General features: G+C 36.5%; 7 protein-coding genes and 4 long non-coding RNA genes across 12 annotated transcripts; 3 read left to right on the top strand and 8 right to left on the bottom strand.

The window, feature by feature from the left end:
• Positions 1-40,765: 40,765 nt before the first annotated feature.
• Positions 40,766-42,709, bottom strand: LOC113308231. The gene is made up of 3 exons (XR_003339607.1): positions 41,706-42,709; positions 41,123-41,318; positions 40,766-41,031 (listed from the first exon to the last, which is right to left on the bottom strand). It is a non-coding gene; the product is annotated as an uncharacterized LOC113308231 (long non-coding RNA).
• A 14,955-nt stretch (positions 42,710-57,664) lies between these two features.
• LOC113309019 (17.8 kDa class I heat shock protein-like) lies at positions 57,665-58,569 on the top strand. Its single transcript, XM_026557454.1, has one exon. It carries the CDS (start codon positions 57,883-57,885, stop codon positions 58,357-58,359), a length of 477 nt encoding a protein of 158 aa, XP_026413239.1. The 5' UTR covers positions 57,665-57,882; the 3' UTR covers positions 58,360-58,569.
• Positions 58,570-58,957: 388 nt separating this feature from the next.
• Positions 58,958-60,266, bottom strand: LOC113309018 (caffeoylshikimate esterase-like). The gene has a single exon (XM_026557453.1). It carries the CDS (start codon positions 60,204-60,206, stop codon positions 59,226-59,228), a length of 981 nt encoding a protein of 326 aa, XP_026413238.1. The 5' UTR covers positions 60,207-60,266; the 3' UTR covers positions 58,958-59,225.
• A 1,841-nt stretch (positions 60,267-62,107) lies between these two features.
• Positions 62,108-64,725, bottom strand: LOC113309020. The gene is made up of 2 exons (XR_003340275.1): positions 64,372-64,725; positions 62,108-62,252 (listed from the first exon to the last, which is right to left on the bottom strand). It is a non-coding gene; the product is annotated as an uncharacterized LOC113309020 (long non-coding RNA).
• A 607-nt stretch (positions 64,726-65,332) lies between these two features.
• Positions 65,333-66,629, bottom strand: LOC113311571 (BTB/POZ domain-containing protein At1g01640-like). Its single transcript, XM_026560398.1, has 5 exons — positions 66,562-66,629; positions 66,278-66,434; positions 66,008-66,148; positions 65,515-65,916; positions 65,333-65,413 (listed from the first exon to the last, which is right to left on the bottom strand). The coding sequence occupies exons 1-5, from the start codon at positions 66,627-66,629 to the stop codon at positions 65,333-65,335; spliced, it is 849 nt and encodes a 282-aa protein (XP_026416183.1).
• Positions 66,630-67,959: 1,330 nt separating this feature from the next.
• On the bottom strand, positions 67,960-70,353 carry LOC113313414. Of its 2 annotated transcripts, XR_003341825.1 has the most exons (4): positions 70,188-70,347; positions 69,378-69,484; positions 68,617-68,829; positions 67,960-68,364 (listed from the first exon to the last, which is right to left on the bottom strand). It is a non-coding gene; the product is annotated as an uncharacterized LOC113313414 (long non-coding RNA). The 2 variants fall into 2 exon arrangements; XR_003341826.1 differs by lacking the exon at positions 69,378-69,484 and having other exon boundaries at positions 70,188-70,353.
• Positions 70,354-78,902: 8,549 nt separating this feature from the next.
• LOC113311570 (uncharacterized protein At4g02000-like) lies at positions 78,903-79,910 on the top strand. Its single transcript, XM_026560397.1, has one exon. The coding sequence runs from the start codon at positions 78,903-78,905 to the stop codon at positions 79,908-79,910; it is 1,008 nt and encodes a 335-aa protein (XP_026416182.1).
• Positions 79,911-88,554: 8,644 nt separating this feature from the next.
• LOC113311569 lies at positions 88,555-89,343 on the bottom strand. The gene has a single exon (XM_026560396.1). The coding sequence runs from the start codon at positions 89,341-89,343 to the stop codon at positions 88,555-88,557; it is 789 nt and encodes a 262-aa protein (XP_026416181.1).
• A 5,166-nt stretch (positions 89,344-94,509) lies between these two features.
• Positions 94,510-95,281, bottom strand: LOC113311568 (BTB/POZ domain-containing protein At1g01640-like). The gene is made up of 3 exons (XM_026560395.1): positions 95,081-95,281; positions 94,785-94,925; positions 94,510-94,686 (listed from the first exon to the last, which is right to left on the bottom strand). Exons 1-3 carry the CDS (start codon positions 95,279-95,281, stop codon positions 94,510-94,512), a joined length of 519 nt encoding a protein of 172 aa, XP_026416180.1.
• Positions 95,282-96,837: 1,556 nt separating this feature from the next.
• Positions 96,838-97,732, top strand: LOC113309979. The gene is made up of 4 exons (XR_003340844.1): positions 96,838-96,898; positions 96,999-97,027; positions 97,166-97,197; positions 97,702-97,732. It is a non-coding gene; the product is annotated as an uncharacterized LOC113309979 (long non-coding RNA).
• Positions 97,733-107,079: 9,347 nt separating this feature from the next.
• On the bottom strand, positions 107,080-107,754 carry LOC113311567 (BTB/POZ domain-containing protein At3g56230-like). Its single transcript, XM_026560393.1, has 2 exons — positions 107,635-107,754; positions 107,080-107,541 (listed from the first exon to the last, which is right to left on the bottom strand). The coding sequence occupies exons 1-2, from the start codon at positions 107,752-107,754 to the stop codon at positions 107,080-107,082; spliced, it is 582 nt and encodes a 193-aa protein (XP_026416178.1).
• Between the last annotated feature and the right edge of the window lie 28,834 nt (positions 107,755-136,588).

Here is a 136,588-nt window from a genome sequence, read left to right as displayed (position 1 = left end):
AGAAAAGATCACTTCCCCCTTCCCTTCATAGACCAAATGCTAGAACGTGTGTCTGGACACAGTCACTACTGTTTTCTAGATGGCTTTTCCGGTTATAACCAAATTCACATTGCACCGGAAGATCAGGAAAAAACTACATTCACGTGTCCATTTGGGACATTTGCTTTTAGACGTATGCCCTTCGGGCTGTGTAATGCACCTGCTACTTTCCAGCGTTGCATGATGAGCATTTTTTCAGACATGATAGATAGTTTTCTCGAGATCTTTATGGATGATTTCTCTGTGTTTGGCTCTTCTTTTGACGAATGTTTGGACCATCTAGTCCTTGTGCTATCAAGATGTAAGCAAAAGAATCTGATTTTAAACTGGGAAAAATGCCACTTCATGGTGAAATCCGGCATAGTTCTAGGACACATCGTATCGGAAAAAGGAATTGAAGTAGATAAAGCTAAAGTCGATCTCATTCAACATTTACCCCAACCCCACTCTGTGAAGGGGATTCGATCATTTTTAGGTCACGCCGGATTCTACCGGAGATTCATCAAAAACTTTAGCCAAATCTCTCGCCCTTTGTGTAACCTACTTGCCAAAGATGTTGTCTTTAACTTTGATGCTGTGTGTGTGAAGGCGTGGGAAGAACTCAAGACTCTCCTCACCTCAGCTCCTATTGTCCAACCACCCGACTGGGAACTACCGTTCGAACTCATGTGTGATGCCTCTGATTACGCCGTTGGCGCTGTTTTAGGACAGCGTGTTGATAGACTACCATATGTGATATACTATGCTAGTAAAACTCTTAATGATGCTCAACTCAACTATTCGACTACCGAGAAGGAGTTACTTGCCGTGGTATTTGCATTAGACAAGTTTAGATCTTACTTGATAGGATCTAAGATCATCATATACACTGACCATGCGGCTTGAAGTATCTTCTTTCTAAGAAGGATGCTAAAGCTCGCCTTATTCGATGGATACTCTTATTACAGGAATTCGACATCGAAATCCGTGATAAGAAAGGTTGTGAGAATGTGGTTGCTGATCACTTGTCCCGATTAACTAGTGAGTCTATTGATGAATCTGAGCTGATTAGAGAATCATTCCCTGATGAACAACTGATGTCTGTGACAAACCTTCCTTGGTTTGCCGACATTGTTAACTACCTTGCTACAGGTAGAATGCCCTCACATTGGTCGAGACAAGACCGCTCCAAGTTCTTGGCTGAAGTTAAACATTTCCTTTGGGACGACCCATATTTGTTTAAGTACTGCCGAGACCAAATCATTAGGAGATGTGTACCCGACATGGAACAGAAAGATGTGATATCTTTCTGTCATGACCAAGCATGTGGAGGCCATTTCAGTGCCAAGAAAACCGCTGCAAAGATCTTGCAGTGTGGATTCTATTGGCCATCATTGTTCAAGGATTGCCATATTGTGTTGCTTGTGAACGCTGTCAAAAGCTAGGAAGCATTTCGAGGGAGAAACATGATGCCATTGAACCCCATTTTGATTGTGGAGATTTTGATGTTTGGGGGATAGACTTCATGGGTCCATTTCCCATGTATGACAGCAAGTTGTACATCCTAGTCGCAGTTGATTACGTTTCTAAGTGGGTAGAATCCATAGCAACCAGAACAAATGACCACAAGGTGGTACTTTCATTTCTAAAGGAGAACATATTTTCACGTTTTGGTACCCCTAGAGCTATCATCAGTGACGGCGGTTCACATTTTCGTAACAAGTACTTTGAGTCTTTAGTACGCAAGTATGGCATAACTCACAAGGTTGCTACTCCGTACCACCCTCAGACTAGTGGACAAGTGGAAGTGTCTAATAGGGAAATCAAGCACATTCTGGAGAAGACGGTCAACCCGTCCAGGAAAGATTGGTCATTGAGATTGAATGATGCTTTGTGGGCCTATAGAACAGCTTATAAGACACCAATTGGCATGTCCCCCTATCGTCTAGTGTATGGAAAGCCGTGCCATCTACCTGTGGAATTAGAACATCGTGCCTACTGGGCAATCAAAGAGCTGAAATTCTCTCTGGACGAAGCTAGAATTCAACGGAAACTTCAACTCAACGAGTTGGATGAATTGAGAAATGAGGCTTATGACAGTGCCAAGCTGTACAAGCAAAAGATGAAGATATTTCATGACAAGCGTATTCTACGCAAATCCTTCACTCCTGGTCAGAAAGTTTTGCTGTATGACTCCCGATTACATCTTTTTCCAGGAAAACTGCGTTCCAGATGGAAGGGACCGTACCTAGTACGCACAGTTTTTCCTCATAGAGCTGTAGAGTTGGAGGATGTCTCCAACAAGAACGTTTTCAAAGTCAACGGGCAGAGATTAAAGCCATTCCTTGAGCCATTTCCACCCGACATTGAAACAACCAACCTGGAGGACCCAGTCTATGTGGACTAAACTGGTCCACTCTTTCCCTAAATAACCAAACAATTTTCCAAATGTTTCCCTAAAAACCAAAATTTTTCGTTTTCCCATCATAACCAAAATTGTCTTTTCCCAACAAAACCAAATTTTTCCAAAAAGTCCAATCCCTTAAAAACCAAATTTTCTTGTAGATAATGTGTTAGTAAAATTTCCTTTGTGTATATTTTGTGCTCATCCATTGTGACTGCTAATATGATGGATTTTTGCCTTGAAATAACGGAGTTTTAATCGAGCTACCACCGTACAATCGGGTATTCTCTCTCCTTTTACTCTACTCAGCATGTTCCTCTTCATATATTGTTTTATATTCTTTCCATACTTTGAAACATTGAGGACAATGTTTAGTTTAGGTTTGGGGGTATAGAGTAGATACCATGATAATTTGCCATAATTGAAAACGAACTCTTCTTTTTTTGAAAAAATTGAAAAAATGCCAAAAAATTAACGAACTCCTTCTTTTTTTGAAAAAATTGAAAAAAATTCCAAAAAATTATTAAAAGTCAAAATTCAAAAAAATTAAAAAATTGAAAAAAAAATCATAAAAATGGAGATCATTTACCTTGAAATGCTGACTCTTGTGCAAATATGTATTTTTATTAGGAGTCTTAGTCTAGATATTTAGGCACCCTGATTCTAGCACAATTCACATCGTGATAAGAAATTTGCACGCGCACGATCTACCAATACATGTTTGGCCTCGATCTTCAAGGTGTTGGATAGGAAGTTACGATTGTCAATCACTTTAGAATACTGAACGAAACTGGACTAGCTTGTTCTTTGGTTGGTTGGGATAGAAGGTGGAGGTTACATTAAGAAAGACAACCATCGAATTTAACTGGGTGCATCAAAAAGGGCTACCTCTTGCAAAGTGTCATGTAATTTTTGTTTCCTTTTGTACATATAGCAAAAATGTATCAGTTGAAAAAAAAAAAAAAAAAAAAAAAAATCGGTATTTATTCAGAAAAAAGAAAAAAAAAAATCAGAAAAATACCAAAAAAAAAATCAAGTATTTATCAATTCCATCATCTTGTTCCAAAATAAAAAGAGAATAGTCAATGTAAATAAGAGTCATGTAAATAGTCATCTTTTGTTGTTTCGTTGTAATAAGCAAGGAGGGTGTATGCCATTGATGTACAACGCGAGAAATTGTGAAATACCTCCAACTCATTCACAATTCTCGTAAAGTCCGGACAGCTAGCTAGATTTCGACCTCAGTTCTTAGCCTGAGAAACTATCTCTTGGTGATTAGTAGTCATGACTTCAGATCTTTCTTTACACATGTGTAGATACACTTTACACTCTTATCACATGTCTTTATTGTTATCAGTGCTAGGATTGTGCCTTCGATAGCTAGATTGACATCTCCATTTTGCTGTGAGCTTAAACTGTTTTGCACATGTCACATTTGATGGAATATGAGCTTATATTTTGACCTAGAACTTGTAGGTACGTTCTAAGCAAACCTTCACGAGACTTCAACTCGTCCACTAGGGACATTAGTGGTTTAAAAGGCTTAGTGCATACGCTAAATGCATTCGAGAGACCAGCGATAGTTAGGATTTCCTTAGTTTTGTTTTACTTGAGGACAAGTAAAATTCAGGTTTGGGGGTATTTGATGAGTGCCAAATATTGTATATATTTATCCCTTTTTGTTGGCATTTCAACTCATCTTTTGTGCATTAATTCTACATTTTATCCCATATTCTGTATTTCATTGTTTTCAAGAATAAATATTTTTATTAATTAATTTTGCATTTTTAGGTAATAAATAAAGTTCGGATGAGTCGCGGAGCGAAAAGAGCAGAAAAGTAGTGAAAAGCCGGGAGAAATTACGCAAGGAAACCGCGAAGAATGGTGCGCACAACCTCATTTTCTACACAAAAAGCGCCTCCGTTCTCAGCCATCAGATCAGTTCTCAGAAGCATCCGACGGTCGCTCCTTCATAGAGCATCAAAATCTGAAGTCTCTGCCAAGCACCACAGCGCTGAAATTCCAAGCCTTCAGATTAGATGGTAGTTGAATCCAACGGTCGCTCCCTTGCTGTTCATCAACGTTTGATATCTCCGCCTTACACTACAACACCTAACCCCATCTAGAGCCGTTAACTTCGTTGTATCAAAAAATCTGACGGTCGCTCCTCGCTTGCCTCCGCATCACCATCCGATCTACCTACCATCTTCGCATCTCGCAGCTCAGAGTCACAGAACATCAAGACTCGATGGATTCGCCTCACACCCTAGCGACCGAGCACTACACCCCAAACAGACCCTTCTCCCATTCTATCGCACCCATCTCCTCCATCACCCCCCCCCTCTGCAGAACCACCATACCCTGCTGCACCACCATCATCACCACCACTCCCTGACGCCACCAAACAGCCACCAAACCAACCCTAAACCTAAACCCATCACTACTATCATCACCCCCCTCTTTCTAGCCCCCTATTTGATTGATTTTTCTTCTCACCCTTTCTCTGAAACCCTAGAAGAAAAATCAATCGATTAGGCGAGTCTAGAGTAGCAATTGGCGCGTGGGAATGGAACAGGAGAGTCAGAGGAAGGATGGGTCGACGTCAATTTGAAGATTAGGTGAGTTAATTTCACTGTTGGAATTTGGGGATTTTCTATAAACCCTAATTGTATAATTTAGGGATTTGGGTATAAAATAGACTGTGGTGTTGTTGTAACAGTTATCTCTGGGCTAGCCAGTGAACACATGTTTTAGTTTTCATTTTACTTCATATATCAGTTACATTTTCAGTTCATGTGGAATATTTGTGATGCATAAAAATTGATTGTGAAGTATACTGTTATAATGTGGAGCATGTGTATATGTGTTAATATCATGATTATAACCATGTCCATGTTCTAATTTTTGCTAGGGCTTAGAGGAAGCTCTTGATCATATGCTAGGATAGTAAATGTATATGTATTGTCTTGGAATGATTTAACTGCCTTAGGATTAATGAAATGCCACTTGAGTTACTTCACTTGTGATCAGCTGTGCTGTTATAAGACAGCTGATGCTAGGAGTGCAGCTAGGTCAGTTGTAAGAATTTAATCCATTAGAGAGATTGCCTTAAGCTCAGTTAGCTAGTTGAGCTAAATACTTGTGATCAGTTGTGTTGTTGAAAGACAGCTGATGCTAGGGGTCATTTAGCTAGGTTAGTTACTCTTTTCTTCATTGTAATCTTTCATGAAAGAACATGACATACATTGCATCACAATTTCCTTAGCCTAGGGTCAAGTAGTGGAATCAAAAGCCTTAGTACCCTCCCTTGAACTCAGATAACCTTAGAAACTCCCCAAAGAGAACTTCAGCAAATCCTCCAAGTCCCTGTGGACAAACCCTTTCTTACTCCACCTATCTACAACAACTCTGTATACTTGCAGGCTAGTTTGTAGGTTCTTTTCCCCTTACACCACTCGGATGGGGGGACAGAAAAACCAATATATTACATAAGTAAAACATACAACTCAGCAGAGAAAAATTACTCAAAGATTGAAAAGCTAATTCTCTCATTGGTGTATGCATCATTCAAGCTTCGCATTTACTTTCAAGCTCATAAGATCAAGGTATTAACGAAGATACCAATTGAACCAACAATGAAAAATTCAAAAAGATCAGGGAGAGTTGAAAGGTGGAATGCACAGTCAGGAAATTATGAAATTGGTTATGAGATTTTATCTTCACCAAAGTCTCAAGTTATCGCAGAGTTTCTCGCAGAGTTTCCATTAGAAGAAGATGAATATGTAGAAGAAATGATGGATGTGGATAAGGACCACGGGAATTTAAAGACTTATTAACTGATCGGAATTCAAATAGATGGGAAATATTAGTAGATGGGTCATCCAATGGAGAAGGGAATGGTAATGGTGTTGTATTCATTTCACCAACAGGAGCGTGAATGTCTTACTCATTCAGATTGGAATTTGCATCCACAAATAATGAGACTGAATATGAGGCAGTTGTACATGCGCTAAGGCTAGCAATTGAAATGAAAATAGAAGATGCACGAATAACTAGTGATTCACAGCTGGTAATTCGCCAAGTAGAAGGTACATATAGTACAAATGAACCATCTTTGCAAAAATACAAACAGATGGTTATGGATTTAGCAACGCGAATTCCAAAAGTAAGTTGGAGACACATAAACAGAAAGTGTGAGAGAAGACAAAGATTGCAGAACTGAAATCCATTTATACCTAGAGAAGGAGAAGTTCCAAAAAAAAGGAGTGTGGTACACAAATTAAAAAGTCGTGCGACGAATTATGAATTGAGGGATGACATTCTTTATAGAAGATCATTCCTTGGACCTTCTCTCAGATGTCTTACGCGAAAAGAAGGGATATAAATTTTAAAGGCATTACATTAGGAAGATGCTTGTAATCATAGTGGATGAAGGTCACTCGCATACAGAGAAAAGGTACAAGGCTATTATTGGCCATACATGCATGAGGATGCAAAACAAGTCTCAAGAAGATGCGAAGAATGTCAACGTCATGGCAAAAAGATACATGCACCAGGAGCGATGCTAAATTCATCAACAAATGCGTGGCCCTTTGGAAAATGGGAATTGACATTGTTGGACCATTTATACTAGGAACAGGACAAAAGAGATATTTAATTGTCGCAACAGACTATTTTACAAAATGGGCAGAAGTGAAAGCAGTTCAGCATATTCGTAATAAGGATATATTCACATTCATCTTTGAAAATATTATATGCAGATTTGGTATTCCTGCACAATTGGTATATGATAATGGAAAGCAGTTCGAGGGTGAGAATATAGAAATGTTACTTAATGCATTCAAAATTCAAAGCGTCAAATCTACTCCTTTATATCCACAAAGTAATGGACAAGTAGAAGCAACAAATAAAACGATCGCAGACAACCTGAAGAAGAAGTTAGAAGGGCACAACAAAGGATGGTGCGAACAAGTGCATAATGTAGTATGGGATTACAGTACAACAAGGAGAGAAGCAACATGAATGTCACCTTTCTGTTTAACATATGGGGTAGAGGCAGTATTACCAACAGAAGTTATCATTCCAACAACAAAGAAAGAAGCTTGGGAGAAGAATATAAGTGCATATTTAATTCTAACAAAACTTGATGACTTAGAGGAAGCAAGAGAAGTCGCTTTGCAACATATGGAAAATTATCAACAAAGACTAGCTCGAGAATACAATAAACGTGTTAAGATAAGAGAATTCCAGCCAGGAGAATTGGTGTTGCGAGAAATCCCAATTTACCAGAGAGGGGGAGATGGAAAATTGGAAAAGAAATGGGATGGACCCTATATAATAAAAAGGATAGTTGGGGATGGAGCTTATGAGTTAATGGATCCAGAAGGGCGAGATATGGGTCGCAGATTAGATCGTCCTTGGAATAGACAATATTTGAAGAAATATTATCCATAGGAGTTTGCGAATTTAATCACACAAGTTAACACATGTGCGAACTTAAGCATATGAATCCTCATCCTTGAAAAAGGATATAGTATTTGATTCAGTAAACAAATTTGAAAAGTTCGCCCATATTTAAGAAATTCTTTTTTAAGAAAAAGGCAAATATAAGACCTTAATAAAAGGCACTAGAAGTGATTTTAATCAGATTGGCTAGGAATTCGAATATGGCGTGCAACTTAGTTCGCATACATGCAAGAGGCAAAAAAGTAAGACCTATCGCACGTCATAGTCGGAGAACCTAGAAAGCATGACTCAAGGGAAAGCTATACCGACCCTGGAACTTGAGTCATGGAGATTTGGGGTGAGAACAAACCTAAAAGCCCATCCGGGAGAGGTACCTTAAATTTTCAATCTAAGATAATAATCTTAGATTGAGAGACTAAGGTGAGAAAGTCTCTCCTAAGGAGTGAAGAAACTCGATCAGGGCGCCGAGGTACACGGTTGAGTCAAGAGTGCCCGGGGCATCTGGAGCGTACCTTGCCACTCTTGACAAGTACTGACTATGATGCACTCGGTCCGAAGATACCCCACTTAGGGTGCGGTCTCGCAACCATAAACCTCATCGGTAGTGGGACGTGAGACTGCGAAATCAACTGGTTGTTGAATTAACTAGATGGGAAGAGCCATAACCTTAACCCGGTAGAGGTAAGCTTCCTTGAAGGGGCAATCAGGGGGAAGATAAGGACGACACCCTCCATTAGGGAGCTGAATTGTGTCAAAAGACGTAAATGTCGTAAGACTTTTTACTCAAGGGAGTATTAAGACTTATCATATTTATGCGATAAAACCTGAAGAGGAAATAATACAAGAAAAAGATAAGATGAGATCAATGGATCGATACACTATAGTGTAAAGACCTCATGCGATCACATCGCACATGTAGGATCATAATCTCGCAATGATAATGTTTCAGCGAAATTATTAATGACACAACACTTAAGCGTCGCAGAACAATTCCAGAAATGATAAAATAAATAACGACAGCTAAGATCACGAGAAATATATGATAGTCCTGCGAAAATTAAAGAGTCTGCGAAATTAATATTTGTAAGGTTGCGAGAATGTCGCAGACCATATCCGAAAATAAGGGACAGATTAGCTGTCATCCACTATGTATTTCCTTATAAATAGTCATTCGAGTTGTAAAGGAGAGAGAGATCTTTTTTGAGTAAGAAACAAATAAATAGGAGAGAGAAAGTTTAGAGCAGAAATCATTCTTGAATTCTTTATATTTTTTTGTAAGAACATCCAAAGATTAATCAATAAAATTAAGAATACAAACCTAAAACGAGTTGATTAATAATGAAATCACATGAAAAGTGTAGTGTAGGATTTCCTGCAACTACATAATGGCGCTAGAAATAGGGAATTGAAGATCGAAAGTTGAAGATTGTTGATTGAGAATATTCAAGTCAAGAAAGCGATTAAACAAATCAGTGAATCAGTTAGAAGAAAGATGAATAGAATTAGTGAAAATGGCAAAAGATTGGAGTGTAATATGATAACAAAAACGATGATTAATGAATTCCATGAAAACATCAAAGGAAGAATACATAAACGAAATTTTGAAGGAAGGAAAGTTATGGCGGTAGAAAAAACATCACCCTTGAAAGATTGGGAAAAGCAAAAAATTGCATTCATGGCAGAAGAAATACCAAAAGAAAATTTGAACCACACATCTCCGTTGGTCATCACAGTGCCTATTACATGAAAAGACAAAGAGACAACAATAAAATCCACAGGAGAATGGATGTTGAACAAAACTTTAATCGATACATGAAGTTCAGTTGATATAATATTTTATCACGCATTTCGGGGAATGGGATTTAAAGATGAAGAAATGTCCAGATCAACATATTTTGTTCACGGCTTTGGAAAATCCACAACAAAACCTAAAGGAGAGATAGTGGTACGAATTCCACTTGGAGAAATCGAAACACATGTAACATTGTGTGTGGTGGATATGGAATCGCCATATAATATGTTATTAGGAAGATCATGGATACATGCGATAAAAGCTGTGGTATCAACGTTGCATCAATGTATTAAATTCCCCACTCCAAATGGAATAGGTGAAATCAGAGGAGATGTTGACAATGCGAAATTATGTCATCAAATTGAAGTAAAACATTATGAAGGACAAGAAAAAAAGAAACAATTTTGCAGAAAATTGGCAAAGGAAGCAAAGAAGGAAGAAGAATTTAGAGTATATATGATAAGAGCAAAAGAAGGCAAAGGAATACCCAGCGAAATTTCGGAAGAAACAGAAGGACCCATAAAAACAATAAAAGAACCAACACCAATGGGAGAACCTAAACCCAGTTACACTGCCGCAGAACCAACAAAAGAAATAAACGTTGGAACTATAGAGGAGCCTCTAATGTTGAGAATTGGAACCAAAATGGATATAGAAGAAGAAGAAAGAACTGTTAACTTGTTGCGAGAATACAAAGATATTTTCGCAGGAAGCATGGATGAGATACCAGGAATTGATCCATCAATTGCATGCCACAAATTGGAAATTAACAAAAATGTGAGACCATTTAAACAGAGAATAAGAAAAATTGCAACAACTTACCATTCCCAAATAGAAGAAGAACTACAGAAAATGCTTGAGGCAGGAATTATAAGAGAAGCTAAATACTCAGAGTGGATAGCGAATATGGTTGTTGTCCCAAATAAAAACAAAGGAATCAGGATTTGCATAGATTTCACTGATTTAAATAAAGCTTGCCCCAAAGATAGTTTTCCGTTACCAGATATTCCTCAAATGGTGGAATCCGCAGCGGGAAATGATAGGGTATCATCTTTAGATGGGTACAAAGGGTATAACCAAATCCCTCTCGCTGAATAAGATCAAGAACATACTGCTTTCTTTGCCCCTAGAGGTTTATATTGTTACACGAAAATGCCGTTTGGTTTGCGAAACGCGGGAGCGACATATCAAAGAATGGTAGAGAAGGTGTTCGCAAAATGGATACACAAAACATTAGAAGTATACGTGGACGACATGTTAGTAAATAGTAAAGAAGCTAAAGACCATGTACAAGACCTGAGGGAGAATTTTGAAAAAATGCGGCAATATAACATTAAATTGAATCCTGAGAAGTGTATTATTGGAGTTGCTTCGGGAAAATTTTTAGGCTACATTGTATCAAAGGAAGGAATACAGGTTGATCCGGAAAAAGTGCAAGCAATTCGTGACATGCCAACACCAGCAACAATAAAAGATGTACAGAAGTTGAATGGGCTTCTAGCTTCACCGGGGAGATTTATTTCGCGATCATCAGACAAATGCAAATATTTTTTCGATATACTCAAGAAGGGTGCGAAATTTAAATGGACAGATGAATGTGAAAAAGCTTTTCAAGGAATCAAAGAACATCTTATGAATACAACTATTTTACAAAAGGCGGAATCAGGAGAAGAATTATTGATCTATCTTGCGACGACGTCACATGCATTAAGTGTTGTGTTATTGCGAGTAGACGCAGGAGTGGAGAAACCCATTTATTACATTAGCAAAACTTTTAATAGTGCCGAGAAGAATTACTCAAAGATTGAAAAATTAATTTTAGCATTAGTTTATGCATCATTTAAACTCCGCATATACTTTCAAGCACACAAGATAAAGGTATTAACAAAGGTACCAATTGAATCAGTGATGAAGAATTCTAAAAGATCAGGAAGAGTGGAGAGATGGAACGCACAAGTAGGCCACTTTGATATTAAATATGAAATTTTGTCTTCACCAAAATCACAAGTTGTTGCAGATTTTTTTGCAGAATTTCCTTTAGAAGAAGATGAAGCAGTTGAAGAAATGATGGAGGTAGAAGAAGAACATGGAGATCCAAAAGATTTGTTAACAGAACCAAATGGATGGGAGATATTGGTAGATGGATTATCAAATGGAGAAGGAAATGTAGTAGGAATTGTTTTAATTTCGGCAGAAGGAATAAAGATGGCTTTTTCATTCAGATTGGAATTTGCATCCACTAATAATGAAACAGAATATGAAGCTGTGGTACATGCTTTAAGATTCGCAATAGAAATGAAACTAGAAAATGCCAGGATCACTAGTGATTCGCAGCTAGTTATTCGCCAAATAAAGGGAGAGTATACTACAAATGAACCATCCTTGAAGAAGTACAAGAAGCTGGTTGAAGAATTGTCAGCGAAAATCCCAAAAATAAGATGGAGGCACATTTCAAGAAAGGATAACAGACTCGCAGACACTTTTGCTTTCATCTCAAGCATGATGACAGATCCAACTGTGAGATGCATAAAAATACAAACACTTTTGTCACCATCAATCAATAAAGAAGAAGAAGACGTGGGCGTGATTATAATAGACAATGAAAAAGAAGAACAAATGAACATTATCGCAGACTGGAGAATGGAACTTCATGCATATTTGGCGAAAGGAGAAACACCAAGAAATAGATTGGAAACACACAAGTTAAAAAGTCGTGCAACGAATTATGAATTAAGAGATGGGTTGTTATACCGAAAGTCCTTTAATAGACCATCACTCAGATGTTTGACAAGAGAGGAAGGAGAAAATGTGCTAAAAATGTTACATAGTGGGGATGCTGGCAATCATAGTGGAGGAAGATCTTTGGCACATAGAGCAAAAACGCAAGGTTATTACTGGCTATACATGCATGAAGATGCAAAAAAAAATATCAAGACGTTGCGAAGATTGTCAACGGCATGGAAAGAAAATACATGCACCTGGAGCACCATTGTCATCTTCAACTAGTGTATGGCCTTTTGGAAAGTGGGGCTTAGATATTGTGGGGCCATTTTTACCAGTATCTGGACAAAAAAGATACTTAATAGTCGCAACAGATTATTTCACAAAATGGACAGAAGTGAAGGCAGTACAACATATTCGCGACAAAGATATCTTTACATTCATATTCGAAAATATCATTTGCAGATTCGGAATTCCTGCACAGTTGGTATCTGATAATGGGAAACAATTTGAAGGACAGAATATAGAAATGCTACTTAATGCATTCAAGATAAAATGTGGAAAATCTACTCCTTTGTATCCACAAGCTAATGGGCAAGTAGAAGCAACAAACAAAACAATTGCAGATATATTAAAGAAGAAATTGGAAGGACATCACAGAGTGGTGAGAACAAGTACATAATGCAGTATGGGCTTATAATACAACTAGAAGAGAAGCTACTGGAATGTCACCTTTTTGTTTAACATATGGAGTTGAAGCGGTGTTACCAACAGAAGTTGTTATTCCTACAACAAAAAGAGAAGCTTGGGAGAAAAATCTTAGTGCGGGCTTGATTTTAAATAAACTTGATGAGTTAGCAGAAACAAGAGAAAAAGCTTTACAACATATGGAGAATTATCAGCAAAGACTAGCCCGAGAATATAATAAACGTGTCAAAATACGCGAATTTCAACCAGGAGATTTAGTTCTGCGAGAAACACCTATATATCAGCGAGAAAATGGTGAAAAATTAGCGAAAAATGGGATGGACCTTACATCATTAAGGACATAGTTGGAACAGGAGCTTATAGATTAATGGATCCAGAATGAAGAGATGTTGGTCATAGATTAGCAGACCATGGAACAGGTTGTACTTAAAAAAATATTATCCGTAAGAAGCTTTGAGAAGTTATGGATTTTGAAAGAATAATTGCAAGATTACTCATATCAAAACAAGATCATGATGTGCGAAATTTTCGCAGAGATAATTACAGAACAATGACATAAAAGAAAGGGGCGAACCTTTTGGCGTACACCTTAGTTCGCGAATAAAATTTCGCAAGAGGCAAATGTAAGACCTAAAGTACGTCATATTAGGGGGTACCTGTTGCATGGCTCAGGGAAAGGCTACCCCGCCACCGGAACCTGAGTCATGGAGATTTGGGGTCAATAAAGCCCATCCGGGAGAGGCACCTTGGATTCTCAGCTTAAGCATATGACTTGGGTTGGGTGACTAAGATAATAAGGACTCTCCCAAGGAGTGCAGATCTGATCAAGGCGCCGAGGTACACGGTTGAGTCAAGAGTGCCAGGACGTTTGAAGCGTACCTTGCCATTCTTGACAAGTCTTGGCTTATACTGCACTCGGCCTGAAGAAAACCCCACTTAGGGTGCAGTCTCGTAACCATAAGCCCTATAGGTAAAAGGGATAAGAGGCTGCGAAAACAACTGGTTGTTGTTAAGACTGGATGGGAGGAGCCTCCTTGAAGGGGCAACCAGGGGGGAGATAAGGGCTGCACCCTCCCTTAGGGAGCTGATAAGTGTCTTAAGACGCAAATGTCATGAGGCTTTTTATTCGCAAGGATATTAAGACTTGTCATATTTGTGAAACAATCCTGAAGAGGCAATAATACTAAAGAAAAGGATAAGACGAGATCAATGGGTTTTCGCATGAAAGTGCGAAGACGTCCTGCGATTTCGTCGCAAGACGGCAATGTCATGGGGCTTTATTTTCGCAGGAATATTTAGTCCTGTCATATTGTCTCAGCATTCCTTAAGAGGTAATAATACAAAAGAAAAGTTAAGGCAAGATCAATGGGTTTTTGTATGAAAGTGCAAGGACGTCCTGCGATTTTGTCGCAATGACAAGAGGTGGCATAATAAGACCTTGAATTAGGAAGGAAAAATAAGACCATATGATAAAACAAATTAATTATAAGTATTCGTAACAGATTATTTTTTTGAAAGAAAGATAATGAGAGGAAAGTATGGGAATTAATACACAAGAAGCATTATTTTTCTTATCAACATAATATTAAAAGGAAAAGTTGACTCCAAAGTTGGTAGAAAAATGTAACTCCCAAAAGTGATAAAAATAAGACAGTTCAAGAAAACAAAGCTAGATAAGAAGCTCAAGCTTCAGTATTAATTTCAGTAGCAGGAGATGACAGAAATTCTTCGCCAATATTCTCGCAAGCCTCTCCTTCATTTCGGTTTTGATCTTCGCCATGACTAGCATCTTGATTATCGCCAGCAATCACTTCTTCAGGAGAAATTTCTTTCTCATTCTGATTAACACCAGCAAATACTTCTTTAGAAAGAACCTCTTCTTCATCTTCCAAGAAATTATCCTCTGCACCGCTTTCGTAATCATAATCACTATCAGCAGGACGAGGAACTTCATCGTCATCCACTTGTAAAGGATCAATTGATGTAGGAGGAAGAGAATTGGATAATAAAATGTCATTTACAAGGACTTCATCCCGGAGATGAACTTGGCGAAGACGTGCTCTCTGATGATTCCTATCTTGAATATCCTTAAAATAAGCAAGATAATCAAGTCTTCTTTCCGCTCGGTCGCGAGAACCAGTAAGAGTAGAGACAAGCAATGCATTTTCTTTGCGAATTTTGGCATATTTAACCTCCAAAACAGAAATGGAAGAATGAGGATTCTTCTCAGACTCTGCGAAAGATAGAATACAAAATTTCATTAATATAAAGAGTTCAGAGAAATATAACAAAGAAAAGATAATTAAGGCAGTCAAACTATTATGACTACCTTCCTTTTGCGAAATAAGGTGTTGAATCAAAGAAAAACAACTATTCTCCCAACGATCCATTGCGTCATCAAATTTATCTCCAACTAAACCTTTAAGTCGAGACTGAAGATTTTTCTCTTTAGAAATAAGAAAGGTATTTTTCTTCGCAAGAGAAGAATAAGATTCTTCTAATTTGGAATATTGTTCTTTAAGATGATTTGCCTTTACACTTAAAGCTATTCTACCTTGAATGAGTGTATCTCTTTCAGCAAGGGATGACTCTGTTACTTCTTTAAGTTCATTTCTAAAAGAGCGAAGAGATTGCTCTTGGTCATCATATACTTTTTGAAGAACACTAAGTTGTTGCGAGGATATCGCCATCTTATTTAAATAAGTTCTCTTCTCTTGAGATAAGGTTTTATTTTCATATGATAAAGTTTCCATCTCTAAATTAGCTTTAGTTAAAGAATAAGAGAGACGAGATACTTCATTACTTAATAAATCTTGTCTTTGAATTAATTGGGTATTTTCACTGGTAAGATTATTTATATGATCAAGAGAATATGAATAGAGGTTATCTAAATGGTTATATTGATCCATCAAAATTTCTTTATCAACACGGCTTCTTCAACAGCAGATTCAAATTGGTATCTCTCCATTATTCGTTTTTGGTTTAAAGCTTAACATACGAAAGAGGGATTTCAAGGATAATTAAATATAGGAAGGATAAAACCATTAAAAATTCAAATTCAAGACATAGATAAGGAAATTATACCTCTTAATTCATCATTCTTCTTGTGAAGATTGTCACGATCCATTAAAACATTTTGAAGCTTCTTATTTTCGAGACGAAGAGCATTACATTCTTTTTCCAAAGCTGTCTGGAAGCAGCTCTATCAGAACCCAAATGCTTGCTCAGAATTTGACAAACATTAGACTTGATAGGATCAGTAGAAGACTTCTTGACATCAACCAGAACCTCAGATAAGACTTTGAAGGCAGTATCTATCCCTTCCACAGTTTCTTTCGAAAGAGGAAGGGACTGAGGTAGAGAACTGGTAGAAATAGAAGGTTGAGAAATATTCTCAAGGGGAAGAGAAGAAGTTTCATTCACAGCAGGATCAACAGGGGAAGTTTCAGTTATTAAAAGGTCAGCTGAAAAAATAAAGTCTGAGGCAGATTTTTCACGAATTGGAGATAAAGGTTTATCCTGGGAAGATGTCGCGGGAGATTTATAAGAGATGAGTAAGTGAAAGGGAACAGACGTTGGAACAGTTTTAAGGTGGCGAGATTTCTTGAGAGGTTTATTGACATCTTTATCACCCTGTGAATTAGAATCCAGATAAGAAACAGAGGCAACAATATTGTTATTAGAAAAGGATAATGTTTCTTACTACCTTCTCATTCGCAGATTTTCTTTTATGTGCAACAACTTTATGTTGCGATTTGGGAATGTTAGGGTTCTGAACTGTAAATCTAGTGTTGGAGCCGCTTTTGCTGAAATAACAAGAGTATGGGAATTACATAAACAACATCAAATAAGGCAATAAACAATATCAATTTCAGAAAAGCTCATAAAGAAGAAAAAAGAAAACTAACCTTGATGAATCCATGGAAGATGATAACAGGGAGATTGTTTCGAAGAAAATTATGAATTATGAAGATTTACAGAAGAAATAATATGAGGATGAAGAATGACTTAAAAAGGTTGAAGAAGAAAGAAGAAAAGTTGCAATAATGGAATTTGCAGAAAAACGATGAAATTGCAGAGAAAATAAAAGTAAAGAAGAAGAGAGTGAAAAGGAATATATATAGAGGGAATTTTTCCTCGAGAAAATAAACACGGTTAATACGGAAAGATATAAGCGGTTAAAAAATAACGGTTACCAAAGACGTGTCGAGAAATAAATGGAAGAAAGAATACGTGTAATAAATGCAGAATATAAAGAGGAGAACAACTGCGATATTTCTCACATCATTCTCTACTTCGCAGAAAAGATATGAGAAGAGGCAGGACGTAGGATCAGAATCTCGCAATGATAATGTTTCAGCGAAATTATTAATGACATAACACTTAAGCGTCGCAGAACAATTCCAGAAATGATAAAATAAATAACGACAGCTAAGATCACGAGAAAGATATGATAGTCCTGCGAAAATTAGAGAGTTGATAAATCAGATCTCAATTGAGCAATAGTAGATTGAGGTGACTTTTCAGAATCTGCGAAGAATAATAAAGAATCAAAATTGGAAATAAAGATCGCGCCAATGAAATTCAAAGAAATAATTAAACAATACCAAGGCAGTCAACTCTAGCTGACTACCTTCGCAGAACTTAGAAAGGAGAAGGGTGTTATTCTTCATACTTTCCATAACTTTATCAAAATCATCACCAACTGAACTATTAAGACGGGAGCGAAACTTCTTTTCATCAGCAGAGAGAGATTTATTCTTCTTCTTAAGAACATCATGAGATTGCTTTAATTGATTATATTGTTCTTGAAGCTGATTCTTCTTCACAGTCAAATTTATTTTACTTTGAATGATATTTTCGTTCTGGGTCTTTAATTCCTTAAGCTATGTTTCATGTTGTACTTCAAGTGAACGAATAGCTTGCGCCTGATCTTCGTTTATTTTCTGAAGAATTGAATATTGGTGCGAAAACATTGCTTCCTTGCTTAAGAAAGAATGCTTCCCCTTAGAAAGGGTATGCTTCTCTTCTGAAAATGTTTCATACATTAGATCGGCATTACGTGACAATTTAGAAAAATGCGATATTTTACTATTTAATACTTCAATTTCTTGAATGAGATGGTTATTTTCATGGGTCAGATTATTAATATGATCAAGTGAATATGAATGTTGATTATTTAGTTGGTTTAACTGAGTCTGCAGCTTCTCGTTATTCGCTTGAGTATCCTCAGCAAGATATTGAAAAGTATATCTCTCCAAAACTCACATCTGGTTTAAATCTTAATAAATGCATGAAGAAATTTAAGGAATGTTGGTAAGCGAAGAAATATATCATAGGATACAGTAAGTAAAGGAGAAAAATTCACCTCTAAGTTCTTGATTTCGGTTGCGAAGGTTTTCAGCCTCAAGATTTGCAACTTGAAGTTCTCCCCTCAATTTTTGGGCCTCTTGAAGTTCCATTTTCAACCTATTGACTTCATTCTCCAAAGAGACATGTTGTTGCGAAAGTTTCAACTGAGAGAAGCTAGATTTAAAACTTCCTTCGGCAAGAATCACTCGTCGATGAGAATCCTAAGGAATAAAGAAGACAAGGATAAGGGGTTAAGATATTAAATTTAAGTGAAAACATGAAAAAAGGCGCTTACCAAGACATCTAGAGCAGTATGGAAGCTCGGATCAATGTGAGAATGGGTCTCATCTCTTATAGTGCTATCAGAGGGAAATTCGCACAAAAGTTTACTTAGTATAGGATTGAACAGAGTTGATGATGTCGGATAGAGTTGGGGAAGCAAAATTCACGCTATCCAAAGCCTTTTTTCTAAGAGAAAGGGAATTTAATAACAAAGAAGAAGACGAAAAAGAAGAGATGGATATAGGAGGGGAAGGAATAGTAAAATTTGTAGGGGAGAATACATTAACAGAATTTGGTTGAGGATTAATATGGATGAATGAAGAAGAAGTCTGATTCGCATCCGATGAATTCGTAGAGGCAGTAATAAGAGTGTAGGATCAGAATCTCGCAACAGTTATATCTCAGCGAAATTAACAATGGTATTGCACAAAAGCGTCGCAAAACAATTTCAGAAACGACATCAGCAAGGATCATGAGATTGGTGTGATAGTCTTGGGAAAATTAGAAAGCTTGCGAAGTCAACATTTGTAAGGTTGCGAGAATGTCGCAAACCATATCCGAAAATAAAGGATAGATTAGCTGTCATCCACTACGTATTTCCTTTATAAATAGTCATTCGAGTTGTAAAGGGGATGGAGATCTTTTTTGAGTGGGAGATAAGTAAATAGGAGAGAGAAAGTTGAGAGCAGAGATCATTCTTGATTTCTTTATTTTCCTTGTAAGAATACTCATAAATTAATCAATAAAATTAAGAGTATAAACCTAAAAATAGGCTGATCAACGATAAAATCATACGAAGGGTGTATTGTAGGATTTCCTGCAACTACATAATGGCGCTAGAAACAGGGACATTGAAGATCAAAAGTTGAAGATTGATGATTGAGAAAATTCAAATCAAGAAAGTGATTAAACAAGTCAGTGAATCAGTTAGAGGAAAGATGAATAGAATTAATGAAAATGGCAAAAAATTGGAGTGTAATATGATAACAAAAAGCTTGGTTAATGAATTCCATGAAAACATCAAAGGAAGAATACATAAACGAAATTTTGAAGGAAAGAAAATTATGGCGGTAGAAAAAACTTCGCCTTTGAAAGATTGGGAAAAACAAATAATTGTGTTCATGGCAGAAGAAATACCAAAAGAAAATTTGAATCATACATCTCCATTGGTTGTCACAATGCCTATTACACGAAAAGAGAAGGATACAACAATAAAATCCACAGGATAATGGATGTTGAACAGAACTTTAATTGATGCAGGAAGTTCAGTTGATATAATATTTTATCATGCATTTCGAGGAATGGGATTTAAAGATGAAGAAATGTCCAATTCAACATATTTTGTTCACGGCTTTGGAAAATCCACAACAAAACCTAAAGGATAAATAGTGGTATGAATTCCACTTGGAGGAATCGAAACACATGTGACATTGTGCGTGGTGGATATTGAATCGCCATATAATATGTTATTAGGAAGATCATGGATACATGCGATAAAAGTTGTGGTATCAACGTTGCATCAATGTATTAGATTCCCCACTCCAAGTGGAATAGGTGAAATCAGAGGAGATGTTGATAATGCGAAATTATGTCATCAAATTGAAGTAAGGCGTTATGAAGAACAAGCAAAAAGGAAACAATTTCGCAGAAAATTAGTAAAGGAAGCAAAGAAGGAAGAAGAATTTAGAGAATATATGATAAGGGCGAAAGAAGGCAAAGGAATGCCCATCGAAATTTCGGAAGAAGGAGAAGGATCCATAAAAGCAATTAAAGAACCCACACCAATGGGAGAACCTAAACCCAGTTACACTGCCGCAGAACTAACAAAAGAAATAAATGTTGGGACTGAAGAGGAGCCTCTAGTGTTAAGAATTGGAACCAAAATGGATATAGAAGAAGAAGAAAGAACTGTCAATTTACTGCGAGAATATAAAGATATTTTCACAGGAAACATGGATGAGATACCAGGAATAGATCCAACAATTACTTGCCACAGACTGGAGATTAACAAAAATGTGAGACCATTTAAACAGAGAATAAGAAAAATCGCAACGACTTACCATTCCCAAATAGAAGAAGAATTACAGAAAATGCTGGAGGCAGGAATTATAAGAGAAGCTAAACACCCAGAATGGATAGCGAATATGGTCATTGTCCCAAAGAAAAACAAGGGAATCAGGATTTGCATAGATTTCACTGATTTGAACAAAGCTTTCCCTAAAGATAGTTTTCCGTTACCCGATATTCCTCAAATGGTGGAATCTGCAGCAGGAAATGATAGGGTATCATCTTTAGATGGGTACAAAGGGTATAACCAAATTCCTCTCGCTGAAGAAGATCAAGAACATACTGCTTTCTTTGCTCCTAGAGGTTTATATTGTTATACGAAAATGCCGTTTGGTTTGCGAAATGCGGGAGCAACATATCAAAGAATGATAGAGAAGGTGTTAGCAAAATGGATACACAAAACATTAGAAGTATACGTGGATGACATGTTGGTAAAGAGTAAGGAAGCTAAGGACCATGTACAAGACTTGAGGGAGATTTTTGAAAAAATGCGGCAGTATATCATTAAATTGAATCCCGAGAAGTGTACTATTGGAGTTGCATCGGGAAAAATTTTAGGCTACATTTTATCAAAGGAAGGAATACAGGTTGATCCGGAAAAAGTGCAAGCACTTCGTGACATGCCAACACCAGCAACAATAAAAGATGTACAGAAGTTGAATGGGCTTCTAGCTTCGCTGGGGAGATTCATTTCGCGATCATCAGACAAATGCAAATATGTTTTCGATATACTCAAGAAGGGTGCGAAATTTAAATGGAGTGATGAATGTGAAAAGGCTTTTCAAGGAATCAAATAACATCTTATGAATACAACTATCTTACAAAAGGCAGAACCAGGAGAAGAATTATTGATTTACCTTGCGACAACGTCACATGCATTAAGTGTTGTATTATTGCGAGTAGACGCAGGAGTGGAGAAACCCATTTATTACATTAGCAAAACTTTTAATACTGCAGAGAAGAATTACTCAAAAATTGAAAAGTTGATCTTAGCATTAGTTTATGCATCATTTAAGCTCTGCATATATTTTCAAGCACACAAGATAAGGGTATTAACAAAAGTACCAATTGAATCAGTGATGAAGAATTCGAAAAGATCAGGAAGGGTAGAGAGATGGAATGCAAAAGTAGGCCATTTTGATATTAAATATGAAGTTTCATCTTCACCAAAATCACAAGTTGTTGCGGATTTCTTGGCAGAATTTCCTTTAGAAGAAGATGAAGCAGTAGAAGAAATAATGGATGTAGAAGACGAACATAGAGATCCAAAAGATTTATTAACAGAACCAAATAAATGGGAAATACTGGTAGATGGATTATCAAATGGAGTTGGAATTGTTTTAATTTCGCCAGAAGGAATAAAGATGGCTTTTCCATTCAGGTTGGAATTTGAATCCACTAATAATGAAACAGAATATGAAGCTGTGATACATGCATTAAAATTCGCAATAAAAATGAAACTAGAAAACGCCAGGATCACTAGTGATTCGGAGCTAGTTATTCGCCAAATAAAAGGAGAGTATACTACAAATGAACCATCCCTGAAGAAATACAAGAAGCTGGTTGAGGAATTGTCAGCGAAAATCCCAAAAATAAAATGGAGGCACATTTCAAGAAAGGATAATAGACTCGCAGACGCTTTTGCTTTCATCTCAAGTATGATGACAGATCCAACTGCGAGATGCATAAAAATACAAACACTTCTGTCACCATCAGTCAATAAAGAAGAGGAAGATGTGGATGTGATGGTCATAGATAATGAAAAAGAAGAACAAATAAATAATATCGCAGACTGGAGAATGGAGCTTCACGCATATTTGGCGAACGGAGAAACACCAAGAAATATATTGGAAACACACAAGTTAAAAAGCCGAGCAACAAATTATGAATTAAGAGATGGGTTGTTATACCGAAAATCTTTTAGTGGACCATCACTCAGATGTTTGACACGAGAGGAAGGAGAAAAGGTGCTGAAAATGTTACATAGTGGAGACGCTGGAAATCATAGTGGAGGAAAATATTTGGCACATAGAGCAAAAATTCAAGGTTATTACTGGCCATACATGCATGAAGATGCAAAACAAATATCAAGACGTTGCGAAGATTGTCAGCGGTATGGAAAGAAGATACATGCACCAGGAGCACCATTGTCATCTTCAACCAGTGTGTTGCCCTTTGGAAAATGGGGCTTAGATTTTGTGGGGCCATTTTTACCAGGAACTGGACAAAGAAGATACTTAATAGTTGCAACAGATTATTTCACAAAATGGACAGAAGTGAAGGCAGTACAACATATTCGCGACAAAGATATCTTTACATTCATATTCGAAAATATCATTTGCAGATTTAGAATTCCTGCACAGTTGGTATCTGATAATGGAAAACAGTTTGAGGGGCAGAACATAGAAATGTTACTCAATGCATTCAAGAAAATGTGGAAAGTCCACTCCTTTATATCCACAAGCTAATGGGCAAGTAGAAGCAACAAATAAAAAAGTTGCAGATATATTAAAGAAGAAATTAGAAGGACATCACAAATCATGGTGTGAACAAGTACATAATGCAGTATGGGCTTATAATACAACTAGAAGAGAAGCTACTGGAATGTCACCTTTTTGTTTAACATATGGAGTTGAAGCGGTGTTACCAACAGAAGTTGTTATTCCGACAACAAAAAGAGAAGCTTGGGAGAAAAATCTTAGTGCGGGTTTAATTCTAAACAAACTTGATGAATTAGAAGAAAAAAGAGAAAAAGCTTTACAACATACGGAGAATTATCAGCGAAGATTGGCTCGAGAATATAATAAACGTGTCAAGATACATGAATTTCAACCAGGAGATTTAGTTCTGCGAGAAACACCAATATATCAGCGAGAAAATCGTGGAAAATTAGCGAAAAAATGGGATGGACCTTACATCATAAAGGAGATAGTTGGAACAAGAGCTTATAGATTAATGGACCCAGAAGAAAAAGATGTTGGTCATAGATTAGATAGACCATGGAACAGATTGTACTTGAAAAGATATTATCCGTAAGAAGCTTTGAGAAGTTATTAATTCTGAAAGAATAATTGCAGGATTATTCATGACAAAACAAGATCATGATGTGCGAAATTTTCGCAGAGAACAATGACATAAAAGAAAGGGGCGAACCTTTATGGCGTACACCCTAGTTCGCGAATAAAATTTTGCAAGAGGCAAATGTAAGACCTAAAGTACGTCATATTAGGTGGTACCTGTTACATGGCTCACGGAAAGGCAATACCGCCACTGGAACCTGAGTCATGGAAATTTGGGGTCAATAAAACCCATCCGGGAGAGGCACCTTGGATTCTCAACTTAAGCATATGACTTAGGTTGGGCGAATAAGGTAATAACGACTCTCACAAGGAGTGCAGATATGATCAAGGCGCCGAGGTACACGGTTGAGTCAAGAGTGTCGAGGGCGTTTGAAGCGTCCTTGCCATTCTTGACAAGTCTTGGATTATACTGCACTCGGCCTGAAGAAAACCCCACTTAGGGTGCAGTCTCGTAACCATAAGCCCTATAGGTAAAAGGGATAAGAGGCTGCGAAAACAACTGGTTGTTGTTAAGACTGGATGGGAGGAGCTAACCTTATATGGTAGAAGTACGCCTCCTTGAAGGGGCAACCAGGGGGAAGATAAGGGCGGCACCCTCCATTAGGGAGCTGATAAGTGTCTTAAGAAGCAAATGTCATGAGGCTTATTATTCGCAAGGATAATTAAGGCTTGTCATATCTGTGCAACATTCCTGAAGAGGCAATAATACAAAAGAAAAATTTAAGATGAGATCAATGGGTTTTCGCATGAAAGTGCGAAGACGTCGTGCGATTTCATCGCAAGACGGCAATGTCATGGGGATTTATTTTCGCAAGAATATTTAGGCATGTCATATTTTCGCAACATTCCTGAAGAGGCCATAATACAAAAGAAAAAGTTAAGACAAGATCAATGGGTTTTTGTATGAAATTGCAAGGACGTCCTGCGATTTCGTCACAATGACAAGAGATGGCATAATAATACCTTTAATTAGGAAGGCAAAATAAGACCATATAATAAAAAAAAAACTAATTATAAGCATTTATAACAGATTATTTTTCGCAAGAAAGATAATGAGAGGCAAGGATGGGAATCGATATAGAAGAAGCATTATCTTTCTTATCAACAAAATATTAAAGGAAATAGTTGACTCCAAAGTCGATTGAAAAATGCAGCTCTCAAAAGTAATAAAAATAAGACATCTCAAGAAAATAAAGCTAGAAAAGAAGCTCAAGCTTCAATATCAATATCAGTAGCAGGAGATGACAAAAGTTCTTCGCCAACATTCTCGCAAGCTTCCCCTTCATTTCGACTTTGATCTTTGTCATGACTAGCATTTTGATTATCACCAGCAATTACTTGATTAGCATCTTGAGTATCGCTAGAAACTACTTCTTCGAGAGAAATTTCTTTCTCATTCTGATTAACACCAGCAGATAATTCTTTAGAAGGAACTTCTTCTTCATCTTCCGGGAAATTATCCTCTGCACCGCTTTCATAATCGTAATCACTATCAGCAGGACGAGGAACTTCATCATCATCTACTTCTAAAGGATCAATTGATATAGGAGGAAGAGAGTTGGACAATAAAATGTCGTTTACAAGGACTTCAGCCCGGAGATGAACTTGGCGAAGAAGTGCTCTTTGATGATTCCTATCTTGAATATCCTTAAAATCAGCAAGATAATCAAGTCTTCTTTCTGCCCGGTCGCGAGAACCAGTAAGAGTAGAGACAAGTAATGCATTCTCTTTACGAATTTTAGCATATTTAGCCTCCAAATCAGAAATAGAAGAATGAAGATTCTTCTCAGACTCTGCGAAAAATAGAATACAAAATTTTATTAAGATAAGAAATTCAGAGAGATATGACAAAGGAAAGATAATTAAGGTAGTATTATGACTACCTTCCTTTTGCGAAATAAGATGTTGAACCAAGGATAGACAAATATTCTCCCAATGATCCATTGCGTCATCAAATTTATCTCCAACTAAACCTTTAAGTCGAGACTGAAGATTTTTCTCTTTAGAAACAAGGAAGGAATTTTTCTTTGCAAGAGAAGAGTAAGATTCTTCTTTAAGTTCATTTCTTAAAGAGCGAAGAGATTTTTCTTGGTCAGCACATACTTTTTGGAGAATATTAAGTTGTTGCGAAGATATCGCCATCTTGTTTAAATAATCTCTCTTCTCTTGAGACAAGGTTTTATTCTCATCTGATAAAGTTTCCATCCCTAAATTACCTTTGGTTAAAGAATAAGAAAGACGAGATACTTCATTACTTAATAGATCTTGTTTTTCAACTAATTGGGTATTTTCATTGGTAAGGTTATTTATTTGATCAAGAGAATATGAATAACATGCGAGATTCAAATTGATTATATTGATCCATTAATACTTCTTTATCAACACGGGCTTCTTCAACAGCAGATTCAAATTGATATCTCTCCATTACTCGTTTCTGATTTAATGCTTAACATGCGAAAGAGGGATTTAAAGGATAATTAAGCGGGGGAAGGATAAAACCATCGAAAAAGCAAATTAAATACATAGATGAGGAAATCATACCTCTTAACTCATCATTCTTCTTGCGAAGATTATCACGATCCAGCAAAACGTTCTGAAGTTTCTGATTTTCAAGACGAAGAGCATTACATTCTTTTTCTAAAGTTTTCTGCGAAACAGCTTTGTCAGAACCCAAATGCTTGCTCAGAATTTCGCAAACATTAGACTTGATGGGATCAGTGGAAGACTTCTTGCCATCATCTAGAATCTAAGATAAAACCTTGAAAGCAATATTTATCCCTTCCACGCTCTCTTTCGACAAAGGAGGAGACTTAGGAAGAGAACTGGTAGAGACAGAAGGTTGAGAAACATTCTCAATGGGAAGAGAAGAGGCTTCATTCGCAGAAAGAACCACAAGGGGAGTTTCAGTCATAGGAAGATCAACTGGAGAAATGAAATCAGAGGCAACATTCTCGCGAGTTGGAGATAAAGGTTTATCTTGCGAATATATCGCAGGAGATTTGGAAGAAATGAAGTCAGAGGCAGCGTCTTCATGAACTGGAGATAAAGGTTTATCTTGCGAAGATGTCGCAGGAGATTTGGAAGAAATGAGTAGATGGAAGGGAACAGTAGTTGGAATATCCTTGAGGTGGCGAGATTTCTTGTGAGGTCTATGAAGATCTTTATCACCCTGTAAATTACAATCTAGATAAGAAACAGAGGAAACAATATTGTTATTAGAAAAAGATAGTGTTTCTTACTACCTTCTCATTCGCAGACTTCCTTTTATGAACGCCAACTTTATGTTGTGATTTGGGATTGTTAGGATTCTAAACTGAAAATTTGGTGTTGGAGCCGCTTTTGCTGAAATAACAAGAGTATGGAAATCACATAAACAACATCACATAAGGCAATAAACAAGATCAATTTCAAATATATCAATTTCAGCAAAATTTATAAAGAAGAAAAAAGAAGACTAACCTTGATGAATCCATGAAAGATGATAACAGGGAAATTATCTTGAAGAAGATCACGAACTATGAAGATCTAATTTGAAGATGAAGAAGAATTTAAAAAGATTGAAGAAGAAAGAAGAAAAGTTGAAACGATGGAGTTTGCAGAAGAACGATGAAGTTGCAGAGAGAATAAAAAGAAAGAAGAAGAGGATGAAAAGAAATATATATAAAGGAAATTTTTCCTCGAGAAAATAAACGTGGTTAATACAGAAAGATTAAGCGGTTAAAAAGTAACAGTTACAAAAGACGTGTCGAGAAATAAATGGAAGAAAGAATACGTGTGATAAATGCAGAATATGAGAAAATAAGCGGTTGCGGCATTTCTCACATCATTCTCTACCTTGCAGAGAAGATATGAGAAGAGGCAAGATGTAGGATCAGAATTTCGCAACAGTTATGTCTCAGCGAAATTAACAATGGTATTGCACAAAAGCGTCGCAGAACAATTTCAGAAACGACATCAGCAAGGATCATGAGAAAGGTGTGATAGTCTTGAGAAAATTAGAAAGCTTGCGAAGTCAACATTTGTAAGGTTGCGAGAATGTCGCAAACCATATCCGAAAATAAAGGATAGATTAGCTGTCATCCACTATGTATTTCCCTTATAAATAGTCATTCGAGTTGTAAAGGAGAGAGAGATCTTTTTTGAGTGAGAGATAAGTAAATAGGAGAGAGAAAGTTGAGAGCAGAGATCATTCTTGATTTCTTTATTTTCCTTGTAAGAATATTCAGAAATTAATCAATAAAATTAAGAGTATAAACCTAAAAATAGGATGATCAACGATAAAATCATACGAGGGGTGTATTGTAGGATTTCCTGCAACTACAAAGAGTATATTTTTTCCCTTGATCAGCAGCAGTTTCTTTTTCACCAGAAAAATTTCTTCAAAGGCGACAGACATATTTGCATCAGAAGCTTGAATTGGGGTGATAGAGGCATTAGTATCAGAAGTTCGAATTGTTGGTAATGGGGTGACGTCTGCAACATCAAAGTCAAGAATAGAAGGATTTGACTTCACTACTGTGGGCTTGCGAACTTTCTTAACCTTTGGTTTCTTGACCCCACATATCTCACAATCAGAAACCTGCGAAAAAAGTAGATAAGAAATAGAGGCAACAATATTGTTTAGTTAAAATTAGATATTTCTTACTTCTTTGTTGTGCGAAGTTTTCCTCTTATGAGATTATTTATATGCATCATCTGAGGAAGAATTAGGGTTTGGAACAGTTATCCTCAAGGCGCTTAAAGAAGAATTTTTCCTGGAATAGTATGGGAATTCGGTTAATTAAAAAGATAACAGTTACCATCAAGAATCATGATTATCATAAGAATAAAAGAATAAATCTTGAAAGAGGAAAACAAACTTTGCATTTTTATCCATGGCAATAGTAGCAGAAGAACAACAGCGGTAGAAGCAGAAGAACAGTAGCAACAGGAATGAAGCAGACATCGGAAGAAAGAGAAATTTTAGTAATGAAGAAAAGAAAATTCTATTCTTATTAAAAATAAGTCAATAAATAGGTAGAAGATACGACCAGTTATAAACGGTTTGAGCCGGTAAAAAGGAGAAGAATCGACGCGTATGAATAAATGAACTGGAATTCCAGAAGAATGTCGGCAAGGTAGAATACGAAAACATTACACATGCGATATTTTAGGATGGAAATTTCTCATATCGCTCACTCCATAACGTAAGCGAAATGAGAAGAGGCAAAATGTAGGAGTGGAATATCGCACATATAAATAAGTATGCGAAGTAAGGATTATCTGATGTAAGCAAGGACTATCGCACTTGGCAAAGCTGAAGTGACGTATTGGATGATGTCAGCAAGATCACGAGTAAAGTTTGATGTTCTATGCGAGGTAAAGTCTGTGCGAGAATGAGTGATTGTAAATGAGCGAATGTATCGCACAGTGATTCCGAAAATAGTGGATCTCTTAGCTGTCATCCACTATGAGGAATCGCTATATAAAGGAAGGAAGTCATCACATAGAAGGGGATCTTTTTAGTGTGTGTTAGACAAGAAACTAGGATTGAGAAAGTTTGTTTGGAGAGGAAGTAAAGTCATTGAAAGTCGTTGTTATCCATTGTATCCAATTATAATCCTTGAAAGTTAATAAAGAATTCATTATGATTACTTGAGAAATAATCTAGATACATTGGAATGTAGTTGTAAGTTTTCCTGCAACTACATTTTTGGCGCTAGAAACAGCTTTGGGTGATAAATCCTGTTAACTAGTTACAAAATCTTCAAAAGATAGATCTGAAACTTTTGGCAATATAGAAGAATAATAAAGAATCTATAGAGAAAGCAAGAATCGTAACAATACAAGGAAGAGGTAGAGATATATAATATCATTCTATAACTAAAGCATCAATCTCTGATGCGGATTTTCAAAATAGAATAACAGGTAGAATTCATAAGCGAAATCATGAAGGAAAGAAGGTGGAAACGATGGAAAGAGAATCTTCATTAAAAGAATGAGAAAAAGTGAAGATTACATTTGCAGCAGAAGAAATTCCGGAAGAAAATTTAAAGAGAACAGATCCGTTGGTAATTACAGTCACAGCTGAACGAGGAGAAAACATTGTAATGAAGAAGAACTCAGAAATATGGGAGGTATATAGAACACTAATAGATACAGGAAGCGGGGTGGATATTTTATTTTATCGCACATTCAAAGCAATGGGATATGAGGATGCAGAGATGACACATCCAACTTACAGTGTTCATGGATTCAATAAAGAAATCACAAAACCAAAATGAGAAATTGAGATGTGAATATTACTGGGAGAAGTAGTAACAAAGATAACACTGTGTGTGATTGATATAAAATCACCATACAACATATTGTTGGGAAGACCGTGGGTGCATGCGATAAAGGATGTAGCATCGACATTACATCAGTGCATCAGGTTTCCAATCCCAAGTGGTATGGGTGAAATCAAAGGAGATGTAACAAGTGCGAAGATTTGCAATCAGATAGATGTAAGAAATCATGAAGGGAAAGCAAAGAAGCGAAAGGATCGCTGGAGAAAAGCAAAAGAATTAAAAAAGGAGGATGAATTTCGGATATACATGATAAGATCGAAAGAGGGAAAAGGAATACCAAGTGAAGCACCAGCGAAGGAAGGTGAACATATTAAGAAGATTAAAGAACCAACACCAATGGGAGAACCGAAGGAAAATTTTACCGCATTGGAACCAACGAAAGAAATAAATTTTGGATCAGAAGAAGAACCGAAAATGTTAAAAATAGGAACTAAAATGGATAAAGAAGAAGAACAAAAAACGATAAATATCTTACGAGAATATGTTGATATCTTCGCATGGAGTATGGAAGAAATGCCAGGAATAGATCCGTCTGTTGCATGTCATAAATTGAACATTAAAAAGAATGTAAAATCATTTAAGCAAAGAATAAGGAATATTGCGATTGATTATCATCCACAAATAGAAGCGGAGTTACAAAAGATACTGGATGCAGGTATTATAAGAGAAGCGAAATATCCAGAATGGATAGCAAATATGGTGGTAGTACCAAAAAAGAATAAGGGGATACGGATCTGCATAGATTTCACTGATTTAAATAAAGTGTGTCCGAAAGATAGTTTTCCTTTACCAGATATCCCTCAAATGGTAGAATCAGCATCAGGAAATGATAGGGTATCAATGTTGGATGGATATAAAGGTAATAATCAAATTCCTTTGGATGAAGAAGATCAAGAACATGCTGCTTTCTTCGCACCAAGAGGTTTATATTATTATATGAAAATGCCATTTGGATTGAAGAATGCGGGTGCGACATATCAAAGAATGGTGGAAAAGGTATTTGAAAAATGGATACATAAAACATTAGAGGTCTATGTCGATGACATGTTAATCAAGAGTAAAGAGGCGAAGTATCATGTTGACGATTTGCGAGAAATCTTTGAGCAAATACGAAAATTCAATATCAAGGTGAATCCAGAAAAATGTGTGTTTGGTGTATCATAAGGGAAATTCTTGGGTTACATAGTGTCCAAGAAGGGAATAGAGGTTGATCCGGAAAAAGTACAAGCAATTAGAGATATGCCATCTCATGCAATAGTGAAAGATGTTCAAAAGCTAAATGGATTGATAGCTTCGTTGGGAAGATTTATCTCACGATCTTCGGACAAGTGTAAACACTTTTTTAACATATTAAAGAAGGGGACCAAATTTGAATGGACGGCAGAATGTGATAAAGCATTGCAGAGCATAAAAACTTATTTGGTTAATTTATCCATTATGCAAAAGGCCAAGCCGGGAGAAGAATTGCTACTCTATTTAGCATCAACATCGCATACATTAAGTGCAATATTGTTACGCTCGGATGGGGGGTAGAAAAACCAATATATTACATAAGTAAAACATACAACTCAGCAGAGAAAAATTGCTCAAAGATTGAAAAGCTAATTCTCGCATTGGTGTATGCATCATTCAAGCTTCGCATTTACTTTAAAGCTCATAAGATCAAGGTATTAACGAAGATACCAATTGAACCAACAATGAAGAATTCAAAAAGATCAGGGAGAGTTGAAAGGTGGAATGCACAGTCAGGAAATTATGAAATTGGTTATGAGATTTTATCTTCACCAAAGTCTCAAGTTATCGCAGAGTTTCTCGCAGAGTTTCCAGTAGAAGAAGATGAATATATAGAAGAAATGATGGATGTGGATAAAGACCACGGGAATCTTAAAGACTTATTAACTAATCGGAATTCAAATATATGGGAAATATTAGTAGATGTGTCATCCAATGGAGAAGGGAATGGTATTGGTATTGTATCCATTTCACCAATAGGAAATGGCTTACTCATTCAGATTGGATTCTGCATCCAAAAATAATGAGACTGAATATGAGGCAGTTATACATGCGCTAAGGCTAGCAATTGAAATGAAAATAGAAGATGCACAAATAACTAGTGATTCACAGCTGGTAATTCGCCAAGTAGAAGGTACATATAGTACAAATAAACCATCTTTGCAAAAATACAAACATATGGTAAGTTGGAGACACATAGGCAGAAAGTGTGAGCGAAGACAAAGATTGGAGAACTGAAATCCATTTATACCCAGAGAAGGGAGAATTACCAAGAAAAAGGAGTACGTCACACAAATTAAAAAGTCGTGCGAAGAATTATGAATTGAGGGATGGCATTCTTTATAGAAGATCATTCCTTGGACCTTCGCTCAGATGTCTTACGCGAAAAGAAGGGATATAAATTTTAAAGGCATTACATTACGGAGATGCTTGTAATCATAGTGGAGGAAGGTCACTCGCATACATAGCAAAGGTACAAGGCTATCATTGGCCATACATGCATGAGGATGCGAAACAAGTCTCAAGAAGATGCGAAGAATGTCAACGTCATGGCAAAAAGATACATGCACCAGGAGCGATGCTAAATTCATCAAAAAATGCGTGGACCTTTGGAAAATGGGAATTGACATTGTTGGACCATTTATACCAGGAACAGGACAAAAGATATATTTAATTGTCGCAACAGACTATTTTACAAAATGGGCAGAAGTGAAAGCAGTTCAGCATATTCGTGATAAGGATATATTTACATTCATCTTTGAAAATATTATATGCATATTTGGTATTCCTGCACAGTTGGTATCTGATAATGGAAAGCAGTTCGAGGGTGAGAATATAGAAATGTTACTTAATGCATTCAAAATTCAAAGCGGCAAATCTACTCCTTTATATCCACAGAGTAATGGAAAAGTAGAAGCAACAAATAAAACGATCGCAGACAACCTGAAGAAGAAGTTAGAAGGGCACAACAAAGGATGGTGCGTACAAGTGTATAATGTAGTATGGGCTTACAAGACAACAAGGAGAGAAGCAACAGGAATGTTACCTTTCTGTTTAACATATGGGCTAGAGACAGTATTACCAACAGAAGTTATCATTCCAACAACAAAGAAAGAAGCTTGGGAGAAGAATCTAAGTGCAGATTTAATTCTAACAAAACTTGATGACTTAGAGGAAGCAAGAGAAGTCGCTTTGCAACATATGGAAAATTATCAACAAAGACTAGCTCGAGAATACAATAAACTTGTTAAGATAAGAGTATTCCAGCCAGGAGAATTGGTGTTGTGAGAAATCCCAATTTACCAGAGAGGGGGAGATGGAAAATTGGAAAAGAAATGGGATGGACCCTATATAATAAAAAGGATAGTTGGGGATGGATCTTATGAGTTAATGGATCCAGAAGGGCGAGATATGGGCCACAGATTAGATCGTCCTTGGAATAGACAGTATTTGAAGAAATATTATCCATAGGAGTTTGCGAATTTAATCACACAAGTTAACACATGTGCGAAGTTAAGCATATGAATCCTCATCCTTGAAAAAGGATATAGTATTTGATTTAATAAACAAATTTGAAAAGTTCGCCCATATTTAAGAAATTCTTTTTTAAGAAAAAGGCAAATATAAGACCTTAATAAAAGGCACCAGAAGTGATTTTAATCAGATTGGCTAGGAATTCGAATATGGCGTGCAACCTAGTTCGCATACATGCAAGAGGCAAAAAAGTAAGACTATCGCATGTCATACTCGGAGAAGCTAGAAAGCATGACTCAAGGGAAAGCTATATCGACCCTGGAACTTTAGTCATGGAGATTTGGGGTGAGAACAAACGAAAATGCCCATCCGGGAGAGGTACCTTAAATTTTCAGTCTAAGATAATAATCTTAGATTGAGAGACTAAGGTGACAAAGTCTCTCATAAGGAGTGCAGAAACTCGATCAGGGCGCCGAGGTACACGGTTGAGTCAAGAGTGCCCGGGGCATCTGGAGCATACCTTGCCACTCTTGACAAGTCCTGACTATGATGCACTCGGTCCGAAGATACCCTACTTAGGGTGCGGTCTCGCAACCATAAACCTCATCGGTAGTGCAATCAGGGAGAAGATAAGGACGACACCCTCCATTAGGGAGCTGAATTGTGTCAAAAGACGTAAATGTCATAAGACTTTTTACTCAAGGGAGTATTAAGACTTATCATATTTATGCGATAAAACTTGAAAAGGAAATAATACAAGAAAAAGATAAGATGAGATCAATGGGTCGATACACTACAGTGTAAAGACCTCCTGCGATCTTATCGCACAGAAGGCAAGATAAGACCTTTACATAGGAAGACAAAATTAGACCTCATAAGAAATAATACGTATAAAAACTAATGATTGTTTGGTAGGAAATTCAAAATTTATCATATCACACACTTGTTTTATACAAAAAATCTAATAAGAGGCAAGTATGGGAACTGAAATAATACAATATTATCTTCCTCGTAACAAACAAGTTCAAAATGTATCAAAACAGAGAAGGGAAATACTGGGTGAAAAGAAAATTAAACATGTTCAGCAATTACATCTTATTCGACTAAAGACTTTTCAGCATCAACATTGGATCCACGATTCTCTATTTCGGCATTAGTCTTATCAACAGACTTGTCCTTCTCAATTTGATCCTCTTCATCCTCTTCATACTTTTCATCATCACTCACAAATTCATAATCACTATCCGGTTCAGGGTACTCTTCATCTTCGCCTACATTAAGAGGAGGAATCTTTACCGCAGGAAGAGAGTTGCTTAGAAGAATTCCATTAACTACATATTAAGCACTAGCATGAGCCTTGCGAATACCTCCTCTTTCAAAGTTTCTAGCATTTATCTCTAAAAAAGATTGTTGATGTGCGAGTCTTCTTCACGCTCTATCTCGAGAAGCAGCAAGAGAAAGTTCAAGGTTCGCATAAGATACTTCCAGGTTCAAACGCTCTTTGCGAACTTTGGATAAATCAGATCTCAATTGAGCAGTAGTAGATTGATGTGACCTTTCAGAATATGCGAAGAATAATAAAGAATCAAAATTGGAAATAAAGCTCGCGTCAATGAAATTGAAAGAAATAATTAAACAATAACATGGCAGTCAACTCTAGCTGACTACCTTCGCAGAACTTAGAAAAGAGAATGGTGTTATTCTTCATACTTTCCATAACTTTATCAAAATCATCACCAACTGAACAATTAAGACGGGAGCGAAACTTCTTTTCATCAGCGGAGAGAGATTTATTCTTCTTAAGAACATCATGAGATTGCTTTAATTGATTATATTATTCTTGAAGCTGATTCTTCTTCACAGTCAAATTTATTTTACTTTGAATGATTTTTTTGTTCTGGGTCTTTAATTCCTTAAGCGATGTTTCATGCTGTACTTCAAGTGAACGAAGAGCTTGCGCTTGATGTTCGTTTATTTTCTAAAGAATTGAATATTGGTGCGAAAACATTGCTTCTTTGCTTAAGAAAGAATGCTTCCCCTTAGAAAGGGTATGGTTCTCTTCTGACAATGTTTCATACATTAGATCGGCATTACATGACAATTTAGAAAAATGGGATATTTGACTATTTAATACTTCAATTTCTTGAATGAGATGGTTATTTTCATGGGTCAGATTATTAATATGATCAAGTGAATATGAATGTTGATTATTTAGCTGGTTTAACTGAGTCTGCAACTTCTCGTTATTCGCTTGAGTATCCTCAGCAAGATATTGAAAAGTATATCTCTCCAAAACTCGCCTCTGGTTTAAATCTTAATAAATGCATGAAGAAATTTAAGGAATGTTGGTAAGCGAAGAAATATATCATAGGATATAGTAAGCAAAGGAGAAAAAGTCACCTCTAAGTTCTTGATTTCGGTTGCGAAGGTTTTCTGCCTCAAGATTTGCAACTTGAAGTTCTCCCCTCAATTTCTGGACCTCTTGAAGTTCCATTTTCAACCTATTGACTTCATTCTCCAAAGAGGCATTTTGTTGCGAAAGTTCCAACTGAGAGCAGCTAGATTTAAAACGTCATTCGGCAAGAATCACTCGTCGATGAGAATCCTAAAGAATAAAGAAGACAAGGATAAGGGGTTAAGATATTAAAGTTAAGTGAAAACATGAAAAAAGGCGCTTACCAAGACATCTAGAGCAGTATGGAAGGTCGGATTAATGTGAGAATGGATCTCATCTCTTATAGTGCTATCAGAGGGAAATTCGCACAAAAGTTTACTTAAAGCAGAACAAATGCGAAATTTGCAAGGGTCATTAGTAGAGGATTGAGCAGAGTTGATGGTGTAAGATAGAGTTTGGGAAGCAAAATTCACGCTATCCAAAGCCTTTTTGCTAAGAGAAAGGGAAATTAATAACAAAGAAGAAGACGAAAAAGAAGAGATGGATATAGGAGGGGAAGGAATAGTAAATATTGTAGGGGAGGATACATTAACAGAATTTGGTTGAGGACTAATGTGGATGAATGAAGAAGAAGTCTGATTCGCATCCGATGAATTCGCAGAGGCAGTAATAAGAGTATCTTTTGTCCCTTGATCAGCAGCAGTTTCTTTTTCACCATGAAAAATTTCTTCAAAGGCGACAAACATATTTGCATCAGAAGCTTGAATTGGGGTGATAGAGGCATTAGTATCAGAAGTTCGAATTGTTGCTAATGGGGTGACGTCCGCAACATCAAAGTCAAGAATAGAAAGATTTGACTTCACTACTGTGGGCTTGCGAACTTTCTTAACCTTTGGTTTCTTGACCCCACCTATCTCACAATCATAAACCTGCGAAAACAAAGTAGATAAGAAATAGAGGCAACATATTGTTTAGTTAAAATTAGATATTTCTTACTTCTTTGTTGTGCGAAGTTTTCCTCTTATGAGATTCTTTATTTGCATCATCTGAGGAAGAATTAGGGTTTAGAACAGTTATCCTCAAGGCGCTCAAAGAAGAATTTTTCCTAGAATAATATGGTAATTGGGTTAATTAAAAAGATAACAGTTACCATCAAGAATCATGATTATCAGAAGAATAAAAGGATAAATCTTGAAAGAGGAAAACAAACTTTGCATTTTTATCCATGGCAATAGTAGCAGAAGAACAACAGCGGTAGAAGCAGAAGAACGGTAGCAGCAGGAATGAAGCACGCAGCGGAAGAAAGAGAAATTTTAGTGAAGAAGAAAAGAAAATTATATTCTTCTTAAAAATAAGTCAATAAATAGGTAGAAGAGACGACCGGTTATAAACGGTTTGAGCCGGTAAAAAGGAGAAGAATCGACGCGTATGAATAAATGAACTGGAACTCCGGAGGAATGTCGGCAAGGTAGAATACGTAAAGATATACACATGCGATATTTTAGGATGGAAATTTCTCATATCGCTCACTCCATAATGTAAGCGAAATGAAAAGAGGAAAAATGTAGGAGTGGAATATCGCACATATCAATAAGTATGCGAAGTAAGGATTATCTGATGTAAGCGAGGACTATCGCACATGGCAAAGCTGAAGTGACGTATTTGATGATATCAGCAAGATCACGAGTAAAGTGTGATGTTCTATGCGAGGTATAGTCTGTGCGAGAATGAGTGATTGTAAATGAGTGATTATAAATGAGCGAATGTATCACATAGTGATTCCTAAAATAGTGGATGTCTTAGCTGTCATCCACTATGAGGAATCACTATATAAAGGAAGGAAGTCATCACATAGAAGGAGATCTTTTTAGTGTGTGTTAGACAAGAAACTAGGAGAGAGAAAGTTTGTTTGGAAAGAAAGTAAAGTCATTGTAAAATCATTATTATCCATTGTATCCAATTATAATCCTTAAAAGTTAATAAAAAATTCATTATGATTACTTGAGAAATAATTTAGATACATTGAAATGTAGTTGTAAGTTTTCCTGCAGCTACAAAACTTTAAATAAAACAAATAACATTACTAGATGATTCTAATTTTACTCTAAAGAACTAATATTCTCTGGATGAAACATAAGAAAATAACTGTACGTCCTTACTAGATAACCAGAGTTACCGGATGAAAAACAAGGTCTAAGCAGCAAATAAGCATCCATAGAAAACAAACATTTTCAAATTAGGGAAGGGCATTGCACTACAGAGTGTTATCAACTTAAGCATAAGAACCATGTTCCTACAGAGTCCCAGTCATAAAAGCACATCATATTTCAAAGTCGTTTGTATTTGACATTTAAAAGTCGTTTTTCATTCAAAACTTCAAATTTCATCATTGGAGATGGAGCAAGAATTAAATTTTTGGTGCCGACTGCGAAACAAGGTCGACTAGAAGAGATGGTGGCGGTCGACTTGCACTTAATAAAATCTGCTAATTTGTTGGAGCAACAGGAGAGTAATCAGATTTCTTCAATTTGGTTGGAATGACTCCTGACTTTGATCGATGGGCAAGAGGCTGCAGTGAGAGTGCTCTTTTGTTGAGAATAAATCTTTTAAAGTTAGGAAATGCTAGAAGGTTATTGTTGAAGAAGAAAATCAAGGTTCGTATCCTTCTAAGTCCATCTGGGTGAAAGGTGGTCCACTAAATTTTTCATATGGAATGCAGCTTAAAATGCTAATTCTACCCTGGATAATCTGGTAAGAAGAGGTTGTCAAATTCCCAATGTGAAAGGCTGTGTAACAGGGACAAAGAGTCGGTCGATCATGTTTTGATTCATTGAACAAGTAGTATCATCATTATGTGCCAATCACTAACTAAAATGCTTCAACATCCATTCATACATAGGACTGGGATTAGCTTCATATTGGTAGCTAAAGGCGAATCAACCAAAATATTTAGGAATTCATATATATGAACAATGCAAAAAACTTGTAAGAAAATAAAATTTCAAGAATTTCCTCAAACTGTTAATCTCATACCGTCAATTTCAAATGAAAACTGTAAATTATATGGAGGAAGCTAATCTTGATCATCAGGAGTTTATCAAAGAATATGTATAATAACAATCAAAAAAAAGAAAAGGAAAGAACAGAATCCTATGATTAATTATCTATTCTCCAATACGCCTTCTCAAACAGATGCAGTAGGAGAAACAACCAACAAGCCACATACATACCTGATTAGTACTAAGAATTTCTGTTGACAGTAATCGTTCAAATTAAATTAATTATCTGATCCTTCAAACCGGCACTCGTTCTAATTGAACATCTCTTTCCCTAACCAAAATATCAAATGTATAATAGGGACGACCACTGCATGAGTTACTATAACAGCCTCTATGTCTTGGTCGTTGTTGTATGAGTTGCAGACGAGGTAAACCACGGTGAGACGCACAAGCGAGAAATGAATCCAAATAATCGTCAACAAATAACAACCAATTCTCACAAATACTTCACCCGCCATTTTGTTTCCAAAAATCATCAGGTAGCAAAAAGGTAAAATTATACCTGTAAATGCGATTTCAAGCAAACCATAGACGGCACAAGAAATCCATATCTTACCGAAATTCAATCTCATACTCTTTGCAAAATCTTTTATACCAGTATCCTTCTCTAATTCAGTAACTGCTATTGCGACAATCAAAACAGCTTTCATGTAGATTAATCCGGTAAAGTAAGGATCCGAAAATCTCAAATCATCCAGGCCTCCAAAAGAAGGTAATAGCAAACCAAGAGCCACAGGGCTGTATATAGCTCCAAAACAATGTGAAAATAAGACTCTCCCAACAGTTACTAAGAAGGGAAAATTACGCGCAGGCCCCAAAAAAATAATATTTTTATTGTCATGTCCACAATTAATTTTAGATATAGTGACACCCAAAATTATCTGAAATTATAAAGAATCAATACATAACTTGTTATGCATACTATTTTTTCAGTCATAACTCGTTATGCAGACTAATTTTTCAGGGATATAATTAGCAACGCAACTTGGATATAATATATTTAAAAATCCGTGCCTTGGAATTTTACAAATTTTATATCGTTGGAAATCTCTTTAAGAGAGCTACACAACGAGTACAAACAACAATATCAAATTTTTATTTTTCACGAAAAAATCGGAAGTATCATCATTTTAGGCAAAATTTTCGAAAACTTGATACATAACCATTATGCAGCCACCAAAAAAGACGTATAACACATTCTGCAGCCGCATAACGAATTATGCAACCATTTTCTCGACTCATAACAAATTATGCATCTATAACAAGTTATGTAGCCATTGTATTAGTGCTTACATAAAAAAAAATAGATGCATAATATGCAGCCGTATTTTTGGATGCATAACAGGTTATGCATCTATTTTCGCAACTGCATAACATGTTATGCAGATATTATTGCAGGTGCATGACAAGTTATGCAGTTTTTATTTTGCTAGTTTTAATAGTGACAAAAAAGTTGTTGTATAACGTGTTATGCAACCGTTTTCTGGACTGCATAACAAGTTATGCAACAAATTTTGTAGATGCATAATAGGTTACACATCCATTTTTATAAATGCATAACATATTATATAGCTACTTTTATATATGCAAAACATATTATGTGCTTTTCTTTCCCTGTATTACATAATAATAATAATCCGTACTCCTCTTTCCATGTATTACACAACAATCATACATTCATTCCCGACAGCAAATCATTTCCTGTAACTTCTTCTTGCAATAACTATCTTGAACTCATCACATAACTCCAATTTCTCTAGGAAATTAAGGCAACCTTAAAACAGAGTCCAACTTGCATTGGCCAAACACATCCACAAAATGCTCATGGAGGTGTATTAACAAATGGCTCTGTGCATGACACTGACGTACAATCTACAAATCGAGAACAACAGACTCATTAGGAGCAGAGTGAGGTCAAAGCTAAGCTTCACTTTCTTAGATCGAGCAAAGTAAAGTAGTTTACCTTCATTAGGAGGTGGAGGTGGTAATTCTAGCTAGGACAAGTGTTGGAAAGTGAGGTTTTAATTTCGGTCCAAAAGCTCATAAAAAAGACAGTTTAAAGGGAAAGATCATCACAACTTGCAACGAATGATCAAAGGCGCAAAATATTTACATTTCCAGTTTGTTACATTGCATCTCCCTCCACCGGAAATCTTCACCTGCAAATCAAATCAAAGCAAAAAAATATAATTTACATACAACTACAGATGAAATGGGAAAAGGTGTGCAAATTCCTTTTTCTTTTTCCTTTTGAAAAAATTGATTGCACATTCAAAATTTCTATCACCAAATAAACTTATAAGTAATGTTAAAGGTTTGGCTTTCTCAATAGCTAAAACTCCCAAATGAGGAGCAATAGTTTTAGCTCTAATAGCTCCGTGTGTTTCCATCTACTCGACCTCCGATAATCACTAACAATTTTTTTTCTTCACATGTCTACAAAAATACCACCATCACCACGACCAATCAATAAAAATATTCAAACAACATCGCAAAAAAAAATGATTAAGAACACTTAAAATGAGTGAGCCAACAAACGAGCTTACCTGCTACTTTGGTGGGGGAAATGGTTGAAGTAGTCATGACTCTTCTTCGGAAATTAATACTTCCTTTGTTGCATAAATTTTGAAACGGGAAACAACCCAGACTATTATTATAATTATTATAATAGCTTCTTAATGTTAACATCATATCGACATTTTTACAAACATTTATTGGTCACAACTTAAATATACATACAATTCTCAGCTGCTTCCGGTTCAGGATTAACTAGGGAGTCGGAATTGGTGGTGTACCTTATCGACGTCTTGGTTAGAGGCGAAGCTTCAGGGCTTTAAGATTTAACAAAGTTTCGCAGTATATATGTTTCAGAAAATAGTGGATCCAATTTTAGATTACAAAGCTTAATAGAAGGGGAAATCAGTCTACCCTCTTCTTCAAAGACACGGAAAGAGAAGACAAAGGGAGAAGGAAAGCATAGGAAAAAACAAACGAAGGAAGAAGAAGCTAACAACTAATTTTGAGAAATATGAGCGTGAGAGACATTTTTTCTCAAAAAATGGGTGCGCGCACTAAGTTTTCTTTTCGTGGGTTTCTCTGTGGAAAAAACAGAAAACTGGGCTTGTCAGTAGTTTTCACTACTAAGAACACCAATGACTTTCATATAAGTGATATCTTTGGAGTTATAGAAACGAGCAATGGTATAGATGACATTATAAGTTGACAAGATAATGAGAACCAACACCAAGATTAAATAGATGGATCGGGTTAGACCATAATCAATCTGTGGAGAAATCTTGGTATCGATGATTGTGAAGATTTGTATATAAAACATAGCAAAAGGTATTGTTAAGCTGATTTCTGAAAAGAATTTTTTGTTTGTAAGTTTGTGAGCTTCCTTAAGGATAGCAAAGAACCCCATTGATTTCTTTGATGGTTCTCTGTTCATGATTCTTCTTCAATCCTAGAGAGAAAAGAAAGACAGATAATTTTTGAAGATTAATTGTCGAAGAGAAAAAAAAAAAGAAGTAGTGTTGAAGGATTTATTAGAAGTGGATGCGCAGAAAACAATGGGTGGAGTGGGATGTATATATGCGTAGCATTCCCAAATGCGGAAGGTGAGACGAAATTTCTTCTATCTGAAAAGCAAAAGGTTTCGGATTTCTTGGTGGGAGAAGAGAGTTTGGTGTAGAAGTTATGGGACTGGTAGCTGAAAGTGCGTGTCCTAGTCCTATGGGACCTTGTTCATATATAGGTGCTTATAGCACAGCAAACTTCAATAATTTCTTCTCCAATTTTTCCTTTCTTGTTCTTGATTCTGTATTTTCTTGGCACTTTCTCAATGGACTATAGTTAGTTAATTAGGTACACTTATGAGCTGAAGCTGTACACCATTTCAGGTAATTCGAGGTCACATGAATTGAATTATTAACGTATTATCCACGAAATCTTGTTATCAAGGCATTTATTCCCTGGTTAAGAAATTGTGGTGGTGAATTTTGGTGTTCATAGCTAATGAACATGATTGCTAAAGGCTGATGCCAAATCTTTCAGGAATACCATTACATATAAGACAAAAGAATGAAAAACGATTCCGGCCGTTGGATCATTCAAATGGTATTCCTGAAAGATTTGACATCAGCCTTTAACAATCGTGTTAATGAAGTATAATCTTTCACCAGAAATGAGTAAGACATTTTGATAAAAACCCAGACGTTACGGAGAGGATATATGTTTCTTGTGTAAAACGATAAACGCATGCATATTTATCTTAATACTCAAATTCAATTTAACTTTATTATTTTGAATGACCCCGAATTTTTTTTATATTTGGAATTCTAATTTACGGATGATTTAGGTGGGATTGGAACAACCATGTAATAATATTTGGGCTCCATATTTTTGAAACTACAATAACTCTGCCATTTTGTGAATTCAAACAGAAATTGTTCTTTTAACCATTCAATTCATACTAAACAATTAGTTATAAATTAGAGAAATTCTTTAAGCCGGTGGAACATTTTTTTTTTTTTTAAATATTATTTGTACAATTAAGCTGATGAAGAACTTGTTTGTTTGCAGCTGACTCGGACCGAGTCAGCAGTCAGACCGTTTGTTTTCCATTTTGAGTCAGATCTGACTCGACCTCTGACTCAGACATAACCCCTGATTCGGACTCATTTGAGTCAGGTAACAAAATACCCCTGACTCATGGGACCAAACCACTGACTCACTTATTTCCGAGTCAGATGAGTCAGATCTGACTCAAAACAAACATATCGACTCAGATCCAGATGAGTCAGGTGATTTCACTCAGATCCAGATGAAAATGAATATTTACTGTGTGTCGGATCGTGTTCATTTCAGAGTAATGCATTGTTGCCCAGCTATCCTTAAAAAATGATGACTTCCTCTCTCATTTAAGCTATGGTTCACGTTGTATGGACCTACAAACTTCAATGACATAGCTATTTCCTAGTTGTATGAACCCCTGAAACAATTTGGAGACTACCAGTAATGGTTTAAATTAATCCAGGATGGCATGATTCGCTAGTGGTAGGAAAAAAAAAGTTACCTTTAAAGGCGTGGGATTCATTGATATGGTTATATTAAGATAATCTTCATATTTTTAGCGTCAGTTTTTCTACTGAGCCCAACCAGCAATGAATTTGAAACTAATTTTTTGGTAACATGTTCTTCTTATAAGTATCTACATTCCAACAAAAAATGAGAGCATTCCGAGATGTATAAAGCCACCATCTACGTTTTTGAATATCAACCGTTGAAGATTATCGGTTGAAATTAAAAATTTGTGGATAGTGAAGTTTCGTAATTCGGAATACTCTAATTTTTAATAGGGAATGTAGAGTTTTACATGAGGAACATGTCACCAAAAAGTTAGTTTCAAATTCACTTCCAGTTGGGCTTAATAGAAAAAATAGCGCTAAAATGTGAAGATTATATCAATGTAACTATGTCAACGGATCCTACCCCAAATTTAAAATTGCAAAATGTCTCTAGCTTCCTTGTTAGCAAAAGTTTAGTTTTACGAATAAATTTGAATGAGAATCATAAAGACCTTATGGTAGCATGTAACTTTGGCGAGCATCCTCACGGAATACAGTCCCGATATTGTTACTCGGATGTCTTATATATACCAACACTTATAAGTTGTTACACAAAATTGGTTAAAAAGATCAAAATCAACAATTCCTGAGTGAAAAAGAAATGTAAAATTTGATACTGTTTAAATGGACGAGATTGTAAACATAACCAGGATGTAAATAGTTTCATCCTACCCATTTTCAAATAGTGGGAATTGAATAAATGCCCCTTGTTTAGATGAGCTTCATAAATACCCTTACCATACAATAAATTTATCCTTCCTAATCTATACGCCCATTTAGATCCCCTCGAGTTGTTTGTTCTTTCCATATATACCCTCCCTCCTTTAATGTTCGGTTCTTCTTCTTATTTTTAATAACCATCGCCATCACCCAGAAGAAAACCAATCGAACACACCGCGCCACCATCTCCATCTCTATTGCCGCCACCATAACCAGCACCACCACCTCCGCACCATCTCCATAACCAATATCTCCTCGACCAACAATAATATTGAATACATCACAACCACAACAAACCACCACCGTTAACGACCACCACCACTGTTACAACGGTCACCACTTCCTTTTTCAAATTAAATGAGAAATTAGGATCAAACAGAATTCGAGGTTACGATTCATAGATTTGAAATAAAAAATCAAATCAAAAACTACTAAAGCTTTCCAGATCTAGAGTTTTAGGTTTCAATTTCTGAAATTTTTCAAATTGAAGACTTGCATGCTTGAATCATTGAAGTTGAAGACCTAAAAACTCAGTTATCTAACTTATCATTCTTGTTGCGAAGGTTTTCTAAGTTGATTTTGATGTTTATTTTGAATTGAATCATCTTTAGATTATTGATTCGTCTTTTCTGCTTTCTATTAAGTTTTTTAATTTGATTTTAGGGTATAGTTTTGATTCATTGCAGTAGCTAGGGGTCACCCGATCATGCAAATTACACCTGGTTTAAGGAAAATCAAAAGATGTGTCTGATGTTTTCAACTGTACATATCCAATGGTTTTATTATTGTTGACGAGAATTTTGAACCAATGTTTTGTTTTAAGCAGTGGTGGTGGTGGTGGATTTTGTAGTGGAGGTTGTGGTAGTTACTTCAGTAGCGGCGGGTGTTGCAATACTGGTGTTTGTGGTTGTTATGGTTGTGGTGATGGTTGTTGTTGTGGTGGGGGTGGATAATGTTGTAGTAGATGTGATGATAGTGGTTGCAGTATTGGTGGTGATGGTCGTTTTTGTGTAATAGTGATGGTGGATTTTGGTCTAATAGCGGTTTAGTGAAGATAATTTAAAAATGGTAAGTCAACTTTTATATTTTACTGATCTATGAATATTTCTTAGATCATAAAGAAGTTGATGTTTGAATTGTTTATGTTTCTTAGCTCATAAATAAGTTGATGTTTGAATTGTTTTTGGGTCTTAATTCAGTGTACTACATGCCTTAAGAGGACATCTAACAACAACTGACTCCTACTTTCTTCTTAAACAGAGTTATATCTGGAGGGGAAAAAGTCAAAGAGTGAGATTCCAAGGGAACTATAAAGTACATGCACGGTCTAAAAGAGCTGTAAGTGATGAGATCCAGTAAACTATTGTTGTTGATTTCATTTACGGGATCAACTACTGACTCATGTTGATGACAGCATTTCCTTTGACTAATATAGTCATGTTTGTTAAAAAATGTTAGCTTAATTTTTTGTTGGTTTGTGTTTGTGTATTGTTGTTCGATTGATGGTAGTGGTGGTGATTTTATAGCTATGAAGTTCTTCAAATTCAGAATTTGTGGTGCAATGGTAGCATAACTGACTCCTCGTCAGATGATGCGTGTTCGACTCACGCCAAATTCACTTATTCATATATGTCATTTTTTGTTTTTTGTGTCAAACTTTGGTTGTTGATTCCATTTACTGGGATCAACTTTCATTATTGACATAACTGGATTAGGATATTTTTCAGTTATTTGTGTTAATTTTGGTTGTTGATTCCATTCATTAGGATTAATTTCCATTGTCGGCACAAAAAACAAACGTCTAACTGCTTTTTTCTCAACGCACAGCACAGCAACGCACAGCAGAGAAGTGCTTTTGCAAAAGCCGCAGCAATACCAAACTAAGCCTAAATCTGGTATGAATCCAGTTTTATCTCGCTCCTTTTTAAGTTTAAGTTATTTTTAAGTTTAAGCCAGGATGAATCCAGTTTCATTCTTGTTATTATTTTGGTGTCCATTTCACCCATATTAATTTTTATTCGTTCATTAGAACCATGTTTTAAAAATATTTGGACAAATGACCCATTTGTCATATAAATTATATACGTACTTACTCAATATGGTTTACCATCCATACAAAATTATAAACGCAAGAAATGAATTCGAATTCGGTTTAACGAAGGTATATTAGTTGATAATTGAGATGATGATGGAAACTCGAGACCAATTTTGAACGATAGAACGTCTAGAGATATCGTCATCTTGTTATCTGACAATGGGTTTTCCCCGATAATTTTTTTTTGAGTTATAATGAAATACTAGGGTATCACCCAGGCCTTCGGCCTGGGCTCAACCTCTTGTGCGCCTTCGGCGCGGAGGACTCTTGGATTTGGCCGCTTTTCTCCGTTTCCGAATCCCTTAGGATGATCGTTTAACATTCTAAATAATGTCGATCTTTGGCACAAGGTTCTTGGCGATGTATACTAATTTAGAGTTTTGGAGATCTTTAATAACAATTTAGGATTTAAGGTTAGATTTGTTCCGTACTTGAATGCTTAGCTAATCCTTGAGTTATTCTATTTTTGGCCAATATGGTTGGTCTGAGGAAGTTGCTGAGCTTGGGTATATGGCATCCCAGGTAAAGGTCTTTTCCAATGTGAAGGAAGAGGAAACGCCCATTCCCAGAAATTGGTCTGCAAAGCTTTCACTTCTACTGATCAACACAACTCATAACCAACCACCACCAGCATGCAACCTTCACTACATTCTCTACCCTTTCAGAGATTACAATATAAGTAGGTAGATTGGCATTTATTATAAGCTGACTTGGATAAACGATGGAGACGAAAAAAAAATTAGATGCCCAGTTTGATAGTAAAAGGTCACTCTTTAAGAACATTGAAATATTGATCTCATAGTAAAACCAAGTACTCACCTATGTTCCCAACTTCAACAACAGCACATCTTGATGTCCACCAAAGCTTTAGGAATGCAATCAAATGAATGTAAGCACACACGAAACGTTTTAATATATATTACAAACAGGGCGTAACACACAAAAACTAACTATGAGTCTATGATTGTGGCTTTTGTAGATATTAAATCTACATTTAACTTCGTTGCACTTGCCCGCGGACACCATATATGATGTTTTTATCGTCCATCTTTACTCTTCAGCCAATTCCAGTTGCACCTGCACAAAGAAGATCAAATTAATTAATAGTCCTGAGAAGGAAAGAATAACAACAAAACAAAAATCAAACAGAGATTACAGTATCACTCAAAAAAATAAATATATAAATTCAACCTGGCTTTCATGCAAAAGGATAGAAATAATTAGGGGAGTACATGTTTATAAGTTAATAGTCACTGCTCCAAAGAACAGTAGAAAAATAATGCAAATTCAATGTTTATGACCACAAAAGAAACTCAACAGAAATGGATATTAAAAAACTTAAAGATGTAGCTTCTGCAATTGTCGCAGGTTTCAGTGATGAGTTTGGTAGTAGTGTAAGAAAAAACGTGGGTAAAGCCTAAGTATGAAATTCTAACGCGCCACCCTGGAATCCTGGATCACTTTAATTCACCATTATCTTTGCATATCTTGTAACTTTCAACAACAATAATTACTCTTTGCATACCTGTTAACCGTCAACAACAAAAATGAAGACATGAGAAAATGAACATGACACATAATATTCCCAGTATTGGTTGTTAAAGCAACAGTAAAAACAAAAATCCATGCCCATTCAATAAAGATTCAAACAAAGTATAGAAAGGAAATATCCATTTCTTTTACAATTGTTACTCTCGTATAGAAACGAAATAAATGTCTGTCAAAGACTTAATGGGAACCTAAAATACAATACTCCCTCTGTTTCTAAAAAATAGGCAAGTTTGTTTGTAAAATTTACACACAAACTTGCCTATTTTTTAGAAACAGAGGAGTAATGAATACGTATGTTTTACACCTTTTGAATCCGAGTAACCGTTAATTCTGTTCACCAAAAGTATTTTGCCTTTTTTTGTTGCCGCTGAAACATACACCCCAACTCTGCCGGTCTGCCCTTCTACCAATGATTCAAAAAATGGAAAATTACCAACACTTATCAACACTTTTTTTCTTAACAACTGTATTAAAGAGTTAAGAGTATGATGTACAGGTGTTCCTAATAAAGTGACAATTCGTGATTTTTCGTCGTGTGCTTAAAATCAAATCCAGGTTATAGATTATAAGTTTAAAGTGAAAAATCCAAAAATGAGAAGACATATACGCACAGAAAGTCAAAAAGAAACCCAAACGACTATGTCCACAATGGTTCCTTCCATTTCCTAACTATATTGACGCTCGCATCTCCATCTCCATGCGAGCAACCCATATTTAGGGATGGCCATTTGCCCCACCCAAAACTATCCTTGTGGGTACCCGCCTCGTTCGGGTAGGATTTTACCCGCAAAAATGGAGATGGGATCGGGTATGGGTAATACCCGAAAACTAAGCTACGGGGATGAGGTGGGGATGGGATTCAAAGTCCCCGCCCATACCCACCCGTATCTTTCACAAGTTAGGGGTTTAGACTTTTATGCAACAATGTGTATAATTTTTATACTTCCACCACTTAGTCGAGTTTTCTTTCATTTATCATATTCTCGGTCATTCTTGTACATTAATCACTTTCCTTTTCTTTTTTTGTGATCAAACATATTCTCTAAAAGTTAAAATAGAGAAAATGAAACAGATAATGAAATGGTTAACGTGGACGAAGATAGAACGAGACAGGAAAAAACAGAAAAACTAATAAGTCATTAACAGATTCTTTTGTTCACTTTAAGATAAATTACTGAATTTAAGATTCCAGAATGCGTCGTTCTTCCGTTATTATTTTTGTTTGAATCCTGTTTAAGTTTTGATTATAATCAAATTTATGTATTAACTCAGTGTTACGGGTAATCCATGGGAAACCCGCCCCATATAGATATTCCCCATACCTGCCCCGCCCCAATTCATATGGATAAGGGGCGGGGATGGGTATTTTTTTTACGAACGGGACAGTGATTGGGATTGACACTACCCGCCCCATGACCATCCATATTCCGCCGATCACTGCATTTTGCCCGGGCCTGGATTCCCGTATCTACGGGCATGGAACCCAGTGCTAATTCTTTTAACAACTTAATCAACTAATAAGAATGACTGGCATGCCCTTTTTTCTCGGTTTTTGGTCTTTAACTATCGGACGGTCAATTCCGTGCCCAAAAAACACCAACAAAATATATCACCAAAACATTAGTAGACCCCCGAGCTCCCAAATCAACTGTTACATGAAGAGACATTCTGGAAATATCCATCCTCACCCAACACGAGTACACCACTTATCAATCCCAAGCCAGGATTTGTGTTAAATTAACTCTGAGAGTTGATTGGCATGCATGCATAATCTGCACCTAGAGAGTGATATAAATCAAAGATTATAAAGAAGCTGTAAATGATTGCACCAGGAGAACTTTCAGACGCTGTTTAATGCTATTTTATCTGTAGTTTCACATTCGCCACACTGGACATCGGAAACTTAAGGGAAAATGACGATTAACGGCTTCAAGGGAAATTAAATGAGAAAAAAAAATAACCAAAGAATTTGCAAAATATAGTATTAATAACTTATTCAACCTATCACAGACAGTAGCAACATAAGAGAACAAAGTGATTGATGGTTAAAAGAAAAGCCACTGTATCCACTGCATTGGTAGATGTAGTTATACATATAACTTACAGCAACTAAATCCATGTCCGCATATTCAAACACAAAAAGCAAAATGGTTAAGAGAGGAGAAAAAAAGAACAAAATACAGAAAATCCCTAAGATTCGAAATCCAGAAGCAATTATGGGAAACCAACAGATTGGACCCAAAAAAAAAAGAAACATTGAATTTTACTAATATGAAAAATTCATCGTAACAACAACTACGAAAAGCGATATATTGAATTGTACTAATACCTAAAAGTTTAGACTATGAAACCTTGATCTTCGTACTGGTTGTATTCAATGCAGTTCTAAACCCGCATTTTGCATCTTCAAACTTTAACGTACAAATTCCATTGTGACGTCTGCAGAAAGCAAAAGAAATTAGAACTAACAAACTGTTGCAAAACGTAAATGAATAAAGCTAATCCTAGCGGCGGTGCATGAGTCTCTTCACATGTTACAAATGAAGTAACATTGTACCAAAATGCAAATGAATGCAAAACAGAAGGTAAGCAATGAACACAAAAAATGCAGATATTATTTGGGGAAGAGAAGATAGAGAAGCAGAGATTAGAAACAGTTTATACAAAATCGTGGAAAAAAAATGGTGAATATATATACTGGGTTGGTTATAGATGAGTAAGTTAAAGAACCGTTTAGGGGTCCATATGCATTGAAATCATAGTTTTTGGATTATGATGTTGTCAAGTTACTAAGTTATCCCAACAACTGTTGTAGTTTGGTTTTAGTAAGGGTAATTAGTGTCATTGACGATGCATTTGCGAAAAACTGCTGTTTCACCTTTTAAACCGCAAGTGGTCTGCTTTATTAAGGTTCTGGATTGAAGAGACAATGGATGGTGGATCAGTGAATATCTCCAGAAACGAATGGTGTAAACCGACTCCTGATGGATTAAAGCATCATGACCACTAATTGTCTTTTCCAAACTCATCCCCATCGCTCTTTGTCCTCCCCAAAAAGGCAACTGCGTCATAGTTAATTGATTATAAACCTTTGTTTGTGCTCGTGTACTTTTGGCTGGAAGCTACTTACTACTTGTTTGTGCTCGTGCACTGTAAGAACTCTCCCCTGTAAAGAAACTCCAAGAAGGTCTCAAGCTCTTCATGATTAAATTCCGGGAGAGAAGAGTCGTCTGGTGCAGATTTGCATAAATCCAATGCTAACATGGTCTTCAATATTTCACATCTTGTCGCCTACAATGTTTACACACAGAAATAGAAGTACATCATGCGTCCATCGTTTCAATTTAAAAATGATGAAAACGTTTCAAGTTCCTCACCAACAAATATTTATGGGTCCGTATAGGAGGACCCCTGCCCGGTTTTACCTGAATGTCTGAGTAAATTCCCTCCCTAAATGCGTCAACTAAGTCGCCATCCTTCTCTCTCGTCCGTCACTTTTTCCCCTGAGAAAACACCAAGATCGTAACATGTTAAAAATGTCTGTTGTCAATATCATGCATGCATCTGGACTCTGACCCTGGCTAATAACAAGTGCGAGAGAGAATATGGATTACCCAATCAATGTAGCCTAGAAGAACTGATGCTTACCCAATCAATGTCTGCTGGATAGGATATGGATTTTTCCTTTTTGTCTTTGGTTATCAAGTTCTTTATGTGATTGACTTCCCCATAGCAAGCGTGACATACTGAAACTCCATTTCGCAATTCCATACCAGATTTAGTCTTACAGACGTGAACTTCATTTTTGCAACAAATAGAACAAAACATTCTTGGTCCTCGGAGATGCGGAGAGAAGAAGACAAGGAATAACTTAAAAGTGTGGTTGATCAACCAAACTTGTTCTACCGTCTACACGCACTGTTTTTATTTTTTCGTTTTTATTTTGAAGAAAACATATAACATGATTAGGTGGACTACGTTGCCTTGGTGATGTGGCTGCTCACTCATCCAACTCGTATCCTTAATTGTTGAAAGATTGACACTCATACTAGTAGCATGTAACAAGTGTCGCTCCAGGTGTTCGACTATCATGCAGATTGCAGATCACTGTACATGTTGGTATCATGTATATCCCCATTTCCATATGGGTACATGGATATTTTTTCTTTCTCTTTGTACGCTCTAGCGTTTTCTTCCTAATTAAATCCAACAATTTTATGATGACACATAGACAATGTTAGTTTTACCCTGAAAGGGGATCCAATGATAATTTAGAAGCTCCTCCGATAATTGAGATAAGTATTAGATAAAATGGGTTTCTAATTTCTTTCCTTCTTTTGATAGCAATGTTAATATATTAATTAAGCAATATAATAATATAGAAGGTCTACAGTTTTATTTTTATCAAAAACATTAGAAATAATGTTTTCTTTTTGCACTTGTTGTTGCAAGTGCTTTGACATGTGTTATAGTCTTCTAATTCTTGTTACTCTAGTTACTGACTCTGCGGCTGCATTGTGAGCTCTGTTTATGAATCTTATCTTAGCTTGTGGTAATTTTCCTAAATAAGATAAAATTTCTTCTATAGTATTCTTTGTTGTCCAAGAGATATCTGATCCTTTTCTGTTGATGGAATCCGCTAGCACTTTACAATTTGTGACAATAAAAACACTAGATAGAAGGTTGTCTTTTAGCCAAGTTAGAGCTTTTAGAAGAGTTTTTGCTTCTGCGTGGAAAGCCGAAGAAGCCCAATCTGAACCTACGGAAAGATGCATAAAAACTTTTTGGTCGATCGAATACAGGATGAAAGCATATCCCATGGATAGGTTTATTATCCAATCCGCATTTAAGTTGTTCCAATAATGATTAGGCGAACTCTTTTGTTGAATCTCCATGTTTTTTTCTGGGTATTTTCCGGAGAGGATTTGATGAACTTCTTGATTTGTTGAATCAGAGAAGTTGGATCTGGAGATGTTTTCTAAACACCACTTCACATCTATATTTCCAAATAAACCATAGGATTGTTGCAATCTGCACCCAATATTGCGAAAATCTTGGATCCGTTAGCCAACTTTCTACCCACTTGTTGATGGAGTCTGCATTAGTTTGCGAATTAACGGCGTCCTTGGAGCAACCAAACCAAATTGATCTAGCAAAGTGGCACTTTCTGAATAGATGATCTTCTGTTTCTGTCGTTTGGTTGTTACATAAGGGGCACTCATCTGAGATTTCATAGTTATGAGCTGGTAATCTGCTATTGGTTGGAAGTGCTTTTTGAATTAGTTTCCAAATAAATAGTCTAATTCACGGGATTGCTTGAAGCTTTCATAATTTATTCCACGAGAACTCATTATCTGAATTTTGACTGATGAGGTAGTTATAGATGTTTTTTGCCGTGAACTTCCCAGAACTGTGATGTTTCCATCTGATTTTGTCTCTTTTCTCCTTATTCGGAGTTATAGCTAATGGCCTTGTTTGGTAAAATTTATGATTATCTATTTATGATTATAGACAATCATAAATTGATAAATGATTTTGATATCATTTTAAAAGTAAATTTTTCCAAACACTTTTTTTCAGATAATTGATTATCTTAGAATGATGATCTTAAAAAGGAGAGGAAAGAACAATGATCTAGGATATTTTTTTAGTCCTATGTTGTTTTTTTTGTCTCTCTCTTGATAGTTTAGAGAAAATACGAAGAAAAAATTCAATTTGAGTTCCTTAGAAAAAATAATTGATTATAATAAATTTTCAAAACAACTTTTTCCTGTTTATGGAAATAATGGGTTTTTTCCAATTATGATTAAAATAAGCAATTATTATAATGGTTACCAAACGCATATAGAATCCATTATAATCTGCATAATGGATTATAAGATGATAATCTATTAAAATAATGGTTATCAAACAACCCCAATATTTTTTCCTTTATTTCTGGTAAAAAAGAGTTCACCTAGTTTCCCATTGTCCCAAGATCCTTCAGTTTATAATAGCTCTTAAAATTTTTGCGGTAATGGGTTAACTCTGTCGCTTGGTTTGTTTATTCTGTCTGTATTAAGTATCCAGTTGTTTTCCCAAATCTTCGTATTAGCTCCATTTTCACTTGCCAGACAAAGTTTACCCTTATAATATTGAGACCTTTTTGAATGTTTGTCCAAATCCAAGAGAGCTCATAGTTTCTCGTAGGTTCGAAAGGGTTTGAACCATGGTAATATTTTGCTTCAAGAAGTTTCACCCACAGTTGATCTTTTATGTTATTACTCTGCTTGCTAACTTTTTTAGAAGAGTTATATTGAAATTATGGGGATTTTTTATTCCCAGTCCCCCTTGAGATTTTGGTTTACATATGTCTGACCACGCCTTTATATAACCACATTTTCCTTTTGACTTATCTTTTTCCCACCAAAAATCTCTTTGAATTTTGTCTAATTTATCTAATGTCTCTTTTGGTAAAGCTATCATTTGTGTCTGATATGTCGGGTAAGCTTGCAAAATTGATTGAATTAGAACAGTCATGCCCGCCTGAGACAATAGCTTTGCTTTTCCAACCTTGTAAAGTATTATAATATTTTTGAAGAAGCGGTTCGAAATTCTCTTTTCTATTTTTATCATAAAAGAGAGGTGTTCTGAGGTATCTGTCCTTTTTGGTCATCAGCGGACCTTTAAGGATTTTTGCAATGATTTTACCATCTTTGGGATGTATTTTTGGGCTGAAGTAAATACCTGATTTATGTAGGTTTACCATTTTCCCTTGTAAAGTTTCTACTTTCTTTCTACTAGGAGATTTTTGAGATTCTTTTGAACAGAGGAAATGAAAGGAGGAAGAAAAGAACACAAGAAGTAACATCTTGTAATGTTCGGACCCTGCAACCTCGTCACACAAAACAATTGGGTGCAAATGCAAGGAATGCAAGTGGAGTTGTCATAGGTGGAGGAAGTGAAGGTGGAGGAATGAAAGGTGCAGGAAATGAAGGTAGAGTTGCCACTGATAGAGGAAATGAAGATGAAGCTGCCACTGATAGAGGAAATGAAGGTGGAGTTACCACTTGTGGAGGAAGTGAAGGTGGAGGAAGTGAAAATGTGGTTGTTGAACAACCAAATTTAGATATTGTATAAGAAAACTTGGCCGAAACAAGTTATGTTGGTGCTGCTATTGATAAGGGTAAATACGGGATGGAGGGTGGGAAGAAGGAGAAAAAGAAGTATCCATCCAAAGACTCGGCAAGACAAATTATTGATGCTATGCAGTTTCTACCTCCTAGGAAAAATAGGAGACCTTGGGGTGAGCCAAAAGATAGATCCGTCTTGTTTGGTTACCAGTCATCATGGGTTGCTAGGGTATTTTCCGCAAAGGTAATAAATCAAATTTAATGTATGTTATTTTAAATTTACTATGGATTGTTAATTGTAATAACCAAAATTTTATATTCTTTGTAGTTTCCCGATAAAGCAGTCTCTAAACTAAAGAACCAACAAGGGAAGTTTTGGCCATTGATAGAGAGCATCCAGATGTGGTAGCCTTGGTATCTTTTGTTTGAAAAACATAAGTTGTGCAAATTTCTAAATCTTCTTCCATGGAAAACCTAGGACTATAAACACTGATAACCATTTTCTGAGATTTAAAGATTGGATGATAAAGATTTGAAACGAAATTACGAAGAATTTGTAGGTGTAAAAGGTGGAGAATGTGTGATATTGGAGCAATTCAATTTATAGGGAGGGAATTGATAGTCGTTGGATGGTTGTTGTCGGCTTAGTGTGCACCGAACGGCTCTGTATGGGACGACTGCCGTTTCATCTAGAAGCAAACCTCGGCTCAATGTGAGCCGATCGTCACAGGTTAATTCGTTCGGCCCATATGGTTCGCCAATCCCACTGTGGATGCAAAATGGATAAATTTACTTATTTACCCATCTTATTGGAGTTGCTCTAACCAACCGGACTAAAGTTACCACAGACCTAGGGTAGGGTGGGGTGGCATCCACCTGGATGGACATATTTTTTCATTAGAGGGGCGTCACCTAATAAGACAAAAACAGGTCACCCATAAGTAATTTCAAAAATCCCTTATCTCAAATAATTTTGTAATTACCAAACAAACCCTTATTTAGTTAATTTTAATTTAATTTAATTAGATAATAATTAAATTAATGAATTTTGTTATATCCTTGATGAATTCTGGGACAAAGTTTTTGTGGGAAGAAAAACTAGAGAGAAGAAAAAAATTTAGATTTTTCCACTTACTGCTCATGTTACGGTTGGGTTGAAGCTTCGTTCCCAACCGTAATCTGTACTTACAGTTAGGTTTGGATAAATCTGGACGTAACTCGATACAGTTGGAAAAATTAGTCAATAAACAGGCCGTAAAATCAACTTCTACGGTTGGAATGAATCCAAACCTGGACGTAAAATTACATGCAAATCAAAATTTACGGTTGGAATTAGTCCAAACATGGCCGTAAGTTCTTCATAAACTAAAGTTACGGCTAGAAAAGCAATACCGAACCTTGACGTAACACTAGCAGAAACGTACTGGAACCCTAATTTACTTCAATTTCATTCAATCTAACCTATTTTAAGCACAAAAACGAGTAAACAAAGATGGGTTTGTTCTATTATTACCTAACATACACCATGGGTTGTTATTGAGGAGTTTGAAATTATGATTCTTCAGTTGCTTGAATCGGTTGTTGTTGAATTAGAATTGAAAAGATTAGGTTTTTAAGTTTTTATTTTAGTTAAAGGGTAATCTAGATATTTTGTATTTGTGTTAGGATATCCCATAATCACTTTTTTTGGACATTAAGAATATCCAAGTGAAACCCCTCTATTGGAGTGTGACGCCCCAATAATAGCCTTCTTTTTCATTTGGCAATTATTTGAACCGTATGGGTCCATTTGGTCAAAAGGTCAACCGAAGTTCCTAGACAATTCTAGTACAAAATGTTTGGCATCCGAAAGTGAAAAATAGACATCTCTAGAAGAAACATTGTTCTCCAATTTCTACAACCGTCGAGAATTGTCTTTTAATCTTTCTTAATCTTCGTATAAATACGAGATGAATTCGATCGACATACCCAATCAAATCAGATCTCATTCGCAGTGTAAACAATTCTATAACCTCATTCGCAAATTCTCAAAAACAGTTTCCAAATTAAACCTCAAAACTTACGAAATCTCAGAAAACAGTTTTTCAAATTAAACCTCAGAACCCCAAAAATCTCAACAATGTCGATGATTCCAAGTTTCTTAGGCAACCAAAGGACAAATGTTTTCGACCCATTCTCACTAGATATTTGGGACCCATTTTTAGGAAATTCTGGATTTTCCTTTCCGGCTGGTTCTGAAATTTCAAAAGAAACTTCACAATTGGCAAACACTAGAATCGACTGGAAAGAAACCCCAGAAGCTCATATATTTAGAGCAGATCTTCCTGGAATTAAGAAGGAAGAAGTGATAGTCGAAGTTGAAGAAGGAAGAGTTCTTCAGATAAGTGGTGAAAGAAATAGAGAAAAAGAAGAGAAGAATGATAAATGGCATAGAGTTGAACGCAGCAGCGGTAAGTTTTTAAGGAGATTCAGATTGCCTGAGAATGCAAAAGTTGATGAAGTTAAGGCGTCCATGGAGAATGGAGTGCTTACTGTGAGTGTTCCCAAAGTCGAAGAGAAGAAGCCTGAAGTCAAGTCCATTCAGATTTCTGGTTAATTGAATTACATTTTCCAGTAGAATGTGTCTCTGCTGTGCTCAATTCTTGTGTTGGGTTTTAGTGTGGAATGTGAACAATGAAAAGTAGGTTGATGTAGTCCTGTTTGTGGTGATCTCTGATTAGTGTTTGTGTGTCCATCTGTGAGGTCTGCAATGGTCTGAACTTTTCTTTTTAATAAAAACTATAAGCTTGTTTTCTGTTTCTGTTAATTGAATTCATAAATACATTCTTCTTTATTTTGCTAAGAATTTGTGCCCATTCTCTCTGCCAATTTGGCATAAATCATCTAGAGAGCTTTAACATGGAACTTGGTCATATGCTTACCGCTGCAGGACTTTCACTTGAGCTTACGAATTGAGAAATATCTTATATGGGGGTATATGCAGCAACAAATTCATGCCTTGGCCCTTGAGATTAAGGGAGAAGCCAAGTTTGACATTCAATAGGGCTACAACCATATATCAGGTGATTAGGGGAGTCTTCATCTTTCTTACAAACCAAGTCTGTTGAGGCCAACTAGAAACCCATTTTGATCAGAGGATTAAAATGGGTGCAAAGGGAGAGAGCTGAGCACTTGAGCTTAAACAATTCACACAGTCTCAAAAAAACAAATGTAAACAGCTTCCATTTGCAGTGTCAATGGGATTCTTAACAGAATGCTATGACTATTATATCCAAAGGGATCATTATAACATTCTAACTAGATTCAAATATAAGGAATCAGATCATAGTCAGAGAAAAAGAGATAATAGGCATTAAGCATCTATATTTCTTCTTCCTAAACACTAAAACTGTTACACATTTTATCTTCACTACCATTATACCAAAGGTTCATCTTACAGTGCAATTATTCGGAAGATAGTCTCTAATCACCACCAGCGGCAGCAACTCGCTCAGCTCGTTCACGGAGCCACTCGATAACACCGTTGAAAACCAAATCCACATCCTCCTGTGATTCCCCTACTAACTGGTGCCACAAATCAGGAAAAATCCTAATAGTCTTATCCTTACTAGCAGCTTTTTTATACAATTCCTCTGCACAAGCAGGATCACACACAACATCATCCCCACCATGAATAATCAGCAGTGGTACTTCAATTTCACCAAACCTTTGCTGCACCTCTCTACAAACCCTTAGCAACTCCAGTGCTGTGGCTGCTCTTGGCCTCGCCTGACTACGCCGAGGACTCGCAACCGCCAGTTTCCTCTTCCACTCCTCCTTGAACGAGACTTGCGGTATCGATCCACGAGTCGGAACTACCTGCCAAGTAGGAACAGCCCAAGCTACAACAGACAAGAAATGCTCCAACGGCCATGGTGGTTTAAATTTGGGGCTAATTCCACACATGGCACCATTGAGAACAATCCCATCCCATGGTTTACCACGGCGAAGATGAATCAACAGCGCGATGGCTCCGCCGAGCGATTCAGCGAAAATAAACGAAGGAAGTGACGGAGAATGTTGTGCCCTAAAGGAATCAAAGTAATTGATACAATCATCAACAACTGGGTTAATATCAGGTATGTGGCATTGAAGACCATCAGAGAATCCATGACCTTGGTGATCAATAGCACAAGTGATAAACCCAGATTTTGCAAAGTGAATAGCTGTGAGCTGGACAAACCAACTGGATTCACCTGTAAATCCATGAACCATGGCAACAATTCCGATGATCTTGGTTGGTGGAAGTGGTGTCCATGATTGAGTGAAGAGTTTTAAGCCTCTCGAGTTTGTGATGAAGGATGATGAATGAGCTACTGAATGTTTTGCATAAAATTCTGTGGGAGATAGAGATCCGAATGGACTTTGCTCATTTGCTTCTCCAATTGGATGATGCTGCACCATTTTTTGATTTTTCTTTCTTTCTTTCTAGGTTGGTGTGAGAGAGAGAGAGAGAGAGAGAGATTTGGTTGATACTATATGGATGTGGTGGTGGTCCCGGTGTTTGTCAATATTAATGCGGCTTGTACAGAAGTAGGTCAACAAAATTTCATGAGGGTATACTTTTATCTGCCTAGTTACATGTGTTTGCCAGGTTACAGGGATGTAATCAAAGAAGGTGGTTGGAGAGTTGGCTGGTTGGTTGGATATTCATTTGGCATGGATATGTCCATGAGGTACGCAACATCCCTAGGTAGTTGTGGGCACGTCCAGCAACAATGACAGTGGCACGAAAAGCATGTCAGTTCATGTCTCTGAAATTAACATATTCAATTTCATCACATTCAAGCTTTTTCCGTTTGCGACTCCCAGTTTCGTTGCTCTGATGAGGTTAGTGTCATGTCCATGACAACCAGCTAGAGAGTTGTCATTTGTTGTGTAAATTGGTGTTTCCTGTGATAAATTTTGAACCAGAGACCAGACCACAATAGAACCCTTCATCTGCAGAAAAGATTAGTTGAAACTTGAAACTAGTTACTGTAGTAATTAAAACTGTACATAACCATTCTATTCTTTCAAATCTACATTCTTTTTTTTCTTTTCTTTTTTAAAAAGAAAAACCCAAAAGGGCATTATAAAAGCTACATTCTTATAATTATTCCTAGTCACACAGTATTGAAATAAATCCTGTATTTATAATTATTAGCTACAACAGCAAGTCCTGCTTGCTGTTCCTTTATGGATTACTCCATTCATCAGTAATCCTTTGCTTTTCCCTGAAAGAAATAGAGAAAAATCTTGATAAGAGAAGAACCGTAAAAATGAGACATGTTATTGATACAGTAAAAAACAGTAACAGTATAATCAAGTATCCCATTTATGAACCCTAATAATGGAGATTCAAACTGAATTAATCAAGACATCGGACAACAGATATTTAAGCTTCAAGAAAGATGGAGTAAAGAAACAAAGCAAGCTGCAGCTACAACAGTAAAGGTGGTGGTAAGATCGTGATAGGGTATAACTACGGTGGCAGTGGTGCCACTTATTAAGGGGTAATATGTCATTTAATCTTTGGTTTCCTGCAAGGAGACAGTTTTATGAAAGCAAGATCTAGAAGTCTTTAAGTGTTCACTAAAGTCTATTTTGCATTCTCCCATAACTCCTTGTAACAAATTCTATCATACAACTGCCCCTCTTCTCATGAATCAATTCTTACAAATTGTTTTATCCAGTGTATCCATCTTAGTCTCATCACACTTCTGCTGGCACATTTCATAATGTACCAGAGTAAGCATGGTTTCAGGTTCATCATATTTTCTTACACAAAATCCTGTTGTCTTGAGATTCTTCATAATTAGAGCCCAGAAATCAAAATGCTCACTACCAAAGATGGGAACTACATATTCAGTATAATTAAGGTTGGTGGCCATATCAATGATGAACAAAAAGGATTACTGGACGACAATGCAACTTCTTGAAAAGAGTTTGCTCCAAATGAGATTTGTAAGGAAAAGTGATATTCATCAATTTTTATATTGATTACAAGACATATAACAGCCGCAGGCTACTGGGAACTTACTACACATCACAAAAGTTATATACCAGCTTTCTTATGCAAGGGAGTGTAGTATGACATCACTTATCAAAAAACACTAACCAACTATCAAGAAGATTGTAGAGCTATAGTTCTAAAGCTTTAGATAAAACCAATAAAATTTGACTGTTACGACTGGATGATTTTAATTTTGCTCTAAAGAACTAATATTCTCTGGATGAAACTTAAGGAAACAACTATACGTCCTTACTAGATGAACCAGAGTTACCAGATAAAAAACAAGGACTAAGCAGCAAATAAGCATCCATAGAAAACAAAACATTTTCAAACTAGGGAAGGGCATTCCAATACAAAGTGTTATCAAGTTAAGCATAAGAACCATGTTCCTGCAAAGTCCCAGTCATAAAAGCACATCATAACTCCGATTGGCTTCCAAATAAACATTCTCCTTCCTGAAAAATCAAATCCAATATTCTAAGGAAGATACTGGTTCTCCTGGATTACTGTAAATTAAATTGCCTAATAAGCATACAGAGAAAATCAAAGTCGACCCAAAATTCCATAGACGAATCTACACTAGAAAATAATCTGCCAAGGCAAATCAACAGTTCAGTGCTACCAAACATGGTGAAATCAATCAACAAACAAAATTCTACTGAAATGATAGTTCTTACATGATTTCCTAAATATTTCACTTCCAATTATTCAATTCGATACTCCCTAACATGGGGTTTTTAATGAATCACTAATTAGCGGTACACTAAAGTCTATTGACTTTAATATCTGTGGTGCCCCTGAATGTTTCTGGCTACTAAGGTCTAGTAAGTCGGATAATCTTTTATTTTTTCATGAAAGGTAGCACTGGACGCAGAAGTGAGTTATCAAAGCAAGCTTTAGAAGTCTTTAAAGTGCTTACCAAAGTCTAATTACACTCTCATATACCTCCTTGTAACAACTTTGATCATAAATAACACAGCCCCTGTTCTGGTGAATCTATTCCTGGAACTGTTATTTCAGTTTCCCATCTCAGTATCTCGTCACATTTCTACATGCCCATTAAATATTGTGACGGAGTAGCCATGGTTTCAGGTTCATCATGCTTTCTTACACAAGATCCTGTATGTCTAGATAGTCTAGAAATGAGTCTGTTCTGAAGAAGCCTTGTAAGGAGAGAGGGCTAGCAATCAAAATGTATATAGATTACAAGGTATTATGACAACCTCGGAGTAAGCAAGAGATTAGGCTACTTGGAACTTACTCCTCTGCATCACAAAACTTATCCACCAGCTTCCTGATGCAGGGGAGTGTATGGAACTTACTCATCTTCATCACTCACCAAAACACCAATCAACTAACAAGAAAATTGTAGAGCAATAGTTCTTAAAACCAATCAACTTTGATTGTTAAGACTAGACGATTCTAATTGTGCTCTAAATATCAAGAATTCTCTAGATGACACTTGAGAAAATAACTATACACCTTTACTAGATGTACCAGAGTTACCAGATGAAAAAACATGGTCTAAGCAATATGCATACATAGAAAACAAAATATTTTCCAGACTATGAAAGAGCTTTGTACTACAAAATGTTGTGACTTAAGCATAAGAATCCCCGTTCCTCCTAAGTCCCAATCGTAGAATCATATTATGACTCCGATTGGCTCAAGAAGAATAATCCTAGACACATATTTTGATGAGGGAGGATCCCTTCACACTTTTGTTCTCACTCTATCTCACATTTTTTAGGCGTCTTTTTTGTGAACACGAGCCAAACGGCATCGGTTAAAGCTAATAATATTTTGGAGATATGTTCCTCTTACAAAGCTTTACATACCTACCGAAAATGAGTGTATTCCTAAACGTATAACACCACCATCTATGACTTTGAATATGAGCCGTTAAAAATCGATTTTTGATAGAAACGTAAAGCTTCATAAGAGGAAGCTATCCCCAAATATTAGTTTCGAATCTGTTATTGTTTAGTTTTTGTTCGAAAAAAGACGCTTAACGTGTGAGATAGTGTGGGAATAAACATGTGAGGGGCTCCTTCCTCTATTTTGATCCTACAAAGAAACAAACTCACTTCCCAAATATACATTCTCCTCCCAGAAGTCAAATGAAATCCAATATTTCAAGGAAGAGACTAGTTCTCCCAGATAGTCACAAACGTGCCGCCATAGTACTCTAAATTTAAGAATTTCATAATAAGCATCCAAAAGAAAATCAAAGTCAACCTAAGATTCATTTTATATTTCAAATATTCGGGATACTGGTTTTAACAACAAAGGGAAAACACAGGAATTCCACAGAAGAATCTACACCAAATAATCTGCTTAGGCTAATCAGCAAGTTCAGCACTACAAACATGGTGAAATCAATAAACAAAATTATACTGAAACGATAGTTTTTCAAGTTTTCCTAAGAAAATTTCACTTCCAATTAATCAATTCAATACTACCTAACATGAGTTTTCTCCAATTAATCACTAATTAGCAGTATACTGAAATATTCTAAAAATTGCAGAGAAACCCTAAAAATGAAGAAAGAGAGAAACAAAGGAGAGTTTGTACCTTGAAATCACTAAGCACAAAAGCAGCTACAAATTAAATCCCTGAGATATGTTAAGAATCCACTGAACTTGTTCTTGTTATCTGAAGAAGATACTCCTCCATCTTCTTGTTCTTGCCCATTTACTTCATTGTCTAGTAATTTCTTCTTGAGTGTAGATTCTTTATTCTTTTTATCACTATTCACTTTTCTAATTTTCCATAGGTTATCTACTGTGAATGATTCTCTGATCTTTATTGATGGCCATAGATGCATCTTCCTCTTAAGAATCTCAAAATCGAATCTGAATTTTTTACTGTAAAAATGAAACTAATTTCTCAGAGCTTTTTCCAAGGAGTTGATTGAAAAATTAGCAAAACCCACCCCAGAAGTGCTTTTTGTAAGAAAACTCCTCTGGGAAGCAGATGTGTGTAGATCCCAACCGTTGATTGTAAGAAAATCTAAGGCTTATAACGTATGGAATATGTTTACATCAGAGCATTTGTTTTACGTTAGCCGCCCTTCTTGTGCTACGTGACATGTTAGTTTACGTGAGGGCAACCCTTTGTGAAGCGAAAATCAGTCGATCGATGCCACAATAAAGAAAACGCCATGAAAGGTCAAATTGTCTGAGGATGTCTTTTTTACTGTTTTACGTGTCAGATTTAACACTGTTATTTATGCTTGGTGGGTTTTAACCCTGAACTTCAAGATATTGAGCGGATCTACCTGTTACTGTGCTTGGTTGCCTGGTTGGTCAGAATTCCAGGTGCTCTACTCGCATTACATGCATGCATTCCACTCGTAAGTGCTGTACTACGTATTTTTTATGCCGTGATGCATTTCTATGCCGAACCGTCGCGAACTGGCATATATACAAGAAGAAAATAAAGCCTACTGTGGCAATGACGCATATACCCACACAATTTGCAATTTATATTACCATTACTGGAGGACAATAACACACATCAATATATTTACAAGTTACAACAGCGCATATTTCTCTTTTACCGCTCCAAAAAATGAGTTTACAGCATCAAAATTTGAAAGTACATTCATCACCTCCTACAAATTCGATCAACTGCATATAGAAGAGAGTTCTCATTGACCTCAGTTCATATTCTCTTCTCGCTGGAATAAGTGAGAGCGGCCCTGGTGATCTGTACCATCAAATGTGGATTCTTTTTTGCAAACTCATCGAAACTTGGTGTGAGAACTATATCTTTGTACCGCAGTACTATTAGTTTTAACGCAGCAAGTTTTATTGTCTCGTTCGAGACAACATCTGAGATTTCTAATATTTTGAGTGCATTCGATGAGTTCAATAGCTTAACTAGCTGCAGCTCAGAAAACTTTTGCAAATGCGCAATATCATGCTTATCAGCTGCTATTAACAGGGAGCCACAATGCTTCTGAAACTTTTCTACAGCCAAGTCTCCACGGTAAAGAAACTCCATGAAGGTATCAAGCTCTTCAGAACTGAATTCCGGGAGTGAGATGGAGTCTTCTGGTGCAGCCTTGCACCAATCCGATGCTAGCATGTGCTTCAATATTTCAGATCTTGTTGCCTACAATTTGCACGAAGATATAAAAAACATTTCAATAAAAAATAATGCTAATTAATGATCTAAAATTGATGAAATTAAAAATGGTCTTAACCAGCAAAACTTTATGAGCACGTAAAGGAGGACCACTGCTAGGCTTCACTTGAATATCCGAGTAAATCCCTTTCTTAAATGCATCGGCTAAGTCATTATGAAAATCTTCTTTGTCTTCCATCATTTCAGCCCACCTTCCCCCCTAAGAAAACCCCAACATCAAAACATGTTAATAGCATCATGCAACCAAATTGTCAACAGAGCAATACAACAAGAGCCAAAGAGATTTCGAGTGAACTTGTTCTTATATTCATATACAGTTGACGCTTACCCAATTGGTATCTGCTGGATAGGATATGGATTTTTCCTTTTGGCCGTTGTTTACAAAGTTGATTATCTTATCGACTTCCCCATAGCAACTGTTACATACTACGACTCCTCCTCGCACTTGCACAGAGTATCCGTCATAAGGACGTCCATTATAAACGCTACAAAAATTAACAGTACTCGTTTTACAAATTGAACAAGACATTCTTGCTCCTCACCGTTACCAGAAACGCAGCGAGTAACCTGAAAATCGGTTTATCAACTGAATTTTTTCTATAGTCTGCTAACCTCGTTGATAAAGTTATCTGTATATAAACATGAAGTGGAATACGTTGATTATGAAGCTGCTCATTCATGCAACTTGCACTCCTGGATTATTGATAGTTGACACTCGTACTTATGATTCAACAAGTGTTATTTGGAGATTGACATTTGTACTTGTCGTACAGCAAGTGTCATTCCCACTAACAAGTGTCATTCCCATCTTGTTCTACATGAGCACTGTATACCATGTATATCTCATCCTCTAATGGTTGAACCAAATAAAGATTTTTTCCTCCAGCCTATTCGTACCAAAAGAACGCAATCTCCCCTCTACCAATCTTCAAGTCTGCCAAGCCAAACAAAAAAGACGAACCAAAACTATGAAAAATTTAACTTCATTGTTGGCTTTTCGATGACCAAATTGCATTACGGGCATATGTTTGATCCAAACCTTGGGAAAATTGTCACACAAGCAGAAACAAGTGTATCTTTAAGTTTCCGGACAAATGGAAAGCCGACCACATTACATTTAGCTTACACATATTGTCGAAGTGACAACAGCTATATTTATATATTATACCGTTAACAAAAGTTGCAATATAACCATTACACATACCTACGTACGTGTATATAGTGGATAATAGTATGTTCCTAAAAGTATTTCCTACAAGCTATACTGTTGCATAGACCTTCACACATACAATCCACTTCACTCCTGCTGGGAAGTGTTTTTACAGTCCATACTACAGCGTCATACATTTGTATTTTACAGCCCTAGCCACAACGTCGCATATTTCTGATTTATAGCTCCAAAAGGTCAATATACACATCAAAAGCACCATTTGTCACCTCGTGCAAAAAATTCTTTGTTAGCATCAGCTCCAACTTTAACTGTTTTACTGCAATTACAAAAGGGTTTCGCCTTGACCGTATCCAGCACCTCATTTCATATTCTCTTCTCGTTGGAATAAGTGAGAGAGGCCCTAGTGATTTGGACCACCAAATGTGGGTTCAGTTTCGCAAACTCATCAAAACTGGGTAGGAGGACTATATGTTTGTATTGTAGTACTATCAACTTTAACGCAGCAAGCTTCAATGTCTCGTTAGAGACAGCATCCGAGATTTCTAGAACTTTTAGTGCACTTTGACGAGTTTAGTAGTTTAAGAAGGGGCTAAGAGCTGAAATGCCCCAATTTGGGGGTGTCGTCAGTGGAAATGCCCCGAAATTTGAAAAAAAGTTAAAATGCCCCGTTCTGTCAAGTTGGCCGTTACTAGCAGTTAAAAGGTCAATTTAGCACAGATGTGAACTCGCACGTGTGCAAAAATGACAGTTTTATCCTTAAATTCAGAGATTAAATCTAACACGTGACAGATTACTGAAATGGACGGTTATGGATTCCGACCATTCAATAAAAGAGCATATTTCAGCAGTGCAAGAACTTCTATTAACTGATATGGTTACATGGTAAATTTAGTGAAACAAATACACTTCAAACACACAGAAATTTGATGTTTGCCTCTGAAGTAGGACGTTGAACACCCAAAAATTACAATTCTAGCAAGGTTTCTAAGAGAGCTTGTTTATGTAGCAATCATTACGAGAAAAGAGCAGAAGTATAAAAACTTATGATAATTTGGAGACATTTTTTTTTTGGACATTGCACAAAAATGAAACTACTAAGTACTAATGTAGACTGTCAGAAAGTACTCATCGTCTTTGTACGTGTACTCTTCAGGAACTTGCTTCAAAAGCTTCACTCGTGACTCGTATGCATCATCTCCACGCAACATATCAGGAACCCATGAGACTTCAGTTTTCATAGACACCTAACAATGACAGACAAATATTTTAATTACATAAAAGTATTTATGAAACCTAAAGCAAAAGGCTAGAGATGCTGTTCAACTGCTAAGAAAAACAAGACCGGTTTCTAAAAAGCAAACATTTAGACTGCTGGAGCAACCATATATACTCTCTGCTACCATAAAAATTCAACGTTTCAAACATAAAAATTCAATGTTTCAAACATAATAAGGCCAAAAACATTTACTGTAAGAAAGGCTCGGTAAAAAAGCTACCGTTTCTAGAGCTCCTCTGATGACTCCGCTGAGGACATTGCAATAATATAGACCTTGGCATGTATCAGGAAGCTCAACAAAGTTTATAAAGGGGTTATCCTCCAAGACGAGACTATCAACATCCCAATTGGTCACAAATGCACCGACAATCAATCAGTTTCTGCCAAGAGATCCATCATGTACGTCGGTGTAAGTCGGAGGCCCTAAAAAGGACTTAATCATACATAAAAAAACAATTACAAAAAGAATAAGAGAACTTCAGTGAAAACTTGACAGCAAGTTGCAGCTTAAATTTGGGGGAAACGCCAAATAAAAGGGTTTAAAAAATTCATAAACATTTCTACTATTGAAGAAGCAAATAAATGCATGTAGTGTTTACTACCTCCGTTACTTTTTAATAGGCCAGTTTCTATAAATAAATATTTCAAAAAAATAGGCCAGTTTCCTAATTGGGAAAGTCAAATGTTACTTTAATTTTCTGGGACCACTTTTCTTTTAACTTCTTTTGATGACAAGTGTTATGTGGACCATTTCACTTATTTCTTTGGCTGACAAGTGTCATGGGGACCGTTTCACTTCACTTCTTTTATTGACAAGTGTTTAGAGAATCACTTTCAATAATTAGTTCTCTTAATTTCCTTAATTTTCTCAAAAAAAAAGAAACTGGCCTATTAAAAAGTAACGGGGAGTATATGCTAACAACACATCTGCTTTAAGTCAAAACTTGATTAGTTGTGTGCATAAATAATTTGAGATTATACCCATGAACATTGTTCCACTAGTGCCAGCTTTACAATCCATCAAATAAATATCTCTATGCTTGCCCCCTATTACACTAACACGGAAATCCCTCTCCATACTACCCATCCTGAAAGAGTTAAAAAAATAAAAATAAAATAACTTATTTTGAGTTGAGTGAATCTCAAAAATCACCTAGCAACTTTGCTCAGCAAAAAAAATCAACTTTGCAAATTACTTTGGTCTCTTATTATAACAAGAAACTACTTTACCATACAGAACCCATAGTGATCACTAGTCTAGCACATACATATTGCCAAACCAGCAAATACATCATTCTTATTACGATGAAACCATCTTATAATTAACTTCACACTTTTTGCCTGAATTACTAATCAACCAGTAGGATTCATACAATTCATACAATGATATAAGCATGAATTTACTAACCATAGCCCATTACTAATCAACAGTCATTGCACAAAGCATAATTACCGACCATAAATTACTAATCAACAGTCATTTACAAACCATAAACCATCTAAGTAGGATTCGTAGACCAAGTAGGATTCTACAATGATATAAGCATTTCAGTCATTGCATAAAGCTTAAATTTTAACATTAAAAATTACTAACCATAAATTACTAATCAACCATAAATTTTAACATCAAATTTCTCATATTGATAAATCCCATAATAATTCCCAATTTCAGAAACCCTAATTTCATCACTGAATCATGTTAAACTTCAACTATAATCGACTAAAAACATATAACAAATCATTCATGTGTCGATTTTAACAAAAACAATCAAGGGGGTTCGGATTACTTACTCGTTTTAGCAAAGAAGAACAATTCTTTTCCAACAACTCTAGCACCACCGTAAACCACCATGGATGAACTCAACGTTCTCGATCTAACTGGATCTATTTCTCTATCTCGATCTTCCTCTCTTCTCTTCTTCCCACTCACTCTCGATCTGTTTCCTTCGTTTTTTTTTTTTTACAGGGTTATGCACGAGCCACGAAGAGATAAGGTGTCGAGTTTTGTAATGCTTTTGGAAAGGGCATGGTCGACATTTCATATACCCATTGACTGGTCAAAATCCCCTTCGTTGACCTCTTGACAGCTCATTCTGTTATAGTAGACAGAACGGGGCATTTTCACTTTTTTCAAATGTCGGGGCATTTTAGCAACCATGGCATCCAAATTGGGGTATTCTGGCTAATTTTCCTTTAAGAAGCCGTTTCTCAGAGAAATTCTGCAAATGTAGAATATCACACTTGTCGGCTGCTACCATAAGGGAGCAAAAATGCTTCTCAAACTTCTCTATAGCCAAGTCTCCCCGGTAAAGAAACTCCAAGAATGTCTCAAGCTTTTCATAATTAAATTCCGGGAGAGAAATGCAGTCACCTTGTGCAGCTTTGCACGAATCTGATTCTAGCATCGTCTTCAGTATATCTGATCTTGTTGCCTACAATGTTTACACACAAGATATCATAAGCGTCACATCCATAGTTGCAAGGAATAAATAGTGTCCAATGTCCTTGGATTACTAACCGACAAAAATTTATGAGCCCTTATGGAAGGACTACTGCCAGGCTTCACTCGAATATCTGAGTAAATTCCCTCCCTAACCGCGACAGCCACTCACTAAGAAAAGAAATCCATCCTTCTCTCCCGTCACTTCCTTTTGGCATGAGGAAACCCCAACATTGCAACATGTTAATTAATTACATAAATGATCGATATCATGCATCTAACTTTTCAACCTAGCACAAGAAAAAAATAAATAAATAAAGCGATTTGTGCATATCCTGTTAACTTGTATACCAGGGCATACCTTAAGCATTAATTTTTATCACACCGTTTTATTGATTATAGAACTTTCTTCATCGGAACCTATTAATTAGTACTCCCTCCGTCCCTAATAAGATGACCTATTTGGTTTTAAACTTTGTCCCATAAATAGATGACCTATTTCATTAATCAAGGGATATTTCTAAAACTGCCCTTTTAATTGATTATTTTTTCTATAAGAAATATGTATAATTTGAGTTAGAACAAGGTTTTTGGTTTTAATATCTTCCACACTTAACTTGTGGAGATTCATTCATTATTTATACTTGAAGATGTTACAGAGATAGAGATTAACAGACGATAAAATAGCTAACCAAGATGGAACGAGTTACACGCATTCAATGCGATTTGTTAGCTAGTCATGAGGATGACTGAAACTGGATGCTGACTCTAGGATGACTGAGCTAGTTGCTTAACACCTCCCCTCAAGTTTTACGTGAGCTGACGAATGTGCAACTTGGCTCGCAAAAAATGAAATCTTGGCGCAGAAAGGCCCTTGGTAAAAATATCCGCCAACTGATCCTTTGAGCTTATGAACCTAACCAGCAACTGCTTTCTTGCAACTCTTTCACGGATAAAATGGTAATCAATCTCAATATGTTTGGTACGGGAATGGAAAACTGGATTTGATGCAAGGTATGTTGCCCCTAGGTTGTCACACCATAACAAGGGTGGGGAAATGTTGATGCCAAGTTCCTGAAGCAAAGATTGAATCCAGATAATTTCTGAAGTGGCAATTGCCATACCACGATACTCAGCCTCTGTACTAGACTTAGAGACCGTCTTCTGCTTTCTAGCACTCCATGAAATAATATTTCCACCGAAGTAAATACAATAACCACTCGTCGAACGACGATCATCTAGACTGCCAGCCCAGTCAGCATCAAAATACGCATGGAGGGAGAAATCACGAGATCCACCAAGATGAATGCCATAGTCTATGGTAGTTTTCAAATATATGATAATCCGTTTGACAATATCCCAATGCTCAACATATGGGTCATGCATATACTGACATACCTTATTGACAGCAACAAAAATGTCAGGTCTAGTAAGATGTAAGTATTGCAGCGCACCTACGACACTACGATAGAGTGTAGGATCCTTGAATCTCTCACTGCCTCCTTTTTGAATCTTCTCATTTGCAGCTAGAGGAGTAGATACAGGTTTCACACCATCCATTTTTGTACGTTTCAAAAGATCAGTTACATACTTTCTCTGAGTAAGAACCAGCGTATTGTCACTCCTGATGACCTCAACACCCAAGAAGAATGATAAATCTCCCATATCCTTCAGAGCAAACTCAGAACCAAGAGACTCTACCAGCTGCTGAATCTTAGAGGCATTAGAACCTGTGACAATTATGTCATCCACATAAATGAGAACATAGGTGACATAGTCAGGAGTTTTTAATATAAACAATGAGCTATCAGATATAGAACCTGTGAAACCAAGATTAACCAGATAGCTGCTGAGCCTCGAAAACCAAGCACGTGGGGCCTGTTTGAGGCCATATAACGATTTATGCAACTTACAGACATGATTCGGATAGTTAGGATCAACATACCCAGCAGGCTGCTTCATGTAGACCTCCTCCTACAAGTTTCCATGGAGGAATGCATTTTCAACATCCAACTGCTTCAATGGCCAGCGTTGCATTACAGCAATAGATAAAACAAGACGTATAGTACACAGTTTTATCACGGGGCTGAATGTCTCACCATAATCAATTCTTGCTTGTTGATTGAACCCTTTGGCAACCAGACGTGCTTTATGCTGACTTATACTGCCATCTGGATTTTGTTTAACACGAAAGACCCACTTCGAACCTACAACATTCATTCCTTCCTGAAAAGGGACCAATGAGAATGTACCATTTCGAATCAGTGCATTAATCTGAACATCCATAGCTTTTCTCCACTTAGGATGTTTGCAGGCTATAGAGTAGCAAGTCGGTTCCATGAAGTCCTCTTCCAAAAGTGGATGCTTCGTGGCAGTCAAACATAGCTTCTGAATGGGTTTCGTAATACCAGATTTTTCTCGAGTCGTCATAGGATGGACCACAACTGCAGGTTCCTCATGATGAACCCTTGATGAAGCTGCGCTAGTGTTAGGTAACACAGAATCAGATGCTGAAACAGGTTCTGTCACATTCAACGTTGGTGCAGGAGAACTCTCCAGATCAGGAGAATCTGGAGCATATGATGCAGCTGGTGATGGAGCAAGAACTGTTGGAGCATATTGAGCATCTTCCTGATGTACTTGTGAGTTACATTGGTTAAAAGGATGAGAAAGTAAAACACTAGTACTGGAAGCTACATTACCTGAACAAGACAATGGAGTTTGGCGCTGCCGAGAAGACTGGAATGGGAATGATCTTTCTTCAAACCTAACATGACGCGATATGTATAGCCTGTTTGTTTCCTGATGCAAACACAAATAACCTTTGTGTGTACTGCTATATCCTATAAAGACACAGGGAAGAGACCTTGGTTCAAGTTTATTTGCATTATAAGGACGAAGGAAGGGATATGCTAGACAACCAAAAACTCGTAAGAAAGAGTAGTCTGGAGATTTTTGAAAAAGAATTTCTAGTTGGACTTTGGAAGCCTGTTGATAAAAAAACAGGTTGTGGTAAAGGCATCATCCCAGAAGGAACGAGGCATGTGTGCATGAAACAAAAGAGCCAAACCAGACTCGGTCACATGACGAATTCTACGTTCTGCCAAGCCATTTTGAGGTGACGTGTATGGACACGAAAATCTATGTTGAATACCTGATTCATTGAGATAAGATGTGAACTTCTTATACTCTAAGGCATTGTCTGACTAAAATATTTTGATTTTATTGTCAGTGAGATTTTCAACCTGTTTGTGAAACATTATGAAAGTCTTAAGAGCATCTGACCTTTGCACAAGTGGGAAAACCCAGGTATAATGAGAAAAGACATCCATTATCAACATGAAATAATGAAAACCAGATCTTGACAAGTGCGGAGAGACCCAAATATCAGAAACAACCAAGCTCAAGGGCTTGTCATAAACAGTCGTACTAAGAGAGAAAGACAACTTCTTGCTCTTACTGATGTGGCAAGAGTGACAAAAATCAAAGGTTTTATTAGCAACAGGAAGGGAAAATTGATGGCATATTCTTGAGACTGTGCGCAACATGGGATGACCTAATCTCTGGTGCCACAATGGTAAACTAGAAGCAACATTTGCCTGTGGTTTTATTGGATGATCCAGCACACTGACTCCATCTAGGACATACAGACCATTCCTTTCAAGTCCTCTCATCAGTGGTAGCCCCGAGTGCTTGTCCTTCACAACAAAAAAAGACGTGTGAAATTCAAAGAAAACTGCATTGTCTTTACAGAATTTAGACACTGACAGTAAATTACACTTGATTTCAGGTACATGATAAACATTATTCAAGCAAAAATATCTAGAATTTTTGGTAAATGAACTGTTTCCAATATGAGAAATAGTCAATGAATTACCATTACCCACTTTCACTTGTTCAGTGACATCATACTCATGAGGAATAGTCAAATTTCTCTTGTCTGCTGTCAGATGATTCGTATCTCCTGTGTCTGTAACCCATTGTGTGTCTTGGTGTCCACCAGGTAGAGCTATGTAAGAAGATGGTTGGCGCTGCTGATTGGTATTAGGTTTCTCATAACGAAACCAACATCTATCTACAAGATGATTTCTTTTCTTGCAGATTTAGCACTTTGGTCCTGTGCCGGTATCATTCTGTGACTGCTGCTGGTTATTGCGCTGTGAATAATAGTTGTTGTTGTTCCTTCTAAGAGACATATTTGTATGTTGCTGATACTGAGAACCTGGACCAGCATATCTCCTTTGGTCCTGTCTATTGCCAGATGTTGTTGTAGTAGACACAGCTACATTGGCTAATGGTGACTACAGCAAGGCTAGTTGTTGCTCTAGCCTCATATCAAAAGTTAAAAGATGGGAGTAAAAGAGATCAATGTCCATACCCTCAATTGTAGTGAGAGAAGTGACAATCGGATCATAGCTTTGATTTAAGCCATTGCAGATGGCTTGCTTCTTTTCATCACTAGATACTGTATAACCTGATTCTGCTAATTGAGCAAACAGAGCTTTAACATCAGTCAAATAAGATTTCAGAGTCTTATTACCTTTTGAGAGGTTGTGAAGCTGCTTCTTGAGGTTCATTTGATGAACAAAGGTTTTGGGTGCATATTCTGATTCCAACTTGTCCCATATTTCCTTAGCTGTGTCTAGTCTTGCTACCGTGCTTAAGACTTCAGGTGTCAAGGTTGAATTCAGCCATCCAACTATCAGTGAGTCTTGAGATTCATACGCAGTAAAACTAGGATTTATGGTTACACCATCTGGAAGTGTTTTTGCTGGTTTTTGTTTTGTTCCATCTATGAAACCTGTGAGATCATGACCCTTAAGAATAGGTTTAAATTGAGCCTTCCAGAGCAGATGATTTGTTTCGGTGTGTTTCAAGGTTACGAGATGGTCAATTTGTACTTGGCGTAGGGTGTTTGTAGTATCTGCCATTGTTGATGGTGCAGAATTGTTTTTGATGTTCTGTATTTTTTTTTTGATAAGCGGAAGGTGGCTTGGATCAAAAGCTGATACCAAGTTAGAATAAGGTTTTTGGTTTTAATATCTTCCACACTTAACTTGTGGAGATTCATTCATTATTTATACTTGAAGATGTTACAGAGATAGAGATTAACAAACGATAAAATAGCTAACCAAAATGGAACGAGTTACACGCATTCAATGCGATTTGTTAGCTAGTCCTGAGGATGACTGAAACTGGATGCTGACTCTAGGATGACTGAGCTAGTTGCTTAACAATTTGATAGTCATGTTTATATTTGTTGCGTAGGTGTTTTAAAATGCTTTTCAACGGTATAAAGTTTATAAAAAACCGTGGTATAGTTTAAGAGATAAATCGTTTCTACATTTTACTAATTATTGCCCATAAGGGTATCATTGTAAAAAATAGTTAAATATACTCCATTTTCCTCCTTGCCTTAAAATTTGTGCAAACTACAACTAAGTCATCTTATTGGGGATGGAGGGAGTAGGTGAGTAGGTGACTATTTGTCTAGGAATTCATAGGTTTCAACGGAGTTATAGATTTTTTGGAAAACCAATCACACGTATTTTAAAACATGTTAATTCCATTATTACCTTTATATCCAACCACATAAATTATTCGTAATTAAACAATCACATAAATCAACCCTAACCCTCTTACCTAAATTAACCCTCTTATCTAAATTGAACACGTGTATGTAAGACTAGCTGCTAGGTCCGAGAAAATATATTTTTATTGAGTGATGCTACGTTGACATCAAAAAAAGATCGGGACAAATTCCGTGAGGGGATCAGAGTCCGAGGGAGAAACTTCTCAGCATTGGGATTAGAAGCATGCAGATGTGGGTCCTGCAGCCGTGAGTCAGGGAATTTGCTGCAGTATTTTCTCCCATAACCTAGCATTATTGATTTTTATTCCCTTATATACTTATTCAAAAAATTCTTTTTTGTATTTGGACAACGCAAAAACAACATACTCACAATTCAACACAAAAGCGGGACCCCCTGTTTGCTTCTGTGCTGGGGCCCACACATTTGTTCTCTCTAGAGGTTTTTGGCTGGTTAAAAACGGCAGTTCATACAGAACTACTGTTACTTATTTCCTTTCTAAAACTTTCTCATCTCCGAACAGTTGCAAAGAAGTAACCAACCGTATAAACAATCTATGCTCAGTTTAAATTTTAAATCCTACAATTAAAAAATTTCCACCGCTATAAATCATACTCTTAGCTCATTCTATATAATCGATCCCTGATACTTTCTTTTTCATTGAGGTCTCAAGGGTTTTTCTTTTCCGCCATTAATACAGATTTCGCAGCATACTCAAATGCCCAAGAACGAAAACACTTTTTTTTTTCTTTTCTATTGTCACTTTACAACATAAATTAAAAAAAAAATCCCCAATGTTCGCCCAAGGCTTACTGGATTCAATTAAAATTTTCACATTTGGTATGGTTGATCTACCCTGAAGAAAAAAGAGAGATAAGAATTGCAGCTAGGAGTCTGCAAGTAAGAGCAAAAAGAAGAGAGGAAGGTGAGGGGTTAAAGAATGATGATAAAAATCAAGACCATTTATATATCTGTGCAGGGTCCACAACAAATATAATAAAGAATCCCAAAACTCTAAGGTGGTGTTTGGTATCCTGGATATCCCATCCTAGATTGGGTTATCCAGCAAAAAACTGTTAAAATGTGTTTGTCTTACTGCAATTCCAATCCTGGATAAGGATTACTAAACCTTCCTTGATTTTAGGAAGCTTAAAAAGTGAGGTTATGGTATTCTTCCAAATACCTGGGATACCTATATCCTCACCTGGGTTAGACAGTTATTTTCCTTTAAAATAAGTATTTATCTAAGAAATAATTATTTATATTAAAATATTTTTGTAGTTAAACAAACACAAATTAACCTAACCCAAGATATGATAGAATTTTAGACAAACACCATTAAAACTAACCATTAACAAGGTTATCATAAATTAAATTAAGATAAACTTTTCCAGGATATGTTATCTTGTTTCCAAGCTCCCAAACAGACCCTAAGGTCGTATCTGTCAGTCTTGATAGCCTAACCTAGGTTGGGTTATCCTTTAAATAACCGTGTATTGTGTTTGGGTGGGTGCTTATTCCATATGAAGATAAGAATAGTGTATCCTACCTAAATTTTAGGAGGCTAACAAGATGGGATTTTGGAATTCCATGTAAAATTTGAAATACCTTAATCCTTTTCTGGATTAGATAGTTATTTTTATAACTACTTTTTTTATTTAAACTTTCCTTATTCTCAAAACCATAAATTTATATGGTTTAGTTTTTTATTTCTTTTTTAATTAATTAATTTAGCTTGTATACAAGTCTGTTGACAAACAACATACTACATTAACCCAATGTGGAAAACAAACACCATTTAGAATAACCATTGTCATGATTTCTTGGATAAACCAAGGAATACCCTAATTTGGACAACATTTTTCATATCCAAGCTGCCAAACTGACCCTAAGAGTATCTGTGGAAATGAAACAGTGTTTTTATAGTAATTTTTTAAATTCAAAAACTTATGGTTCCGATGAAGAAAGTTCTGTAATCAATAAAATGGTGTGCTAAAAATTAATGCTTAAGTTGTGCCCTGGTATACAAGTCAACGGGATATGCACAAATCGCTTTATTTTATTTTATTTTCTTGTGCTAGGTTGAAAAGTTAGATGCATGATATTGATCATTCATGTAATTAATTAACATGTTGGATAAATTATAATCGATGTCAACAATGTTTACACAAAGAAATAAATAGCATGCATCTAACTTTTATGCTATTTTCTGCGGCATATAATAATCGATGCTTACTGGGAAGTTATTGTCTTTAGGACGACTCTCTCTTCGTCATTAGGACGACTCTCTCTTCATTCATATGATTTTTGTCAAGTACTGTTTCAAGATTTTTCTCTTCTAGTTTTCTGTTCTTTCTCGTTCTTAGTTCCCGTGTTTACTCCTTTCTTTCCTCACATCTTTCCCCCCCTCATATTTTCATTCCTTTTTTCATGGCTTCTTCTTCAAATCAACCCTTTGATGAACTGGTTCAAAAGATGTCAAATCCTTTTGAACATGACGATGGTGAGGAGACCTTAACCATAGATCTCCCTGAAGATTTCAATGAAGAAAAAACAGACTCGAAATACTGCATAGTTGCTAAGGTCATCAATGGTCGACAATATGGGCTTGGTATACTCCATAATATTCTCCAAAGAGCCTGGAGACCTTCGGGGGATATCACCGTTTCTGATTTTGGTCTAGGTATTTACATGATTAAATTTGCTCTTAGATGTGATTATTTTGCAGTTATAGAAGGATCACCGTGGTCTATCAATAATGATCTTCTTCTTTTCGAATTATGTGAACCTGGTAAACTGCCTTCGGAATACACCTTCCAACATGCTGTGTTCACTATCCAAATCCATGGTCTACCAATCAACCATATTAATGAAAAAACAGTTTCACACATTGCTGCAAGATTAGGAACCCCTCTTCCATCCAAACAAGGAGAGTCTGTTAAGTGGGGGAAGTATGCCAGGGTTAGAGTTAAACTTGACATCACAAAGTCTATTAGACAGAAGATCAAAGTTACTTTACCGTCAAAGAAAGTTGTTGAGATAGATTTGAGATATGAGAAACTCCCAAGGCTCTGTTTTTACTGTGGATTATTTGGTCATTTGGTGAAGCAATGCCCTATATTATCCAGAAAGTTGGAAGGTTTAGAGATTGACTTGGAGCAAGGTTTCGAGCAAAAAGCCAAAGAACTGAAACTAGCAAGATTCACAGAGGATATACAAGCAAATTTCAGATCAGCTTCATCTACTTCTTCTCAACTTGCCGGAGTTCAGACGCAGATTCTCGAAGAAACACCGGAGAAGCAGAACCGTCCATCCACATCTAAGGAATCATTACAGCCTGTCACATGCCCTAACTCCAGAAATCACTGCATTGATTTCCTTATCAATACCGTTACAAGAAAATCGAGCAAGAATGAAACGGCTCCAATTATTAATGATTGTCTTCTACCCAATAATCTCATAACTGCTAGTAATGGTACATAAATAATTGCCTTGAATGTACGCAGTAACGGCTCAAATTATCTCACCACTGATGTCGACCAGGATCAGCATCGAAACCCAAACCCAATTCTTAACCCACCATCCAGCCAACAATCCATATCCACCTCCTAGAAAAGTCCAGAAAACAACCCAATACTGGAGTCTCATGAGCTCAAAAATAATACCAACCCTAAAATCCCATATCAAAATTTCCCCGAGATGCAGGTAACCCCAATATCTCCTCACATTACAACTCCATCATTGTTTCTTAATAACCATATCTTTGTGACCCCATCTTCTCCCTCCTCTTCCATAAACACCTCGAGTCCTCCTCTGGTTAAGAAAAGTTGGAAAAGAGTTGCTCGGATTCAAAATACCATTAACAGTAATGAAATCACTCAACTCTCTGGTGCTAAGAGATCTTCAACCCCCATGGACTGTGATCCTCCAACAAAAATACCTCATTGTGCTTCTTCTACCCAAGAAAAGGATGTGGCGACTATCCTTCAAAAGTCGCAAGGGTCATGTTAGTGTTTTCATGGAACTGTCGTGGTATGGGGAATGACACGACAGTTTCTATCCTGAGTTCGTTTCTTCGATCTTGCAAACCCTCTATACTTTTTCTTTCTGAAACCAAACTCAACAGAAGAAACAGTATTATGTTTTGTAATTCACTCAACTTCCGTCATTTTCATTTTGTGCCCTCCATTGGCAAAAGTGGTGGCCTTCTTTGTTCTGGCAAGATAACATTGACCTTGTTGTCTCCTACTCCTCCACAATTCTCATCAGATGCCTTATACATCAACTCTTTCTTTTCCTCAATGGAACTATTCTGTGTCTATGCCCCCCCCCCCCCCCCCCCCCCCCCCCCCCCCCCCAGCAGAATGATAGAAATGGATTCTGGTCCGAAATCTCCAATCTTGTTGCTTCGACCAATAATCCCTGGTGTTTACTTGGAGACCTTAATGTCATTGCTAAACCATCTGAAAAGCATGGAGGCAGTTCAAGAACAAATACTATTTGTCGTGAGTTCAAGCGGTTCGTTCTTGATAGAGATGTGATAGACTTGGGCTATTCCGGTCCTGCTTTCACCTGGTGCAAATATGCTAAGAATGCTGAGCCGATCCTTGAAAGACTCGACAGAGTACTTACCAGTTCTTCTTGGAGGTTAATTTTTGAAAATGCTGATGTACTTCATTTTCCCAGAATCGGTTGTGATCATGCTCTGATACTTCTAAATACCTTAAGAAGAGGCCCTAAGAGGAAAAGGAACTTCAAACTTGAATACCACTGGACCGATCATCCCCAATTCCTGGAGGAAATTGAAAAAAGTTGGAGCATGTCAGATTGCAGTACTATTTGTTGGTTTTAGTCGGTTGTGGAAGTTTGATTTTTGGTCAAACTCTACCTTGCATAAACTTGTTCCTAAAGTTTAGGAACTTAAGAACCAAGTTAGGAAAACTTGTTCCCAAAGTTAGGGCTTCTTAAGGGCCAAGTTAGTTTCCCTATATAGAGGATTAGAATTAGAGGTGTAGAAATAATCCAACCTAGAAGAGTGGTAAATCCTTGTGCTTAGGGTTTTGGTCTCTTTGTTAGGGAGGGTCGTGTGCTACCGTGAAGGTCGATATCGGTGTGAGAGAAAAACTTGTAGAGAGAGGATTTTGGTGTTCTAGTGTTTCCATGTTTTTCCTCTGTTACTAGCAGCTGTAAAGAAGATGTAGAAGAGAAGGCATAAGGCTGGTTTGAAGAATGGTTAGAGAGTTGGTTTCTATGGTTTCTTCAATGATGTTCTCGGGTATGTCTTGTTAACTCTTTGGTTTTGTCTTGGGTTGCGGAAAGAGCATGTAATGGTCTTTGATTTAATGGAAGTTTTTTTGGTGGTGTTGGCCGTGGATGTAGCCTGTAAAGGTGAACCACGTATATCTTCTGTTGTGGTTGTGTGCCTGTTTATTTCATGTCTCTCTTATTATTTATCCCATATTTGGTTCAAATCACCAATTGCCCTTTGTGATCCTGTGATTCCGCTGCGCTCGGGGTGCCAATTTTCCCAACAATTGGTATCAGAGCCCAAGGACGGGCTAGTGTGATTAAACCTGGAATTGAACGATGGTTTATTGTTCGGGTGGAGAATATGTTTTGGAGATAATGTTTCAACAGGTGTTTACACAAAGATGGATTTGTGATGTGATTTACAAATCGGAGGTTCTACTTTGTAGAAGTTTATGTTCTTCTTTTAGTTTTATGAAGTAGTATCGGATGCAAAATAAGGCTGAATGAGGTGGAATACATATATACTTCTTGAAGAGTGTTAGTAATCATACACTATAAAGAATGGGTTACAAATTTTGAAGAAAGGATGGGCTGTGAGGTCTCAGGAAGAAGCAAATTCAGCAATGCTTCGAAGTTATGCACGAGATGTTATAGATTTATGTTCTTAAGTCTATGTTAAAATATTCTTGATGACTTGCACATAATATCAAGAATGTGCCCGATCTTAAAAGCATGTATACCACGGTAATATGGGCATTCACACGGTATATATTCTGAGCGAGTATGTTGGGTGTGATGGTGGTAAAAGTATGTCAGATTGGTGATGGCTTTGGGAATCGCTCAAAGGATTAAGCCTGTTAATCACATTGGAGGTGTTTGATGGTTTGTTTCATATACAAGGTAATCATGACATGTGCTGGAGTATGATATTGAAGCTAATTCTTCCTTTCTGGGTTAGAATTCAATATGTTGTTAGCTTACTGGTTAGGTGTATCTAGTAGAGATTCTTCTGGATGGTTCTCTTGATGATCAATGGTGGAGTCTGTGCAAGGATTCGTTGATGGTGATTAAAGATTTTCATGGTTTTTATGAAACATGATCAATTTCACAAATGTTCTTCTAGTAGAAAATTGTTTGAAGACTTTTATCAACATCGTGGTGTTTTGGTCGAAGAGATGGTTCTACGAAGATGGAAGTTCTGATGTGAGCTTCAAAGTAATTCTACGGGTATATAGAGATTGTGTGCAACCGAATTAAGGTATTTCTTTGTTAGATCATCTCATTCTTGGAAGCATGATCCGAGGTGGAGAATTGTTGGTTTTAGTCGGCTGTGAAAGTTTGATTTTTGGTCAAACTCTACCTTGCATAAACTTGTTCCTAAAGTTTAGGAACTGAAGAAGCAAGTTAGGAAAACTTGTTCCCAAAGTTAGGGCTTCTTAAGGGCCAAGTTAGTTTCCCTATATAAAGGATTAGAATTAGAGGTGTAGAAATAATCCAACCTAGAAGAGTGGTAAATCCTTGTGCTTAGGGTTTTGGTCTCTTTGTTAGGGAGGGTCGTGTGCTATCGTGAAGGTCTATATCGGTGTGAGAGAAAAACTTGTAGAGAGAGGATTTTGGTGTTCTAGTGTTTAGGGTTTGGGGATTTTCCCTGAACCTAGTTTCTAGTGTTTCCATGTTTTTCCTCTGAACTAGCAACTGTAAAGAAGATGTAGAAGAGAAGACATAAGGCTGGTTTGAAGAATGGTTAAAGAGTTGGTATCTATGGTTTCTTCAATGGTGTTCTCGGGTATGTCTTGTTAACTCTTTGGTTTTGTCTTGGGTTGCGGAAAGAGCATGTAATGGTCTTTGATTTAATGAAAGTTTTGTGGTGGTGTTGGTCGTGGATGTATCCTGTAAAGGTGAACCACGTATATCTTGTGTTGTGGTTGTGTGCCTTTTTATTTTATGTATCTCTTATTATTTATCCCATATTTGGTTCAAATCACCCATTGCCCTTTGTGATCCTGTGATTCCGCTGCGCTCGGGGTGCCAATTTTCCCAACATTATTAACAAGCTTGAATTATTTGGTAAACATCTTTCTAAATGGAGTCGCGATACCTTTGGCCATATTCACTGGGAACTAGAAAGGGAAAGACAGAATCTGGTGGAGTTGCAATCTAGAGATCATTTGGCAGATATAAGAGAAGAAGAGAAAGTCCTTATTCAACATATTCATGTTCTTGAAAAAAGAGAAAAAATGTTCCGGGAGCAAAGAAATAAATCCAACTGGGTTCCTTGCACTGATAAGAATACTCGGATTTTTCACTTATCCGTTTTGCATAGACGATCTAAAAATAGGATTCTTACCCTAAAAAACTCGGATGGCAATTGGATATCTGAGCATGAACAGGTTAAAGAGTTGTTAGTTTCTCATTTCCACCAGGTGTTCACGAAGGATAACCCAGTGTCCCCTAATCTCTTTACCATAGATAATGCTAATTCTCTGTCGGAAGATGAATGCAGGTCTCTTGCAGTGGTGCCAACTCCGGATGAAATTCATAAAGTTATTAAGGACATGAAACCTCTTAAGGCTCTTGGTCCGGACGGCTTTCCGGCACTGTTCTACAAAAAGGGATGGCATATTGTTGGTGGAGATGTCACTCGTCTTATACAAGATTGCTTCAGATTCTCGATGCTCCCCTGGCTTAAATCATACCTACCTGTCCTTAGTTCCCAAGGTAAAAAATCCATCCTCCCCGTCTGATTATAGACCTATCGCATTATGCAATGTTATCTATAAAGTGATCACAAAAATCATTACTAAAAGACTCACCCTTTTCTTGATGAGTTAGTTGAGAAGAACCAATCTGCCTTCATCCCAGGTAGGTAGATTATAGATAATATTTTGGCGGCTAAGGAATTGGTTCATTCAATGGGTCAATCAACCTCTATTTTAGGCTCTTTTGCACTCAAGTTAGATATGAGTAAAGCCTATGATAGAGTAAATTGGGATTTCTTAAGTATGGTGTTACATAGTTTTGGTATCTCCGGCGCTATCCATTCCCTGATCATGAATTGTGTGCAGACCACTTCTTTTTCTGTCCTTATTAATGGTCAGCCAGAAGGTTTTTTTAGAGGAAATAGGGGAATCAGACAGGGGTGTCCCTTGTCACCATATCTATTTATTCTCTGTTCTCAAAGTCTCTCTAGTATTATAATGAGAATGGAGTTGGATGGTTTATACTCAGGGTACAGATTAAATAGATGGGCACCATCGGTGACACATCTCATGTTTGCATACGATGTAATGAATTGAAAGACAAGAAATGTCGTCGAAAACACAACATCTTTTATAGAAGACTATTAATGCAATTGCCAGTATTCTTAAGGATTACTCCTCATGGTCTTGGAAACAAGTTAACATCAATAAGTCATCCATTTACTTCAGTAAATCCGTACAGGAAGAGAGACAAAAAGATATTGTCAATTGTCTGGGTGTTAAAAGAATGCAGCTTAACGACTAATATTTGGGCATCAAGATTCTGAGTAAAAGCAGCAAAGTCGACTTATGATTTCTTGTTGGAAAAGTTCGACTCGAAACTAATAGGATGGAAAAGACATTTCTTTTCGCATACTGGAAGAACGACCTTAATTAAATCAGTATTATCTTTAATCCCTCTCTATTATATTGCTACAAACATTGTCCCTAAAGGTGTTATTCGCAAACTCGGGAAGACAATTTGGGACTTTTGGTGGGGACATTCTAAAGATACAAGGAAGTTACACCATATAAACAGGGTTAATTGGGGGCCCCAAGAAATAATTAGGGGCCTCAGAAATTTTATTCCTACACTAAAAAATCCATTTCCACCCCAAAATATAGTGAAAATACTGTTTTACCCTTCACTAGACCTAAAACTTAAAATTCTATTAACCCTTAACTCTGAACCCCAACTCATTTTCATTTTTAAATCTAAAAAAATAATCAGTCCCCTCCTCCTTTCCTCTCGACTCTCCATCACTACTGAAAAATAAGAGTCGTCGACCTCATAGTTATATACCCTAACGATTTTTCATATGCATGTTATTTGTATGAAAAATCGTTGATGTCTAGAATGTAGGAGATAACGACCCTTTTTTTGGGTTTTGACGACCCCTTTTTATACACTAACGACTCTTTATGACCAAAAACGATATCTTTGTCCAAAAAAAATGGAAGGATCGTCATTGTTTATTGGAGAATCGTCACCAAATTTGGTAGAGTCGTCATGATATTGAAGTGTTTCAAAAACGACCCTCATAATTCGTCATTGTTTCTTGACGAATCTAAACAGTCGTTAATGCTTATAAAAGAGTCGTTATCCTCTTCTAAGATTCAGAGATACATTAAAGGGTCGTCAACGATCCTCATGAGTCATCTTTGTTTAATGACGAGCGTAAACAATCGTTAATGCTTATAAAAGAGTCGTTATCTTCTTCTAATGTATTTCCGTCATTAATGACTCTTCAAAGAAGATAACGACTCTTTTATAAGCATTAACGACTGTTCAGAGTCGTTAAGAAATAATGACGAATTATGAGTGTCGTTTTGAGGGTCGTTTTAGAAACTTTAACGACTGTTAAGAGTCGGTATTGAAATACTTCACTATCTTGACGACTTTTCATGCAGGTCTGGGCAAAAACAAAAAAAAAATAAAAAAAAATTGCAAACAAAAATTTTGGAATAAAAAAGAAGGTTAAAATCAAATTAAGTGAGATTAACACTAATTGAGTAAAAAATTATCACTAATTAAATAAGGGTGGATTAGTATTTTTGTAAATTTTGACTAAGGGGTGACTTAAATTAGGTTTTAATGACCTTTTTTGTCCTTTAATGTGAGGCCCTGATTATTTTTCGGGGGCCATTTAAGCTCCACATATAAAGTGGGATTGGTTTTCTATTAATAAAGAACAGGGCGGCCTTGGTTTAAGATCTTTGGAGCATCTGAATTTGGCCTTAGTGGCTAAGATCGCTTGGAGGCTACTGAATGAGCCATCCTCTTTATGGAGCAAACTTCTACATGCGAAATACCTTAGAGGAGCCTCCTTCTGGTCTGTTAAAAACCCTCAAAAGTGTTCTAGTACTTGGTCTGCTTTGTTAGAGACTAGAGGCTTTTTAAAAAAAGGTTGTTTATGGCTTGTCGGCAACAGAACTAATATAAAGGTTTGGACTGATCCTTGGATCCCCACGATCCCTGGGTTTGTTCCTATCCTGCCTCAAGATGGAATTCTAACTGTGAATACTGTTGATGAGCTCATCATCCAGGAAGAAGGAAGATGGAATGCGGTCCTTATTCGACAGATTTTCGATCCATACACTGCTGCCCATATATGCGCTATTCCCATCTCAGATGCCGGGGTTGGTGACAAGTTGGTCTGGACCTTAACTTCTCACGGTAAGTACACCTCTCAGTCATTTCAGAAACTCTTATCCGAGTGCAAAGGGGAGTCGTCTTATTTCAATGATAATTCATTTCCATGGCGTAAGTTCTGGAGCATAAACAAACTACCTCCCAAGGTGCACATGTTTATTTGGCGTGTACTTCATAATGGTCTGGGTACTTTACACAAACTTGGGAGAATCATTGATGGTCTCCCTATTGAATGTCAGCTCTGTGGTAATAACGAAGAAACCATTGATCACCTTCTTACTCATTGCCAGTTTGCTAAGGCGGTCCTGTTTGGTTCTCCTCTCAATTTTAGAGGACCTGCCGACCCTTCATTTTCCACTAAGCAATGCATTTTGTCTTGGCTTGATGCTCATGATGGTGGTTATTCCGTGTGTCTTGGTGCCTGCCTACTTTGGGCAATTCGGAAGGCTAGAAATAAGCTTCACTTTGAAAAAATCAAGCCCCATATACCTTCCGTCATCAACGATGCAGTCTATTGGTTCTCCTTGTATTTCTTTGACGAAGAGGACCGCGATAATCCTTCTGTGCCTTCTCCTCACATCGTTGATAATAACTCGGTACAACACACTTGGTCTGCTCCTCCTGAAGGTATTGTTAAGATTAATGTGGACGTTGCTGTGGGTTCGAATAGGACTTCTGCTGCCGCGGTTGCTCGTACTCATGATGGTCAGTTCCTTGCTGCTTCTACAAAAATTTATGAACTTTCCATCCCCCTGGTAGCAGAAACCAAGAGTTTTCTCCTTGGTTTGCAGCTTGCTCAGAGTTATCAACATCAACGCATCATTATTGAAGGGGATTGTCTCAACGTGGTCGATGTGCTAAATGGTGTTTCTTCTTTCACGCCCTGGAGAATCAGATTTTTGGTAGAAGAGATTACCCAACTGTCAAGACACTTCAGCTTAGTAAGTTATAAGTTCGTGAAGAGAGGAGATAATGATGCAGATCACAATCTCGCATCGTATGCTTTAGAGCATAATGTTCAACAAGTTTGGACATCTTCTCAAATCCCAGCTTGTATTTCTTCTTGTATCTCTGCAGGGATAGTGAATCACTAGTTCCCCTGGCTTCTTCTTTGTTTTTGTTGTTTTCTTTTCTCTACCAAAAAAAATAAAATAAATAAAATAATCGATGCTTACCGAGTTGGTGTCCGCTGCATAGGATATGGACTTTTCGTGTGGCTCGTTGTTTATAAAGTTGATTATCTTGGATAAATTATAAATATGATAATCGATATACATCCTACTCGTATTAAATTCTATAACTCCAAAAAGCAAATTCACAGCATCAATTCAAGATTCAAAGTATTTTTTTTTTTCTATTCTGAATCACATATTTTATTGATTAATCATAAAGAAAGGTTACAAGAAAGATTTGAATATAAAAGAAGCCAACTACGTAGGCTTATAAAGAAAGAAATCAGAAACAAAAAGCAAGACAAAATTATATCCTAGCTGAATCTGTAATATGTAACTCTTTTTATTTCAATCCTGGGAAGAAATGTTGTCCTTCCTGTGAATACATGCCTTTCTCCTGCTCCTAAATTTGCACCTTTTTTTGCAGCATTATCAGCTGAGAAGTCCACTTCTCTGAGCTGGTGTTGAAAAATGACTGAAGATAAATTTTTGATTGCTTTTTGCCATGTTACCCTGACAAACCAAGGAGCTTGATTTCTTGCAAAATTTTCCATAACTGACTTTGAATCAGAACATACAATAATGTTCTGCATTTTCCATTCTACTGCCAATTCAGCTGCACACACAACAACATAGTTCTCTGCTACATAATTAGTTGTAATTCCTAAACCACAAGTCATTACTCCAACCACCTGACAAACATGATCCCTAATAACAACCCTAAATCCAACTTTCCCAGGATTACCAAAAGAAGAGCCATCACAGCAAAACATTACATAATCTGTTGGAGGAGGAAACCAAAAGCATTCCTTAATACTCTGAAACTTGATAGATCTGGATCCCAGAGCAAAGAAAGATATCATTTTGTGATCATAATTCTGGTTCCAAATATTCCCTTTCATCCTTAAACCTCCCTCAAACACTAGTTTTTTAATTCTGACTTTGAAAATTTGCTCATTTGGTTTAATATTATCAAAAAATCTCTTATTCTTTTGAAACCAAAGATCTTTAACAACAGAACATGCTGCTGTAATCCAAGCTTCTCTTACTAAAGGACTTTTTTTCTTTGCATTTTTCCATATGTCTTCAAAAGATTTAGGCATGGTGAAATCGAAAATCTCACTTAACCAACTCCAGATTTTAGTACTGAAAGGGCATTCCCATATCTAGTGGCTCATACTATCCAAATTATTCTCACGGATGCAACACCTAGAAGTTATATCATATCCATTTTTAACCATTGTAGGATCATCAACATAAATGCCTTGAATAATTTTCCAAACATTACTTGTTGTGCTAGGATGTAGAAAATAGTTCCATATATGCTTAGAGCATTCAAGAATAGGTTCTTTATGTCTTAAAATTGAAACTGCTGATGAAGTAGTGAATTTACCTTGCATATGACCAGTCCAAATGAGTAAGTCTTGCTCTCCACCAATATCAGGCAGTCTCAGAAAGGTGATCATCTGTTGCAGTTCTGAAGGAATACTCCATTGATTGTAATGAATCAACTGAGAAACTTACATGCTTAAATTATTCTTTGCATAGTCATGCATGCCTACTTTCTCAATTAAAGGAGTATCACCAATCCAGTTATCAAACCAGACATTGATATTATTGCCATTACCTATACACCATTTGATATTGTCTTTTAAAGAAATCCATGCCCACTTCAATCCAGGCCAAATAGAAGAAAATTTCCAGTTTTCAGTCCATTTACCATTTTTGTTCATGTACTTAGCTTTTATAAACAGAGCCCATTCTTCATTAGAGTTTATAATTCTCCACATCATCTTCATGAGCAAAGCCTTGTTAATTACCTCTAATATTTGAATACCCAAACCTCCTTCAGTGTAAGGAGTGCATACTTTCTTCCAAGATAATATTGTATATTTTATGATATCTCCATCTCCAGACCACAAGAAATTTCTTATAATTTTTTCACAGACCTTAATGATAGATGATGGCCATTTGTATACTGCCATATTATATAATGGAATACTGCACAGAACTGATTTTATAAACTCTACCCCGTCTTGAAAAGAAAGAAGTTTTCCCTTCCAAGCTGTTAGCTTCTTTTGAATCATTTCTACCATTGGCCACACAGTGGATACTTTAACTTTTCCAGGAGCAAATATAACACCAAGGTATTTATCAGGGAAGTGACTTAATTCCATTTGCATGAGATCCTTTATCTGATTCTTCCTCACAACTGAAGTTCCATCAATGAACAACTTACTTTTGGTTTTATTGATAATCTGACCAGATCCTTTTTGATATTTATCCAACAAGCTCATGAGATTCTCTATACTCTTCTTGGATCCATTACAGAAAATCAGAACATCATCAGCAAAGAACAAGTGTGTAGGATGTATACCTTTTCTTATGACCATCGTCTCTATCTTGCCTTCCTGCACCATTTTATGAATACATCTACTCAACACATCTTCCATAATAACAAATAGGGTTGGGGACAAAGGATCACCCTGTCTTAGTCCTCTACCAACAGAGAAAAATCCTTGTGGTCCACTATTTATCGTAATAGAATTTTTTGCTGATTCAAACAAAGTTTGCAACCACTGACACCAAGATGTTGAGAAACCATACTTGCTAAGAACCTGAAATAAGAATTGCCAATTTACTGAGTCATATGCCTGAGAAATATCAAGTTTCAGAGCTACATTTCCTCCTCTTGTCTTTTTCCTCATCTCATTTACTAGCTCAGAAGCTAAAATGATTTGCTCTCGTATACTTCTCCCTTTAATGTAAGCCACTTGCTGAGGACTTATCATTTTAGCCAACAAGGAACTCATTCTTGTATTGATTATTTTAGTAATTGTCTTAAAGTTGACATTACTAAGACCAATTGGCCTGAAATGATTAGGAGATTTAGCATCTTCAACTTTAGGAAACAGAACTAGAAAATTTGAATTAAGTCCTTTTGGAATGAATCTTCTTTGCCAGCAAAACTGAATAGCTTGAACAAAATCTGTATGAATTATGTGCCAGCAAGCTTTGTAGAAACAAGTTGAGAATCCATCTGGACCAGGGGAACTGTATGGGTCCATACTAAAGATAGCTTCCTTTATCTCTTCTTCATTTAGAACTGCATCAAGCATTTATTGATCTTATTTAGTAATAACCTCAGGGATGACTTCAAGGAGAGAATCAGCTTCTTCAGTTTCTTGAAATTGGAATTTTTGTTCAAAATGATTTACTAGGGTATCTGCTATCTTATTTTGATTTGAAATTATATCACCATTACTATCCTCAAGTTCACTAATGAAATTTCTTGATTGCCTAATCTTCAAATTAGTATGAAAAAAGCTTGTATTGGCAGAACCCTCCTTAACCCATTTTGTTCTAGTTTTTTGCTGCAGCATTGTTTTAAGTTGCATTTCTCTAGAATTATAATTATTTTCAGCCATAACCAAATTGTTCACCATCTCAGTATCAGCAGGATTGTTATCTGATAATTCCATTGCTTTCTGAACTTCCTCTTCTGCTTCTTTAATTTTGACATGGACATTACCAAACACATTCCAATTCCAGTCTCTCAGGATATTCTTCAATCTTTTTAATTTTTGTAATAAAACAAAAGCTGGATCACCAACAATATCTTCATTCCAGCAATCAGAAACTAAGTCCATGAAACCTGGATCACTTAACCACAATTTTTGAAATTTAAAAGGTATATTAGAAGGCTTGGGTATGATTGCACTTCCACCTAACAGAGGAGCATGATCAGAGGCAATTCTCAACCCAACTTTATAATCCCGATCAGCAAATTTTTGAAACCACAAACGATTCTACAGTCTACAAAGCTCTGTCCAAATTACTCAAAATCCTTTTGTTCCCATGTTGACAGTTTGACCAAGAAAATTGTAACCCAGACTTTGGAGCTTGAATTAATTCACAATTATCAAGACAAGTATTAAATTCTTGCATAATCTGCTCTTCCACCAATCTTCTCATCAGAAGAAACTATGGAATTGAAATCCCCAATAGCAAGCCAAGGATGCTTTAAGTCACTTATGAGCTCCATCTCACTCCATAAAAATCTTCTTTGAACCACCCCCGCATGAGCATGAATTCCAGAAACAAGAACACCTCCGATACTAACAGTAATCATCTGACTTGACATTGAAATTACTTTTGGTTCTGGTAAAGTTTTATTCCAAAATAACCATATATTGCCTTTTTGATTACCAACTGAATTATGAATAACTTTATTTTGCATTCCAGGAAGATTTAACTTATTGCAGAAGGAAGCACTACAAACTACTTTAGGTTCTGCTACAAAAACTAATGAAGGATGAAATTGATTTATTAAAGACCACAACTTATTTTGAGCCCTAGATCTTCTAAGGCCCCTTAGGTTCCAAAAAATTACTTTCATTGTAAAGGTTGGAGTTGTGCCCCTCTTACTTTGATTCTTTCTAAAATTATATTTAGCAGGAACTTATTGAGAATTTACCTTAGGAACTGCATTTATTGAAACATTTGTAAAAGTAGTTGGTTTAGCTGCAGCTGGTTTCTAAATTATCTTGGAACAAGAAGTAGTTGGAACCCTTTCTTCTGATACAGTGCCATCCTTACCATTGATATATTTTATTACACTCTTATCTAAAGAGTTATCTTCAACAATTTGTAATACCTTTGCTGGAGTTACAATTTCCTTGTCATCATGAATAGGACTAGTGTCTTCAATATTCTAAATTGGAAGAGAACCACGCATACCAGTAGTAATCTCAATATTATTAGGTTGTTGAAAAATAGTTGGTGGTTGTAGAATTTGAGATGGGGGAAGACAGATATCAAACTTTTCACTTATTGGAATACCCTGCATTTGATTACCAGTACTCTGTGAAGAATTAACTGGAGCAGAAGTAGAAGGAGTAGATCCCTTTCCAGCACCTTGACTATTCATTGGTGAGGAACTAAAAAGAGAGTTCCTATTGTTTTGTTGATTGCTTGTTTCTTGAGATACTTGCTTAACTCTGCATTCAGATTGAAAATGACCAACAATTTTACAATTGTGGCAGAATTTAGGTAAATTGGTAAGTAAAACTTCCTGCATAAATCCTCCAAATTTTGTTTTGATCCAAAGTTTGTGTGGTACCTTCCTTGCTAAATCAATATTGACTAAAACTTTTGCATATAAACCATTTTCAAAATTTAGTGTAGCTTCATCCACATAATTAACAGGAGTTCCCAAGGCTTTGCAGATGGTGAATAAGGTTTGTTCATCCCAATACTCTAAGCTCAACCCAGGGAGATGAATCCAAATATTTGCACAAGAAGTACGATGATTTTCTGGTCGGAAATCAGGAATCCAATTTCTAATCCATAACTCTTGATTATGAATTTCCCATTTACCAGCTTTAATATAGCTTTGATCTTGTTTATTATCAAGTTTGATAGTAAAGAATCCTCTCCCCAGAGGATTCATTTACATTGCCCTACCAATTTCCATTGACCTTTTAGATCCAAAACAACTTCAGAAAATTTTAAACGAACTAAATCAAGTCTCCCAATTAAGGAGTATTTCCAAACAACATATCTATCATCAGTACCTTTAACAAGATCTATGGAAGGACTTTCCTCAACAGGATTATTAAGATCAACAGAATGATTTGAATCGATATTTAAAAAACCCATTTCTGGATTTGAAATTTCTTCCATGAAAATTAATGAAAACTACCTGAATTAAAGAATGAACCCTAGCAACTGACGAAGAAATAAACATTAATCATTAGAATTTAGATTGTAGTCACCTGAATTAATGATGAAGAAAACTGAAATCGAAACCGAGAATGAAGAAAAAAAGTGAGTTGGTCGCCGATCCTCATAGCTCAAACTCAGACCGAGTTCCCAGAGGAATTTTTTTCAATTCAAGATTCAAAGTACTTTTAGTTATAATTTTAACTCCAACAGCCATTGTATCTACTGCAATTAAAAAGAGTTTCACTTGAACAAATCTTGCACCTCATTTCATATTTTCTTCTCGCTGGAATAAGTGAGAGCGACCCTGGTGATCTGCACCGCTAGGTGTGGATTCCTTTTTGTAAATTCCTCGAAACTAGGTGGGAGAACTATTTCCTTGTACTGTTGTACTATTAGTTTCAAGGCAGCAACTTTTATTGTGTCGTTCGAGACAAAATCCGAGATTTCTAATATTTTGAGTGCATTCGCCGAATTTAATAGTTTAACAAGCTGTTGCTCTGAAAACTTTTGCAGATGCAAAATTTCATACTTATTGGCTGCTTTTAATAGGGAGCAACAATGTTTCTGAAACTTTCTGTAGGCAAGTCTCCACGGTAAAGAAACTCCAAAAAGGTGTCAAGTTCTTCATGATTGAACTCTGGGAGATTGATAAAGTCTTCTGGTGCAGCTTTGCCCGAATCCGATTTTAGCATGTTTTTCAATATTTCAGATCTTGTTGCCTACAATGTTTACACAAAGAAATAAATAACATCATGTCCGCCGTTTCTAGGAATAAATAATCTATATATCTAAAATTGATAAAAAATAATGGCCTAACCAGCAAAATTCTATGAGACCCTATAGAAGGACCACTGCTAGGCTTCACTTGAATATCTGAGGGAATTCCCTTCCTAAATGCGTCAGCTAAGTCGCTATGAAAACCTTCTCTGTCCTCCATCTCTTCAACCAATCTTCCCCCCTAAGAAAACCCAACCGTCAACATGTTAGAAACATAATTTGTCAACATCGTGCATAAAAAGTATCAGCATAGCAAAAGAACAAGTGCGAGAGATAATTTTTTGTATTCTTGTTCATATACTCGTATATATACAGCCTTAAACAGTTGATGCTTACCCAATTGGTATCTGCTGGATAGGATATGGATTTTTCCTGTAGGTCGTTGTTTATAAAGTTCACTATCTTAAGTACTTCCTCATAGCAACGGTTACATACTGCAACTCCTTCGTGTTGTAAAGATCCAGGGTGATAACAATGTCCATCGTAGACGGCGTTATAAAAGTGAACTGTATTCTTTTTACAAAAAGAACAAGGCATTCTTGCTCCTCAGCCGAGAGACCAAGAAAAAATGGATAACCTGAAAAAGTGATTTATCAGCTTCAATTACAAACCCTGTTGATAAAGTGATCTGTATACATATAAACATAATACACATATATGCATGAGGTGGATTACAATGGTGATCGTGAGCATGTGGCTGCTCATTTATGCAACTCGGTATTCCTTGATTGTTAAAGAGATTGAAACTTGTAAAGCATATCACAACATGTGCCTGTTGGCCTCTTTTGAATGCAAAAACGGAAATCAAAATCCGTAGAATAAATGGATCTTTGCAATCGACAACGTCAATCGTAAAAGCATAGAAAAAGATAAAATCAGAAATACCTCAATACAATCCCTTTGGGCTCTAGCTCTTATTCTCTTTACCGCCGGATGATATTAGTTTACCCTAGGTAGCTATTTCTTTTTAGAGTTCAATATTTATATCCTTTCTTCTGGGAACTAGGGTTCAGATCAACGGTTAATAGTCAATCTAGGTTTCAATATTAATACCAAGTACGTACTAAGTTATTTCTCTCAACCCGCCGGAGGAAAAATTGCATCCAGGGAGCGCAGCAGGCATCCACAATTAGCTCAAATCTATCGAAAAAAGATGCTTTCTTCATGTGATAGTCAGATTTTGGGAAGACTACTGGATAGGTATTGGTAATGATTAGTTTCCTTTTTCCCTGAATATACTTAGTTGTTTCCACCTAAGGCTGGACTATTCAGGGATGCACGCAAACTTTGCTTCAAGGATATGCCTGGTGGAACGTGTGCCTAGACAGATAGTTATCTAAACGCCAAATGTGGGAGGTATGTTCCATCCATGACTAATTTGCTAATTTGCTTGAGGACTGCAGTGTGGGTTCTGGCCTGGACTCTTGAATGGAACATTGACAATTCTAGTATTTTCTCGGTTAAGTGGTGCTATGATAAACTAGAGAATAATCACATTCCTACCAACTCGGAGCTAAGCAGCTAAGTCGTGTTATGATAAACTCACTAGTGGATAATTGGTTTTTTACCACTTCCTGGGCTTTTCAAAACAACTGTTATTGGGATGAAGTACTTACCCATGCTGTCATTCACAGTTGTTTATAAAAATAAATAAAAAGAAATTAAACTTGTTGCAATATCAGTTGTTTTATAGAGGCGAATTTTTGGTGATCTTTGGTAGCTTTTGTCTGAGTTGTAAAACGACTGTGAGGAAAAGAAGATTGATGCATGTTTTTGGCGGGATTTTTCGCGCCAGAAGCAATGGTTAGATGATGAGCCTAAATGGATCAACGGTGACAGATGAGAATCCTCGTTTCTATCGCCTCTATATATCTCTTCTCTCTCATCTTTATCTTTTACGTTTCTGTCACTTGTTCTTACAAAAACTCAGAGACAAAAAGAAAAATCAAAGACAGAAAAATGATTTCAGATTGAAAAAAACCTTGACTAACAAGTGATTCAAAACCCTATTTCTCTTCTATATCCGTAAACCCCTGTTCTCAAAACCCTATTTTTGTTCTGTGTCTATAAACCCCTTTATCAAACCCTAGATCTCTTCGTATCTTCAAAATCCCTTTTCTTCATAACCCTATTTTCGATTTCAATTCTCATCAGGTAAAGTTATGGTTTTAGAAAGTCAATTTTTTTGTTTTGTTTTCAATTTCTTTGATGTTAGGTTTGAATCTAATTTTTGTGTTTTTTTTTTTGAATGTAGAAGTCCTTCAGGTGCAGATTAATCTTCAGGTATAACAACTCCTTCACTTTGATTCTATTTGATTTGAATTTGGTAGAGGTTAATTTCGTGATAGATTGTCCAGTTCCTGTCTTCAATTTCTCTGTTAGGTTTTTAATTGAAGTTCCTTTGTTTTTAGTGTTGTGTAGAAGAGGTGCAGTAATTTCTCAAAGATCTTCAGGTATAACATCTCGATCAAAGATTTATTTTAATTTTTCTATGGTTTCAGAATCTTGAATAGCTTTTCATACTTTACTTTGATTCGTGTTTAGTGTGTTATCATGATGTTCTTATAGTTGAATTATGATCTTTTTCATGTTTTTACAGTTGGCTTTTGATTTTGTGACGAAACCTCATGTTCTACTTTGAGGTAGCTGTGCTCAAGTTATGAAATTGTGTTTGTATAGCATGGATTAATTTATATTGGTGTTCTTCTTCATTCTATCATGATTTGTTACGATTTAGTTGCACAGATAGAAAGATTATTTGCAGATGTGTAAGAAGTGATTGTTTGTAGTTTAGTTTTGTACTTAATATGCTTTTGATAAGTTGCTTTGAACCACTGTTGCATTGTTTAAATGTATATCGTTAGATATCAATCTCTTACATGTAGGTTTTGTGTCATGATATTGTGTACCACTGCTGCAGTTTTTGTATTGTTGCTTATTATGGGTTTTTTGATCAGATAATATGGCTAGGGGACCTAGAAGTAGCAGAATATCTCTTCGGTCTGGAACTCCTACCACAAATCAACCTACATGGATTCCTTTGGTTGATACACGAAGGTCTCCATCTACTAATGGTTCAGACAGTCATGGAAGAAGTCCGAATCCAAGTGGAGGGTCTGGGTCTCATCCATCGTCTCAGGGTGAACATTATCCTAGTGGAGGTTCAGAGCCGTGGCATGAGGCTCTATGTCAGACAAATAGTGATAGTAAACCTGAAATTAGTGAAGAAAGCATGATTGGTAATGTAGCTGTTTTATCTTACTTCCCTAAATATGTTACTTATTTCAAGTTTTCTTAGAAACTTTAATGACTTTGTATTGTTTTGTATAGGTGATGATCAGCGTCTGCCAATTGATTTCAATGACATAGGCCAACCTATAGGACCTACCAAAAAGACGTATGCCACCAAGCTGGGGAAAATAACCAGAAATCTCGTCCCACCATCTATTAAAAGTTGGAAGCAAGTTCCTGTGCCATTGAAGGAAGAAATCTGGAGGAGTCTCTCCAATGCATACATGGTTCCTGAATATATCAAGGCCAAAGCTTTGAAAATGGCAAATCTGTTATGGAAGAATGCCAAGACTGAACTAAAGGCGATATGTGATGACTGTTCCAGTGTTGCTGAAATGAGAAAAAGGATACCCAAAAATTTGAAAAAAGAGGACTGGGATGCCTTCGTTGATATTGTGAGTAAAGGCGAAGATAAGGAGGTTAGGGAAAGAATGAAGAGAGCAAGGTCAAAGCTAAAAGATGCAAACAGTACCGGTAGGCGTGGTATTGCACAACGCCGACATGAAATGGAACAAGCAAGTCCTACTGGTAAGGTATTAAGGGTTGACCTGTACCTGGCTACACATGTGTACCAAGAAATGTCTGAAGAGGACCGTCTACAGTTCGATCCCCTATCTTATGAAGTAACATCAAGAGATTATGTTGTAAGTTTTATGTTCAATGAATAAATTAGATTCACTAGTTCCACTATTTGTTATCGTCTTACGCATAATGTTGGTTATATTGTGTAGCAAAAGGTGATGGAGTTGAATGAAACAGATGAGTTTAGAGGCGAGACTGATCTAGATAAGGATGCAGTTGCGAAGGTGGGTTGAGCTGATTATATATTGTTGTTTTGGAGATGAATTTATATTGCTGTATCGTATAATAAAATTGTTACTAACTAATTTTATATATCTGATGATAGGTACTTGGTCGTGATGGAAGGGGTGTTGTTCGAGGCTTTGGAGGTGGGGTCTCAAAGACTGAGTTACGTGCATCTGCAGTTAGTAGAGAGCTGTTGCGTAAGGAGAAATTGAAGACTGCTGCTGTAGAAAATCGTGTCCGTAATCTTGAGGATACTGTTGAGGAGCTAAGATCCTTAAGTGTCAGCCCTGGCACCAACAGTTCTAATAATACTCAGGTCATATATTCTTAGCACCTTTAGTTAGCACTAGAAAACAATGAATGAACATCGGTCTGAATTTAACTAAAATGATTAACTTAAAACAATTAGTTTGGATTGTTTCTTATTATTGGATGTTTTTCTGTTTATAGCCAATGAATGTGGATGGTCAAAGAGTCCAGTATGTTGTATTAAGGAATATGCGCAAGGGTGCAGTTACATTCGGACGTATTGATAGGAGTGCTGATGAAAATGATGATTTTTATTTTCTCGTCCTCATTGATGAAGTAGTGATACACACTGAGCCGCTCTGCGTTGGAGAAGGAACTCTTTCTAGTGTGAAACATGGTGACAAGATTTTGTGGCCCAAGCACTCTGTTGGACCTTGGCCAGTAGTACTTGATGCAAATTTTTGAAGTTGAAAGTTTCTGGTAGTTTAGTGAATATTTTGGAGATTTTTGGGACTTTTTGGGGTATACAAAGGGATGTTGTGAAGTATATGGGGAACATGTAACTATCTTGAAGAAATATATGGATATGGTGTAAGTATTTTGGGACAGTTGATACGGTGCGAGTATTTTGGGATCTAACTTGTGGTTTTGAGTCTATTCTCTTCTTTTGTAGTCTCTTCTCTTCTTTTGTAAAGAAGAAATTCAAAACTCAATCTTAATTATCGGATAATTTACAAGTTTAATGGTTTATTATGTAGCTTCAGCAGGTTTTATAGCCCTGCTATTATCTAATGAAATATTCTGATGGTCACTTATAAATTGTTCAATGTCAGGAACTTCTGTAAATGTGCTTGTACTTTAAATTGCAGTTTTCAGATTATAAGTTACTGAAAATCCAGTAGTTGCAGTTTGTATTTAAGTTTGACTTGTAGATTACAAATGCATTCATATATCAATTTCAGTGCCTGCTGTTTATAAATTACTGAAATCCAGTAGTTGCAGTTTGTATCTTAGTTTGGCTTTGTAGATTACAGATCCCATTATTTGTAGTATGTCTAGTGATCTCAAAATTTGAGTATCAGATAGACTGATTGTAGTTGGACATTATAAATTTAGATAGAAAATTCTCAAACTTAAAGTGATTGTAGTTGTTCATTGTAACTATGAGCTTTAGTTTCTTCTTAATGTGAAACTACAATCAGTCTTAAGGTGTTGGCCAATTTCAGTTACGATTAGGTACTAGCCAATTTCAGTTGCAATCAATTTGACAATTTCCCCAACATGATCCGATATCATCCCACATGGAAAGGAGATTCAGCCCAGTCAGGTGATGCTGAGTCATCTGACTCAAGTTAGACTATTATAGTCATAGTCAGGTTTTGAAAAAAATCTGTAAAGAAAAACTAGACCTTATCTCGTATTTCATTCTCATCTGAGAAACATTTTCTTCTCATTCTCTCATAGATTTTGAAGATAATCAACGACACCTACTTGAGAGAAATTTATTAGGGTTGCGTATTTACTAGTCAGGTTCTGATTTCAGAGGATTTATGAAGGCTCAACAACTCAGAGCACAGTATCAAATCTCAAATCTCCTGCTCTTACATTAGAGTATGTACTTGAGTTCAAGATTATTAGGGCATCTACTTAGTTCAACTTTATAATTAGTTATAGATTAATTGATTTCTATTTCAGTTGGAAACCCTTGTTAAATTTTGAGTTAATTAGGTATTTGAACTGATTTTATGTTTCTTAAATTTGGGGGTTCTGTCAAATTAAAATTGTTCTTTTACTTCTCCTCTCTTTGCCAGTTCATGGCTAGGATAATATGAGCGGAATTCTTAGGATGATTTAGATCCTGCTTCTATGTATCCTGTTTTTAGGTTAAAACTACTCCACTAGGTGAAAATAGATTTATAATTCTTAATTGATTTCACTTGGAAACCCTTGCTAAATTCTGAGTTAATTAGGCTTTTGAACTAATTTTATATGTTTCTTAAATATTGGGGTTCTTTCAAATTAAATAATCTGACTAGAATTTGTATTTGTATATGTCACTGGGTTCTGCTTTATGTTCTTTTCTTAATATCTTGTTCAATTACAGTAATAGAACTGATTGCTTTTTTCATTTATTTGTAGATGTCAGGACGTCGTATAAATCCTCCTTGTAAAGAATGGTTCACTGCACGTAAGGGTTCACCGAGGTTTATTGAAGGTGTTAAATCTTCCATTCAATTTACAGCTGACAGTCTTGGGGAAAATATAAATCAATTTCATTGTCCTTGCATGAAATGTCAGAATTATAATAGTCGTCCAAAAACTCTTGATGAAATACATGGGGATATTCTTGATCATGGGTTCGATGTGACATACCGAACGTGGATCCATCATGGTGAGAAACCTCGTGAGAATAATTCCACTGTTAGAGCTTCCGCGTTACCCACTAATAATGTTGTGAGTGAAGCTTCTTTTCCGAGAATGGTTGACTTGTTCTTAGACACACTAGGTCGCACTGAGCTTGGTAACCATGAAAATGGTGCTATTGATGAAGATGGTTCAAATGTTAATATTGAAGATGGTTTTGGTGCTAATGTAGAAGGTGGTGCTGGTGCTAGTGTTGAAGATGGTGTCGATGCCGGTTTAAGAAAGAGGATGTTGGATGCATTACAACCCATGTATCCAGATTGTGGTGGTGAACATACAAAACTGTCGACAGTGATTGAGTTGCTTAGTTTGAAAGCAAGGTATCAGTGTTCCAATGTTTTTTTTACAGAATTATTAAAATTTATGAAAACTATTATATCGGAAGGGAACATGTTACCATCTACATGTGCTAAATCTAAGGGTATGCTCAATCCATTTAACTTGCCGGTCGAGATTATCCATGCTTGCTCTAATGATTTTATACTTTATCGAAAGGAGTATGCTGATTATGAAGAGTGTCCTAAATGTCATGCAAGTAGATGGCAAGTACCTCCTGAAGGGAGTGATCAAAATGCTAGAAAAGTGCCAGTGAAGAAACTAAGGTTTTTCCCAATTACTGAAAGGTTACAGCGTTGGTATGGTACTCCGTGGATTGCTGAGCAGATGTACTATCACTCTAATGTTGAAGAAAGTATTACACACATGCGACATCCTGTGGATTCTTCTTCTTGGAAGTCAATTCATAGGAAGTGGCCTGAGTTTGCTGCTGAGAAACGTAATGTGTGTCTAGGACTAGCCACTGATGGTTTTAATCCTTTTGGAATGATGACTACACACAGTACTTGACCCATCATGGTTTTTCCTTTTAACCTTCCCCCATCAGTATGCACGTCAAAATATTTTACACTGTTAGCACTACTTATTCCTGGTCCAAGTGGTCCCAATGGAAACATTGATGTTTATTTGCAGCCCTTAATTGATGAGTTAATTGAGTTATGGTTAAAAGGAAAGCTAACGTATGATGCGCACACAAAGACTTCCTTTACAATGAAAGCAATTTTAATGTGGTGTATACATGACTATCCGGCTTATGCGTATATGTCTGGTCTGCGAACATCTGGAAAATTTGGTTGTCCTGCATGTGGTGAAGATACTGAGGCTCTGAGGCTGAAATGGGGTAATAATTTTGCATACATGGGTCATAGAAGATTTTTAAGAGATCGGTCTCACCCTTACAGACGTGAAACCGACAAGTTCAATGGATTTAAGGAAGATAGGGGTGCACCAATTCGTTTGAGTGGCGTTGAATTGTTTGATAGGAAAGCAACAACAAACAAGGAATTCGGGAAGATGGCAAAGCGGTCACTAGTTGATTCTCCGTATTCGAAGAGATCAACTCTATACAATCTGCCATATTGGAAGGTAAGTGAATATGTGGTTATTTTCCAGCATTTGCTAACTTTAATCATTATGTTCTTGTTATTTATAAGTGTTGCTAACTTAGTTAATCTTAACTTTAGTTTCTGCAACTTCGTCATAATGTGGATGTGATGCATGTAGAAAAGAACTTTGCAGAGAACATGTTTGGGACTTTCATGAACCACAAGTATAAGTCTAAGGATGGGGATCTAGCGTGCAAGTATTTGGAACTGCTAAACTTAAAACCTGACTTGTGGTTGACGGAAACAAATGGTAAAGTAGAACGCCCCCCAGCTCCTTATTGCTTGCCTAAGAATGAAAAAGAACTAGTCTGTAAAACTTTTAGCAAACTGAAAGTTCCTATTGGTTATAATGGAAACTGGTAAAAGAAAGTGGATATGAAAGAGTTACAATTTAAGTGTTTGAAATCCCACGACTACCACATGCTTATGCAGGGTTTGATGCCAATTTTTCTAATGTATTGTTTCAAAGATCATAAGCTTTTGCGTGAGGCAATACGTCAATTGTCATTGTTTTTCAAAGTTCTTTGTTCTAAGGTTATTGATCGTGAAGCGCTTCGTCTAATGCACGAACGTGTTGTGGAGTCTTTATGTGTGTTTGATATGTACTTCCCACCGGCTTTTTTTGTTACGATGACTCATCTTGTCGTACATTTGGCCGAAGAGGCACTAATATTGGGACCAGTTCAATTTAGGTGGATGTACCCTTTTGAGAGGTATACTTCTTTAATTGTTGATACTTTAAGTTTCTTTATTACTTTATGAACTTATATATACCTTACATATATAATCGTGTTACTAATTGCATGTGCAGGATGATGAGAACCTACAAGGTTTATGGTCGGAACAAAAACTATATTGAAGGGTCTATAACTGCACAATATGAGGTCGATGAAGGAGCGCGCCATTGGATGGAGTTCATTCCTGAGGGTAAGCAAAAGTCTTATAAGTGTCATGGAAAGATAACATTGCACGGTGAGGTTTACGAAGGTCAAGAACCGCCTAATTCACAAGGAAAACCATACCAATTAACTTTCTTACAACATCAACAAGTTCGTCTTTGGGTATTGAGACATTCAGAAGAAAATACATAATGGGAAGAGTAAGTAGAATCCTTAAATTTGTCTCTGAACAATTTCTTTACACCATTTTGACCATATAATTTGTATAGTGTGAAGTAACCCTGTCATGTATAATTGTCTTTATTGTTTCACAGGAAATACAAGGCATACAGTAATACTATTAACCGAAGATCAAGGAGCAAGCGTCAGGATTACATTCCCTGGTTAAGAGATCAACTTCTAGGAACTCCCATGACAGATTTCATAGGCTCGTACTTGGCCATTCCTTCAAGACAGTTTCCTATAGAGCGTATTCGGTGAATGGTTATCTGTTTTATACAGCTGAGGCAGAGCAATATATGACTACACAAAACAGTGGAGTGACCATGGATTCCTTCACCAGCATTAGAGCAAGCGCCAAAGATACCAACTTGGTGGGCGATGCTACTTCTTACTTTGGCATTATGAAAAAGATACTTGAACTCGATTATGAAGATTTCACATAAGTTGGTTTTCTCTGTGATTGGGTCCGGGTCGAAGAAAAAACAACTGGATCATATGTGGATGCATAGACAAACTCGGGTTCGTCAACTTCGAAAAGTTTAAGAGAAGCTCTAAAGAAGTTGACGAACCCTTCATCCATGCTTCTCAAGCTTCCCAAGTCTTTTATTGCGCTGATGAGACTAGAAAGCATTGGCATCTTGTATTAGAATCTCCCAAGAGATCCGGCCTAAAGGTGAATGCTTATGAAGATCCATATGTGTTTGCTGCATCCATGAATCAACCTTCTTTCTTCAACATCTTTAGATGACGACGAGTATTGGATGGAGATTAGGTAATATCTCTCGACTGAATGCTTGAATGCTTGCATCCCTTATACTTGTTTATATGATTTCAACCTGCTACCTTGATTGAAGTTATTTTTTGAGTCTGTGTATACTTGTTCCAACAAAGAAAAGAAAGATGTCCATGTAGTTTCTTACTTTCTGGTCCTTTAACTGGTAATTAACATTTTCATTCATTTGTTTCATTATTTGTGAAAGCTTTACATCTTCAATTACTTTGGTGAGTGACCATCAGATCTGTTGTTGTATAACTTAGTTGCACTTGTTTTTGCAGAGTGAAGGTGGTGCAGCTGTCTGGGTTCCTGCACCAGGGAGAGAGATTTCTGGAATACAGGCTGGTTCTTTCTACAACCTGCCGCAGGGACAACACATAGCATTTGCTCCATCTCAAACTGGGCATCCAGCCTTTGCTGGGATATATCACCCAACATAGACAATGGGAGGAGCACCTGTTCACCCTTTGCTTCAGCAGTCTCAAACCATGGCTGGAGCTGTTGAAATGGTAGGACCTCCTGCAGGTGTTTATCAGCAGCAGCCTCAATGCACACAGGTGAATTGGACCAATACTTACTGAAATAGAAAGAAGTTCCGTTATATTTTTTGAGTTCAGAATGCTCAAGTATAATTATAACTTAGAATGGTGTGAATTCAGTACCCATGTAGAACTTTTCGTGGTTTTTGACCTAACTATCAGCTCGATTAATATAAATCGAGTTACTGTTGTAAACATATTTTGAATTTGGATTGAATGGTGAATGTTTTGTTATCAAATGAGCATCTATTAAAGTTCAGTTTAGTGAATTTCAAACTTTATGCCAGTCAGAAATGTGAATCAGATTTTATAAATTGTAATAAATTTCAAATTTCAGGCCAGTCAGATGAAAGCCTAATCAGACTGGGATTCAGACGAATCAGACTTTTAAAAAGTATTAAGCCTATATAAACTACTTCTGGAAACAGGCGATTAACTTTTATATTTTCTAATTTAAAACTTTAGAAACCACTGTTAATGTCAGTGTTATCAATTGACTGTCATCGAGAGTAGTATTTTTAAAGATATCAACTTCTGTGAGACACAGTCGTTTTGGGAAAAACCACTAATATATTACAATTGATGATCACAGTCGTTTTTGATGATATTACCTCTTGTATAGCCGGTGGTTTAACTTCCATTTTTCACTAGTGACTAGAGGATAATGAAATTCCTATCAACTCACATCTAAGCGTCTGTTCGAGATACGTAGGTTTCTTCCTTTGGTTTATCATAAGAAACTTACCACAATGGAAACTCTTCATATAAAAAGAATGCTAATAGTTAATGGGTGCTTGCTCTGTGTTAAAGAAGGAAATTAAAGAAGGAAAACCCGTTGAACACTTTTCATTACCTTTTCTCGGCTAAATGATGGAGTTATTCAAGGTGTAAGGGGTCTCATAGGACCTTTTGAAAAATGCATCGACTTGATAATCATGGGGCTGGCGGGTTCAACTTCAACATCCAGAAATCTTTGTGGCATGTCTTACTGGCTTCCATCTGGTGCTGGTCAATACAGAAGTGCGTGTAGAAACTAGATATATTTCGAAGATGAAGGATGGAAGTGCAAACCACAAGGCAGACCATTCAACAACCATTTACCAAGTTATGATTCAAGATTATCTTTTTAACTCCTCTGTATTCTCTTTGGCGGCCACTTTTTGTGTCCTTGCTGTTTTTAATCTATTTTTCCCTTTCAGGGTCAAAAAACAAAGATTCTGAAGATCTAAAGGGACCAGTTTGGACTTAGAGATGACTAATTGTTACACTCCTTAGTACTATTAGTTAGTTTCCTCTTTTGGGTGGGTTCTTGGGTTCTCAGAGTTGCTACGTGCCGTCGTCTCTCTGCTGGGTTTGTAAGCTTCTTTGGCCTTGCTTTGCTTACCCCTGGTAAGCATTTCAATAGATAGTAAGCTTTTTTGGCCTTGCTTTGCTTACCCCTGATAAGCATTTCAATAGATAGAATTCTTACATTTGACGATCAAAAATAAATAAATAAAAATCGCATTTAACATGCATTCTACTTGTATTAAAATTTACTGCTCCAAAAAATGAATTTTCAGTATCAAGATTAATGTTAAAAGTACCTTTGTCAACTCCAGAAAAACTTTATGTCCTATTTTCAACTCCAACACCCATTGTATCAACTGCAATTAAAACCGAGTTAACCTTGAGCACATCTTGCTCTTCATTTCATGTTAATTCTCTTCTCTCTGGAATGAGTAACAGCGGCCCTGGTGGTCTGTATCATCAAACCTGAGTTCTTTTTTGCAAACTCTTCGAAACTAGGTGTGAGAGATATTTCTTCGAACTGTTGCACTATTAGTTTCAAGGCAGCAAGTTTTATTTTCTCGTTCGAGACAACATCCGAGATTTCTAATATTTCGAGTGCATTCGCCGAGTTTAATACTTTAACAAGCTGTTGCTCAGAAAACTTTTGCAAATGCAAAATATCATATTTATCGGCTGCTTTTAACAGGGAGAAACAATGTTTCTGAAACTTTTCTGTAGGCAAGTCTCCATGGTAAAGGAACTCCAAAAAGGTTTCAAGTTCTTCATGATTGAAATCCGGGAGATTGATGTACTCTTCTGGTGCAATCTTGCACGAATCCGATTCTAGCATGTTCTTCAATATTATAGATCTTGTTGCCTACAATGTTTACATAAAGAAATAAAAAGCATCACGTCCATGGTTTCAAGGAATAATCTGTATTACTAAAACTGATAAAGAAAATGGTCTAACCAGCAAAATTCTATAAGCCCGTATAGAAGGACCACTGCTAGGCTTCACTTGAATATCTGAGTACATTCCCTTCCTAAATGCGTCAGCTAAGTCGCTATGAAAACTTTCTCTGTCTTCCATCACTTTAACCCATCTTCCCCCCCTAAGAAAACCCGACCGGCAACACGTTAACGTAATTTGTGAACATCATACATAAAAATTATCAACATAGCAGAAGAACAAGTGCGAGAGAATTTAAGTTAAATTGTTCATATATTCTATGCAGCCTAAAAAAGTTGATGCTTACCCAATTGGTATCTGCTGGACAGGATATGGATTTTTCCTGTTGGTCGTTGTATACAAAGTTCATTATCTTATTGACTTCTCCATAGCAACCGTTACATAGTAAAAATCCTTCGGCTTGTCCAAGTCCAGGGTGATGATAAGTAAGTCCATCGTAGATGGCGCAAGGGTTATAAAAATGAACTGTATTCTTTTTACAAAAATGACAAGGCATTTTTGCTCCTCAGCAGAGACAACAAGAACAAGAAAAAATGGGTAACCTGAAAAAGTGATTTATCAGCTTCAATTACATACGCATTATACCCCATTACCCGTTAATAAAGTGATCTGACATGCATAATAATATGTATATGCATGGGGTGGAATACATTGGTGAAGTGGGCATGTGGCTGCTCATTTATGCAACTCGGTATTCCTTGATTGTTAAATAGATTGAGATTTGTGAAGCATAACTCAACATGTGCCTACTGGCTTTTGAATGCACAAACGGAAAACAAAATCCGTATTAAATGGATCTTCGCGATCGACAACGTCAATCATAGAAGCGTACAAAAAGACAAAATCAGAAATACCTCAGTACAATTCCTTTAGGCTCTAGCTCCACCACCAGGATTTTTCTTATTCTCTTTGCCGCCCGATGATAAAAGTTGTACCCTAGTTAGTCAGCTCTTTCTTTCTGGAGTTTATTATTTATCACATCCAACTGACCCAAGATTAAAAACCACTTGGAAAGCGCAGATTTCGACTCATTTGACATGTGAATTGGTTTGAATCACACGAGTCAAAATCTGAATCATAAGATTCACAATAGATTGTAAATTATGAATAGATAATTTATTTAATCTTGTCCGCGCTACAGTTCATCCTGGTTTATCAATTGCATATATCTGGTTAGATAGAAATGTCATCAACAAAGTCCATTTCTATATATGCCTCAAGTTACATCCAGTTGACATTTCACGACCACCGACACTTACTCAAATCAACCTGGCTAAATTGGGGCATATAGGATTTAATTGGGGCCTATAGCTAGATGACAAAAAAAATCATTGAATAGTAAAAAAAAGTCACTCCTTATCCAATTATTTTAAAAAAATGGCTAATTTACCCCTTGATTAATTAGCATTAATCGGGTGATTAATTGATATTTAATTAAATTAAACTAAGAATTAACTAATCTTGATTCTTCATCAAAACTTGAAAAAAAAAATTCTTTTTTTTTGAAAAAAATCAAACCAGAATCGGTATTTGTTCGTGCTCTCATAAACCGATTCTGGGTTGATTTTTTCAATTCACAAAAAAAAACCAGAATCGGTTTTTACAAATGTATATAAAAAACCGATTATGAGTATACTCGATCTGAAAATGAGTATGATTTCATACTCGATTTCAGTTCGCGTATAAATTCATATACTCATTTTGAGATCGAGTATGAAATCATACTCGTTTTGAAATTGTGTAAAATCATACTCATACTCATTTTCAATTTGGATATAACCAGAATCGGTTTACACGATGCACATATAAAAACCGATTATTGACATTGCACAACATGAATCGGTTTATAAAAGTGTTCATGTAATCCGATTCTAACAAAAAAAGATACAGAAAAATTTCTTACAACAATCGGTTTACTCGACACACATATAAAATCTGATTCTAACATTATAATCAACAATCGGTTTTTGTAAGTGCTAATGTAATCCGATTATGGTCGAACCAGAAAACATACCAAGGACAATGGGTCTTTGTGGGCATGAACATAAACTGTTTCTATTTGCAATCGGATCACATATACATTAACGTTAACCGATTATGGTAAAACCGGAAAAATTTGATTTCAAAATTTTCAATTTTTGAGCGATTGCATGTTACTAACACCTAGTTTAGAGGATTGGGTTGAGAAGAAAAGAAGAAGAATTAGTTGTAGTGGAAATGAAAATGAATTTGATTTTGATTTTGATTTTGATTTTGGTTTTTAATTTTTATGATTTTGATTTTGATTGTAGTTTTTAATTTTATGATTTTGATTTTGATTTTAGTTTTTAACTTTATGATTTTAGTTTTTAGTTTTATTACTAGAATTTAATGGGGACACATTTGTAGTATTAATATTTGATGAAGGGTAAGTTGGTAGTTTCATCTCTTAATAATCTTTTTTTATCCTGTAGTGTATGCCCCAATTTAGCCAGGCAAATCAATTGTAGATTTTTTTTTTCCATTATATATGCGTTGCAAATTAAAATTACACCCACAAGGGCTAGGGATTAAAAATCTAAGATTAACCAATAAGTCTCTCCTAGCTAAATGGGTTTGGAGGTATGCAACTCAACGCGACGCTTTGTGGAGGAAAATAACTCAACAAAAATGTAAGGTGAATGAAAAAATAGCTTTGCCTGCTGATGACTCTCTCGTTCAAGGAAGAAGTTTATGAAGGAACGTTACAAGGTTAGTTCCTGAAATTCAGAGGTTTGTAACATTCAAAATAAACAATGGTAGAAATATCAGGTTTTGGTAGTTTCCAGTTATTTTCAAGGCTTGTAGAAATAAACAAGCATCCATTGCCGAGATGATCAACAATGGTCGTTGGGCAGGTATTTTTAAAAAGAATCTTAATTAGAACGAGAATATGGAGTGGGATTTAATCCAACGTGACTTAGGAGTTGTTCTTGTTCTTGTGGAAGGCGATGATGAGGTCATATTTGTGGAGAACTTCTGACCAAAAACTTGTTATGATGCACTAGCAGGTAATGTGGAAGAATGTAGTTTCAAGAACCTTCTTTGGTTGAAAGGGATTCCTAACAAAGTAAGCTTCTTACTTTGGGCGGCTTTTAATGATCCTATTCCTACTCGGACTATGCTTACTCACCGAGGTGTTCAACTGGAGTCTGATTTGTGTATTTTATGCAACTGCGTTCGCGAGACAGCGGATCACATGTTGATCCATTGTGATTTCTCTTTTAAGGTATGGGATTTCTTTATTAAATCCTTTGATATTTCTTATTGAGAAGATAAATGTCGTTAGAAAATCTTCATTTTGTTTTGAATTTTGTTACAGAGATTTTTGTTTTCTTCCTTGCGTTCTCAGAAGAACTACTGAGATATTTTAAAGACTCTCAACTGTTACAGGATTGGCCGGTACACAACGTACACTGAACTGCCACCTGACAGTTACCTCACACGCTTAGCTCACACAAGTTCACACACACATTGAACACACTTGAAACACACACTTACAACGGTTACCCACACATTTCACCTGACAGATACTTTGATATTCTAACATCCCCCCGCAAGATCATGGTCTGGAGAATCCAATGGCACTGAGCATGAGTCGCAGAGTAGAAAAACGAGCTGTGGAGAGTGCCTTAGTAAAAACATCAGCAATTTGATCCTGGGTAGAGAGAAAACGAACATCCAAGGCCTTGACAACCATAAGTTCACGCACATAATGAAATCCAATTTCAATATGTTTCATTTTATTGTGAAAGATAGGGTTTGCTGTTAGGTATGTAGCACCCATGTTGTCACACCACAAAACTGGGACTCTAGGTATCGAGAAATGCAACTCAGCAAGAAGAGATTGAACCCCACACAACTTTTGATGTTGCATCATCTAAGGCACAGTACTCAGCTTCCGTGCTTGATCTAGAAACAGTTTTTTGTTTTCTAGAGCACCAAGAAATCAAATTGGGGCCCAAAAAATAGCCATACCACCAGTGGATCTCCTATCTGACATATCACCAGCCCAGTCAGCATATGAGTAGGCCTGTAGTTGCAGTGCTGAAGCTCTCTTAAATTGCAGACCAAATGAGATAGTGCCATTCAAGTATCTTAAAATTCTCTTGACATCTGACAAGTGGGCATTAGTTGGATGCTGCATATGCTGACAAGCTTTGTTAACTGCAAATGCAATATCAGGTCTAGTGACTGTTGCATATTGCAGGGCACCCACAGTGCTTCTATAGAGAACAGGATCCTCAAAAGGAGTAGTATCAGCATCAACTTTTTGATGACAAGATTGGAGTAGATGTTGGTTTTGCAGCATTCATTTTGGTCTTGATAAGCAAATTAGTAATGTATTGCTCTTGAGATAGTAAGATACCTGCTGAGTTGTTAGTTGCTTGAATATCCAAGAAAAAATGAAGAGATCCCAAGTCTTTTATAGCAAATTCCTGACCCAAAGCAGCTGAGAGTGTCAATGTCTTTAGAGGAACTGCCAGTGACCAAAATATCATCAACATAAATGAGAATGTAAAGTGCAGAATGAGGTGTGACCTTGTAAAAAAGAGAAGTATATGTCTAGGAAGGTAGAAAACCATGAGAACACAAGAACCTGCTTAATCTCTCAAATTAAGCTCTTGGAGCCTGTTTTAAACCATATAAGGACCTCTGAAGTTTACACACATGATTGGGAAGAATTTTATCTGCATATCCAGGTGGTTGAACCATAAAGACCTCCTCATTTAAATTCCCATGCAAGAAAGCATTCTTGACATCCAATTACCTCACCTGCCAGTTCTTGTAGAGGGAAATGTAGAGAATGATCATGACAGTGGTAGGTTTAACCACAGGACTGAAAGTATCTTGATAGTCAATACCCTCCACTTGATTGTATCCTTTAGCCACTAATATGGCTTTATATCTTTCTATGGAACCATCTGCCCTTCTTTTTATTCTAAAAATCCATTTACAGCCTATGACATTTGTACCATCAAGAGCAAGCACTAACCTCCAAGTGCCATTTTGAAGTAAAGCTGTAATTTCTTCATCCATTGCATCTCTCCATTTTGGATCCTTACAAGCCTTAGTATAGCAAGTAGGTAAAGTTATATATTCACACACACTTTGAACCTCAGAAGCAAAAACTCTTGATTTGGGTTTAAAAATACCTATTTTACCTCATGTCTGCATTGGATGAGCATTGGTGACAGATGGAGATGCAGCTGTAGTGGGTGTAGTAAAAGCTTGTAGTGGAGCTGAGTCACTTAATGGTGCACCAAGGGAGGATGAAATATCAACCTCATTAGAAATATGTAGTGGTGGAGATGAAGTAGCACTGACAGGTGTAACAGATGGTGTGATAGAAACTGATGTAGTAGTACCAGAAGAAGGAAACAATGTAGCATATGAAAATATATTATCATCAAACTTGATATCTCTAGAAATAATGATCTTGTTGGTACTTGGATTGAAACACCTGTAGCCTTTGTGCATAATGTTGTAGCCCAGAAAGATACACTGCACAGACCTGGGTTCTAATTTGTGATGATTGAACTTTCTTAAGCAGGGATAGCAAGCAGAACCAAATGTGTACAAAAACAGATAATCAGGTTTAACATTGAACAGACATTCCAGAGGTGATAATTGATCCAAATTTGGTGTGGGAAGTCTATTAATGAGGTAATTGGCAGTTTCAAATGCATAAGACCAAAAAGATATATGCAAGGAAGCATGATGTAAAAGGGCCAAACCAGTTTCTACAATATGTCTATGTTTCCTCTTAGCTGTGCCATTTTGAGCATGAGCATGAGGACAAGAAACTCTATGTCCTATTCCACAAGAATTCAAATAAGTAGACACATTCCTGTATTCACCACCCCAATCAGATTGAATGAACTTGATTCTTCTATTAAGCTGATTTTCAACAAGATTTTTGAATTAAACAAAAGTTTCAAGAACTTCAGATTTATAAGCTAGAGGATATAACCAGGTGAACCTACTAAATGAATCTATGAAAGAAACATAGTATTTGTAACCATTAATGGAACATAGTGGAGATACCCATACATCTGAATAAACTATATGTAAAGGACCATAGACATTATTAGAGCTTGTACCAGTAGGATAAGGTAGTGCATCACTTTTAGCTGTCTGACAGGAGGAGAAAAGTGTAGAAGTCAAATGATTGTCAATAACTTCATTCACTGAGGAGAGAATGAGGGTTTGATATGCTGGATGACCAAGTTTATTATGTCATTGAGCTGAAGAAGAAGATATCCTAGATGAGAGAGCTTGCTTGAGTTGTGCAGTTGTGAACTCCATATGATATAAACCATCTCTAACAGTGCCATGAAGCAGAACTTTGTGTGTAACCAAATCCTTGATAAGAAATTTGTCAGAGTAGAATTCAATATAGCAGTTATTCTCTTTAGTAAATTGAAGAACTGATATTAAATTCTTGGTTATAGATGGGACATGAAGAACATTTGAAATGGTAAACTTAACAGATTCATGTTGCAAAGTGGAAGAACCAGTATGAATGATGTGCAAACCTGATCCATTTCCAACTCTGACTTGATCAGTGCCTTGATATTCAGAGTGGAGGTTGAGATTAGATAAGTCAAAAGTGATGTGATGAGTAGCCTCTGAATCAGGTACCCATCCAGAAGAAGAAGATCCAAATTCATCATTGTAAGTTGTAAATGCTTCTGGTTCAGGACACCAATAATCATCATAATCATCACCATATGAGTCATTGGATGTATAATAAGCTTGCATAAAATAGTCACTTGGTGCATATCTGTATCTGCATTCTGGAGCTTGATGACCAGGTTTCTTGCATAGCTGACATTTGACATAATAGGTGTATCTTGGAGGATAGAAATTAGAGTTGTCATGTCTACCACCTCTGCCTCCATTTCTACCACCTCTAAAACCTCCTCTGAAGTTACCACCATTTCTGTTACCTCTAAAACCAGAACTGCCACCTCTTCCAAAGTTACCACGATTTGGAGGACTTGACCATGATGAATTATAAGATGGATTGGAGTAATATGGATAATCATAGTGTGGATATGTATTGTGTGAATAAACAGGTGAGCTAGGATATTGTTGATCAGAAGAATTAGGTCTTGAGGTAAACTTTTGTTGCTGAGTAACATTGGAAGAAGCAGTGTTGAGGTAAACTTTTCAGCAGTTACACGAGCTTCTTCTGATAATAACAATCCTAACAGTTCTGATGAAGTAATAAGGTTCTCAGTTTTTAATTGTTGGGTGCAGATCGACGTTTTGAAAGCATTATATTCAGAAGGTAAACCATGGAGGATATGAATCACTAAATCTTCATCTGAAACAGCTCTACCTATTTGAGCTAATTGATGAGAAATTGAACGAGCTCTATTGAAGTAAATTAACATTGAATCCGAGCTTTTCTTCAAACCAATTAAATCAGTTTTGAGTTGTAGAAGACGAGATTTAGTAGAAGAGCTATAATTCGTCTCTAAGCGATTCCAGATCTCATGAGAAAAGGTGCAATCAATAACTTGAGAATGAATCTCTTCTGTACAAACAGAAAATGTTAGAGCATAGCTCGGTCGACCTCGCATGCCTTGCTATCTCAAGCATGTTTGTCAATGTTAGTGATCAAAACTATGAGACTTGATTTCTATCCTACATAGCTAAGTCTCGTACTAGGATAGAAAAGTGTAGTTGAGCTCAAGGACTTCATGGAGATTCATCATACAACGACGAAGATCTACTCAAGGAACCGTGGAACTTTATCAACAAAAAGGTATGTGGAGACTTGAACTTATCTATCACTCAAAATTCTATCTCTTTTATCTCCTACTTCTTATGAGACAAAAGTCGTATGCTATATAGATTGGATCATACACATTTGATATTTCGAGCCGAGTATATCTCGCCTATCTATATCTCGCCTATCTATATCTCGCCTATCATGTGTTGGTAAAGCGTTTCACTTTGATCAAGTTTATCTTCACCTAGTGACGAAAGTCATGAAAAGTTTTAATTACTTCGAGAATTTCTCTGACGCGAAACGGTCTGTTAATGACGGTTGTATAACGTCCTCTGAGAATGTCTCAATGATTGAAATGAGAGTTTAGATTACATAACCATGTATTCCTTAATCCGAAGTTTTCGAACTCTGTTGATTGAGAGAAACCGTAGGAATTGGCTTTGCCAAGTCCGAGAACCCAGTCCGCGAACTGACGGAAGTTCTTGTACCGAGAATTTCTGCTGGGATTTTTCAAAACTCGTTTGCGTGTAAGTCCGCGAACTGGCGAAAGTCTCTTTGCCGAGATTTTCTGCTGAGTTTGGAAAACTCCACCGGTTGTCTTAAGTCCGCGAACTTGTTTGTGAGCTTAAGAGTTTATGATCTAAAGATGTGCTCTGAACATGAAACTTAAATTAATAAGGAATGCTTTGCAAACCGTGGCTATAAAGTTCATGATCCGATTCAATCGAATTGAATCATCTTTGTTTCAATTGTGTCTTGTGTAGTTACATAAGATCTCATAGCAATTGAACAACTCTTTAACTAGTTCATTTGAGTCAATTGAACTAGTTATGGTGAAGAAGAACAAGGTTAATATGAAATTATCATATGGTTAACCTTTTGGGTTACCATGTTGAACCAACATACACGTACACGTTTGGGCATGGTTTTCAAAAACCTAGTAAACGTCTACCCAAGTGTGTGTGACAAGCTAAGTTTTCGATCTAACGGTTGAGAAATATTAGCTTGAATCTAAATCAGGTTTTCATCTAACGGTGAATATGGATTGCTTTGTAACTAAGGCAAAACCCTGATTTGAAGACTATATAAAGGAAACATCTAGCATTGTGCAAAACTAATCCCCACACGTCTGTGTGATACTAATGCGCTCGCTAGAGTCGATTCTCCTTTAACCTTTGGTTTTCTTCTCTAAAACCAGGTTAACGACTTAAAGACTTTATTGGGATTGTGAAGCCAGACCGATACTACTTTTATCGTAGTTGTGTGATCTGATCTTGCATCTTCTATCCTAAGAGTACAATATTTTATTGGCTTGAGATCGTGAGAGTTCTCCGATAGGAAAGATAAAGAAGTCACAAACATGGTCGTCTCACTGTTTGTGATTCCTCGACAAACCTCCTGTATAGTCAAGAAGGATTGTAGAGAGGTGATTGATTAATCTAGGCTGTTCTTCGGGAATATAATACCGGATTATCAACTGGTTCCTGTTCACCTTGATTTCATATCTTAAGACGGAACAAAACCTAGGGTTTATCTGTGGGAGAAAAATTTATCCTTTGATAGACTTTTTTGTGTGAGACAGATTTGTTTATTATCAAGTCTGCGATTTTGGGATGCAGCAACTCTTGGTTGTGGGTGAGATAAGCTAAGGGAATCAAGTGCGCAGTATCCTGCTGGGATCAGAGGCGTAGGAGTACGACTGTTCCTTGGATCAGTGGGAGACTGATTGGGGTTCAACTATAGTCCAGTCCGAAGTTAGATTGGAGTAGGCTAGTTTCTGTAGCGGATCACTACAATGTGTATTCAATCTGGACTAGGTCCCAGGGTTTTTCTGCATTTGCGGTTTCCTCGTTAACAAAATTTTTGGTGTCTGTGTTATTTCTTTTCCGCATTATATTTTATATAATTGAAATAATACAGGTTGTGCGTTCGTGATCATCAATTGGAAATCCAACCTTTGCTTGTTGATTGATATTGATTGATCCTTGGACATTGGTCTTTGGTACCGTCCAAGTTATTCCTTGTATTTGATAAAGACTCGCTATTCATTTTAGCTTGAGTAAAACTCAAATCAGGAGAGAGATATTAACTCCTTGAGATACTTTTATCTAGATTGAGTCTGACTGTCTAGTTGATTCTCTAGCAAAGTATTTCGGAATTAGTCCATAAAAATTGCTAAGCGAAATATTGGGCGGTGTTGTTAGACCCCCGCTTTTTCAATTGGTATCATGGCAGGCAATCACGCTAAGACCTCATCAGTCTGTGTTTGTAGCGATATGACTCTATGGACAAGAGTACTATCTCTGATAAACGAGTCACCAGTAATAAAGATTCTCTCTCGTCTAAATCTATTAAAGGGAAAATTTCAATCTCAAATATAGAGAAACCTTATGGTTCGACGAGGCAGATAGACAATGACATGAGTGTTCATGACTACCCTTAGAAAGAGACCTTCTCTTCTAATGAATGGGATACAGCTGAAGAGAGTAAATTGATTCTAAATCTTGTTAGAATTCAAGTTATTAGAATAAATCAGTTAAACCACCATGAAAATGTTCTTCTTGGTATTGTAAGAGATTGCAAAGTCCATGGCAACGCTGAAAATCAGTCTTCATGCTTGACTCTTGAGGCTAGCCTCGAAAAGGATGCCTTGGATATTGAACACCTCTTGAATAAACTCTTCATTCAAGGATGTTCAAAGCAATCTAATGCACCAAGAACTTCTGATGCTTTTCTTTCAGAAGTAAATACAGATGTTCCTAATGTTTCCTCCAATCTTGAACTTAGGACATCCTGTAAAAGAGACAACTCCCCTGACAATGATATTAAGAATGCATCCTCCAATCATTCTTATGATCAAAAGGTATGTCTTGTTTGTGAGACCAAGTGTTCTGTTAGACAAAAGAGAAACTCCAAGTTGAATAAAGACTCCTTAGTTCAACTTCAACACACCCTAGATTTGATTCTCAAAGGTGTGACTGACATCCGTATGATTGAGAAAATTGGTTCTCGTACCTATCCTGTATATGCAACCAGGAAAGTCAGAACAATGAGTTCCTCCAATGTTGAAGGGCAGAATAGACGTCTTAATAAACATCGTCCAAAGGAAGTTCAATGTTTTGTCTCTAAAAGCAACATTGTTCCTGTTGAGAAAGTCATTCCGGAAGAAAGGAAGATTGATAAGAGAAGAAAAGATATTAAAGAGCTTGTCAATAGATTATCTACTTCCTCGTGTCAAGGCATTTCTGGTAAGAACTCTAACTATGTCTCTTATTTTGATGACAGTAAATTTTATGACAATTTCTCATGTCAAACAGGATCCCTCTATAAGACTAAGAGGAAAAACAAACTTAACCAAAGACATAAACCTCGTAATGAGCCTGTGGCTCGTACTTGTGCTAATTAATCACAAGGTTCGAGGACTTACTCATATAAAATCCTGTTGAGTAAGTTGTGTTAAAAATAGGTATACTTGTTGCTTGCATATGTTAAATTAAGTTATTTTCTTATCGTCCATAGCTAAACTCGTTTTGACAGATCCGCTAAGATCAAGTATTGGTTAAGTCAAATTGTTGCATACTGCCTTAAAAAATTTTTTTAGGACCTGTTCTCATATGTTTGAAGGACTTTTGTTCTTGGGTATTTGTTGTACTCGAACGGATTCCGTTCTGGCCCGAGTCAACAGTTTATTTGAAACCCTAAATTATTTTCCCCAAGGACAAAATATCCAACCTCTTAGGATTACAAGTCACGTACGTGTACCTCTGGTGGTGTTTCGATTTTCAAAGAATGTCTTCCTCCTCGTCTTGCTATGGTGGTTTCGCAAAAGGATTTCTTGACAAAGGTGTTGAGGTTGATTCCAAGAGGAAGAGAACACTTGTAGATGAAGATCATCCCAATGCCTCATGCTTCTTTGCCTATACTCATGAAGATGTTGAAAAGGATGATATGATTTCTGCTGAAGTTGTTCATGACTTTCTTAAGTACTTTGGGGAAGCAAAACGACATCTTGTTGATACTCTCAAAGGTCTTGATATGGTGAAAACTGAGTTGGAAAAGGTTGTGTCTGACCTTGGTCTCATAAAATCTCAAATCAATGATCTTCGTAAAGAGAATCATCTCTCTGAGGATGCAGAGAAGGTTGTCGTTCACAAGCTCGAAGACTCCAAGTCATGAGAGGACCCTGTACTATCCACATCCCTATTTGATGTTAGGGAAACAATGGAGTCTGACTCATTCTAGTTTGTGTTTATTTTTGCCTAGTATGTCTTCTTTTTGGATTAGTTGGAAGAATAACTAGTGCTTTGAATAGCGATGATTGTGACTACACATAGCTATTTTTGTTTTCATCTTCTTATGTTATTTTTTAGGTTTATTGGTTTTTAAATTCTAAAAATATTTGGAGGATGATGTTATTGCGGTATTGATCGTTATGATTTTGTGATATTGCAATTTGATTATGGGATATGTATTGTTTGCGTCCGTGAACTTGAAGGTCCCATATGCTGTCAAAAGTAAAGTCGTTCATGAATTGGTATTCGTATTAATGAAAGGACGAATGGACTTTTGACAATTACAAAAGTTATGCCTATGCAGTCATGTATTTCATGGAAAATAGGATAAAATCTTTTGTTTGACAAGGATAAAGTCTATTATGTCGTTATGATGGAAAATAGAATAGATCCTTGTATGTTATCCACGGTATTGATCTTCATTGATCCATTTTGTTATGTTTTACCATGAAGGCTCCATTGTGTGTCTTATGTTGAGCACGATACAACTAAGTCGATTATTCTTATTGGCTTTGTTGGTTGTTCCATAAGATGCTATATGTTGAGCATTATGAACTAAATTAATCATCTTGGTTGGTTATTTAGTTATTTGCTCCGAAAATCTTCTTTTGTCAAGCAAATCCTTTGAAAATTAAATTGATTACTTTTGTGATTAGTTTGGTTGTTTGTATTCCAATTAGATTAATTAGAAGTTCTCTTGAAATTAGTCTAGTTGAGTTTTCATACATTCCACAAGTTCTTGTGTTGAGTATATGAACAGCTATACTAATCATGTTCTATTGGTTGATGTAGTCGTATATTCCGTAAGGTTTTTCCTTATGTTGAGTATGTGAACGATTAAATTAGTCGTCTCTGTATGATTAACTCAGTCGTAGCTCCGTAAGTTTACTTATGTTGAGCACCTTCAATTAAATTGATCACTTTTGTGGTTCGATTTAGTTGCGTATTCCAATTAAATTAATCATGGGTTTTCTTGTGATTAATTTGGTTGAGTTTTGGATATAGAAAATCACTTCTATGGTTTTTGGTGTCCAATTTAAAAATCCTTCATTTTTTTCGAAATTAAGGTCGCTCTTGTTGTTCTTCCGGGAATGACATCAAATGGGGGAGAGTTCTTTTGAACTTGTGCTTAATGGTAATATCTTGCGGGGTGTGCGGCTGTGGAATTTTATAGGGGTTATCTTGTATCTTAAAACTCCTTGATGAATGCATTTAGCTTCGACTTTATGATTGCATCTAAATTAAGTTAGTATGTATTTTTATTTTAGTCTATGAAATGTCTCTTGTGGAAATTTCATTATGATCCCGTTCTTGTACCTTTGCCAATTTTATTGACAAAAAGGGGGAGAAATATTGTAGTTCACACTACAAATACATATGGTTTTTGGATCATTGTGTAAGGGGGAGTGGTTTCCATGATCGAGAGGGAGTTTTGACTAAGGGGGAGTGATACATATCAGCATAGTATTATTGTTAAAGTCATGATACAATTGGACTTTGATGTTACATAATAATATTATGACACCGTATAATAATGATCGAGAATCTCTATTTCTCTCATTGTTATATCTACGGATCTTCAACAACGGTGATGCTAAACTTACAACCTTTGGGATCATTGGACTACTTGGAAGGACGGAGATTTCAGGGAACTTCGAAGATTAGACTATGGAATAGGAGCCACTAAAGTTTATCTTTTTTGTATTCCATATGTATTAATAGTTTTGTCACTAAAATTCACAAAGGGGGAGATTGTTAGAGCATAACTCGGTCGACCTCGCATGCGTTGCTATCTCAAGAATGTTTGTCAATGTTAGTAATCAAAACTATGAGTCTTGATTTCTAGCCTACATAGCTAAGTCTCGGACTAGGATAGAAAAGTGTAGTTGAGCTCAAGGACTTCATGGAGATTCATCATACAACGACGAAGATCTACTCAAGGAACCGTAGAAATTCATCAACAAAAAGGTATGTGGAGACTTGAACTTATCTATCACTCAAAAGTCTATCTCTTCTATATCTTTCTTCTTATGAGACAAAAGTCGTATGTTGTATAGACTGGATCATACACATTTGATATTTCGAACCGAGTATATCTCGCCTATCTATATCTCGAAATCATGTGTTGGTAAAGCGTTTCGCTTTGATCAAGTTTATCTTCACCTAGTGACGAAAGTCATGAAAAGTTTCAATTACTTTGAGAATTGCTCTCACGCGAAACGGTCTGTGAATAACGGCTATATAACGTCCTCTGAGAATGTCTTAATGATTGAAATGAGATTTTTGATTACATAACCATGTATTCCTTAATCCGAAGTTTTCGAACTTTGTTGATTGAGAGAAATCGGAGAAATTGGCTTTGCCAAGTCCGCGAACTGACGGAAGTTCTTGTACCAAGAATTTCTGCTGGCATTTTCCAAAAACTCGTTTGCGTGTAAGTCCGCGAACTCAATCTGCGAACCTAGTCCGCGAACTGGCGAAAGTCTCTTTTCCGAGATTTTCTGCTGAGTTTAGAAAACTCCACCGGTTGTCTTAAGTCCGCGAACTTGTTTGTGAGCATAAGAGGTTATGATCTAAAGATGTGCTCTGAACATGAAACTTAAATTACTAAGGAATGTTTTACGCAAACTGTGGCTATGAAGTTCATGAGCCGATTCAATCGAATCGAATCATCTTTCTTTCAATTGTGTCTTGTGTAGTTACATAAGATCTCATAGCAATTGAACAACTCTTTAACTAGTTCATTTGAGTCAATTGAACTAGTTATGGTGAATAAGAACAAGGTTAATATGAAATGCTCATATGTTTAACCTTTTGGGTTACTATGTTGAACCAACATACACATACACGTTTGGGCATGGTTTTCACAAACCCAGTAAACGTCTACCCAAGTGTGTGTGACAAGCTAAGTTTTCGATCTAACGATTGAGAAATATTAGCTTGAATCTAAATCAGGTTTTAATCCAACGGTGAATATGGATTGCTTTGTAACTAAGGAAAAACCCTGATTCGAAGACTATATAAAGGAGACATCTAGCATTGTGCAAAACTAATACCCACACGTGTGTGTGATACTACTGCGCTCGCTAGAGTCGATTCTCCTTTAACCTTTGGTTTTCTTCTCTAAAACCAGGTTAATGACTAAAGACTTCATTGGGATTGTGAAGCCAGACCGATACTACTTTTATTGTAGTTGTGTGATCTGATCTTGCATCTTCTATCGTACGAGTACAATCTTTGATTGGCTTGAGATCGCGAGAGTTCTCTGATAGGCAAGATAAAGAAGTCACAAACATCTTCGTTTCACTGTTTGTGATTCCTCGACAAACCGCCTGTGTAGTCAGGAAGGATTGTAGAGAGGTGACTGATTAATCTAGGCTTTTCTTCGGGAATATAAGACCAGATTACCAATTGGTTCCTGTTCACCGTGATTTCATATCTTAAGACGGAACAAAACCTAGGGTTTATCTGTAGGAGACAAATTTGTCCTTTGATAGACTTTTCTGTGTGAGACATATTTGTTTATTATCAAGTCTGCGATTTTGGGTTGCAGCAACTCTTGGTTGTGGGTAAGATCAACTAAGGGAATCAAGTGTGCAGTATCCTGCTGGGATCAGAGGCGTAGGAGTACCACTGTACCTTGGATAGGTGGAAGACTGATTGGCTTTCAACTATAATCCAGTCCGAAGTTAGTTTGGAGTAGGCTAGTGTCTGTAGCGGCTTAATACAGTGTGTATTCAGTCTGGACTAGGTCCCGGGGTTTTTTTGCATTTGCAGTTTCCTCGTTAACAAAATTTCTGGTGTCTGTGTTATTTCTTTTCCGCATTATATTTTATATAATTGAAATAATACAGGTTGTGCGTTCGTGATCATCAATTGGAAATACAACCTTTGGTTGTTGATTGGTATTGATTGATCCTTGGACATTGGTCTTTGGTACCATCCAAGTTATTCCTTGTATTTGATAAAGACTCGCTATTGATTTTAGCTTGAGTAAAAATCAAATCAAGAGAGAGATATTAACTCCTTGAGATACTTTTATCTATATTGAGTCTGACTGTCTAGTTGATTCTCTAGCAAAGTATTTCGGACTTAGTCCATACAGATTTCTAAGCGAAATATTGGGTGGTGTTGTTAGACCCCCGCTTTTTCAGAAAATAACCAAGATAAAAGAGCAGAGTCTTGATTTACACAATAGTTATACGCTGGATTCGGCACGAATTCATTCTCAGGATCATTATCAACAAATTCAGAATCAGTAATGATCTTAGCTCCTTCTTCAGATGTACGACGATAATACTTCACATGACAGTAAAGAGATCCATCTACAAATCGAAGTAGGTTATAGTTTTTCAGTAACTGAGCGATTTGAGATTTCCATAGAGGATAATTGTTGGTTGATAATTTGGATGGTGGTTTGAAAGTTAGAGGAATGTGTTTATCAGAAATCTTAATTGAAAAAGTAGTTGATGAAGATGTTAATTGTGAAATTTTAATGGAGTTACGGTTGTATTTCAGTATCTGATACCATATTGAGAAGATAAATGTCGTTAGACAATCTTCATTTTGTTTTGAATTTTGTTACAGAGATTTTTGTTTTCTTCCTTTCTTTCTCAGAAGAACTACTGAGAAATTTTAAAGACTCTCAACTGTTACAGGATTGGCCGGTACACAACGTACACTGAACTGCCACCTGACAGTTACCTCACACGCTTAGCTCACACAAGTTCACACACACATTGAACACACTTGAAACACACACTTACAACGGTTACACACACATTTCACCTGACAGATACTTTGATATTCTAACATTTCTTGGCCCCTACCGTCATCTGTTCTGCAACTTTTCATCGCGTGGGAGTGGAACGTCCTAAAGGGAAGATGTAAAGCATTATGAGATATGATTCATTATGCCATTGTTTGGAATTTATGGAAAGAACGTAACAATAGAGTGTTCGGACATAAGAAGAGATCGGTGGAAGAGATTATCATTTTGATTAAGCAGACTCTAGTGTTATGGAATTGTGATACAGATGATTTTAATTTTGTCGATGTAAACTCTGTGCTTCATAATTGGGAAGGTGTATTGCATATGTAAGCATTGTGCTGCTCTTTTTCTCTAGCCCTCAAGGCTAGTTTTTTGTAACTCTTGAACATTCAGGCTTTGCCTGTTCTTTCTTCTTAATATAACCTTTTCCATTTCGAAAAAAAAAAATTACACCCACAAATTTCAGTGACCAACTTGTCAAATAGTGCATTGATTATCTTTCTAAGGATGATGTCTTCTGGGCTCTTTCTGTGGGGCTAGTTTCTAGGTTTGTTTGAATAAAGGTTTTCTGTTTTTAGTAAAGGTTGTTGTTATAGGACTATGTACTGTTCCTTTAAGTGATTAGTGTTTTTCATTACTCATTGGAGTCAATTGTCCTTGCATAGATGTATTTGGTGCCTCATTGTAATTTGCATCTTTGAGTTGTTGTTCATGCTTGTAATCTGCTCTTTGAGCTTCAATGCTAATACATACAATACCTTTTGCACAAAGAAAACAAAAAAGAAAGATTATCTTTCCTAGGTCCATCCGACTTCCCTAACCATAATACCAACGATGTCATTCCCATTTTACTATGTCATGCAAAGAACACTGTAGATGTTTATATTAATGTATCTCATATACTAATGGTTGAATAGAAAGTGTTAACCAACGTATAGGTTTTCTGAATTATCTATGTATTTACTTGGGGAGGTTTTGACTAAATGTCATACTCCTTTTTAAGGTATTCGATCAATAAAAATGCTTCAAATAAAAAGAAACTGTAATGGAAACGAGCTCACACCACATCAGCATAAGGATATAGAGTAAATTACGATACTATCTAGCACGTTGTCGCCGACGCAAGTCTTACCGTTCTACCGATTTTTTGTTCCTTAGGTAATGTTGAATTGAAAAATGCTTATGATGTGGTCAAGTAACAAACAATTTAACCTTCATCAGAGAAGAAAATGGACTGTTATCAAAAATCGATAAAAAAGATACTCTACGGCTAGGTCTAGCTCCTTCCCTGATTCTGGGAAGTACAAGATGTGCGGGCAATAGACACTAATTAATCTCCAGAGTTTAACTTAGCTCCTGTTTTTCCCTCCCGAAGATACATCTTTTGGCACATTTTCGTTGTTGCTTTTGTTTACGAGCTTGCTGGGAGCTTCAGTACTTTTTTCTTGTTTGCCACCGCCTCTCGTCATTCTTGCTACGAGCTCTCTGCAATGATGGGCCTTACATCGTTTGCAGCAGCCAATCTCTCTAAAGAAGGGAGTAGTGAGATCAGTTCTTCATCTTTCTCAGTTCTTCTCTAAATACAAACTTTGAATTGTAAGGCCATTGTCTTTTTCATTGCGAAAGTTATTTGGGTCATTATCAACCAAGATAACTTTTGCAAGATCCCTGAACATACATATTTAGATCCTTCACACATGATCCAGCATAGACTCCGCACTCTGCAGTCAGCATCAGGATATGCCAATGAATCGTTATAGTAACGTTGTAGGATCAGAATCTCGCAGCAATAATATTTCAGCGAAATTATCAACAACACAACACAACAGTGTCGCAGAACAATTTCAAAAATGATATAATAAACGACATCAGCTAAAATCATGAGAAAGATGTGATGATCCTGCGAAAATTAGAGAGTTTGCGAGATTAACATTTGTAAGGTTGCGAGAATGTCGCAAGCCATATCCGAAAATAAAGGACAGATTAGCTGTCATCCACTATGTATTTCCCTATAAATAGTCGTTCAACTGGGAAGAAAGGGGAGAGATCTTTTTGAAGAAAGAAACAAGTAAATAAGAGAGAGAAAGTCTAGAGCAGAGGTCATTCTTGATTCCTTTATCTTTTCTTGTAAGAATATTCAAGGATTCATCAATAAAATTAAGATTGTAAATCTAAAAATGAGTTGAGTATTAATGAAATCATATGAGGGGTGTAGTGTAGGATTTCCTGCAACTACATAATGGCGCTAGAAACAGGGACGTATTGAAGATTATTCTAGAAAAAATTGAAGATTAATATTGAGATTTGTGAAGATGTAGAGTGATTGATTAAGAATTTTACATAATTTCTTGCAATTTGTTAACATTGAAGAAATGGCTAGAAGAATAAATACATCTGAACAACCGACTACTGTTAGAAGAAGCCAGAGAGTTGTTGTGAGAGAAAGAAGTGAAATTGGAGAATCTACTAGAATGAGAAGTAATAGAGAAAATCAAAATTCAATCACCAATTCAACAAACACTAGTACAAGGGAGGAATACAGATTATGATAGGGTGAGTATACACACTTGGCAATCAAATTCGGCAGAAGAAGTAGAAGAAGAGCAACAAACCAGAAACCATAAACAGGTAGAGAGAAATCAAGAAGCAGATGAAGGAATAATTCATGGAGATGAGGAAATTGGAGCATTAGAAACGTTGAGACGAAGAATACATGAAGAAAGAAGAGATGAGGCAGAAGAACGTGCAAATCTAACAAGGCAAAATCACGAATTGAGGATGGAAAATATGAGACTACAAAGTAGAAGGTCGAGAAGTATTACAAAATCATATTCAAGATCGACTAGAAGAGAGATGAGGCGAAACTCACCCACAAATAATGCTAGAAACAATATCCAAGAAGAAATATCAAATCCTAATGAAGAATATCGCGAAAATAGAGAAAGAATTGATGATCGTTATGTTCCACAAAACGAAACTTTTGATGATAGGAAAAATGGTAGAAATCAAGAGAATGGACAACGTCAGGGACGAAATGGTCAAGATGGCGAAGGAAATCGAGAGGAAGGAAGGAGAATTTTACATGAGAGAGAAACTCAAAGAAATCAACAAACAATTGAAGAAGAAATTGAAAGACATTATGCTGAACAAGCACGTTTAATTTGCGAACGTGAAAGATTGAGAGCGGAAATGGAAGAACAAAAGCTTCATAAGACAATTCTCCAGAACAATCACGACAATCAAGAAAGAAGGCGTACACAAAACCGGAATAACGGTAATATCAATGAAGTGCACGATAGAATACAGAGGATGGCTGAAAGACAGCGAATGGAATTAATAAGAAATGAACAAAATCATGAAGGGGAAAATGAGAGACATAATCATATGCGAATTCAAGATAGAAATGAAGAAGAAAATCGCAGAAGAAGACAAGATGAGGATAATGAAGAAGAAATGCAAAATTTCGCGAGAGAAGAAAGACATGAACGCAGAAGAAGAAAGGCGAAATTAAAAAGACCAATGGATCAAAATTCAGGTGTAAATAAACAAATCTTGAAAGAGTTAGAAGAAATGAGTGGAATGCTAAATAATAGAGGAGAAGTAGGCAGAAGACAACTGGATGATGCTATAGAAGAAGCTGCGAAAACTCCATTTACAAGGGAAGTACAATTAGGAGGAATACCACCAAAATGAAATTTACCCGCATTAACCAACATTTTTGATGGAACAACTTGTGCAATTCAACACATTAAATCCTACGTGAGGTGCATGTTGCAATGGGAAAATCATGATGTTGTATTATGCAAGTATTTCGCATCCAGCTTAACAGGGGAGGTGTTAAAATGGTTCGAAGGTCTACCAAAGAATACAATAACATCCTTCAATCATTTGCAGACTAAATTCCTAGGTGCATATATAAGTAATAATTCTTCGCGACCTGGTATAGAAGACGTGTTTGGATTAAAACAGAGGATTGGCGAAAGTTTGAAACACCTGACTAAAATATGGAGAACTATGTGTAGCGAAATGGCTGGCCGTATAGATGAGAGATATCTTATATTATCATTTATCAATGCTATGTTTGCAACAAACCTATTGTATGTCCAAATTTTCAGAGTCAAGAATACGATCACAATGACTGAATTGCGAGAACTTCAAGAAGAATACATTGATCTAGAGGAAAGGCAAAATGAAATGGAATCATATCCAGTTGCGAACACCAGCTCACAAACATCGAATGCAAGCTTATTACCCAAGCTAATAAACACAGTAGTGAATACTTCGCAAGTACAACAAGGGAAGGTGACCGGTAACAATCAACAGAAATTGGTGGCTATGGGAAGCCGAGATCAAGAGGAGTATGAAAGAGAAAGAAATTTCTACAATCGTGGTGGAAATAACAAGATTCAAAGACTCGATCAACCACAAGAAACTTATGGAGGTCAAAAACAAAATTATAATAGAGGACAAGGAGGTCACAAGGTAGTATGGGAAGAAATCAAGATGCCACCTCTAAATGCAAGTGTGGAGAAAATATGGGAAGTTATAATTTTGATGGAGAATATACCAACACCATGGAACATGGGAACGGAACCACCTCCAAATCACAGAATCCATGAGTTTTGTTCTTATCATCATTTTCATGGACATACAACAAACGATTGCAGAAATGTAAAAAGAATTATTCTGAGAATGATAGATCAAGGAAAACTAAACCACTTTTTGGTAGGTCACCCACAATCTCAACCATTTCCACCACCACCACAGCATCACAAAGTAAACACGATGAAAAAGAAGGAAACATTCTTCATAGAAGTTGGTGCAAAAGCAAAGAATCTATTCTGTCACTCTATCGTACATTCATATAAGACAATCGAAGATTTTCGACAATGTTTTGAGTAGAGTGTTCGCAAGAGATAACGATGGAAGAGAAATTATGAATATTGCGAAAATCTCGCCAATAGAGGAATGGCAGAAACAGATCATTTCTTTTACCGCAGAAGAAATTTCCGAAGGTGAAGAAGTGCATGATAATCCATTGGTAGTAAAATTAGAAATTAATCCAAAACCGAAAGAAGATGATGAAGCTGAAGATTCATGGGAAATTAATAGAATTCTAATCGATACTGGAAGCTCTGTGAACATCTTATTTTATCATACTTATAAAACTATGGGAGGAAGAGATGGTGATCTTATACCATCAACATATAAGATATATGGTTTTAATGGTACTGCTAACAAGCCTAAAGGGGAGGTTACTATGCGAATTCCATTGAAGTGAATATCTTCTGAAATCTTATTCTGTGTCGTTGATGTAGAATCACCCTACAATGCATTAATTGGTCGACCTTGGCTACATGGGATTCTAGGTGTAGCTTCAACTTTCCAACAGTGCATCAAATTCCCTCACCCCAGCGGGGTAGGAATCATAAAGGGAGATTGGGTTGAAGGAAAGAGGTGTTATGAAACTGAGATAGAATCTTGCGAAGGAAGAACTAACAAGAAGGAAAATTAGCGAAACAAAATTAAAGAGACACAAAGAAGTGAGAGGTTGATGGTGGATGCAATCGAAAGAAAAGAAGAAGAGATGTTGCGAAATTAATGCTAGCTCAGAATAAAAATGATGAACATACCACTACCAAGGAAGCAGTAGTAGAAAATAATAAAGAAGCAGAGGATGGGAAAGGTAATAAAAACAATAAATGTATGAATGATTAAGTTGTTGCGACACTCTCGCAATAAGTAAAATTCTCAAAATACATTTTATTGAATGAAAAATTGAGATTGCGAAATGCAGATACAATATGATGATGTACTAGAATCTCGCAGAGATAATGAATTTTACAGAAGACAATCAGAGAAAAATGACAAAAGAGAAAGGGGCGAACCTTTATGGCGTACACCCTAGTTCACGAATACAATTTCGCAAGAGGCAAATGTAAGACCTAAAGTACGTCATATGAGGGGGTACCTGTTGCATGGCTCAGGGAAAGGCTACACCGCCACTGGAACCTGAGTCATGGAGATTTGGGGTCAATAAAGCCCATCCGAGAGAGGAACCTTGGATTCTCAGCTTAAGCATATGACTTAGGTTGGGCGACTAAGGTTATAAGGACTCTCCCAAGGAGTGCATGCAAATCTGATCAAGGCGCCGAGGTACACGGTTGAGTCAAGAGTGCCAGGGACATTTGAAGCGCTCTTTGCCATTCTTGACAAGTCTTGGCTTATACTTCACTCGGCCTGAAGAAAACCCCACTTAGGGTGCAGTCTCATAACCATAAGACCTATAGGTAAAAGGGATAAGAGGCTGCGAAAACAACTGGTTGCTGTTAAGCTGGATGGGAGGATCTAAACTTGTATGGTAGAAGTATGCCTCCTTGAAGGGGCAACCAGGGGGAGATAAGGGCGTCACCCTCCATCAGGGAGCTGATAAGTGTCTTAAAACGCAAATGTCATGAGGATTTTTGTTCGCAAGGGTATTAAGGCTTGTCATATTTGTGCATCAATCCTGAAAAGGAAATAATACAAAAGAAAAAGATAAGACAAGATCAATGGGTTTTCGCATGAAAACGCGAAGACGTCATGCGATTTCGTCGCAAGACGGCAATGTCATGAGGATTTATTTTCGCAAGAATATTTAGGCCTGTCATATTGTCGCAATATTCCTGAAGAGGACACAATACAAAATAAAAAGTTAAGGCAAGATCAATGGGTTTTTGCATGAAAGTGCAAGGACGTCCTGCGATTTTGTCGCAATGACAAGAGGTGGCATAATAAGACCTTTAATTAGGAAGGCAAAATAACACCACACAGGAATGAGATTTTGAAAAGAATCAAAATTCACTTCACATAAGATTGCGAAATTATGCATAATTAACTGCGAAATTGAGGCATAAAATAAGAAAAATTTATAAAATCTCTCATTTGGATACAAATAACAGAGGCAAGTATGGGAATGAATGAAATTAGAAAATTTTATTTGTCTCCATATGATAGATTTACACAAAAAATTCAAAAATTAATGATTATATTGATTAATTGTATTACAAGGAAGAATTGTTTTAATGAATGCAGGTCAAAATGAAAGAAACACAAATATACAGAAAGAAGGAATAAATGTACAAGTATTACAGAGAATCAAAGAAAGAAACAAAGACTACTTCTTAGTTGATCATTCATTATCTTCATCAGACTTGTTCCTTCTTCGTCTGCGTCAGAATCTTCATCACCGTCAGAACCTTCATCACCATCAGATTCTTCATCATCAGCTTCGCTATCAGAAATAATCAGACTGGGAGTATTCTGTGGGATCTCTTCCAAGAGACAAGGATAATCAGAGTGAGGGATACTATGATCCTCACAAACCATTTGGATGGTTTGATTGCGAAAATGCATAGCATCATTATTAAATTTCGCAACAGTGATCTTGATTTGATTCTTTAATCTAGAATACTTGTCGTTGCGAGAAGAAAGAGTCTTTGCGAGTTCTTCCTTTTCATTTTCAAGTTCCGCAATCTTTTCACGATATCTACTTTCAGAATCTGCGAGCAAAAGACAATCAATTATTAACTTGATGAAAATTCATAAGAAACAAAATATTGGTAAAGAAGAGCAGTTAATAACCTTCTCTGTCAGAAATCATATCTCTAATCAAGGCTGTATGCTCAACTTGGAGACTAACATTTACACCTAAATTTTTTCAGGCATCATCTAAGATTTTCGCAGCCCAAACAAATTCATCCTCATTACTTATAAGAAGACGAGAACGAATTTGATTTTCTCTTTCGCAGAGCTCAATGTTCTTGCGGTTAGCCTCATCTCGTTCAAGTTGAACTTCAAGAAGAGTCTCTTGGAATTTCGCCAAAGCCTTAGCACCTTGATCAGAGATGCGATCCTTATCATCTATAAGACCGCTAATTTTGGTTCTCAACTCATTCATTTTCTCTTTAGAATTAAGAAGGATACGCTTAAATCGGTTGGCCAAGCTTAAACTAGATCTATGGTCAATTTCTAAGAGGCGAAATTTGGATCTAAGTTCATCTAGAGAAAGAGATGAAATTCTATCATTTGAGAAACTATTTAAAGAATTATTAAGACGCTCAAGAAGGGTATCATTATCCAAGGCATTAGGAAATGAACGAAGAATGGTAGCTTCATCAGAAAGACCATAAATGTCTGCAAAAAGGATTATTTAAATAAGATAAAATAACAGGATGAATGAATGAAGGGAAAGGAGAAAAGTAACATACCATAGAGTTGATTATTAGCTTGTTGAAGACTAGAGATTTTTTTCTTGTATGAAGAAGAATCAATTTCTAGTTGTCTGTTTTTCTCGCGAAGACATTTGACTTCAGCTTCCAATTCTTCATTCTTTGTGCGAAATTGAAGATTCTTCTTTTCAAGATTTTCGCGTCTCCTCTCTAGATCTGAGGCAACAGCGAAAGAATCTTTTCCAGCCTGCGAGAAAATATAAAAAATATTAATACAAAAAAAGATTTTGAGTTACAACAACGAAGAAGTAAAAGGATGAAAGTATACCAGACTATTAAGAGAATGCAAGAAGTCGGGAGTCACTGATCTAGAAACTCCGCGAAGAGAACTATCACCATCCAGTAAAGGGACATCGCAAATTGTAGCGAGAGCTTTGCAGGTATTAGCTATTGGTTATCTCCCATTCCTTGCAAAGAATCAGAAAAGAAGCCAGAGAGCTTAGCCATAGAAGATTCAGGTAGAGAATCTTCACTTGTGGCAAGGTCATCATTATCCTCATCATCCTTGTCACTTTCAGAATTTTCATGAGAAGGAATATTTGAAGGAGAAGAAGAACAGACTTTTTTTTTTCTTTGAAGGAGGGGCAGTTGATTTTTCCCTGCGAAGAGCACCTTTGTCTTTATCACCAGTCTTCGCAACATAGGCAGGTTCTTCTATTTCAGCAATAATCTTCACACACAGATATAAATAAGAAATGGAAGGAACGATATACTGTTTAAAATCACAAGAGAAAATTTCTTACCTCATCTCTGTATGAGCGAAGAGCTAACAAGGTACTAGTCCTCCCAGTTCGGTTATAACTATCTTTCAGTTTTTGGATCTGTAGAATGTCGCAAATGTCAGCGAACAAAAGAATAAAGACAAATAAAGAAATGTAAAGTGAGCGAAATTGGAAGAAACATACCTCTTTCTCCTTCTCGGGCCAAGAGAATACCCAAGGTTGATAGGTAGCGAGATTCTCAGGAAGAATATTTGATCCAGCAATATAAGACCCTCTTAGCATCAAGGGAAAAACACACCATTTATCATCTTTGGATTGGCGAGGAGTTGTGTTCTTACCAGAATTCCAATCAATATCTTGCATAAGTATTTTCGATTCATCAATATTATCTTTCCTTTTCAAACGAATACCCCAACGGTATTCTCTTTCTTCATGGAAATCAATTCATAATTTTCAAAGAAGCTCGCTATTGTATATTTTTCAGCAATTATTTCTAAGTCTGCAAATTTAGGATCCCTAAGTTCTTTAGAGTACAGAGATCCTTTACCAGCACCACGATTAGCGAACTCTAGCATCAGACGGATGCAATCCCCACTCAACTGGAAGATAGATCGCGAAAATCCCGAATGAGCGAGAATTTTATAGAACAGATGGATATCTGGGTCGTAAAGAGGAATGGGGAGACCTGCGAGAATTTGACCTAGCGAAATTATGATTGATTGATCATCACAATATTGATCAGAAAAAAAATTTGATAGAAAGAATTGATTTGGCACTTTCACCAGGAATGGTAGAAAGTGTAAAACCTTTCTCTGCAAGATCTTTTTGGACGTCTTTTAAGTTTTTCTCATGTTTATGGAAACTTGGAGGCATATTTGAATATAGAGTATGGGAATGAATGAAAAGTAAGAAGATTGAAGAAGGAAGAACTACAGTAGCGGAATTTACGGAAGAACAATAGAGTTGCAGAGATGAGAGAATTAAAAGAGAAAAGAAAGTAAAAAGAAAGTGAAAAGAAGAGTAAGAAGAATATATAAGGAAGATTTTTTACTCGAAGAAATAAACACCATTAAGACGAAAAGACATGAGCGGTTGAAAAGCAGCGGTTACAGAAGACGTGTCAAGAAACAGATGGAAGAATACGTGTGATAAATGTAGAATATGAACAGAGGAACAGCTGCGGCATTTCTCACATCATTCTCTACTTTGCAGAGAAAATATGAGAAGAGGCAAGATGTAGGATCAGAATCTCGCAGCAATAATATTTCAGCGAAATTATCAACAACACAACACAACAGTGTCGCAGAACAATTTCAGAAATGATATAATAAACGACATTAGCTAAAATCATGAGAAAGATGTGATGATCCTGCGAAAATTAAAGAGTTTGCGAGATTAACATTTGTAAGGTTGCGAGAATGTCGCAAGCCATATGCGAAAATAAAGGACAGATTAGCTGTCATCCACTATGTATTTCCCTATAAATAGTCGTTCAATTGGGAAGAAAGGGGAAAGATCTTTTGAAGAAAGAAACAAGTAAATAGGAGAGAGAAAGTCTAGAACAGAGGTCATTCTTGATTCCTTTATCTTTTCTTGTAAGAATATTCAAAGATTCATCAATAAAATTAAGATTGTAAATCTAAAAATGAGTTGAATATTAATGAAATAGTATGAGGGGTGTAGTGTAGGATTTCCTGCAACTACAAACGTTTAACAATCAACTTGCCTTGAGGGTCTAAGAAATCAAGTACCCGATCTGCATGCTCTTTGTAACCTGAAGATGAATACGTCAAACAACTCGGAGGCTCGTTCCAAGAACTTGTGAACATACGGCCTCAAATTGGAATAAGATGTGCTTTCTCCTTATAGTAGATCAAATTGTGAGTCCAATCTATGCGTACAATATCTTTACCGCCACATTGATCGGATGTAGGGTTGGACCTAGGAGCCAGATATGGAACTTCAAACCACTTTTGCCTGTTTTTAAAGGCGCAAGTCTGCATCTTCCTAAGAAGGATGACAAACATGTAAAATAAAATAAAATTTGTTCATGGTTTGGCGCGTAGGCGCTTATTTTTGCTAGGTGCTAAACCTAGGCTTAGTAATTCCAGTTATAATTCAAAGTAACAAATTTACGGCATCAAGATTCAAAGTAATTCCAGTTATAATTTTAACTCCAACGTCCACTGTATCAAATTAAAAAGAGTTTTCCTTGAGAAAATCTTGCACCTCATTTCATATTTTCTTCTCGCTGGAATAAGTGAGAGCGGTCCTGGTGATCCGTGTCCCCAGGTGTGGGTTCTTTTTTGCAAACACAAAATTGGTTAAAAATACCAAAATCAATAATTTTTGGGTGAAATGGACAATTAGATTTTGATACTGCTTAGATGGACAAAAATGTAAAAATAGGCACATCCTGCCCATTTTCAAATATTTTTTCTTATTTTTAATTTACACAGGATGTATCCAGTTTCATCCTTGCTATTTTTTAAATTTAAGCTAGGATGAATCCAGTTTCATCCTTGCTATTTTTTTTTTGGCCATTTCACCCAAACTATTTTTTACTCGTCCATTTGAGTCGTGTTTAAAAATATTTGGACAAATAACCCATTTTCCGTTTTGCAAACTCATCGAAACTAGGTGGGAGAACTATTTCTTTGTACTGTTGTACTATTAGTTTCTAGGCAGCAAGCTTTATTGTCTCGTTGGAGAAAACATCCGAGATCTCTAGTATTTCGAGTGCATTTGATGAGTTTAATAGTATAATAAGCCGTTGCTCAGAAAACTTTTGCAAATCCCCAATATCATACTTATCGGCTGCTGTTAATAGGGTGATACAATTTTTCCCAAACTTTTCCGTAGGCAAGTCTCCGAAACAAAGAAACTCTAAGAAGGTGTCGAGCTCTTCATGACTGAAATCTGGGAGAGAGATGGAGTCTTCTGGTGCAGCCTTGCACCAATCCGATTCTACCATGTTTTCCAATAATACAGATCTTGTTGCCTACACTCACTACAAAACAAGTAGCTTCTAAGGACGGCTGTTTTGAAAAAACCGTCCCTAAAGAATGATTTTTGGGACGGTGATGGCCTGACCGTCCCTAATAGTCATAAAATATTTAAATCAAGGCTAAAATATG

Source organism: Papaver somniferum, chromosome 9 (assembly GCF_003573695.1).
Source record: "Papaver somniferum cultivar HN1 chromosome 9, ASM357369v1, whole genome shotgun sequence".
NCBI classification, from domain to species: domain Eukaryota; kingdom Viridiplantae; phylum Streptophyta; class Magnoliopsida; order Ranunculales; family Papaveraceae; genus Papaver; species Papaver somniferum.
Note: the sequence above shows the minus strand (reverse complement) of the source record. Positions and strands in the feature narration are given on the sequence as shown.

What these genes read in the sequence shown, in the direction of transcription:
- LOC113309019 (XM_026557454.1), top strand. Translation starts at nt 57,883, where the DNA reads ATGTCGATGATTCCAAGTTTCTTAGGCAACCAAAGGACAAATGTTTTC.
- LOC113309018 (XM_026557453.1), bottom strand. Translation starts at nt 60,206, where the DNA reads ATGGTGCAGCATCATCCAATTGGAGAAGCAAATGAGCAAAGTCCATTC.
- LOC113311571 (XM_026560398.1), bottom strand. Translation starts at nt 66,629, where the DNA reads ATGAATGAGCAGCTTCATAATCAACGTATTCCACTTCATGTTTATATA. An exon ending in CAGATAACTTTATCAACGAG is followed by an intron (nt 66,435 to 66,561) that starts GTTAGCAGACTA and finishes TAATTTTTGTAG; the next exon opens with CGTTTATAATGGACGTCCTT. An exon ending in ATCCAGCAGATACCAATTGG is followed by an intron (nt 66,149 to 66,277) that starts GTAAGCGTCAAC and finishes GGGTTTTCTTAG; the next exon opens with GGGGGAAGGTGGGCTGAAAT.
- LOC113311570 (XM_026560397.1), top strand. Translation starts at nt 78,903, where the DNA reads ATGTCAAATCCTTTTGAACATGACGATGGTGAGGAGACCTTAACCATA.
- LOC113311569 (XM_026560396.1), bottom strand. Translation starts at nt 89,343, where the DNA reads ATGCCTAAATCTTTTGAAGACATATGGAAAAATGCAAAGAAAAAAAGT.
- LOC113311568 (XM_026560395.1), bottom strand. Translation starts at nt 95,281, where the DNA reads ATGCCTTGTTCTTTTTGTAAAAAGAATACAGTTCACTTTTATAACGCC. An exon ending in ATCCAGCAGATACCAATTGG is followed by an intron (nt 94,926 to 95,080) that starts GTAAGCATCAAC and finishes GGGTTTTCTTAG; the next exon opens with GGGGGAAGATTGGTTGAAGA. An exon ending in GGTCTCATAGAATTTTGCTG is followed by an intron (nt 94,687 to 94,784) that starts GTTAGGCCATTA and finishes TAAACATTGTAG; the next exon opens with GCAACAAGATCTGAAATATT.
- LOC113311567 (XM_026560393.1), bottom strand. Translation starts at nt 107,754, where the DNA reads ATGGAAGACAGAGAAAGTTTTCATAGCGACTTAGCTGACGCATTTAGG. An exon ending in GGGCTTATAGAATTTTGCTG is followed by an intron (nt 107,542 to 107,634) that starts GTTAGACCATTT and finishes TAAACATTGTAG; the next exon opens with GCAACAAGATCTATAATATT.